This window comes from Peromyscus californicus, unplaced genomic scaffold, assembly GCF_007827085.1.
Source record: "Peromyscus californicus insignis strain IS unplaced genomic scaffold, ASM782708v3 Scaffold_16__1_contigs__length_79575227, whole genome shotgun sequence".
Classification (NCBI taxonomy): domain Eukaryota; kingdom Metazoa; phylum Chordata; class Mammalia; order Rodentia; family Cricetidae; genus Peromyscus; species Peromyscus californicus.
In genome coordinates this window covers 9,047,113-9,191,291 of record NW_026294458.1, presented here as the reverse complement: position 1 = coordinate 9,191,291, position 144,179 = coordinate 9,047,113, and the positions used below count along the sequence as shown (strand labels likewise).

General features: G+C 40.3%; 1 protein-coding gene, 1 pseudogene and 1 gene segment (V, D, J or C); 1 reads left to right on the top strand and 2 right to left on the bottom strand.

Annotated features, from left to right (window-relative positions):
- The first annotated feature begins 3,025 nt into the window (after window positions 1–3,025).
- On the top strand, window positions 3,026–4,642 carry LOC128111661 (small ubiquitin-related modifier 1-like; annotated as a pseudogene).
- A 53,972-nt stretch (window positions 4,643–58,614) lies between these two features.
- On the bottom strand, window positions 58,615–61,654 carry LOC128111660 (Ig lambda-1 chain C region-like). The segment is given in 3 exon segments: window positions 58,615–59,058; window positions 60,243–60,297; window positions 61,589–61,654. Coding segments are annotated over 3 exon segments (438 nt in total).
- A 460-nt stretch (window positions 61,655–62,114) lies between these two features.
- LOC128111853 (immunoglobulin lambda-1 light chain-like) lies at window positions 62,115–127,929 on the bottom strand. Its single transcript, XM_052740299.1, has 4 exons — window positions 127,884–127,929; window positions 127,478–127,776; window positions 63,899–63,944; window positions 62,115–62,546 (listed from the first exon to the last, which is right to left on the bottom strand). Exons 1-4 carry the CDS (start codon window positions 127,924–127,926, stop codon window positions 62,230–62,232), a joined length of 705 nt encoding a protein of 234 aa, XP_052596259.1. The 5' UTR covers window positions 127,927–127,929; the 3' UTR covers window positions 62,115–62,229.
- Window positions 127,930–144,179: the final 16,250 nt, after the last annotated feature.

The window sequence follows — 144,179 nt, the reverse complement described above, 5'->3', positions numbered from 1 at the left end:
TTAATGTATGGACAGATGAAGAGGTTAAGGGTGGATGAATAGTTGAGAGATAAGGAAAAGGATGGATGAGAGATGCATAGATAGATAAAAGGATGAATGTATGAAGAGATAGCTAAATGGTTGGACAAGAAGATGGATGAACAAGAAATGTGTGGATAAAACAAAATGTTTGGTGAGTCTATGTGGACAATTGAATGAGTAAATGAATGGATAGCTGACAGGGTGGCTATAAGATAGCTTAATTGTGAGAAACACAGAAAACTGGTATCTGGCAGCTCTTTGTAAAGACAATGAAATTAACTTTTGAGTTCAAGTTTCAATTCCAATCTTGTCTTGAATATGACATTTGCCATTCTTTAGCTTATGAAATTTGTCTGTACCATAAAAGGATGGTGCCTGTGCCTGTGCCTGCCCTATCTACGAAATGCTAAGAACATGTATGCACAAAGAAACAGTGAGGTTTTCTCAGGTGCGATGAGAGTATTGCAAAGATTTGGGAGCTCATTAGCTGAGTCCTGAAGATATATGCTATAAGCTGTGAAAAGAAGTATTTGCTTAGAATCCAGACTGCCTTGTGTGAGTCCTGGGTCCATCTCTTGCATCTGTATCTGTCCACTGTGCATCCTTGCCTATGGCATGCTATTGACAACATTCACACACATTCAGACCTGTGTAAGTTTCAAGTGGATTAACTGTGGAAATGGAGTCCTTTAGAGAAGAAATGATGGATCCAAGGTCTTCTGCCTAGGGTCACAAAGAAGCCAAATGTGTTTACCCCATTCTAGGGGTGCCCTGAAGACCACGATGTAGAGAATGGATCCAGAAATTTTAACCTGGGGATATACAAAACCCTAAAAGGATGTCTGCATGACTGTGTTTTGTGGGGAGAATTGGAAATCTTAGTGCAGCAAGATGAGTCACTGTGCTCTACCTAAAGACCTTTATTTAGGAAACTGATCACCAAATGTCATTCCAGGGCACTGTGTTTGGGGCACAATCACCATACTGAATTCTGGCTCTCTGGGATACTCTACCCATCTAGGAGCAAGGACCTTATTTGGAATGGCATATTTCTGATAGTTACTGTTCTCTGGGTCATCATTCCGTAATGAGACCTATATTTATATGGAGTAGAGGGATTGTGGGAAAACTTCCACATTTGCTTGAAACTTGTCTCATAATATTGCTATTTGAAAGGGTTTTGATAGTAAATAAAAGCTGGGAGAGAAAAAGTTACTGACAAAACAGTCTTGACACATTCTCCCAAGTAACTTGCTATTCCCCAGTTAACCACTGTATACTAATAAGCCAACAAAACCAAAACCAATTGCTGAAAAAAATGGCATTGAATGTTAATACACACTAGTGAAACATACTAATAGCTGAAGGTCCCGGTGGAGATTTTCCAGGAAGGGAATCACCAGCCCTAGGAGAGATTTCTCTTCTGTCACGAGGGTCTTTCTAGAAAGAGGTGTTTGTTGCCTCCAATGCTCTCAAACTCCAGGCCCAGGTGAAGGAAGCTAGGTATAGATGAGACTGAAGAACACAGGTGTCAGAACAGACCAAGGGGATCAGCTTGTTTGTTTTCTCTCTTCCTCTAAGAGCAGGGATCACTGGTCTTGGTTTTAGTTTCAAGATAATAAACTGCTCACTGTTCACAGCATGAGAAACACAGGACTGCAAGCAAGAGGAAAAAATTCATGCAGAGGAGCCATGGATTATATTTCTATATGTTCCTTTGGTTGTAGTTATGAGCAGTAACACGCTTCAAATGAGCAAATGAAATTCATTTGCAAGATGTAGAATGCAGTGATTACTGGTAGTGATGGTAGCACAGCACAGTAGATGTATTAAATGTCACTCAGCTGTTCACATAAGGATGGTGATATGACGAGATGTGGATTTTCCCTCCATTAACCACTTAGACTAAGTGCACACAGGCCCTTGGGACTCCCTGAATTAGTCACCTCTTTTGTCCCCCATTTACTTTTGCTTTCATTTTGTTCTCCTCTAAAAGAACTGTTTTTCTGCCTGGATAGAGTCTAAATTTCTTGGAGATTAGATTAGGCTGGGTATATTTACTGTCATTTGGTTCTTTCTGTACTCTTAGTCCTTGGTATCCATTTACCTGCATGTCTTGCTCACTTTCACTGCCAATTACTAGAAGTGCCAGCATCCAGTTCTCCACTCTGGTGTCCACCAAGATGTGGGTGGTTGTACTTGGGAGGAAGGCATCAAAGGCATCATCCTGAGGCTTAGTGCAAGAGTTTCTCTGGAGTTCTGATCAAGCAAAACACTTGGTTTACTTTGGTTCTTTAAAAACGGATACACCTGGAGTTAGACATCTCAAACTCAGCATTTCAAACCTGGAGTTGATTCTCAGCATCCAAATGGTGGCTCACAACTTTCTGAAAGTCCAATTCCAAGAGATCTGATGCCCTTTTTTGGCCTCCATTGGAACTGCATGTACATGGTACACAGACATATATGCAAGCAAATACTCACACACATAAAATATAAATAAATAAAATCTTCTGTTATCAATACAAAAAGATACTCCAGCACACAAAACCATGGAATTCATTTTGTTTGGTCAACTACTCCCAGTCATGGGGCCTGCCCTTGAGTGTGGTTGATATGCCTAGTGAGGTTCCATTGTAGAAAACAGATTTCACCTTTGCCAAAGGCTATCATCAAACTCCTCTCTGAAGACAAAGGGAAGGCAAGGGGGCAGAAAATTTGTATGAGACACAGGTGGTAGATGACTCCAAGGAAACAGTGTCTTCCAGACACAACAGGACTGATTCACATGTGAATTCATGGAAACTGTGGCAACATGTATAGGACCTGCACAGGTTCAAGCCTGATTGGGTCCTTCCACTGAGATGGGAAAAAACATTTTTCTTATAAACAGATGTAAAAACTCTCAATAAAATATTTGCAAACTGAGTCCAAGAATACATGAAACACTGTCATCTACCATGATGAAATAGACTTCATCCCAGAGATGCAGGGATGGTTCAGCATGGACAAAATGATAGGTACAATCCAACATATAAACAAAGTGAAAGACCAAAACCATATGATCATCTCATTACATGCAGAAAATGCCTTGGACAAATTAAAAACCTCTTCATTATAAAAGTCCTCAAGAGATTAGGGGTTCAAGGGACCTGCTTCATCATAATAAAAGCAACTTACAGCAAGCCCATAGCCAACACCATCTTAAATGGAGAGAAATTCAAAACATATACACTAAAATCAGGAACAATTCAAGGCTGTCCACTCTCTTCACATCTATTCAATACAGTACTTAAAGTCTTAGCTAGAGCAATAAGACAACTGAAGGATATCAAGGGGATACAAACTAGAAAGGAAGACGCCAAAGTATCATTATTTGCAGATAATATGATAGTATACATAAATGACCCTAAAAATTCCACTGGAGAACTACTACAGCTGATAAACACTTTCAGCAATGTAACTGGATACAAAATTAACTCACAAAAATCAGTAGAAGACCTCCTTTACACAAATAACAGATGGACTGAAAAATAAATCAGGGAAACAATACCTTTCACAATAGCCTCAACTAATATAAAATATTTCGGGGAAACTCTAACCAAACCAGTGAAAGACTTGTATGATAAAAACATCAAGTCTTTCATGAAAAAAAAATTAAAGAAAAGATCAGAAGATGGAAAGCTTTCCCATGCTCATGGATCAGTAGGATTATCAGAGTAAAAATGGCCATCCTACCAAAAGGAATCTGTAGATGCAATATCATTCACATCAAAATTACAACACAATTCTTCATTGATCTTGAAAGGACAATTATCAACTTCATATAGAAAAACAAAAACCCAGGATAGATAAAAACAATTCTGAATAGTGAAAGAACTACTGAAAGTCTCACAACTCCTCATTTCAAGTTGTTCTACAGAGCTAGAGTGGGAAAATCAGCCTGGTATTGGCATAAAAACAGACACACTGATTAAATGGAATTGAATAAAAGACTCTGACATAAATCCACACCTATGGACACCTGAATTTTCTCAAAGAAGTCAGAAATACACACTGGAAAAAGTACAGGATCTTCAAAAAATTGGTGTTAGTGAACCTGGATGGCCTGCCTGTAGAAGAATTCATATAGATCCTTAATTATCACCCTGCACAAAACTCAAGTCCAAGTGTATTAAAGACCTCAACATAAGGACAAAAACTATAGCAGAAGTCCCTGCAGGCACAGTGTTGTGCTGTGGGGAAGAGAAGGATTTGTAAACCTCCGAATAAGGTTCTGTAGTACACAGACCCCTAGGTGGAGCCACAGTCACCGTGTTTGACCAGGAGACAAAACCTTCAATTGAGGACTTAGGGTATAAAAAGGAAGAATACATTAAACTCAAAGTTATTGGACAGGATAGCAGTGAGTTAATATTTCAAAGTGAAAATGACAACACATCTCATGAAACTCAAAGAATCATACTGTCAAATACAGGGAGTTCCAATGAACTCACTCAGGTTTCTTTTTGAAGGTCAGAGAGTTGCTGATAATCATACTCCAAAATAACTGGAAGTAGAGGAAGAAGATGTGATTGAACTTTATCAGGAATAAACAGGGGTCATTGGACAGTTTAGATAATTCTTTTTATTTTTTTCTTTTCCCTCAATCCTTTTTATTTTTAAAAATAGTTCTTTTGTAATGTGATGTTCACAATAAAAACTGAATGCTAGCAGTCTGTTGTGTGGGTATCTTTGTGGATTTCTGTGGGCCTCTCTAGCACTTTGCTTCTTCCTATTCTCATGTGGTCTTTATTTACCATGGTCTCCTATTCCTTGTTCTCCCTCTCTGTTGTTGATCCAGCTGGGATCTCCGCTCCCCCAAGCTCTCTTTCCCTCAACCCTCGCCTTTCATTACCCCCACTCATGTCCAGGCTGTTCATGTAGATCTCATCCATTTCTCTGTCATTGGGTGATCCCTGTGTCTTTCTTGGGGTCCTGTTTTCCAGGTAGCCTCCCTGGTGATGTGAGTAGCAGACAAGTCATCCTTGTTTCATGTCTAGTATCCTGCTATGAGTGAGTACATACCATGTTTGTCTTTCTGAGTCTGGGTTACCTCACTCAGGATGATTTTTTCTAGATCCATCCATTTGTCTGCAAACCTCATGATGCCATTGTTTTTCTCTGCTGAGTAGTATTCCATTGTGTATATGTACCACATTTTGTTTATCCATTCTTCAGTTGAAGGGCATCTGGGTTGTTTCCATGTTCTGGCTATTACAAACAATGCTGATATGAACATAACTGAACAAGTGCTCTTATGGTGTGGTTGAGCATTTCTTGGGTATATGCCCAAGAGTGGTATAGCTGGATCTTGGGGGAGATGGATTCCCAATTTTCTAAGAAAGCGCCATATTGATTTCCAAAGTGGTTGTACAAGCTTGCATTCCCACCAGCAGTGGAGGAGAGTTCCCCTAGCTCCACATCCTCTCCAGCATAAGGTGTCTTCAGTGTTTTTGATCTTAGCCATTCTGACAGGCGTAAGGTGGTATCTCAGAGTTGTTTTGATTTGCATTTCCCTGATGATTAGGGATGTTGAGCAGTTCCTTAAATGTCTTTCGGCCATTTGAGTTTCCTCTGAGAGACAGCCCGAACTGACCTACTCTGGTGATGGGATGGCCAAACACCCTAATTGTTGTGCTAGAAACCTCATCCAACTACTGAGGGATCTGGATGCAGAAATCCATGACTAGGCCCCGGGTGGATCTCTGGGAGTCCAATTAGCGAGAATGAGGAGGGTTTATATGAGCGAGAATTGTTGAGACCAAGGTTGGATAAAGCACAGGGACAAATAGCCAAATGAATGGAAACACATGAACTATGAACCAATGGCTGAGGGGTCCCCACTGGATCAGGCCCTCTGAATGGATGAGACAGTTGATTGGCTTGATATGTTTGGGAGGCACCCAGGCAGTGGGACCAGATCTTGTGCTCATTGCATGAGTTGGCTGTTTGAAACCTGGGGCCTATGCAGGATTGTTTGGCTCGGCCTGGGAGGAGGGGACTAGACCTACCTGGACTAAGTCTACCAGGTTGACCTCAGTCTGTGGGGAAGGCTTTGCCCTGGAGGAGATGGGAATGGGGGGGGGGTTGGGGGGAAGGTGAGGGGGACGGGAGGGGGGAGAATAAGGGAATCCATGGCTGATATGTAGAACTGAATTGTATTGCAAAATAAATTAATAAAAAAAAATTTATTTTGTGAAATTAACAATTAAAATACTAAGCATGCAATTGTAGAGAAATTATGTAAATTTATTTAATTTCTGAAGATTGTTTTGAAAAACATACTTTGTAAAACCCCAAACTGTATTCACATCTTACAAGAACTCCATTTATATTTATAAGACATCCATGCTAATTCACTATTAAAACTGAACTTAAGATTTGCTTACTAAAAAAAAAACTGAATGCTGGCATTGCATCTCTTTAGACCACCTTGTAATCTGAATTCCAGTGTTCAATATTCATTGCTGGTTGGTTTTGTTCTACTGAGTTTTAGTGATCAGATCTTAGCTCCCTTAATATTGCCATTCTTATTTAAAAAAATTTTTATGTGAGTACAGAAAGGCCACACTTTTCAGGACTGCATTTTCAGGTTTGTGATGATGAAAAGATCAACCAGTGCAAGCTTTCCTGTGACCTTCCAATTGGCCCTGAAGTTCCAGCATGTGGTTACTTGACTCCTGGACTGTGGGAGATGCAAGTTTTTCAGAGACCTGAACTATGGAACAGTGACCTTTCTTCAGCTTGAAACTACTCTTAAAATCTGAGGATCTGAATCAAAAGAAAAATATCTCATTTCTAGTCAAGATGATAGATACAGTGACAGTGAGAATACCAACTAACTCCAAAGATGGCATCACTGGAGAAAAAGAAAGCATCATAATAGTAAGACAGTCAGTCTGGAGATCCTAAGAAAAGTTCTAATTTTCTTCAGCAGTTAGTAATAACGCTAATCATGCAGAAGTTTATGCAACAGACACTGCTCCTTTGATTCTGTTTGTACTTTTTGGCCTGGGACATGGATTGTCAAGGGACATTGTACCAGCTTAATTAAAATGAACAATATTTATAAAAACTGAAAGAAAAATACCAACATAAAATCAGATACAATAAACGTGATAGAAGACAAAGTGGGGGAATAGCCTTGAAAAGCCTTGGTAGAGGAGATAACTTCCTGAACAGAATACTGATTATGCTGGCACTAAGATCAACAATTAATAAATGGAACCCTATGAAACTGAAAAGCTTCTGTAAGGCAAAGGAAACTGTTGTTTGGATAAAGTGGCAGCCTATAGAATGGGAAAAGTTTTTTTTTACCACCTCCACATCCAATAGAGGACTAATATTCAAAATACATAACAAAATTGAGAAATTAGATATCAAAAAACCAAATAATTCAGATAATATTGGGATACAGATCTAAACAAAGAATTCTCAATAGAGGAAACTCAGATGGGTAAGAAGCATTTAAAAAATGTTTAACATCCTTAGCCATCAGAGAAATTCAAATCAGAACTACCTTGAGAACTCGCAAACTTTAGACCAATAGCTGTGGAACCTGCATGGGACTGGACTAAACCCTCCGCATACGGGAGACAATTGTGTAGCTGGGTCTGTTTGAGGGGCTCCTGGCAGTGTGATCAGGATCTATCCCTGGTGCATGAGCTGGCTTTTGGGAGCCTATTACCTATGATCAGACACCTTGCTCACCCCTGATAAAGCAGGGAGAAGCTTGATCCTGCTTCAACTGAATGCACCAGGCTTAGCTGTCCCTGTATGGGAGAACTTACTCTGTTGGAGAAGGGGATGAGGGGTGAGGGGGTTGCTGTGGAATAATGCCCTTGTACACTGGTTTAATAAAATGCTGATTGGCCAGTAGCCAGGCAGGAAGTATAGGCAGAACAAGCAGACAAGGAGAATTCTGGGAAGAGAAGGCTGAGTCAGGAAATGCCAGCTCACCATCCAGGGAGCAGCATTTAATGGCACACAGGTAAAGCCATGGAACACAGGGTGACATATAGAAGAACAGAAATGGGTTAATTTAAGTGTAAGAGCTAGTCAGTATTAAGCCTGAGCTAGTTGCCAAGTAGTTATAAATAATATTAAGCCTCTGTGTGTTTACCTGGGGAATATGAGTGGGAAAGGTTCGTCCTGATCATTGACTGGCCAGGACACAGAAAAATTTCCAAGTACAACTGGTGCCTAACATGGGGCTCTCAGATTTCCATAAGGCCTAAATGAGCTCAAAACAGGTTCCTAAACACACAATAATGGAGCCAAAAACAGCTTTCTACTTCATGTCTTAAGTGGGTCAAGATGTAGAGATGCCAAGGTACAGAGATGCTGTGGTGTGTGGACTTGAGCTACATTATGGTGGGTTCATGGCATATGAGCTTGAATGCAGCATGGCAGATTTTTTTAGGTGTATATTTTAAAGATATCTTGACATCAGAATTTAGATCTAAAGGTATGTTGCTTTAGAAAGGAGGCTCTGCTTTTGTTTCCACAGGAAGCAAGAGGCTATGGATTGATTCCCGGTTAAGATGGATAATATTTGCTCAAGCCAGACCTCTTGAACCTTAACAGATAGTACCCATCAATAAAGGTTATAGCTAGTCTTCTCAGGACTTGAACATTATCTTGAATTTTCTCAGGATCCCCATAAGACTACAAGTGCCCCCTATCAGCAGGAAGTAGCCTAGAACACTATGTCCACATTCACCAAAAATGGAATAAGGATGTTTGTCTTTGTTTAGGTTGTTGGTTGCAACTTGTTATTGGTCATAGTCAATCTCTTTCTAAAAGAAGGAAGGGGGATATGATATAGAAATATAGGATACAGATATGATAGGATAAAAGGGTAGATTATTGAATCTACTTTTTTTGAGACAGGGTTTCTCTGTGTAGTTTTGGTGCATGTCCTGGAACTCATTTTGTAGACCAGGCTGGCCTTGAACTCACAGAGATCTGCCTGGCTCTGTCTCCTGAGTACTGGGATTAAAGGTGTGTGACACCACTGCCTGGCTTGAATGTACTTTTAAAGAGCAACAACTTGTTTAAAAATGTTTTACATTGCTATGGATTTTAGTTTATTGATACAAATTTAAAGTTAATCTTGTTATACTGTATGTATATTTCTACTCTTGTTTAAGGTATTTTGTTTGTGCAACTCATTTGAAATTGTAGTGTATAGTTGAGAAGTACAGATTAATAATTAGTCTTCTATGATAGTCAAACTTATAGTCATATTAGTTAAGTTTTCTAGGTACACATAGATATAGTTCAATTAGGTAGGTGATCTTCAAACACTTCATAGACCTACATAATATGGCAATTAAAATGTTTAAAAACTTAGACTTTCTGAACAGTGAGACACGTCTGCTCCTGGCAGCACCAATTTAATTCAAAGAGAAAGATGGACATTGAAGACACTCCATATGGAGCTTATCTTCTTCTTGGCAAAAATAGCCATTTGGACAAGAAACTGCTCTTGCCTGGACTGCTGACAATATGTTATATAAACTGGACAAGAGGACCCATAAGAAGATGAATTTTGTAAGGCAAAATGGTTCTTCAGGTTCCTGCTTCATAGAGGAGACTGCCAGGTGTTATACAGGACACATGGAGAAGTGACTAAAAAACTCTAGGCCTATAGGCTGAAGATGGATGGCCCAATGTTGAAGAGGAACTTTGGTTGATTGTCCAGGCAGCCAGCTGTCTCTGTCATTCTAGAGTTTTGGAAGTTGCTTACAATGCATTTCCTGTTTACTTAGGTAATATTATATCTTTCTGAGGTCTTTGATGTAGTTGAAGACTAGATAGTTATAATTATAGTTTTCCTTAGTCATGATAAAAAGCAGTTAGATATAAAACCTTAGACTCACAAATATAGGATAGATGATAGAACAGTTATCAAGCAAGCATTACAGTTACAATATCTAGTCTATTTGTATTTGGCAAAATTAAAGAAAATATTCTATCATCTACAGTTATCAAGCAAGCATTATAGTTACAATATCTAGTCTATTTGTATTTGGCAAAATTAAAGAAAATATTCTATTATATGTAACTTTACTATGTTAAAGGTAAAACCTTCCTTTTTGATTAAACAGAAAAGAGGAAATGCTGTGGAATAATGCCCTTGTACACTGGTTTAATAAAATGCTGATTGGCCAGTAGCCAGGCAGGAAGTATAGACAGAGTGAGCAGACAAAGAGAATTCTGGGAAGAGGAAGGCTGAATCAGGAGATGCCAGCCCACTGTCCAAGGAGCAGCATTTAATGGCACACAGGTAAAGCCATGGAACACATGGCAACATATAGAAGAACAGAAATGGGTTAATTTAAGTGTAAGAGCTAGTCAGTATTAAGTCTGAGCTAGTTGCCAAGTAGTTATAAATAATATTAAGCCTCTGTGTATTTACTTGGGGAATGTGAGTGGGAGAGATTTATCCTGACCATCGGCCAGCCAGGACACAGAAAAACTTCTGACTATAGGTTGGGGGGGGAAGTGGAAGAGGAGCAAGAAGAGGAATGAGAAGGGGATCCGTAGTTGGTATGCAAAATGAATAAAAAAATTAAAGAGAAAAAAAACTACTTTGAGCTTCCATCTTATGCCTGCCAAAATGGCTAAGATCAAAACACAAGTAACATCTCATAATGGCAATGGTGTGGAACAAGGGGAACACCCCTTTACTGTTGTTGGGAGTGAAAACTTGTACAGCCACTATGGAAACCAGTGTGGCATTTCCTCAGAAAGTTGGGAATTGATCTACCTCAAGAATAGTTCTATCCTACCACAAGGACACTTGCCCAACTGTGTTCATTATAGCTTTATTCATAATAGCCATTAACTGGAAACAACCGAAACGTTCTTCAACAGAAGAATGGATAATGAAAATGGAGTAATTTACAAAATGAAGTATTACCCAGCTGTTTAAAAAAAATGACATAATGAAATTTGCCTAAAAATGAATACAACTAGAAAAAAATCATGCTGAGTGAGGTAACCTTGAACCAGAAAGAAACATATGGTATATATTCACTTTTAAGTGGATCTTAGCTGTTAAGCAAATGAAAGGTACAATCTATAGACCCAGAGAGGTTAGGTATACAGGAAGGGTCAAGGAGGGAAATATAAATCTCCATGGGAGGGGGAAATAGAATAAATTTTATGTGTAGACTTGGGGTGGGTAGGGACAGGAGCAGGTGAATCAGGTGGAAAGCAGGAGAAAATATAGGGTAGAGGAAGACAATGGTGTGGAGAGACAGATGTATTTGGGGGGCATTTGAGGAATGATATGGAAATCTACTGTAATGGAAACTTTCAAAAATACATGAAGGTGATCCTCATGAGGTCTTCTAATAATGGGGGATGCAGAGTCTCAACTGGCTATCTCTTGTCATCAAATAAGGCTTCTAGTAGTGGGACTGGGTTACACTGAATTGAATTCTTGGCCAAAGGAGTCCCATGGAAACCACAAACACTCCAAGCTGTTGCTCAGATGATGGGTTTCTTTCCACAAACTGACAGCATGGCCCCATTGCTGAGGACAACACCCAATACAACTCACTGAACATGGAGAAGTCAAGCTGGTGCCCACATGGGGCCTTCACCCCTATGTTCTAGACTCTTTTGTGTGAAAGGTACTCAGCAGGCTACAAAAAGGGGAAGATATAAACATCAACACAGCCACAAAAACTTTGGCCTACAGTCTGTCTTGCCTGCATAGTATGTGAGGGTAATGGTGGCACAAAACTTGTAGGAAGAGCCAGCTAACATCTGATTTGACATAATTCCCACTCCATGAGACAGAACTCATACACTACATTGCTAGGGTAACCAAGAACCAGAAACAAGGTAGTTTGCCCAGAGAACTAGGGCAAAACCAAATGTTGTTCATTTTCTAAAAAGTATCAATAAAATGACTCCTCTTGATATTCTTCTATAGTCATAGATCAGTGCCTTATTCATTCATCATCAGAGAGGCTTCCTTGGCAGCAAATGGGAATAGATACAGAAACCAGCAGCCAGGCATTATGGGGAGAGAGAGTCTAAATGTGATGTAGCCATTAAATCCCTCCCCTCAGAGCTCATGGAATCCTGCTGAAGAGGAGGCAGAAAAAATATAAGAGCCAGAGTGGAGGGAGGAAAGAACCAGGAGAGCAAGGACCTCCAAATAAGCTATGCAAGGTACATATGAACTCTCAGAAACTGAAGCAGAAAGCACAGGGTCTGTGTGGGTCTACACCAGGTCTTCTGCATATATATGTATTATAGCTATTAGTTTAGTGTTTTTATGGGACTCCTGGCTATGGGAATGAGTACATCTCTGACTCTTTGGCCTGCTCTTGGGACTCCTTTCCTCTTTTTGGTTTGCTGTGTCTAACTTCAATATGATGGTTTTTATTTATCTTATTATATTTTATTTGTCATGTTTGGTTGTTATCTCTTAGGAGCCTGTCCTTTTCTAATGAGAGACAGAAAGAGAATGGATCCAGAGGTGGGAGGGAAGGCAAAGTGATAGGAGCTGGGAGAAGTACAGGGAGGGGAAGAGGCAACTGAGATATAATGTGAGGAAAGAATCTAATTTAAATAAAAGAAAAAAGAAAACAAAGAAAAACAAATGACAAATGTTTAATAGAGATATGTAGATGAATAATAGAGATCATTTTTGTGTGTGTAATTCACAAAGGTTAGAGGAACCTGAGCTACCTTATCCCTGGAGACACTCAGTTCCAACTATACTTAGATAGCCATTTTTGGTCCTATCTCAGAGATGTCCTGTTCAAACTGCTCACTATTCCAGGCAAGAGGCAGCCAAAACCCCTCACTTCTACCTCACCTATGGGTCCTAGCACTGACGACCCTAGTCAATGGGTTGACTTCACAGATCTTCCTTGAGGATCCTACATCATGCTTGTCTAAAACCTTTAAAACATTTAGCAGACTGGTGTTTAGAAAACATTGGCCCTGCTCAGAGCCTTGGGCATCTCCAGTATCCTAAGAACATTTTGCAGGGTACCAGGCCACTGTGCTCCCACCTATCACACCTGCATCACAGTTCCTGTCTGAAACTCAGGGAAGAATGTTGCCACAAGGGGGACTGAACCAGGTACCACATTCCATCTTGGGTCTTTACTTCTTCACTGACATCTCCTCATCCCCAGCACATTATTCCTTCCATGTGACTCCCTAAGAATACCCATTCTCCCCATTCAAGGAGAGAGATCATAACTGTGGTTCCACCTCTGACTTCACATAGGTTCAACTAGGGTATGGGTATTCAAAGAGGAGGCTTGGAATACTACCCAAAGTTGGTGGTGTAGAGGCTGCTTCATCTGTATGTGGTGGTCACAATCTCTGTGGCCAGGGCACAGAAAGGGGTTTCTTCCTCACAGCCACAGTTCATGATAGACTCTTTAACTTACAAGACTTCAGACATCAGACTGATCCTTCTTTGGGGATATCTTTTATCTAGAGGAAGGTGTATTTTGTAGTGTTTCACAGATGTACTTTATCACCACAAGCGGCTGGAAGCAAATGTCATTTTGTTGTTACTTTACAAGTCAGGTGGGCCTTCTGAGGTGGGCACATCATGATGTATCCCAGACCACAGAGTCCTCATGCTGTTTTCAGGCACAAAAGAGCAAGCCACTTTATTATTGCACAACAGGAACCACCCCTGCAGCTGGTTTAGGCAACCACAGCAAAAATGTGGAGAGAGTGTATTATTTTCCACCTACCAAATTTAGACTATTTTTAATGCACCCCATATCTTAGTTAGGGCATCTGTTGCTGTGATAAAACAGCACAAACAAAGATAACATGGGGAGGAAAGGGTTTATTTAAGCATGCAACTCCCAAGTCATACTCCATCAGTGAGGGAAGTCAGGGCCAGAACTGGAACAGAGGCCATGAATGAACATAGCTTGCTTAGTCTGCTTTCTTATACCACTGAGGAACACAGGCCCAGAGGTGGCATGACCCATAATGAACTGGACCCTCCCACATCAACCATCAATCAAGAAAACGCACCACAGACTTGTCCACAGGCCAGTCTGTTGGGGCATTTTCTTAGTTGAGGTTCCCTTTTCCCAAATGACTCTAGCTTGTGTCAAGTTGACATCCTTAATACTAGCCTGTGAGAATAGCACATTAAAAACAAAACAAAGCCAACCAACAAACCAAACAAACAAACCAACAAACAAAAAACAGGAGAGACAATTGTTAATCTCAACCATACATATTTTTAATTCATAACAGGTCCCAGTTACTGATATTAGAGTAGGGTATAGCATTTTCAACTCCTTGGAATACAGTACAATTTTTAATTTTGTGGTTTATTAGGAGTGTGTATAAACACCTCATAGTGAAAGTGTTGGGCCAGCATTCATCCCTCCTGTCATATAAAGGTCAGACATATTTAAAACAATCTTTGTGAAACATACCCAAACATTTTCACATCAGTTTGAAGGTATGATGCTCCTTAGGATGAACAAAGTACAAAAGAACACAACCACCATTGCTGTGTTAAGTCAAGTTTTTTTGTTTGTCTGTTTTTGTTTTTTCAAGATGGGGTTTCTCTGTGTAGACCAGGCCAGCCTTGAACTCACAGATCCACTTTCCTCAGCCTCCCAAGTACCAGGATTAAAGGCGTGTGCCACCATGACCTGGCTAGTGTTAGGTCAGTTTTAAATCTCCTGTTTGAGTGTCCACTGATCTTGAGATGTTCTCTTGACTCCAGTGCGCTGTGTCCAAGGCTGTACTCTTGCAAGCTTTCTACCATAGTATCACAAGATACTCTCTCTGGGCCAGTCATCTTCCCTGTCAGTTGATCTTGCAGGGATTCTGATTTTTTTTTTAGGTTATCAGGGGAGCACTATCACTAGATTTGAATGAGTACATAGGACTGTAAGATTAAAATCTCTCTCTCTCTCTCTCTCTGGTTTTTTCAAGACAGGGTTTCTCTGTGTAGTTTTGGTGCCTGTCCTGGATCTTACTCTGTAGACCAGCTGGTCTCAAACTCAAACTCACAAAGATGCACTTGGCTCTGCCTCTGGAGTGCTGGGATTAAAGGCATGAGCTACCACCTCCCGGCAAGAGCAGAATCTCTAACACATATTTTAGATAAGTTTTAAATCCATCCTAGATGGTGTGTATTACTCCTAGTTTCTGATCTACAATATTGCAGAATCATCTAGTTAAGCAGTCTGAAGTGGTCACTCATAAACAGTTTTCTGAAGACTCAAATCAAACCCACACTGGGGGCCACCATCATATACAGCAGGACAGTAGGTATGCCTTGATCCAAATGGCAGTGATTTTGTTGGAACAATTGGCAACTGTCTTTTTCAAAGCCTCCTTCTCTTTTCCACTTCATCTGAAGCTGTGGTCTCCTTGCTAAGAGGATTCTCTAGTTGACTCTCAAGTGTTTATCTGTTGTGTGATCTCAAAAAACATAAGCAGTCTATCACCACTCTGAATGCAGACAGGCAGTCCAAGCTGTAGGTGGTTTCTTAGTGAGTCTTTCTTTATTTCTTAGGCCTTTTCAGTCCATGCTGGTTTTTATATGACTTCTGGTAGGCTTGGACCTATAATGCATGACTCAATGTTATTGATTAGAGTGTCTGCTGTGACAGACTTTTCTTGGGGAGCTGCAATACCCATGTCTACTCACCCCAGAAAAGAAGCCCACAGCTAACCAAAGTAACCACTGCCCCAATGTCTAATTTGGTGAACCAATGCGTTCTTCTTAGAGTACTAACAGGAATACGGATGAGGAAGTCACTTAAAAGGACCAGAGACAACTCAAAAGTGGCTGCATCATCAGAAAGCCCACCCCAACACCGGTGACCACTTGGGAAAACCTGCAACCCTGGAGGTCCCTGTTCAGCTTGCAGGCAGCTACACACAGCCCACTCTCCACAGTCCCAGCCAGCTAAACACAACCGTGCCCCCCACACAGTTCCACCAAAGCTTTTCTACACACAGCTCACCCCTCCAGAGTCCCAACAATGCTTTTCTTTTCACAGTTTGGCTGGTCAGAGTGGCCACCTCAGAAACTGGTTACTTCTTTTTAGACTGTTGGTTAGGGGCCCTCAAGAATCTTCCAAGTTTCTATTTTCCCAGAGATGTGACTTTGTTTCCCTCCTCTTTACCACCTGAGGTTCCTTGCCTCCCTGCTCCATCTTTGGGCAGAGTTTTCAATTTGGAAGGAGTGTTGAAATTAGAAGGAACTGGTCTTACAACAGTGTCTCTCCCTGAATGGGTAAACTTATGCAATTGCTTAACAATTGGCCTCACTAAGGGGGCTAGAAGGGATGTTGTTTCCTTTTGTCTCTTTTCCAATTGTATCTAAATTCCATAAAACACAAACTGATAACCTTTTCTTTTTATGTCAAAAGCAGAAAGGTAGAGTTCAAGTTCAGACAAATCAAGCATGAGAATTGAGTGACATTGTCTTTGAGACTCAGTAGCTTTTTTAGTTGTTTGCCTCCAAATACTTTCCTCCAAAGAATTCACCATCATTTGTATAGTGCCCCAGTATGTAAATGTCACATGTCAAGAAATTTGCAGTGTTCAATTGCCTAAGAATTGCTGTAAAATGTTTAATGTACCCTCTGTTGGGCTGAGCAACCCTTCTCTTCTCAAATGGAGCCATAAGCACACAAAATCAAAAAGGCATACCTGGATGAGAAGAAATGTTTAGTAGTTTCCATGCAGATAGTTTGTGATGAGCTCAGCCTTTTGTGCAAAGGTCCTGGCAGCAGCCATTTTGCATCATTGATTTCTTCTATGGTAAGTACAGCTTATCCAGTATTATGGTTATACTGATGGACATAACTGTCCATCAGTTATGTCCTCTGTGTACGGTGTCAATTCACCTACTTTGATGGACATGTTTACTACCACATGATTAGGTTTTGTATCCATCAGAAAAACCAGTCTTTCTCCTTATTGTTGGTTTTATCTGGGGTTCATTTTGTCTTCTGTGAGGAGGATATCAAGTACCTTTGGAAGTCTGTCCACCTGGAAAATGAGTAGCAACACTTTGGAAGGACAAGATCGGCCTTTTATTGTCCATGCAGGCACTCCTGTGGGAAGGAGCGCCTTGTGTGGTTTGAAAAAAGAAACGACATTCTACATCACTCAGTCACTTTTTTCAGTCTCCCCTGCACATGTGAAAGGTGCTTCCATTTCCAACTGTGTTGCAACTGGGGACCTTAGGCCTACCAGCCCTAAAAAGTTAGCAGAGGGACAAGAGAGATGGCTCAGTGGTTATGAATACTTATAGCTCTTTCAGAAGACCTGGTTCAATTCCCAGCTTTCATATGGTGGCTTACTATTTATAACTCCAGTTCCAGGGGTTCCAACATCCTCTCACTTCTGTGGGCACCAGAAATGCAAGTGTGTGCATACACACATATAGGCAAAACATCCACACACAAAATAAAAATATTTTAAAAGTCATCAAAAAACAAGTAGTTATCTTAATAGAACAGGATTTTTAAGTTTAAATATGCATACATGTACAGAAGGAACACTGTCAAACTCTTTTTATGAGGCTACAGTTACCCTGATACCCAGACCACACATAGATGCAACAAAGAAAGAGAATTACAGACCAATCTCCCTCATGAACATAGATACAAAAATACTTAATAAAATACTGATGAACTGAATCCAAGAACACATAAAAAAAATCATCATCCAACATGATCAAGTAGGCTTCATTCCAGGAATGCAAGGATGGTTCAACATATGAAAATCTGTCAATGTAAGATTTGAAACAAATTGAAAGAAAAACACACGTGCATCTCATTAGATGCTGAAAAAGCCTTTGATAAAATTCAACACCCCTACAAGATAAATATCATGAAGAGATCAAGAATACAAGGAACATACCTATCCATATTAAAGGCAATTTACAGCAAGCCGACAGCCAATATCAAATTAAATGCAGAGAAACCTGAAATGATTCCACTAAAATCAGGAACAAGACAAGGCTGTCCAGTCTCCCCATATCTATTCAATATAGTACTCAAAGTTCTAGCTATAGCAATAATACCAAATATGTTAAATTATGTATTAAAACATCTAACTCCAAACACTTTATAAATACATTACAATCTATTAATCGTGGATTAATGCTGAATAAAAACTATATAACTTAGCAAAGTTTTTATCTTATGATTCCAATGAATGGTGTTTAAACAAACAAACCATGCTTCCATAATGTTATCAAAAGAAAGCCAATATCCTAGGAGAAACTCACTGACAGAAGCAGGGCTAAACTTTAGGCTTTTATCATCATACTGAAATTTGACCTTAAGAATTTTAATAGCAGACAGAGCCTGCCAGCACCCAACTGGATGAAGAGAGCCTGCCAGCACCTGACTGGACTAAGAGGTGAGTCTTTATCCTCATACCCAAACACCCTAGCCCCTAGGCTCTGGGCCCAGGGGCACAACCCTGCGCCCCTACACCCCCACCCACTGCAGTTCTAGTTTCAGGCCAGTTGGCAGGCAGACCTCCTGCATATGGGACAGACTACCACCATCCCCCATCAGACCCTGTAGCCCAAGCCCCACCTTCCCCAAATCCCACCCACCCTCTGAGACTGCAACTGTTCCTTGAGACACAGCCTGCCAGCACCTGATTGGACTAAGAGTCCCAATTTCAGGCCAGTTGGCAGGCAGACCTCCTGCACACAGGTTGAAAGACCCCCGACACACACCAAAGGCCCAGACACAGTTCCCCCAGAAACACAAAAGAGCTGAGGGAAGAGATATCTTAAAATAAACAGAACTGAGTCAGTTCCCCCTTCCTGGAGAGGGTAAAGTCAGGAGTTTTCAAAAGAACAAAGTCAGGATGTCTGGTGATGACCAATTAACTATGAGATGCCCCTCTCCAGGGATAACATGACCAGACCCTGGAGATGGGTTGTAAAACTCCTGACAGATAAGGGCAAACAGATAAGCTAGAATAAGACAAAATCCAGGCCCGGGAAAAAGTGGACCAACCAAGGATGGAGCTGTACTATCCCCCTTCCCCCTAAGGAATTTTGTGGGTTTTGCCTATAAAAACTAACTTCCCCAAGAAAGAGGAACTCTCCTCCCTGTCTTGCAGTGTTGGGCGTGGTGGACGAGAATTCCCTGCTAGCTTGAACTACACATGTTCATGAATCAAATAAACCTTGCTATTGCATTCTGGATATCTTCAGTCTCTGGTGGTCTCTTTGGGGGTCCTAATCTGGGCAGAATAAGGTCAGACTACCGCCATTCCCCATTAGACCCTGTAACCAAAGCCACACCTCCCCCAAATCCCACCCATCCTCCGAGATTGCAACTGTTCCCTGAGACAGAGCCTGCCAGCACCAGACTGGACTAAGAGGTGAGTCTTTATCCTCATACCTGAACACCCCAGCCCCTAGGCTTTGGGCCTAGGAGTGCAACCCTGCGCCTCTACACCACCACCCACTGCAGCTCTAGTTTCAGGCCAGTTGGCAGGCAGACCTCCGGCACACAGGTCAGACTACCCTCATCCCCCATCAGACCCTGTAACCCAAGCCACACCACCCCCATATCCCACCCACCCTCCACGACTGCAACTGTTTCCTGAGACACAGCCTGCCAGCACCCAACTGGACTAAGAGGCCAGTTGGCAGGCATACATTCTGCAGACAGGTCAGATTACCACCATCTACCACACGCTAAGACTGCAGTTACTCCCTGAGACAGAGCCCACTAGTGCCAGTTGGACTAAGAGCTGCTCCTTAAGACAAAAAGTCCATCGGCATCAACTAGACCAAGAGCTCCCACTGGATCAAGAGTATCAATCAGACCAAGAGAGGCTCCCTCAGACACAGACAGCACTTGCACCAAGTGGATAAAGAGATGGGTAGATGCCAGTGCAAAAGTACAGTCAACGACATAAAAACCAATATGACTCCATCAGAACCTACATCAGCAAGACCTGAACATCCCAACACAGAAGAAACAGAAGATATCTACCATAAAAATGACTTTAAGAAGATATTAGAGATCTTAAAAGAGGAAATGAAAAATTCCCTTAAAGAAATTGAGGAAAAGTCAAACAAAAAATGGCAAGTAAATCCTTTGAAAGCCAAGAGAAAGCAGTTAAGCAAGTGAGGGAAACAGTTCAAGATTTCAAAACTGAAATGGAGTCAAAAAAGAAGACACAAACTGAGGTAGTGCTGGAAGTGGAAAATCTGGGTAAACAAACAGGAACTACAGATGCAAATATAACCAACAGAATGCAAGAGATAGAAGAGCACATCTCTGGCATTGAAGATATGGTAGAAGAAATAGATTAATCAGTCAAAGAAAACACTAAAGCCAACAAAGTCAGGACCTAAAATGTCCAGAAAATTTGGGACACCATGAAAAGACCAAACCTAAGAATAATAGGGATAGAAGAAGGAGAAGAATATCAATTCAAGGGCACAGAAAATATATTCAACAAAATCATAGAAGAAAACTTTCCCAACCTAAAGAAGGAAATGCCTATAAAAATACAGGAGGGTTACAGAACACCAAATAGACTGGATCCCCCCCCAAAAAAAATAGTCCCCTTGCAACATAATAATCAAACCACTAAACATACAGAATAAAGAAAAAATATTAAGAGCTGCAAAGGAAAAAGGCCAAGTAACATATAAAGGCAGACCCATAAGTATAACACCTGACTTCTCAATGGAGACTCTAAAAGCCAGAAGGTCCTGGACAGACGTTATGCAGATACTAAGAGACCATGGATGCCAACCCAGACTATTATACCCAGCAAAACTCTCAAACAACATAGACAGAGTAAACAAAATATTCCATGGTAAAACCAGAATTAAACAATATCTCTCTAGAAATCAAGCCCTACAGAAAGCACTTGAAGGAAAAATCCAACCTAAAGAAGTTAGCTACACCCATGAAAACACAGGCAAGAGATAGTCCCATACCAACAAATACCAAAGAAGGGATACATACAACACTATCACCAAAAAAATAACAGGAATTAACAATAACTGGTCATTAATATCCATCAATATCAATGGTCTCAATTCACCTATAAAAGACTCAGGATAACAGAATGGATATGAAAACAAGATCCATCCATTTGCTGCATTCAAGAAACACATCTCAACTTCAAAGACAGACACCAACTCAGAATAAAAGCCTGGGAGAAGACTTTCCAATCAAATGGATTTAAGAAGCAAGCTGGTGTAGCTATCCTAATATCTAATAAAATAGACTTCAAACTAAAATCAATTGAAAGAGATTGGGAAGGACACTACATATTTATCACAGGGAAGATCTGACAAGATGAAGTTTCAATTCTGAATATTTATGCCCCAAATACAAGGGCACTGACATTTGTAAAAGAAACATTACTAAAGCTTAAATCGAACATCAAACCCCATACACTAGTAGTGGGAGACTTCAACACCCCACTCTCACCAATGGACAGGTTTGCCAGACAGAAACTTAATAGAGAAATAAGGGAACTAACAGACATTATGACTCATACAGACTTAATAGATATCTACAGAATATTCCACCCTAACACAAAAGAATATACCTTCTTTTCAGCACCCCATAGAACCTTCTCAAAAATTGACCACATGCTTGGTCACAAAGCAAATCTCAACAGATAGAAAAAATTGAAATAACCTCCTGTGTCTTATCAGACCACCATGGCTTAAAGTTAGATTTCAACAACAACAAAAATTACAGAAAGACTACAATCTCATGGAAACTGAATAATGCCCACCTGAAACACCAATGGGTCAAGGAAGAAATAAAGAAAGAAATTAAAGATTTCCTAGAATTCAATGAAAATGAATGTACAACATACGCAAACCTATGGGACACCGTGAAAGCAGTGCAAAGAGGAAAATTCATAGCACTAAATGCCCACATAAAGAAGTTGGAGAAATCTCACACTAGTGACTTAACAGCACAACTGAAAGCTCTAGAACAAGAAGAAGCAAACTCACCCAGGAGGAATAGATGCCAGGAAATAAATTGAGGCCTGAAATCAATAAAATAGAAACAAAGGGAACAATACAAAGAATTAATGAAACAAAGAGTTGGTCCTTTGAGAAAATCAACAAGATAGATAAGCCCTTATCCAAATAACCAAAAAGCAGAGAGAGAGCATCCACATTAACAAAATCAGAAGTGAAAAGGGGGACATAACAACAGACAATGAGGAAATCCAGAGAATCATCAGGTCACACTTCAAAAACCTGTACTCCACAAAATTGGAAAATCTGAAAGAAATGGAAGATTTTCTGGATAGGCACGCCATACCAAAGTTAAATCAAGACCAGATAAACTATTTAAATAGACCAATAACCCCTAAGGAAATAGAAACAGTCATTAAAAGTCTCCCAACCAAAAAAGCTCAGGACCAGATGGTTTCAGTGCAGAATTCTACCAGATTTTCAAAGAAGAGCTAATCCCAATACTCTTCAAATTGTTCCATACCATATAAACAGAAGGAACATTACCAAATTTTTTTTATGAGGCTACAGTTACCCTGATACCCAAACCACACAAAGATGCAACAAAGAAAGAGAATTATCTCAACAAAGAAAGAGACCAATCTCCCTCATGAACATTGATGCAAAAATACTCAATGAAACACTGGCTAACTGAATCCAGGAACACATCAAAAAAAATTATCAACCATGACCAAGTATGCTTCATCTCAGGGATGCAAGGATGGTTCAACATATGAAAATCTGTCAATGTAATACACTATATAAACAAACGGAAGGGGAAAAACCCCACATGACCATCTCATTAGATGCTGAAAAAGCCTTTGACAAAATCCAACATCCCTTCATGATAAAGGTTCTACAGAGACCAGGAATACAAAGAACATACTCAAACATAATAAAGGCAATTTGCAGCAAGCCACAGCCAACATCAAATTAAATGGAGAAAAACTCAAAACAATTCCACTAAAATCAGGAACAAGACAAGGTTCTCCACTCTCCCCATACTTATTCAATATAGTACTTGAAGTTCTAGCTAGAGCAATAAGACAACATAAGGAGATCAAGGGGATACAAATTGGAAAGGAAGAAGTCAAACTTTCATTATTTGCAGACAACATGATAGTATACATAAGTGACACCAAAAATTCTACCAGGGAACTCCTACAGCTCATAAACTCCTTCAGTAAGCTGGCAGATTAGAAGATTAACTAAAAAAATCAATAGCCCTCTTCTTCACAAATGAAAAAGTAGCTGAGAAAGAAATCAAAGAAACATCACCCTTTACAATAGCCACAAATAATATAAAATACCTTGGGGTAGCTCTAACCAAGCAAGTGAAAGACCTGGATGATAAGAACTTTAAGTCTCTGAAGAAAGAAATTGAAAAAGATATCAGAAAATGGAAAGATCTCCCATGCTCATGGATAGGTAGAATCAACATGGTAAAAATGGCAATCTTACCAAAAGCAATCTATAGATTCAATGCAATTACCATCAAAATACCAACAAAATGCTTCACAGACTTGGAAAGAAACATACTTAACTTTATATGGAAAAACAAAAAACCCAGGATCGCCAAAAGAATTCTGTACAATAAAGCAACCTCTGGAGGCATCATGATCCCTGACTTCAAGCTCTACTATAGAGCTACAGTAATAAAAACAGCTTGGTACTGGCATAAAAACCGACATGTGGACCATGGAATCGAATTGAAGACCCTGACATTAATCCACACACCTATGAACATATAATTTTTGACAAAGAAGCCAAAAGTGTACAATGGAAAAAAGAAAGCATCTTCAACAAATGATGCTGGCATAACTGGATATCAACATGTAGAAGGCTGCAAATAGATCCATATCTATCACCATGCGAAAAATTAAGTCCAAGTGGATCAAAGACCTCAACATAAATCCAGCTACTCTGAACCTGCTAGAAGAGAAAGTAGGAAGTAGTCTTGAACACATTGGCATAGGAGATCACTTCCTAAATATAACACCAGTAGCTCAGACACTGAGAGAAACAATCAATCACTGAGACCTCTTGAAACTGAGAAGCTTTTGTAGAGCAAAGGATACAGTCAACAAGGCAAAGCAACAGCCTACAGAATGAGAAAAGTCTTCACCAACCCCACATCTGACAGAGGACTGATATCCAAAATATATAAGGAACTCAAAAAATTAGATATCAAAATGCCCAACAGTCCAATTAAGAAATGGGCTATAGAACTAAACAGAGAATTCTCAACAGAGGAAACTCAAATGGCTGAAAGACATTTAAGGAATTGCTCAACAACCCTAATCATCAGGGAAATGCAAATCAAAACAACTCTGAGATACCACCTTACGCCTGTCAGAATGGCTAAGATCAAAAACACTGAAGACACCTTATGCTGGAGAAGATGTGGAACTACGGGAACTCTCCTCCAATGCTGGTGGGAATGCAAGCTTATACAAACACTTTGGAAATCAATATGGTACTTTATTAGAAAATTGGGACTCAATCTCCCCCAAGATCCAGCTATACCACTCTTGGGCATATACCCAAGGAATGCTCAATCATACCACAAGAGCTCTTGTTCAGCTATGTTCATATCAGCATTGTTTGTAATAGCCAGAACATGGGAACAACCTAGATGCCCTTCAACTGAAGAATGGATAAATAAAATGTGGTACATATACACAGTGGAATACTACTCAGCAGAGAAAAACAATGACATCATGAGTTTTGCAAGCAAATGGATGGATCTAGACAAAATCATCCTAAGTGAGGTAACCCAGACTCAGAAAGACAAACATGGTATGTACTCACTCATAGGAGGATACTAGATGTGGAACAAGGATGACTGGACTGCTACTCACAACTCCAGGGAAGCTACCTAGAAAACAGGACCCCAAGAAAGACACAGGGATCGCCCAATGACAGAGAAATGGATGAGATCTACATGAGCAGCCTGGACATTAGCAGGGGTAATGAAGGGTGAGGGTCGAGGGAAAGAGAGCTTGGGGGAGCGGGAGAGACCAGCTGGATCAACAACAGAGAGGGAGAACAAGGAATAGGAAGGAGACCATGGTAAATGAAGACCACATGAGAATAGGAAGAAGCAAAGTGCTAGAGAGGCCCACAGAAATCCACAAAGATACCTCCACAATAGCCTGCTGGCAATGGTCGAGAGACAGCCCAAAATGACCTACTCTGGTGATAGGCTGGCCAAACACCCTAATTGTCATGCTAGAAACCCCATCCAACGACTGAGGGAGCTGGATGCAGAGGTCCACGGCTAGGCCCTGGGTGGAGCTCCAGGAGTCCAATTGGCAAGAAAGAGGAGGGTTTATATGAGTGAGAATTGTTGAGACCAAGGTTGGATAAAGCACAGGGACAAATAGCCAAATGAATGGAAATACATGAACTATGAACCAATGGCTGAGGGGCCGCCAACTGGATCAGGCCCTCCGAATGGGTGAGACAGTTGATTGGCTTGATCTGTTTGGGAGGCATCCAGGCAGTGGGACCGGGTCTTGTGCTCAGTGCATGTGCTGGCTGTTTGAAACCTGGGGCTTGTGCAGGGTCGCTTGGCTCAGCCTGGGAGGAGGGGACTGGACCTGCCTGGACTGAGTCTACCAGGTTGATCTCAATCCTCGGGGGAGTCTTTGCCCTGGAGGAAGTGGAAATGGGGGTGAGCTGGGGGGAAGGAGAGGTTGGTGGGAGGGGAGAGAACAAGGGAATTCGTGGCTGATATGTAGAACTAAATTATATTGTAAAATAAAATTAAATTTAAAAAAAAAGAAACGTTTATAATAAAGCAACCTCTGGAGTCATCATGATCCCTGACTTCAAGCTCTACTATAGAGCTACAGTAATAAAAACAGCTTGGTACTGGCATAAAAACCAACATGTGGACTAATGGAATCAAATTTAAGACCCTGACATTAATCCACACACCTATGAACATATGATTTTCAACAAAGAAGCCAAAACTGTACCATGGAAAAATCAAAGCATCTTCAACAAATGGTGCTGGCATAACTGGATGTGAGCATGCAGAAGACTGAAAATAGATCCATATCTGTCACCATGCACAAAACTCAAGTCCAAGTGGATCAATGACCTCAACATTAATCCAGTTACACTGAACTTGATAGAAGAGAAAGTAGGAAGCAGTCTGGAATGAACTGGCACAGGAGACCACTTCCTAAATATAACACCAGTAGAACAGATACTGAGAGAGACAATTAATAAATGGGACCTCCTGAAACTGAGAAGCTTTTGTAGAGCAAAGGACATGGTCAGTAAGACAAAGTGACAGCCTACAGAATGGGAAAAGATCTTCACCAACCCCACATCTGACAGAGAGCTGATCTCCAAAATATATAAAGAGCTCAAAAAGCTAGACATCAAAATACTAAACAATCCACTTTAAAAATGGGCTACAGAGCTTAACAGAGAATTCTCAACAGAAGAATCTCAAATGGCTAAAAGGCATTTAAGGAATTACTCAAGATCCTTAATCATCAGGGAAATCCAAATCAAAAGAACTCTGAGATACCATCTTACACCTGTCAGATTGGCTAAGATCAAAAACACTGCAGACAGCTTATATTGGAGAGGATGTGGAGCAAGGGGAACACTCCTACACTGTTGGTGGGAATGCAAACTTGTACAACCACTCTGGCAATCCATATGGCAGTTTCTCAGAAAATTGGGAGTAAGTCTTCCTCAGGACCCAGTTATACCACTCTTGGGCATATACCCAAGGAATGCTCAATCTTACCACAAGGACACATGCTCAACTATGTTCATATCAGCATTATTTGTAATAGCAAGAACCTGGAAACAACCTAAATGCCCCTCAACTGAAGAATGGATAAAGAAAATATGGTACATATACACAATGGAGTACTACTCAGCAGTAAAAAACAATGATATCATGAAATTTGCAGGCAAATGGATGGAACTAGAAAATATCACCTTGGTGAGGTAACCCAGAATCAGAAGGACAAACATAGTATGTACTCACTCATAAGTGGATACTAAATGTGAGGGAAGGGATGGCCAGACTGCAACTGACAACTCCAGAGAGGTTAGATAACAGAGAAAGACCCTAGGAGGGACACATGGGTGACCCTGTGAAGGAGAAGTGGATGAGATCTACATGAGTGGACTGGTTGTGTGTGGGGGGGGTGGCAGAGGGTGAGGAGTGGGGGATGAAAACATAGGGAAATGGGAGGGTCAAGCTGGAACAGGGACTGAATGGGAGGGCAGGGAGGAAGATACCATGATAGACAGGACATTATGGGAAAAGGAAGAGGCAGGGTTCTGGGGAGGCTCTCAGGAATCCACAAGGTTGACCCCACCTTGGTCTGCTGGCAGTGGTGCAGAGGGTGCCTGGACCCGTCTACTCTAGTGACCAGCCTAGCAAATCACCTTGCTGTTATCATAGAGCCTTTGTCCTGTGACTGATGGAGGCAGATACAGAGATCCACAGCCAGGCACCAGGCTGACCTCCACGAATCCAACTGATGAGAGAGAGGAGAGATACTGCAGGCGAGGGATGTCGAGATCATGATGGAAGGACGTGCAGAGATGCCCAGCCACACTAGTGGAACCCCATGAACTGTGGACTGGTGGCTGTGGAGCCCCCATGGGACTGGACTAGGCCCTCTGGATATGGAAGATGTTTGTTTGGCTAGAAATGTTTAGGGGGCACCCAGGCAGGGGGATCAGGATCTGTCCAGTGCCTGTGGTGTGACACCTTGCACAGCCTTGGTGCAGTGGGAAGGAGCTTGGACCTGCCTAGGCTCAGTGTGCTGGGATCTGCTGACTCTCCATGGGAGATCTCGACTTGGGGATGTCGGGATTTGGGGTGGCTTAGGAAAGAGGACTGGTGTGTGGGAGGAGGGAGAAGGGAGGAGGGGGAATCTGTGGTTAGTATGTGATGTAAGTAAAAAAATTTCTTAATAAAGAAAAATAAAAGAAAGAAAAAAAAGAATTTTAATAGCATCATTAAGATTGATATGATTATAGCCATGACAGTTCTTCTTTTGTTGTGTTAACTTGTGAAACTTTTTAAAATAACATATTTAACTTCTAATATTTTTATATGTCATTTATTTAATTTTCATACAGTACATTTTGATTATGTTTTTCCCCTCTGCCAACTCTTCCCAGAGCCTTCCCACCTTCCTACCTACTCAGCTTTATGTTCTTTTTCTCTCCCACAAAAAATAAAAATAAAACAAAACAATTCAACAACAAAAACAAATAAAGAAATTCCAAAACAAAACAGAAAACAACAAACAAACACCACCACCAACAATAAAATCAACCAAAACCACTGCAGAGTGTTTTATATTGGCCAGCTATTCATTTTTTAACCATTTAGTTTCCTTCATTTTTTCTTCTCATTTTTATTACTTCCTTAAGAATTTCTTACAATTGATTTTGATCATACTCGTTCCTTTTCCAAATCCTCTCAGATCCATCTCCCTTACTTACTCACCCTGCTTTATGTCTGTCTTTGTTTTTATAACCTGTCAAGGATAGGTGGCACAGCCTACATACCCTTGGATGTGTAGCCTTCCATTGGCATGTAACTGAATTCCCAGAAGCTATACTCTTTAAGAAAATCTCCCTTCCCCAGCAGGTATCAGTTGAGAGTAGCTCCTTGGCCAGGGTTGAGACTTCATGTCCACCTCCCTTCTTCATGCTGAGATTTTGTCTGGCTTGAGTTTACACAGGTCTGTGTACACTGCTGCATATGCACCCGGCCTACTATCTCCAGAAAATACCATTTCCTGGTAACCATTCATCACCTTTGGCTCTCATAATCTTTGTATCCTGTCTTCCCCACTGATCTGTGAGCCTTGGAATGATTCAGCTCCTGTTTTTTCTGTGTGATGGGCAGCATGGACCTCTGTTTACATTCTTGGTGACTATAGTCTTGGAACTGTCTGGGGTGTCATTAATTTGCCTTGCAGTGCCTACAGGCTACTTAAAACCAAAACCCCTGGAATTTCAGGACTGGCAAACACACCCAACCACATGACTGCCAAGTCATTTCACTTGGGAATGTCCCTGTTTCTGACCCCTGAACTTTCTCTTGCCTTCACCTTGACTGAATTGCTGTATTTTCTGTTTTTTGTGTTTTTGTTTTTGTTTTTGTTTGACATGTTTTGTAAAAATATAAAACAAAATAAAAACCAACTAATCTGGTCTCTGGTGAAAGGCATTTTTCTGTTTTCCTAGGTTGTGGCCTATGTGTCCTCTGGTTTAAGGTCTCTGTCTATTTTATCTTGTCTGTTGTCTTATTTACTCAGAACTCTGTTAGAATGGACTGCTTCCATTCCTGCAACACTTCCATAGGGGAATGTTCTGGCAAATCAAACTGGTAATGGTTATCACTAGATGACAAAGCAGCTGTTAACTGTCACTTCTAGTTCTTCAGGTGAGCAAACACCTTTGCTATCTATAACTGCAAGTATAGGGCTAACATCTCGGGGATTTCTGTGTGTATTCTCTTTTAATAACTTAGTACATTTTTGTTTATATCACTATGTTTCATGTTATTACTAATAATATACTGAAGCTGGGCATGATTTCACATGCCTTTAATACCATCACTCAGGAGGGAGGCAGAGGCAGGCGATTTCTGTGAGTTCCAGAAAGCGTGGTCTATAAATAAAGTTCCAGAACAGTCAGATTTGTTATACAGAGAAACTCTGTTTCAAAAAACCAATATATATTGAGAGAGAGAGACAGACAGACAGTCAGAGAGAGAGAGAGAGAGAGAGAGAGAGAGAGAGAGAGAGAGAGAGAGAGAGAGAAAATTTTAAAAGACAGATTTTTGGGAAAAATATTTGAACTAGTGAAAATTTTATATTGTAAATTTGTTTCATTCTAAGCTAAAAAATTAAAGATAAAGGAGCTAAAGAAATAACTTAACAGTTAGGAACACTTGATGCTCTTCTGAGGACCTGAGTTGGACTCCCAACACTCACTACCCACTTTTGGCTGCTCAGAACTGCTTGTATTTCAAAACCCAAGAGATCTGACACCTCTTCTGGCCTTTGCCGCCATCCATATACATGGCATACAGTCACTAAGTGGAACAAACAGACATTGAAAAATAAAATTAAAGAAGCTATCAGAAAGACAAGGAAAGATTTTTCCATGCTCATGGATTGATAGCATTAATATTGTAAAAATTGTCACCCTATGAAAGCAAATCTAGAGATTCAATGAAGTCCATGAAATTTCTGATAAAATCCTTTCACAGAAATTGAAAAGTAATCTTAAGTTTCATATGAAAACACAAAACAGATTATCCTGGAGAAAAAAAGAAGAAATTTTTGGAGGTATAGCCATTTCAGATTTAAAGTTATGTTACAGAGTTACAGCAACAAAAACTGTATGGCACTGGCAGAGAAAAAGACACAATGATAAATATAGTAGAATTGAAAACACACATATAAGCCCACACAAATATAGTCATCTGAGTTTTGTCACAGAGGCCAACAATACACCTAGGTGAAAAGACAGCATATTCAAGAAATGGTTCTGGTCAAACTTGGATAACTACTTATAGAATAATTAAACCAGACCTTTGCCTCTTGTATAAAACTCAACTGCAAATGGATCAATGGATCAGGGACCTCAACATGAGATCTGGTACTTTAAGTCTGATAGAGAGAAAGTAGGGAATATGCTCAGATACATTGGCACAGTAAAGGACTTTTTGAACAGGATTCTCATTATAAAGGCATTAAGACCAATAATTAATAAATGGGGTCTCACAAAACTCAAATGTTGCTGTACTGTAAATGACACTATCATTTGAGTGAATGGGGAATGTATCTTTACCAGCTGTACATTTGAAAAAAAGGTTAGTCTCTAGAACATATATAAAGAACTCAAAAATCTGAACAATTGACACTGTTAATCTGGCCAAGCACCTGAAACTAGACAGGTTATGGGCCCTATGGGCAAACCTACTATTATTATTCTGATTAATAGATATGAAAATAGAATGACTTCTAATGACATTTGAGCAGTACATCACTCACACCTCATCAGAGAAACTTCTTGCAGTAGATGGAGATTAAAACAGAGATACACAACTGGACAATGTGTGGATGGTGAGAGGCTTCTGAGCACTCAGCCCTAAATGACATGTTTTTATCAAACTCCTCACCTTAGGGATCTATAGGAGGAGGTGGAAAGATCATAAGTCTCAGTGGGCCCTAAGGAAACCATCTTCCAGACACAACAAGGATGATTCATGTAAACCCACAAAGACTGTGACAACACAGAAGAGACCTGAACAAGTTCAAGCCAGATAAAATTCCAACATGGAGAAGGGGATGTGGGGAGAAGCACAAAGTCCCAACTCCGACCAGGAAACTATTTACAACTGACACCTGCTTGGAGAGGGAAAAATCAGTTTTCTGGGTATGGCATGACACTGGGTGTGGTGAACCACACTCCAGGGCAGGTCTCAGAATTCTTTCAGTGGTACTAAATTTCTATACTTTGACTCCTGGGAGTTAGAAGTATTTTTAATGATTCTAACTATGAGACACTCAGATGGTTCTAATTAAGTGCCATCCTTTCTTCCCATCACCTGGGCAACTAAAGATCATGAAAAGTGGAGAGGCTCCAGAGCAGGGAGCACTGGGTTAGGTGAGTCTTCTTTTTAACCTAGTCTCAAGGTCCCATCCTTGGCCACAAGGGGACTCTATGCCTTCTCTCTGATTCCTTAGCAGAGAGGCCCACTCCATAAAGACCCAAAGGAGTGGTACCTGTAAACAGAGGAACCTAATGACAACACAGTGAACCCAGGACTTACACAGGAAGAAGCAGAGTGGGGTTGGGGAATGGAGAGAGGAGTTCAAGGGCCTCAGAGTGACTCCTGGGGACTTTACCTGGGTTCTCACTGAGTGTGGAAGAGGCTGTTCAAAGGAATAAAGCAACACCTGTTTATCCAGTCTCTAGGCAATGCGGCCACAGGGATGGGCTATGGCCCTGCTGAATTGGTCCCTCTGCTCTGAGAGAGAATATAGCTAAGAGTCCACCTGAACATACCTGACCAGGTTCCAAGAGATCCGGGCCTGACAGTCTCCCAAGGCCAGTGTGTGTATGGGAACTGGAGTGCTTTACTAAGTACATTGTAAAGGAAGCAGAACCTAATCGGCTCAAATAACCACACACCAAGTGGCCTAGTTCACGTCCTCTGTTCACACAGGAGCCACTTGGCTCACTCCATCTCACCAGGTAGGAAGTCCTAATCCTAGAAATTCGGGAACCCAGTGTGTTCCACATGATTTCCTTCAGGTAACTTTGAAAAATGGAAAAAGAACACAAATTACACAATGCAGTCAGCAAGGCTCAGGTCTCCTGTTTCTCCCCTCTCTTTCTTGGATGTTCTTGCTATTCCTGTACTTTCTTATGTATACTTTTCAGCATCATTTCCTTGAACACAGTGTACTTTCTTAAAGGGAGTTCTCTTCCCCTGGCAGACTCTCTGCACAGTGTCTTTCCCACTCCTTTGGGGAGGAAGGCAAGCTCATCTTGACCATCCAGCAAAGCCAGGAGTTGTCACTCTCTTCTAGAATGCACTACACTGCCTGTTAGAGCAACATGTGTTTGTGCTTGATCTGTGTCATCCACTGGCACTTCTCCATGGCTGGGTCCTATGTCCACCACCATGTTCTCAAGGCCTAATGCAGCACTGGGCTTCAGATACCACATAGACACCTCTTTGGTCTGTTTGAAAGCCAAGGTTAAATCTAGATATGCTCAGACATACAAAACAGGCTACCAGGCTATACTGATGTTTCTTCTTCATACTGTTTTCCCTGCTTTTTTTGTTGTTTTCTAAAGAATCTATCACTGCTTTTTATATTCAGAAACATATAAGCAATCTCCATTTTTAAAGTGTTATAGAAGTACAGAACTCCAGAGAAACTCTTGCACTAAGCCCCAGGCTAGTGTCTTGGATGCCCTGCTCCTGAGAACAGCTACCCACATCGTGGTGGAGACCAGAGTGGAGAACTGGATGCTGGCACTTCTGTAATTGGCATTGAAAGTGAGCAGTATATCCATGTGAATGGATGCCAAGGACACAGTGCACAGAAAGAACAAAATGACAATAAATATAACCAGCCCTATCTAGTTTTCCATGAAATTCAGAATTTGGCTAGGCAGAAAAAAACAGTTCTCTTAGAGGAAAGCAGAATGAAAAGCAAAAGTAAATGGAGGACAAAAGGGATGATTAATTCAGGGGGTCCCAAAGGTCTGTGTGCACTTAGCCTCAGGGATTAATGGAGGGAAAATCCACATCCCATCACATCACCATCCTTATGTGAACAGCTCAGTGACATTTAATACATCCACTGTGCTGTGCTACCATCACTACCAGTGTCACTGTGCTCTACATCTTGAAGATTCGTTTCATCTACTCATTTGAAGTTTGTTATTGCTCATAGCTACAACCAAAGGAACATATAGAAATATAATCCATGGCTCCTCTGCTTGAATTTTTTCTGTTTGTGCTCCTGTGTTTCTCATGTGGTGAACAGTGAGCAGTTTATTATCTTGAAACTAAAACCAAGACCAGTGATCCCTGCTCTTAGAGGAAGTGAGAAAACAAACAAGCTGATCCCCTTGGTCTGTTCTGACATCTGTGTTCTTCAGTCTCATCTGTGCCCGGCTTTCTTCACCTGGGCCTGGAGTTTGGGGGCATTGGAGGCAACCAACACCTCTTTCTAGGAAGACCCTAGTGACAGAAGAGAAATCTCTCCTAGGGTTGGCAATTCTTTAGGCATCAGGATGTAACAATCTTAATTTCCTTTTATTTCAGCCCCTGTTTATTGTTGGTTTGTTGTTAGTGTCAGTTCCTGAGCTAGCACACTTGTGTTCCCATGGGAGAATGCATCAACATGTTTTTGCTACTAGGTACTCCTTCTTTCCCTCAGCATCTATTTACTATCAAAACCCTTTTGATAACAAGATTGAGAGACTAGTTCAAAATAAAGGTTGAAGTTTTCCCATTACCTTTCTGATCCATGCAGATAGCATCCTCTGCCAGGGACTGTTCACCCCAGGTCAACCTTTTCTAGGTAAAGCTAAGGAAAGCCTGCCAGTCCAAGGTAGGCTCCTCTTCCTGAATGGGGAGTTTCTCAGGACACAAAATGCTTCTACATTGCTTTGCTTCAGTTCAAATGACCATGGGTGGGCTTTGGTTATCAATTTCCTAAGTAAAACCTTAATTTAGTTCACTGTGAATAATGGCATCTTTCCTTTCTTAATATTTTTATTGATCCTTTGAGAATTTCCTATGTTACCTTTCAATCATACTCACACTTATCCCCCAACTCCTCCCAGAGAAATCCTCATTCCTTACCCCCTAAATTTTATTTTTATTTTTAATCCACCAAATCTCATTAGTGCTGTCTATATACCCTTGGGTGTGTGGCCATCCACTAGAGCATGATCGACCTACTAGGAGTTACACCTTAAAGAAAACTCTCCCCTAGCAGTTATCAATTACCAGTAGCTGCTCAGCTAGGGGCAGGATTTGTGACCATCTAATACTGACATGTTGGGATTTTTCTCCCTTGAGCTTGCACAGATCTTCTCTGTGCTGTCATAACCACTATGAGTTCATATGTACAACTGCTCTGTTCAGTCCAGAAAAACAAACAAGCAAGCAAACAAACATTTTCCTTGTGGTCAACCACCACCTCTGGCTCTAACAATCTTTCTATCCCTTTTGCAATGATCCCTGATCCTTGGGTAGAGGGATATGAAACAGACATCACATTTAGCTCTGAACTCTAGTAGTCTCTGCATCTGGACCAGTTGTCTCTGTTAATTGTCATCTACTGCAAACAGAAGCTTCTCTGATGAAGGTTGAAACATGCACCAAAACCTGTGGATATAAGGATATATCACTTAGTAGTTGATTTAATACTAGACACACTTAGCAGAATAGCAACAGTAGCTTCTCCAGTAGGGACAGTGACCAGCCTAGCCACAGGTTCTTGTTCTGGATAAAGGTGCTAGGAATGAGTTACAGCATGTTGAGTCTAGATCCAAACAGAAAGTGATGTGCTATTCCTACGACATCTGTTCCACTATTGCAGCAGTGGACATACCTTTCCAGGGAGTCACTATTGTATCTCATGGAGATCACAGCCAGATAAGACTGATGATTATGTTGATCCTCTGGTAGCATTAATAGCCCAATGAAAGCTATCCAGTATGAGATGAAGCTTCCAGGTAAGTACCAGCTTGAGTTCTCCATCTTGTAAGATTCAAGTATGTAATATCTTCAGCAATAGGGTTTTACCATCAAGTTCTGGGATAGTCTGTAGTGTTTGAGGGTATATAAGACCTCACTGGCCCGAAGAGGTTACCCATTCCTAGAACTAGACATTTTTGCCTGTGGTGTCTAGTATGGGCATTGGCATCCAGTTATAGTGTAATTCCATTTAATTATCTATCTATCTATCTATCTATCTATCTATCTATCTATCTATCTATCTATCTATCTAATCTGTCTGTCTGTCTCTCCCTGTGTGTGTATGCTGTGTATATGTGTATGAGATCTTTAGTGCTTTTTTATCTCTCCCCTTATTCCTTCTTCTTTCTTGATTCCCTGTCCCCTACTCTGATTTAAATCTTCCCATTTCATTATTCTACTTTAACCCTTTATTGTGTTCTATTCCCCTCCCTTGACAGACCCCCAGCAAAGGCCCCTTACTGATTTCTTGAATTCTGTGGTTACTCTAAATGACACACATATGAAAGAAGATGCATTTTTCATACGAGAGAGAACATGTGATCCTGGTCTTTCTGGATCTGGTTTACCTCACTCAGCTCAATCCATATGAATCCCACAATTTCATTTTCTTAACAACTGAGTAATACTCCATGTCTAAATGTAGCACATTTTCATTATCACAAGCTGATGGATATCTCGACCATTTCCATTTCCTGGTTATTGTGAATAGAGCAGTATTAAACACTGATAAGCAGGTATCTCTGTAGTAGGATACAGAGTCGTTTGGGTATATGCTCAAGAATATGATAAGTGGATTATATCATAGATCTAGTTCTATCTTTTTGAGGAACACACACGCTAATTTTCCTTGTGTACATCCATGCACACTCTCACCAGCAGCAAATAAGTGAACCCTTTTCTCTACATCCTTGCCAACAGTTGTTGTCTCAATGTGTTTGAAGGAGTTTAAAATTCTATGTAGGAATTGCTGAAGCTGTCAGGCCCAGTTACAAGCTAGTAACTTCAGCTGGTCTGGAGAACATCTAGGAAGCTTAGTGAGATAGTCTCAAAAACAAAAACACAGAAATGGCTGGGGATGCAGCTCTGTAGTAGACTGTTTACCTACTATGTGCAGCACCCCAGGTTCTATCCCTAGTGCTGACTAAATGAAAGATAAAAAGAATTTGATGTGCAATTGCTTTCTTTCCCATTTTGGCAAAAAACCTTTGTTTTTATTTGATCTTGGTTTGGATTGTTGTGCACTAACCCTTTCTGCCAATGCCTACCTCCAGGCAGTTAAAACTCCTTCATTTCCTTCTCTCAGTTTTTATGGAGGTCTCTCAGATTTGTGCTTTATCTCACTGGCTATCATTTTGTCTGAGTTTCATGATTTATGGCAAGAAATGAAGCTTTAGAGGCAAAGTGTCCACATGTATATTTTAAGAACCTCCTTCCATGTGTATGTTCCCAAAATTATAGTGATTCTCAATAGAGATGGATGGTTCTCTTTCTTCCTCAGTACAATCTCAAATCCTGCCCATTTGCTGGAAGGATTGTAGCAGGCAGACAATAAGCATTTGTTTAATATTAATTGAATTGGAATAAATACTCTTACAAGACCACAACATTTTTCATAATTAAAAAATATATGTTTGGTATTGTTGTGAGAGAAAACTCAGCAAACAAAAATATTACTGCTCTCACAAGTACTATAGACAGTCAGCATAGATCCTGACACAGACTTGCATGCACCCATAGTCACATTTTTATTCGTGTATTTATGTATGTATGCAAGATGAATCTTGTTATGTAGAGCAAGCTAACCTAGAATTCCTATCTCAAACCATCCTACTGCCTACAACCTGCAATGGTTATAATTATAATCATCTGCCATCAAGCTCTGCTTACATCTTTCGATCACTTTGAAGAAATACTTCGTATATGGCTTTTAAAATGTATTTTAAGTTCATCTCAGATAGAATTTGTAGAAAATCTTGTTTCCTACTTCAGCTCATTCATTTGTTTCTTAGTTATAAAACTTGTAGCCATTCACTGAAAAGTCAGAAAACATGGAAAGGCATAAAGCGTCAAATTCCTACTGGAAAACACTTTGAGAGTGTGTTGGTGTGGGTCCATTCAGATTAGTCTCTGCAAGAAATCATGTCTTTAAACAAGAGTGAGATCTTCTTGTCCTGAGCCTGTGGGACACTATTCCCTTCTGTTGGCACCTGTCAGGGCCCTTCTCCAAAGCCATTAGGACCACGTGTATACCTGGCATCTATACCAGTTCCCTCTTAAAAATGTACTCTGTCCATGTGTTTCCATGTGCTGGCCTTGTGATAGCTCTATGATTAAATGCCGAAAGCAAGATTTCTGGGTCACAGGGAGGGTGTTTACAACCTTGGAGACATAAGGGGGCAAAGTCAGGATGCCTGAAAGGCTGGATCATGTGCCTCTGAACCTCAGATTCTGAAGAAGTGATACTTTCTGTGCTTGCTCACTCCTGTTCAGAACAGAGCCTTGGGCTGTGACTACAGAGCTCTACCCAAGTTGCCCACTTCTAAGTGCCCAGATCACCTACTGCCTGGTTATGAAGATCTTTGGGCTATGACTCTCCAGGATTCTAGTATTCAAGATTGATCTTGGGTGAGCACAGGCAGCATCAGACCCTACGAATGTGACTGAAAGTAGGGATGAGGTATGGGGGGGGGGAACTCTGTTGCCCCTAACTATGAAATACACAACTACTCATCTACACTCCCAATACTGGCCCCTGTCCCTCCAATGACACACCTGACCCTGTTTGCCATGCCTTGCTGGTCATGGGCTTGGTTTCACTTCTCCTTATTTCTCTTTTTCTGTGACTGTGAGATCTTGTTTCAGCCAAAACAGGACTAATTTTAGCTTGTGGATTCTCAAGGGTGGCCACCTGCAGTCCTAGTGGGCTCAGTAAAGCAGCTGGGTCCATCCTTCCCTCCCCATCCCAACCCTGAGCTCAAACTGCTTTCTTACCATATGCTACACTTCGGGCATTGCTGCTTTACCAAGTCCAGAACCTAGCTTCCTGGCCACCTCCATCATATAGGAAATCTATGGTTTCCCAGATAGCTTATATTTATGGCTTGACATTCAATTGCTTATTGCTCAGAATGGGAATTTGAAACTCCAGTGAATGGAAATTATCAACCTAGGACCACCACAAAAAAAAATGCAGGCCTATGTAAGATCTCAGGAGAAGATAGTAGTAGTTGTAGATTAATGAGGATCTCCATTGGTCGGGAACACTCTAGTCATTTTCTCTATTAATTTCCAAACCCACACTGTCATGGAGAGATTTATAACCATACCTTAGTACAAACAGGGAAACTGAGGTACACAGAGGGGAAGTTAATTACTCAGGGTGAAGGGCCAATGAAGACTGAACAAGTAGCAGTCATCTGTGTGTGTCAACTGGAGTCTTTTACAGAAAGAAGAGATCTCTGGGCTTTGCTAGACTCTGCTGCTGTCTCTCCCCACTCAGCTTTTGGTGGATGACTGGTCATAGTACCTATTGGTGGATGACTGGTCCTAGTACCTATTGGTGGATGACTGGTCACAGTACCTATTGGTGGATGACTGGTCATAGTACCTATTGGTGGATGACTGGTCATAGTACCTATTGGTGGATGACTGGTCATAGTACCTATTGGTGGATGACTGGTCCTAGTACCTATTGGTGGATGACTGGTCATAGTACCTATTGGTGGATGACTGGTCACAGTACCTATTGGTGGATGACTGGTCATAGTACCTATTGGTGGATGACTGGTCACAGTACCTATTGGTGGATGACTGGTCATAGTACCTATTGGTGGATGACTGGTCACAGTACCTATTGGTGGATGACTGGTCATAGTACCTATTGGTGGATGACTGGTCCTAGTACCTATTGGTGGATGACTGGTCATAGTACCTATTGGTGGATGACTGGTCACAGTACCTATTGGTGGATGACTGGTCATAGTACCTATTGGTGGATGACTGGTCACAGTACCTATTGGTGGATGACTGGTCATAGAACCTATAGTTCAGTTTCTGCTCAATGTCTGCTGTCATGGCTGACTGGGGTTAGGCTTTGGAATGATGGATAGAAATTCCTCTTTGTGAATACGCCCATTGCCTGAAAGAAGGCAGCATAACTTTGATGACTGTTTCCCTGGTCCATGATGAAAGACTCTGGGCTGGAAGACAAGAGCACATTCTGTCTTATTCTGGGTATTTCACTGCAGTAGGATAGATATCCTAGAAGCCTGTATTGGCTTCACAGAATTCATGAATGCCTGTTCTGATTTCTAGTGTTCCTATGTTTTGTAAATGGCATAAAAGACAATAATGCTTGGGGTACTTATGCCTTTCAGTATGGTATATGTGGCCAGAGTGAAGTTGTTTATGGCTTCTACTCTAGGTCTTGGCCTCTGGAGCCTGCTACCACCAGTATCCTGGGCTGTAAACTCTGTGACCCTCTGGTCCCTGTCCCAAGACTGAATTCATATTCAAGGTCTACCTCTCATCATCATCAAACCTCTTATACACTGAATTCTGCCCTAGGCCTGCCTCAAATTACCCCTGCTCAGTCCTTCTGTGCACATTTTAACTGTCTGTGTTGAATTATCTTTCCATGTAGTGATAGGGCTCCCATCTCCACTCTCCTCTCTTTCCTGCCCCATGTGTGAGCTGGTTCTATGGATCACCCAGCCATAATACAGAATGTTTCAGGACTTTCTGTGTGGAGAGTAGGGTGGTAGACCAGGCATAGTGGGAGACATGACAATGTGGGATAGAGGTGGAGTGGCCAGAATGCTCCAGTGATGTTGAATTCACTGCTTCAGCTGCAGATCGAGAAGGTGCATAGTACTCACCCTCTATTCCTCTGGTCATGCCAGTCACCCAAGATGCCCTGTATCCCTTTGCCTTGTTGTCTTAGGGTGAAACTCCTGGGCCCTGCTCTAGCCTGTTGCTGCCACCACATGTGACCTATAGTATACCATTCGCATTGTAGGTTTGTCCTGTAGTGCAAGCTTCAGCAGCATAACATCTCTCCAAAATGTGACCTGGATGAAACACGTGTGAGCATAAGCTGGGGACATTGGATGATGTCCATAGTTAGGTTGAGAGCCAAACTTCTGCAGACCCATGGGTGGGCACATCTGGTGGAAAGTAAAGTGGGGGTACTTCTCATACAACTGGAGTGATATCCTGAACGAAAAGAAGGGTGGGTCGTGGAAAATGGATGCTTTGCTGGTTACATGTTTGGTTGTTACTCTTGTGCTTCTGCAACCTCAGCTGGAAATGGACCAACCTCTCTGCCCCATCTGGGGTCCCTGTAGGCCTGATCCAGTGAAGCTGGCCTGATGAAACTAAGAATCTCAGAGGCCAAAATTAGCTGGGAAACCCCACCCAGTCCAAGGCCTAGCACCAGGTGCTTTCACCTCTGTTGGTTGTGTTAGGGCAGGGCCCAGGTTGCAGTTCCAGCTGGAAAATGGGTTCATGGCCCTGCACTAAGCCACTTCCTGCCCATGGTACCCTTTCCCAGGCCTTAGGTAATCAGAATGTTGAGACAATGGTTGACTGATTTTAGAAGCAGAATCCTCTGTTCTTGTAGGCCTTGACCCTTCCTTAAGGATCCTATTCTGGGGTCTGGGCACAGAACTAAGGCCAACATTGAGATCACCAAGATACATAAAGCTCATAAAATCCCTGAATGGCCAGGCTGGCAAGAACTAGAGGAAGGGCCCTGTGGATCAAATACAAAGCTGCCCTAAGACCTTATGTTCTTCACAGAGGTTGGACCAACTATAACAATGTGGAACCTTGGAGCTCTGTGTCTATTATTATAATGAGAATCTCACTGTTTTTCATCTGATCTCCTCTCCCTTCCATGCAGGAAATGATTCTCCATTATCATCATTCCAGCTGCGCATGAAGAAAACTGAGGCTAAGCACAGGCAACAGCAGCAGGCGTCTAAGCTCCTGCTTGCTTTTGGCAATTGGAATATTAACCCTTGAGAATCTCTAGTTGGTATGTTTATTCCACCCCCTACATACTACACATACTTAATTTCTCCACAAAATGGTTCCCTGTCTCCTACATAACATTATGCATTTATCCCTTACATTTATTTATTTCTCTCTAAGGTTTCTGTACTCTAAGCCTGATGACACCTGCTTGGCCTAACGTTGCTGTAGGCTTGGCACGTAACAGGTACTCAGGAATGACATCCTAACCTCTGGCTCTGCTCTGGGAGTGCTCCATTTAAAGACTTGGTCTACCTGAGAACAGGGTCACCTGGCTGACTCCTTCCATATTGTCACTGCTCTTGAATATCAAAGGCCACACAGAATTTCTGAGCTTGTTGGGGATTTGCCTACGTATTTCCTTTGTTTTCTACACAAATCAAGGCACATGCTTGGGGGATGTGGACGTTGGCCTTCCTTCCGTCAGTGGCCAGGGATCTTGACCCCTGTTTCTTCTTCTGTCTTTTAGTCTCAGCAATAAAGAGAGGAGAACAGGAGGACTGCCAATGTGAAACAAGCCCGAGTTATGCATGAGGCCCAAAATCAGGGGAAAATAGATGGTGCCAGGACATCAGGTAGAAACTGAGAATGTCTGAAAACTAAAGAACACGGGTCACACTGCTTAAAGGCCACTAGTCCTAGGTGACTTTATGGAAGACTTCTGTGGACTTCCCAGAAAAACAAAAAGGTTTGTGATCCTCAATGACAATGTGACTTTTCAGGTCCATAAGTGACCTTGGCCAGGTAATCATACATCATGTTTCTGCGCTTGTGTCTCTACGCCTTGACTGAAGGAGTGCAATGTCCCTAGATCACCTCACAGAGGACCTCATGCACAATCTTTGGAATATCTGGTTCTTAGGGATTTCACAGAAGAGTTGTTGGAAAAGACACTGATGCTGTCCAGAGGTGCAGATACAGGTTCATTTTCTGTGCCAATTAAAGAATTAAAAGACAGAAAAGTATTGTATACTGAGGAGTCCCAGCAGAGCCATATGACACTGGGAGATTGCCATCCCTTCTCAGGGTTCTCATTGCTTAAAGGATTGAAGAGCAGGCACAACAGAAGCTTGCAGACAGCCTACCAGAGTTTAAAAGGAAAACATCAGGGCAATCATCTGTACATCTTGAAGCTGCCTGAAGGAGAATGGAGGAGACAAGCTGGCACAAAGATCAGCCACATTGAAGCAGGGAATAAAAAGAGCAATAAGTCCAAAACATTAGTTGAGGGTGTTAAAGCATTCTAAGGCTCCAAAAGGAAAAAGGCAGAAGAGAAGAAAAGGGACAGTTATGTCTTTCTGACTCACTAAGGCCAACCCAGATGAACCATATGACAGCATCTAGGGACTGCACTAGGGGAAGGAAGCCTGGGAAAGAAAAGTACATTGTTTTAAAGGTGAGCCAGCCTCAACAGAGCTTATCAGCTCCCTTCAAAACAAAGACATCACTTAAAGGTAAAGTCCACTCCTTACAATACTGCTTAAAGGTAGTTTGGGAGTCATAGAATCTCAGGTATGGTGACTGAGCAGATTTAGAAACATTTTATATACATCTCATTTAGGAACAACACAGAAAATTTGATTGTCGGTCATCACAGATGGTTCCTGCATGGATGTGGGAACTCACCCTGCTGTGAAGAATAGAGCCTGCAGTTTGAGTGAAACATCAAGCACCTGGACAACAGTTGGGATGTCACCAGCAGCAGAAGATACGGCTTGGTATTTCTGTTCTTATGTACTGGGAAATTCTTTTCAGAGATTTCTACTCAGAGGTAACTGGGATCTTGATTCACCAATCAGAAAAACAATTAAGGACTAGGCAGTATAAAATAAAAGTTGAGATTTACTAAGAAAATGACAGAAGCATATACCCAAGTTGTGAGTGTGGAATTCTCAAGAAAGAGTCACAGTGGAGCATGGCAGCACATTCCTGTACTCCCAGATATGTTGGAAGCTAAAGCTGAAAAAGTTCAAGACCAACTTAAGCAATGTAGCAAAACACTGTCTAAAAATAAAAGTAAAGCACAGGGCTGAAGATGAAACTCAGAGATAAAGCAGCATATGCAGGGCCCAGGGTCCAAACACAAATGACGAGAGTGTGATTAGGTTTAACACCTTACTGGTATCTACATAGGTTGTGTTTGTTTGTTTGTTTGTTTTTAGCTTTTGGATGTTTAAAGGGGAAAACTTATTCCTACACTTGTGCAATAAAGTAAAAATCTTTTCATATGTTTATTTTCCTCCAAGGAGGTTTTGTTTTGTAAAACAGATTAAGAGGCAGTTGTTGTGATGCATTGTCCAGTTTTGAACAAAGACAAAAGCAAGTGAAAATTGTCACAGCAACATTTGCTATGTTTAGTCATAAAGCAATTATGATATGATTTTATTATAGACATGTTTCATAACCCTGTTTATAAGACTGTTTTTAGTTTCTAAAGCATTTTATTTAAACAAATCAATAGCATTTTACTTAAAACTTTATAAGAAATTACATCTCAATGAACTTTCATGTAGTTCACATAGCCAGTCTGAAGTCATTGAGCAACAAATGCATTTTATGCACTTACCACTAAAAAACTAAAAACCAATTACAGAGTTAAAACCAGGTAAACAAGTAGCTTTATATCTTTTCTTGACTCATGTCCATTACATGCATTCAGTCCTTCCTCACTGCCTGGTATCTACCCTTTCCTGATGATTTAATGTGCCCACATATACATTTGCTTACATATATAATATATAAATGTTAATAATATAAATATAAAGAATATACTATAGGCTGGGATTCACATATAAGAGAGAATGTGGGGTTTTTTCCTTCAGAGATTGTGTGCCTCACTTACTTAGAAAATTATACATTTTAAGTACATAAATTTCGCTGGAAATTTTCTGATATCATTCTTCTTCAGAGACAAATTGTATTCTATTTTATATATGTGCTAGGTTTTCATTATCCATTTATCTGTTAATAGACAACTATTTTGGCTTCATTTTATTGCTGTAATAAACAAATCATCAATAAACACGAGAGTGCATATATTTCTATGGTAGGTATACTCAGGAGGGAAATAACTAGGTAATATATCAGTTCTATTTTTATTTTTTAAGATTCATTTTAAAATATATTTTAATTGAAATAGAATTACATCAATTTAACCCTCCCTTTCATCCATCAGACTCAGTGACATGCTGTCTCAAAGTAGTTTAATTTGCTTTATCCCAATGGCCAAGGGTATCGAACATTTTAAGAAAATAGTTATTGATCAGTTGCACTTCTCTCTTTGAAAAGCATTAAGTCCATTAGTTCATTCGTTGAGTGGAAGACTTATTTTCTTGACATATAATTCTGCAATTCTTTGCAAATTCTGGATATTATTCCCTCGTCTGAAGAATAACTGGCAAAGATTTTCTCCCATTCTGTGCATTGTTTGTTCTGATGATAACTTCCTTTGCTAGTAGAAACCTGTTATTTTCACATAGTCTCTTCTGTTCACATCTGAGTTTAATTCTTGAAAGTTCTTGCCTACTACAATATCTTGCAACAGTATTCCCTATGGTTTTTTGAAACTTTAGCATCTCAGGCTTTAAATTAAGGTTTTTGATACATTTTTAATTGATTTTGGTATGAGGTGAAAGATATGAGTCTAATGTCATTATTCTGTAGATAGATATCCAGTGTTGACATCACAGTTTGTTAAACTCAGAAAATATGAATAACTTAATAAATTCATTACAAGTAATGAGACCAAATCTGTAATCAAAAGCCCCCCTTCAAAGAAAAGCACAGGAACAGATGGATTCACTGCTAAAATCTAGCAAAGTTTCAAGAAGATCACCTACCAATTCTTTTTGTAACTTGGTCCACAAAATAGAACAGTAACAGATTCACTCTATGAAACCAGTATTATTTGGATTCCAAACTGGATAAAGATACAACAGCAACAAAACTATAGACCAATTACTTTGGTGAACCTTCCAAAATTCTCAACAAAATACTTGCAAACCTAATTCAGGAAAAGGTTAAGTATTGTTCACACACCTGGAAGTCTATACTTCCAGAGGGTGATAAACCACAAGCCTCTCTCCAGGTCTCTGAGTTCAGCCTCCTGTTTTCTGGGCTATTTACTTCCAATTCCTCCTTCTGTTCTCTGTGCCTGTTCCTGGCAGAGGAGGAGGCCCAGGGTCTTGCTGCAGGGATAGCTTCTTTCTCTGGGTCAGATTCCCACAAACACAGGCAGTTCATGCAACTCCCTTTTGAGTTTTATTGATGGAATATGGGGAGATAAAATCTCACAGTAGATCTGTACTACACCTCTGAACAGTGCCCCCTCAGACATGAGCAGATAATAAAAACATATCACAGCAACATGTAGTCTATTCTATTGAGGGCACTGAAATTGAGACATGTAGGAGAGATGTTTTGTATAAGCTTGCACAGTGGAACTTGGGGACTCAAGGGAAAATTAGAGAAAAGAGTTTTCCGGGTTAAGTCTTCCTGTTGTTGGATGACACTATATGGAATAAGTCAGATGGCACTGCCTATTATACTGGATGCCAATTCTTTTTTTTAATTAAGAGATTTTCTGTTCATTCTACTTGTCAACCACAGATTCCCCTATCCTCCCTCCTCCCACCAATTCTCATACTGAGACTCCCAGATGCTTGAAAATTAAATATAATAAACGATAAAGGAATAGATTTTCTTCTCTGTATGATCATAGATAGTTTATTGAGATTTTCAAAAATATATAAGAAAAAACTTAAGAAACTTGATATCATGAAAATATATAACCCAATTAAAATGGGGTACAGATATAAACGGAGAATTCTCAATAGAGGAAACAAATAAACAAAAAACAAAGCTGGATGGTGGTGGTGCACACTTTTAATCCCGGCACTTGGGAGGCAGAGGCAGGAGGATCTCAGTGAGTTTGAGGCCAGCCTGGTTTACAAAGTGAGTTCCAGGACAGGCAGGACTGTTAAACAGAGAAAATTTGTCTTGAAAATAAACCCAAAAAACAAAGCAAACAAAAACAAAAACCACACAAAGTCACATCTTTTGGGGGATTGAATTACTTCACATCCTTCAGTGCCTAAATTTTGCAACAGACATCCTATAGATGCTTCAGTTATCTCCAGAAAGCAAGCAGTTTTTACAAAAGCAAAACTAGTGGGTTGTTCCCAGAATCCATTGTCTTGCAAGAAGAATAGAGGCAGTGAAATTTATAACGATCAGCAACTGCCAAGACTAGAGGTTGCTCTCCACAAACTGACAGCAAGCCCCCAATGCTGAAGACAACATCCATACAACCCATTGAACACAGAGAGGTTGATTTGGTGCAGACAGAACATTTGCCCCCATGTTCTAGTGTCTTTGACATGGAAAAGTACTCTGAAGGCTACCAAAAGAGAAACTTAAACAAGAACCCAACTGTAAAACCTTTGATCCAGTCTGTTATTCCTGAAAAATATGCTAGGGTAATAAATCTTGTAGTAGTAACTAATCAATGTCTGTTTTGACTTAAGGCCCACTCCATGATATGGAACCCATACCTGACACTGCTTGGCTGACCAAGGACCAGAGACTAGGTAGCCCAGGGACCTAGGGTAATACAAAATACTACTGATCTAAAAAAAGTAATAGTAAAATGACTCCTAACCACGTTCTGCTATCCTCATAGACTGGTGCCTTATTCAGCCATCATCAGAGAAGCTTTCACCTGCAGAAGATGGGAACAAATACAGAGACCCATGGCCAGTCATAACGCAGAAAGAAAGAGTACACAGCTTGGAATGCACAGCTCTAAATAAGATGTCTCCATCAAATCTCTTCCTCTTAGAACTCAGGGAGCCCTGTTGAAGAAGAGACAGAGGACTGGGGGAGATGGAGGGGACTGAGGACACCAGGATAACATGGCCATCTGAAACAACTGAGAAAAGCTCATATGGGCTCACACAGGCTGAAGCAGCAATCACAGGTCCTACATGGGTCTGTACTAGGTCCTCTGTATATATAACTATAGCTTTTAATTTAGTACTTTCATTTGACTCCTGAATGTGTAAAAAGAGGGTCTCTGATTCCCGTGTCTTCTCTTGGGACCCTTTAATCTTTCTATTGGCTTGTCTTGTCCAATGTAAATATAATGCTTTGTTTCTCATATTTTATTTTGTTGTTATCTCTTAGAAGCCTGTTCTTTACTAATGAGAGATAGAAAGGAAGTGGATCTGGATGGAAAAGTAGGTGGGGAGGAACCAGGATAAGTAGAGGGAAGGGAAACTCTATTCAGATTATATTGTATGAGAAATGAATCTATGTTTAATAACAGAGAAGAACTTTAAAAAATATTTTATATTCAGAAAGAAAGTCTGTGAGGGCAAAACTTGTAGAAAAAGCACCTTCAAGTAATGTTTTTTGTAAAGTCTACTAGGCAGGACAGGGAATCAATCTAGAACTGTTTCTCATCAGACTGGCTGTCTTCCCCAGGGTTCTTTTCACGAATTACCTGTCAGTTCTATCTACTGTGAGAGGTCTATGAATCTTGTTAAGGTAAGGTAGCTCTTATGCATGTATTCTTTGCTAAGTATGGAGGGCTAGATAGTTTCCATCTGCCTTCCAGGCCACTATCAATAGTGTGGAGAAAGTTCTAGATCTGACACATGGGCCTGGTTTTCTTGGCCTGGAGATTTTAAGAAGAACGTGGGTTTAGGATGACTTATGGGGTAACTTTTTGTGACCTTTGGGTTAGAGCAGAGGAAGGAGATCAAAGACCTGGAACCCTCACACAGTGTGTGATGGGGGATCTTGGTTCAGGCATTATTTGTTGAGAATCCAAGATGTAGAGGAGGTGTTTGTTTCCTCAAACTATTTCTCTTGTTCTTGGGGCTAAAAGCTATAGCACTTGTTTATCACCTCTTCTAGTACCTTCTAGCACCTCCATGGCCTTAATGTCATACATATATTTGTTGCTTCCCACAGTGAATTCCCGTCTCCTCCTAACTTATACTTTCTGTGCTGCTCCATATCACTTTCTCTTTCAACTTTCCTAGTGCTGTCATTAAAGGTGTGTGATCCCAAGTGCTAGTGTGTGCCACCACTGCCTGAATCTGTTTCTTTTTAGACTTGATTAATCTCCTGTGTGGCTTCAAACTCACAGAAATCCAGATGGATCTCTGTCTCTGCCTCCTAAGTGCTATGATTAAAGGTGTGTGACACCACTGCCTGACCTCTATGGCTAACTCTGTCCCATGATCTTCAGGCAAGCTTTATTTGAAACACAATGTATCACCAATTTCTTTCCCTCACAACATCTTGTCAAGTGTCTCCTATGGCCTCTGTCCTCTCAGCTCTCCAGGACTTCTTGAATTCCAGTATGGACACAGTGGATACAGTTCTGAAGTACCCATCTCTGCATCCACCACTTCTGCTGTATCCATCCCTGTTTCTACCAGTTCTGCTGTACCCACCTCTGTATCTACCACTTCTGCTGTACCCACCTCTGTATCCACCTGTTCTGCTGTATCCATCCCTGGATACACCAGTTCTGCTGTATCCACCTCTGTATCCACCTGTTCTGCTGTACCCACCTCTCTATCCACCAGTTCTGCTGTATCCATCCCTGTATCCACCATTTCTGCTGTACCCACCTCTGTATCCACCAGTTCTGCTGTACTCACCTCTGTATCCACCAGTTCTGCTGTATCCATGCCCGTATCCACCAGTTCTGCTGTATCCATCCCTGTATCCACCAGTTCTGCTGTACCCACTTCTGTAGTCACCAGTTCTGCTGTATCCATCCCTGTATCCACCAGTTCTGCTGTACCCACCTCTGTATCCACCAGTTCTGCTGTATTCATCCCTGTATCCACCAGTTCTGCTGTGCCCACCTCTGTATCCACCAGTTCTGCTGAATCTGTCTCTGCTTTGGTATGATTACTTTTAGTCTAAAGAGTTTGTTAAAACCCTAACCAGTATCTTCTGGAATTTCTGCAGAGGGTGAGGGGTGTTGCTTATTATTGCCTCAGTCCACCTGGTCAGATTCTCTCCTATTGTAGAATCTAGTTAGAGTTTATCTTTTATTTACCACACTGAAGATTTTGTGCATTGGATCTGGTCATCTTTACACTCAGGGATTCTTGATTCTAAGCAGGTGCCCTATGAGGAACCCTAATCCACAGCAATGTCCTTCACTCACCAATGCACTGGCTATGTCTCATTCAGAGTCATCTCCTCATTTCTCCTCCTGACGAAAATTCTCCAGCCATGATTTGCTGAGGGTTGTGTGCCTGGTCTTTCTTGGAAACAGGAGAATTCTTATACATCTTATCTGCTTCCTTTTCCTGATAGTGGGTCATATAACCCATGGGAATTGGCCAAATTTTCTGACATTTGGCTTCCTAGCCACAGTTTTGTATATTCCAGGTCTTTCTATTTTCATCGGTCATCTTTCTCAGCACCATGTGTCTCCACTTCTCCATGATATATAGCCTTAGTTTACCTTAGTTTACAAAGCTTATCAGACAGACTAAATGCCATGAGAAGTTGCAAGAAGAGAGGACTTCTGAGAGACCATGGCACCCAGGAATACACTTTGTTGAACCTTAGTTATGCTTAGGTTCAGTCCCCTATCTCTGGGCTCAGAAATTGAGGCCTTCTGGCAACCAGCTGATGGAACCATGGGTGTCTACACAGAGAAGTAAGAGTTTAGTGCCCAAGGATCAAGAGCTACAAGAAAGCAAGACCCTAAACAGAGAGACGGTGTACAGATAAAAACAAAACCTGGAAAGTTACTCCAAAGTTTGTGGTGAGCAGTGAAGAAGAGAAAAGAAAAATCACTCACACCTTGTAGTCACCTTGGATCTCTGCTATGCACCTAATACTGTAGTGGTGCATGTGTGTGCAAAATATCCTGAAGAATTTGGAAGGATGTTGATTCCTTATTGGCAAAAAATGACTTTGTTAACAGTTTACTATTTTGGAATGTGGTCTCATGAAAAAAAAAAGAAAAAAGAAGAAAACATCACCTTTAGGATTCAGGAAAGATGGCTCAGGGGTTAAGAACACTTGTTGCTCTTTGCAGAGGACCCTGATTCTGTTCCCAGCACTCACATGGTAGCTCATAACCATCTGTAACTCTAGTTCCAAGAGATCCATGCAACTCTTCTGATCTCCTTGGGCACCAGGCACCTGTGCATATATACATGCAGGCAAAACACTCAAACACATAAAAAAATAAATCTTTTATAAAAATCACCTTTAAGCTTTTTCATACATTTTGTGGAATAAGCAATTGACTGGAGAAGAAGGAGCCAAGTAAAGTCCTTAGAAGCAACTCAGGGAGGTTATGAAGAAGGGCTCTGGAATATCTCAGAAAGAGGCATTCTGCTCTTGTATCTCCTGCCTGGTGAGGAACATGTAAAGTGATCAGGGAACCCAGTCTGGTGATAGGATGCTAAGAACACCAACAATGTTAACCATTTCACATTGTATTAGTTTGCTTCTATTGTGCTATGGTAAAATACCATAACCAAAACTAGCTTGAGGAGGAAAGTGTTTATTTCAACATAGATCCCCCAGACAATAGTCCATTACCAGTAGAAGCCATGGTAGTAACTAAAAGGGTCCTCGTGAAGGATGTGGGTCCCGGAATACTCTTAATGGTATCATCCTTTCTATGGTACTCTGTTTGCACATGATCTGGCAGCTGCATGTCCTATGAGATGTCTCATATTGGAGCATCAGGGCCATGTAGCTGGTGATCAGGTACTTGTTGTTGCTTTGGTTGGCAGAGGTGCCATCTGCTTTCCAGGCCATTGTAGCAGTACCTGTGTAGAAAGCATTGACCAAATACCCAGTGTAACATTATCCTGGAGCTCCTCAGGGTAGGGTGAAAGTTCAGGCGGGGGCTATGGGCTAGCATATAGAGCAATGGAGGAGGGGTTGAGAGGACCAATGTGTGTTGGTTCCAATATTACAGCAGGGTACAGGCCCCATTGATGAAGATGAGCTCTTAATGAACTATAGTCAGTGAATAAGAGATTTAATGTACTGGAGTGAAGTTATTATCCTTTGTCTCCAGTCTTGGCTTTACCATCCAGCACAAGTGTCATCTCCTCTGTTTCTTTTCCAGGCTGGCTGGAGAATCCATGGAAACTCATATGTCCTCTGGGCATCCATGGTTCAGGACATTCTCTGCCAGATCCTGTGTTCTTGATCACCATGAAGTGCCTCTGTTCTACTTTCTCCTCCATTTTGGTGACTGGTTTCTTACCAGTATATTTCTCTGGGCCCCTCATTTCAGTCTCTGCCAACAGAGCCATAGCTGTGCTACATTACAGCATGAGATTGACTCTGGCTGGCTCTCAGGAGTACTATAGATCAAAAGTTTACATGGCACTTGAAATGATCCTGAGTTGAAACTCTACTAAGGGTTTGTTGACATCTAAATGTCTTAGAGGATTCAGTACTAGATACACAGGATTGCCTCAGGAGGGCCTGGATCATTATCCACTGACCCCTTCTGTCTCTTCTAAAGGGCCTTTTAAAGGAAAGCCAAGGGGTGGGGCAAAACACCTCCCCCCAGAACAGCCAAGTGCAGACTCTTTCCAATCACCTGGTAACAATACACATGTTCAAGCAATCCTCTGATGCAGTCCTGCTGGATAAAGCAAACTCAGGTCTCACTAGGAAACCTTTGTGGGCCTCCACAAATTTCAAAGCTCCTTTTGGTTTCCTACACTCAAGGACAAATATAACAACAGCATCATAAATAACCAAAGAAATGCATGCATGTCATTTGGGAGCAGCTTGACAAGACCCCACTTGTTACTTTTACATTGAAGTGTTGGTATTTTCTGTTTAGGAATAGTAATCGTATTTCCTTATGTCTTCTTTTCAAAATATAACCAAAAGATGAAATACATGAATTAACTTTAAAGTATCTTCTGTGTTAAGTAGATCAAGTCATTTGAAAATGAATTATTACTTTGCCAAAATATGAGACATGCAGTTCACAAACTTTTCCATGGTTCCTTAGTGGTGGCAACTTATTTATCTCCCACTTGCTAAATGTTCTTCTGGCTGTGTGCCTCAGTTGTAAGTGAACATTTCAAATTGTGCCCATGTGAAAAGTGTAGCTTTGGCTCCAGGGTTAACTTATTTGTAAGTATCTGCCTTCATCATGAAGTTGTGCTCCAAATTCTCCAAATTTTCTACTCCCTACTATGGCTAATTACCAGTTCTATGAAGGGAACTTTTTGCTTCCCAGATTGAAAAGGACTTCATCTCATGGCTGATCTTCAATGACAATGAGCTCCTCTGGATCATAATCTCCATCAGAAGAAAGAAATGATCTGTGTCCTTAGTGGGTTGAGCAAATGGGATGATGGAGAGGTGACATCTCACAGTGCAAGTTCCTTTGACTCTTTGATATGAGCCTTTAGAGACATGACTGGGTGTCGTGTTATGCTAGAAATATGGGCTGATACATGATTAGTAATATGAATAGCAAAGTGTGGGAGAGTTGCCTGGAGTGAGCTTGTATGGCAGAGACTTGGGTATAGTGAAGAGCTAAGAGAAGGGATAGTTGATTGAGGAAGGCCCCACTCATGATGATGCCTTGAGGGATTCCTGACAGTGAAGCCACTTCTCTACTGGATACCAAAATTCCCTGATTTCTGCACTGGGAACCTTAAAAGCCATTTCAAATTAAACATTAAATAAGAAAAAAATGAAAGAGAAGGGTTTCTGGGTCATAATGGGTATATTATTTATCATTCATTGGGTTCAGAGTGAAGGGCTAGAACAGTGAGTGATTCTCAACTTTCCTAATGTGGAGATCCTTTAACACAGTTCCTCATGTTGTGGTGACCCCCCAACCATAAAATTATTTTCATTGCTACTTCATAACTGTAATTCTACTACTGTTATGAGTTATAATATAAATGTCTGTGTTTTCCAATGGTCTTAGGCAACCCCTGAGAAAGAGTTGTTTGACCCTTGAAAGGGGGTGAGACCCACAGATTGAGAAATCCTGGACTAGAATAAGTAAGTATAGGAGAGAAAATTTCTTCTTAGGGTCCATAACTCCAGCCCACATTGTAATGCAAATATTAGAAAAGTAGGAAGACTCTACAGGGGAAACTATTGTTTCTACTATAATCCCTTAATGGGTGATCTAGAAACTATTGACCGTATAAGATCTCCAGTGGTCACATGGTCAGGTACCAGAGTCTTATAGCTGCTGGATATGTATTTGTTGTGTTTGGAAAGCTGTGTGGCTTTCTCATTCTATGTGACAAAGGTACCACCTGCTTTACAGGCCACAGTCATGATAATTTGGTAGAAGTCACTGATCTGATACATATAGTAATCTTGTTGACTTGGAGTTCCTCAAAAGATAGTAGGGACAGAGTGATAGAGGTATGTTTTTGAGCTCACCAATAATGTGACAATGATGAAGGGTCAGAGGTGAAGGGTCAGAGGTATGCTTGTGGCTCCTGAGCTCAGTGTGTGAAAAGGTTCCATTTGGAGCTCTGGGTTGACAAACTCATCATATGGAATGTAGGCTAAATTTCCTTTAATTGTTCCCCATGTACTGAAGATTTCTTGGCCAAGATACCTGTATGTAACTTCCTAAGACTATCTTAAGCCTTGGCCTTCTTTTTATACCACTCACCATGTCTAAGTATAACAAGAAAAAAGAACAACAACAAAGCAGAAATGTATTTGAACCTTTAGAAAAACAAGGAAAACAGACACCGACTTAAGGTGGCCAGCTCAGCCACTCTGCCAAACATCCAATACTGTGACACAGGTTCATTAAAACAATGTGTGAGCTTTGCTCAAGGTCATGGATGCAGCAGCCTTTGGTTGCAGTTGTGCTGGGGGAATGCTTAAATGTAACTGTCTTCCTGAGAGGATGTTGAGCTCACTGAAAATGAGCGGTACTGGAGGTCTTTCATTGAAAATGCTACCAGTCCTTGGAATTATCCTCTTTCAAAGTAAACTGATCCTTTTCAATAACTGTATAGAAGAGCAACTTTTCATGGAGTAAGAAGCAGTGAGCTGTTACCACCAACAACTTAGGAAGATATTGGGCAGCTACAGGAACAAAAGAATCCTAGGATCAGCAGCTCTCCTCCTTTACCTTCTGACTGGATGGGAACCAGAGTGACCTGTGGACCCCACAGTTTTCAACAGCCTAGAACATACTCATGTATCATGACTATTTTAAGCTATCTTTCAATTTCCTACACACAGAGAAATGAAGCTGTAATTACTGAAGCTGAGTAGAGGGACTGCTCAGTGAGACACAAAATAAAACTAAGAACATATACAGTAAAAAAAAATATGAGAGCAATCAACAAGCACCTTTTAATATTAAATGTAAATATTCATACTGTCAACTCTTCAATCAAAAGACACAGGTTAGTTGTGTAGATTAAGAAACAGAATCCATCCTTGTGATGTATACATATAAAGAAACAAGAAGGAATAATGCCAGTGTGAAAAACACTATGGGTCTAAGATATTTATGGGTATATGATGACAACATTACTCTTTTCTGAAATGTTGTCCATAATTTCAATCTAGAGTTGATTTTTCTGAACATTTTAGTTATTATCAATGCATAACTGTGGTGGAATATATACACATAAAGACAACCTGTCAAGATCCACTTCAAGATATTATGTAAAGGAAGACTTATGCTGTCAAAGGTCAATTGAAATAATTTAATAAATTATTCAGTGACTAATCAATAGAAACATTGACATGCCTCTGTTCCTTATGTTTTGTATTCTCTGTAATAAAACCATGCAACAACAGGATGAGTCTTGTCTCTGGGTAGCAGATGGGACTCAGCAGGTTCTGGCTTTGCCCTCAGCAGAGCTACTACTTTGGTGGCGGTGTTCTAATAGCCTAGAACACGCTGAGATACAATGATACCCAACTTCATTTCAATCTCTTTCTTCCACAAAGTAATCCCCTCCAACTTTGGGTCACAGAAAGTATTTCTGTGAACTAGAATAAGACAAATACTGTGAGATACAAGTTTCCAAAATTTCTTCTATATCAGAGGCTGAGGTTTGGAATGTTCTGGCCAGGATCAAACATTACTTTTACCTTCCCTATCACTCTGTCTCATCTTTGAGGATGTCTCCTGATTTTCAGAGTGTGTCACTGAGCTGACAGGTTGACCAGGATCTCTGGTGCAGGCAACTGCCATGTCCCTTGTTAACAACAGACAATGTTTTACACAGGACCTGAATATGATGGACCAACCAAGCTGGATAAGCACTAGACCAAGGAAGGCAGATCTGTGTTAATGATCACTCCTGACATCAGTTTGAGGTCCACACCAGATGAAGTTACACATGAAAGGACATGGGCTAGTGAAGAAGCATGTGGACCAGCTGAGACTTCCTGAACACCTGGCCTTGTTGACAGTTCTCAGGCCACACTCACTCTGCTTTGGCCTTTCATGACTTGAGTCTCGTCCTGAAATCAATTTTGAAACAGCTTCTATTAATCAGAGTTCCTGAGTGTTAATCTTGGGGTCATTCCCAAATTGACTTGAATCTTATACTCACATAGACTGACCATGTCCAGGCTCCAATCTTTAACAACTTTATTCATACTCTATCCATAGCATGATTTAATTTTCCTTTTCTGATCACAGTTTCCCCTCCCCCATCTCCTCTCAGATCCTCATCTCCACACCCATTCATCTCTAAACTCACTCTCTCTCTCTCTCTCTCTCTCTCTCTCTCTCTCTCTCTCTCTCTCTCTCTCTCTTTCTCTCTCTCCTAGAAAACAAACAGGCAAATAAAAAAACTGAATTTTTTAAAGAAATCAATTAAAAAGCACAACACACACAAAAGTCATAAAAACACATAATCAGAAACCATAAAACACAAGCAAAGCAAAGGACCTGTGAGATAAGGAATAGCCAAATCAATATGAGACGAAATATCCTCAAAATCACCAGTGAGTTTGTTTTGTGTTGGTCATCTACTGCTGGACACAAGGCCAAGCCTTGCATGTGGTTTATATACCCCCCAGTGAGACTCCATTGGTGAAAATTACTTTCTTCTTTGCAAGCAGTTGTCAACTGGAGATAGCTTTTTTTGTTAGTTATGGTAAATTATGTTTGTTTTCTCCTATCAGTGCTGGGACCATTTCTGGATTGAACCTGTGCAGTTGCTGTGCTGAACTATTAGAACACTTGACAAGCCCTGGAATTTGATCCCAGAAGTTTTCATATATCAAGGTTTACATTCTTCTGGGACTGATCCTGCTCAAATGTCATCCTGAAGGCTCTGGGGAGATCTGTCATATCAGGACAGTTTCTTCTCTCAACACGTCCCTGTCACTAGTTCCTATCAGGACTTCCCCCACCCCCAAGAATTCCAGTTGTGGGATATAGATATGCCCACTTTTTGACTTATGAATCACAAGCCACATGGCAGTCAAGGTGTCAAGCTTGTCCTTGGAAAGGTAAAAGGGCCTGTTTTCTCATGGGAAGCACTTCTTTGTCCCTTTCTCATTTTCTCTTCAGTATATTGATATCCTCAGTCCAATCACTTCCCTCACTCTGTTAGAGTATTTCTGCCAAGACTGGGAAAAAAATTGAACCCAGGAGACTCACCAGTATACAGCCTCCTACCCTCTGACACCCCACCGTGAGTCTGGGCATAAGCCAATGTTGAATTAAATCATGCTCTGCCACATTGACAACCAAAAGACATCTGACCACTGGGCATTAGGACTAGTCTACTGAGATCACAGCTGTTTTGTGTCTCTATTAAACTTTTAACACATCATAAAGAAGAGAAAATTCATATATCAGGAGCACCAAAACGGGAGATGTTGTTAAGGGTCATATTAAAATAAAATAATAGGAATCCTGTGATAAGTGATGTGAGGCATGCCTATGTGACGATGGGTGTGTCCCCAAGGAATAAGTTAAATTCTGTGCTTACAATGTTACAACAAAGTGATGAAAATGTGTTCCTATAGGTAGTAGCTGGTGGATGAGAGTGGAGCTGGCATTGAATCCAATATGGTCAGGGACACAACCTCAACTTTGAATCACCACCATGAACTAAAGTCAGTTGCTGTACAACATAATCCACTGAATACCCCTTTAAGGCAGAAACTACGGTTTGAATTGGTATGGCTAGTATCTAGTAGTATTGCCTTCTTTCTGCTCATACCACTGTTTTAAATATTCCCTGATCTTTTAGGCCAAGTTACCAGGCTGATTCCTCAACAATAAACTTAGTACGGACCCTGGTCCTGTGTCCCTAAGACCTGGGAATTATAGAACAATGGTGTTAAACAAGGTCTGTATTGCTAGGGGGTTGACCTAGTCCCCTAGTAGGGGCCTGTGATAACTTCAGGATACAGGTGCACCCTGAACTATTAAGCCTTGAGCTAGGGAAAAAAATGAGACCTGGTTGGATGGGGATTCTAGGGACAGTCTTGTTCTCTGTAGGGTACCCAGATATTTAGTCATGCCTGGAGCCTTCAGCCCTGATGTTGTATGACAAATCCCAGAATCAAGTTCTGAAGTAGAGACTTGTCATTGTCTCTCACATTCAGCACTGAATGCCTTTGTTAACATTTGGGCTGGAAATCATGTCTTGTTTGCCTTAGTTCATGTTCACATAAAGGCTGACTGCAGCCTTCATGAACTCCAAATACACTCTATCTTCAGCCTGATTTTACTTGTTTGTATTGATTGTAATAAACTTCCAATTTCCCAGTACTATCTATTCATTTTGACTTGAGTAATAGAAACTGAGATCACAGATAATAGACGTGTCCCAGTCCACACACTGTAATTCTAAGGCAAGATGACTAAGTGCCAATAGATTGTTAGAAATGGAGGGGACATGTTATTAGGTATATATATATATATATATATATATATATATATATATATATATATATATATTAGGTATATTAGGTGAGATTATGGAAGTCTATGACATTCACACTGTATAACTGCATGGTATGATCAGAGATCCAGAGGAGGGCTGGGAAAATGTGTCTGTGTGGAGATGGTACTCCCTGGGGTGATGATGCAGGTTATAACCCTGGTTGCAGACTCCAGGGTGCCAGGACATCCCCACACCACTCTGAATCCCAGTGAAATATACACTAAAACAAATAAGTTAGAGTAGAATTACAAGCTGAGAATGGATATTTTATTATGCATTTCAGGAGCAGGGAGAAGGGCTATGTAGTCAAGAGCAGTAAGGTATACTTGTGCATCATTCAAATCCCAGCCTGTGTGGGTGAGATGAATGTTGAAAGGTCTAGAAACACACTCCAGGGGACAATCTCTTCTCCACAGTGTCCCCTTCATGAGTGACCAGGCAGCTGACACTGCTTTTAGATTTCCATGCTTCTTCTGTCAAGTGCAGGTAGCTGTTAGCCACGTACTTGTCACCCTGTTTCCAAGGTCTAGTGGTGTCTACACCCTGGGTGATAGGTGTACCATCTGCCTTCCAGGCCACTGTCACAACACCTGGGTAAAAGTCAGTCATCACACACACCAGTGTGGCCTTTTTGGTCTTAAGCTCCTCAGAGGATGGTGGAAACAGAGTGACTGAAGGTGTAGCCTTGGGTTGACCTGCAGGGTAGAGAAAGAGAAGGTCAGAATCTTAGTCTTCCAATAGGAATCCTGGAGGTAGCATTTTAAGTGTCTTGAGTTTAGTGACGGTGTTTGAACACACAGAGTACAGAAAATGGGGTATGCATTTCTTCTATATACTCCCTATGTTCTTAGGAATTATGCTCCCCATATTTGTGCAGTAGTTCACTTGATACCTCCCTGCACTTTGACCTTCAACAAAGATAACTGACCTTCACTTTCCTGCCCTTGTAACCTTGTTTCTATTTTTTTAATATGTCTGCAGTCTGTCTGCCCCACTCCAAAGACAGTTCTGATGTAAAACCTCTGCTGAGTCTAAACTTTAAACCTAGGAGTTTAAAGTCAGTGTCTTGTAGGTCCCTGGCCTCTGCTCAGTGTAGCATGGATCTGGGTGAACTGTTTCTCATTCTGCAAACTGAGGTGAGATCCCCTTCTCTGGATGAGTTGTGTAATTTTCATGGATCAGGACCAGAGCTATGTGAACGCAGTTGCTCTGTTTCCTAATCAGTGTCTTAGAGAGACCCAGGAACCCGCTTCCTGACTGCATCTCCAGTCTCTCTTCTCTTGACTTCCTGTGTCCAGAGCTCCCTTACCTTTCTTCTCCTTACTAAAATTCCTGAGTTCTAGATTGGTTACTGCTGTATTCATGGCTTTCCATGGGAGCTTGGGGATCATTTTTCCTGCCTATCCTAGAAACTGAATCCCAAGTTCCACTCTCCAGCTTGTCTGACCTCTGACATGTTATTCACCAGCCTCAGCGCTGAGTGTTCTATGTTCTCCTAATTCAACAGCTGCCTCTCCCTCTATGCCTCTAGCCTTCCTTCCCCATGAGATAGTAACTCACTTTAGCCCTCACAAAGTTCATTAAAGATAGACACTCACAGAGAATGGCACAGCGGAGTACTTTTCAGAGCACTGCATATCTCAACAGAATGACAGACACATATTAACACTTTATCTTTTTTTGCCCTCGTCTTTGAGATTAGACAAGAAAATTGACAGGGAACCATCTGAGGTGAGCTGCAGGAACTAGAGAAGCAAGAGATTATTTACTTAGAATGAAGTTTAAGCATGAAGTAGAATAGAGAATGAGAAATATTTAAACAAAAAAATCATCTCAAACCTTAGAGGTTATAGTAATAGAAGAGGAAAGAGTCACTTACCTAGGACAGTCAATGTGGTGCCTCCGCCAAACACCCAACACTGTGATATAGGCTCCTACAAAAACCCTCCATGCACCTTACCCTCCACTTTCAGCTGACATATGCAGTCTCTGGTGATTCTGGGATACACAGTGCCCTCTGAAAGATCGTGCTTCCCAGGATCCCAAATGTCCTCTGAGCCAGCCTTACCAGAAAGTCATTCATAAAATTTCCACACTTACTTTAGAAGAAGCTCTTTACAGGATAAGAATGAACAGAGAGGAGCCCTTGGTAACAGGTCAAGGAAGCTACTAACTGCATGGAGTCTATGCAAAGTCTTGGGCCCACTAACTCAGTCTCTGTAGCTCCTGCCTGGTGAAGAAGAAAAACAGAGGTCTGAGACCCTGCAGAAGACAGCAGGTGGAGAGCACACACAACCATCAGTTTCAATCCACATCTCATCTTCCTACACATGGTAGAATCATTACCAATAATGCATTACTAAATAATATATGGTCATGTCATGCAATCATTTAATGACAACTTGACTATTACCTGATATCAAGAAATAATCAATAACTTCTTTTGGAGTTAGATATGCTGTCTAGGCATTCTTTCTGTAAACCCGGAAGTATATATAATCATATCACACAAGATACAAGTTCTGGAATGTGCTTTTGTTACACAATATAAGGGAAGAGTTTAATGTTATAGTTGAATCAAAATCCAGTTGAAATGAGTGTTAGAGGTTCCTAGGTGGGATTATGAGAACATTACTATTTCTGTGTTTCCTAATTTTTGTGTCCAAATTTGTCAATGAAAACTTGAAGCAAAAGGATGAGGAAGTGAGTCTCTGGGCAATATCTGGGTACGGATGAGTGCTGGCACTGACCCTAGCAAGGAACACTACTGTGAGGACACTCAGGGTCTTCACTTACAATTATTGGGCACAAACTTTATCATGCCCTAACATCAGAAAGCTGCCATGAAGCACAAATCCCAAAGGTTTTTCCTAGCTCAGAAACTAGGGACTTGGGGCCTGAGGTCAAGCTCAGTGTTGTCAACTGTCACTCTGCCTCATTGTTGAAGAATATTTCTGGCTTGGCAGACTATGCTACTGTACTGTATTAATCCACCAGAGTTCTGAATGTATTCAGTGTCCATACTGTTTATGAGCTACCAAGGATGATGTCTCCAAGCCCTGAACAACTAAATCCTTGCTGACTTGGACAGAGGCTGGGTCACTGAATGTTGATTGTGAATTCCAAAGACCTTGATTGACACCAATCTGAAGTGCACACTGGTGTGCTGATGCACATGAGAGGACTTGGGCCAGTGAAGAGGGTGCCTGATACACCTAACTCTACCCAAGCAACTGGCTTGAGTTTACCTCTCAGGTCACACTCAGTCTTCCTTGAAGTCTCACCCAACATGACCTTGAGTAGTCTGGAATTTAACTCTGAGACCACTTCCTATGAACAATTAATTGGAACCCCTTCAGGAATTGAGTTAGATCCATTTCCCATTGGATGAAGTTATTATGCTTGAGTGGTTATCCCACCTCATGCCCCTGTATAGAGGACCATGAGCACCAATGTTTTGAATTATATACAGAATTGTGGGATTTCCTATGTAATATTAAGTTAGTTGTTTAGCCTGAAACATGATATCTTACTTCAGCTGCATTCTAAATGAGTGTCCCTGCATCACAGGGCTCAGAGAAGAGTGTAGAGCAAGGGAAAGGTCACTCTTAGGGTGATACCCTGTGCATGTTTCAAAGGAGAACTAATTTCTCACTGGGAACCTAAATCCAACCCCCCCACACACACACATTGTAGATTCAAAGGCTTCAAAATTAAACATATAAGGAGAACAAATGTGATAAGGCAGTACTTCTGATCAATGATATTTTATTGAATATTCAGTGGGTAAAAGAGAAAGGTTGAGATTGGTAGCACAGAGAAGAGACCCCATTCTGGGTCCCCTAGGCTAAGGAAAGGCTGGGCTCCTAGAAACAGTCTGCAGGGGACACACTCTTTTCTACAACGTTCCCTTCATGTGTAACTTGGCAGGACAAGTGATTGTGAGATCTCCACTGGTCTGCTGTCAAAGTGAGGAAGCTGTTGGCCATGTACTTGTTGTTATGTTTGGAGGGATTTGTAGTCTGCACACCCTGGGTGATAGGTACACCATTTGCCTTCCAGGTCACGGTTACACTGCCCGGGTAGAAGTCGTTAATCATACACACCACTGTGGCTTGGTTTGTCTTGAGCTCCTCAGAGGAAGGTGGAAACACTGTGATTGTGGGAGTGGACTTTGGCTGACCTGTGTGAATAAAGGAAGGGGATTGAGTCAGGAGACAAAATACAAAATATCAAAATCTCAGTGACTCTTCACTTCGGTCATCTTATTCACCTGGAACTTTCTCTTCTTTGTCATCTGCCCCCTTGAGCCTCCATGAGTACAGCCTTCTTAGTAGCCTTTTCCTGGATACTCTCCCAAGTGAAGTGACCTGGACACTGTCTACAGGCATGACTGTGCTCTCTCCACCCTATTGAATATAATCTAACTTGGAATTTGCCCCATATCAGATTACCCTCCCCAGCCCACCTGCTCTTTATTCCTGAGGTGGTCAGATCTCTCTGGAGAACAGGTTATATTACACCTTGCTTTGAAGAATGATTTTCATTAAGTGAGGAGGCCCCTTCTTTGTCCCCAGCACCCGGGGACACTGAACCTCCTGTTATCTTGGACCACAGAGTTTCTACATCAACCCACGCAGCTTTTCCACCAGGTAGTGTGCTCCACTCAGAGAAGATCTGAGGCTACTCCAGGGCTCTGATGCCTCCTGCACATTTTGACCTGACCACTATTCCTTCTATACTCACCATGTTCTAGAGGTTTCTTCACTCAGATGGAAGAGCATTGCAGTCACTGGCTCACAGCAACAGCCTGCTTCCCTGACAGTCAGTGAGCATTCTGAAACCCCAAGTTTGTTCCTCATTCCTGACCTCCTAAGTTTAACATGCCATTTGAAGAAGATAGAAAGCAGACAATGGAAACACAAGACACCATAACCCAGGGATATGCAGCTTTCTAGACAGAATCTTCCATAATCCTTAGATGAGCAGGATCTGGTTTCCCTACTACTCAGTGCTGTTTCTCTGTCTAGAGGACCTCAGCAGCTCAGTAGAAGATCAGAGAACTGAAGACTATGACAAGCCTACTCCTTCACTATGCCTCTGCGGTCCCCACTTAGGTAATCTAAGTCCCTGGAAGCTGGACGTACATCTCTAGATCCAACCCTTGACACCCTATAAAGATACTGTGGGCTCTGACAAAGTCCTAGTACCTCTTCTTTGACCCAGTCAATGGTCCCCAATGATTAATCTGGCTGAGAACAAGGATGGAGCCCTTGACACCTGCCTGACCCTAACTAAAGCCCGTGAGATCACAGCATATTTATTAGAATCTGAGGCCAGATGCTTCTGATCTCCTGGCCCTTCCTGCAGATTACTCTAAAATACTTATCTCCCCTAGCCACCATGGAGAAGGCTAAGGATGCAGTCCTTAAGTCTGGGGAGGGCAGATGAGAAGAGGTTTCCAGAGGGAAAAACCAGACCTTTCCAAGACAACAAGGGTTGAACTGAATGAGAAGGAGCATTAAAGCCACTTACCTAGGACGGTGAGCTTGGTTCCTCCGCCGAAAACATACCACAGTGACTGAGACTCAAACCAAAACCTGTGAGGCCAGCACCTGTCCCTGTTCTCTGGCAGCTGGGCTGGACCAAAATACTAGCTGGCTGTAATGGGTGGAGCTGTGACCTAACTTGAGGAGAGGTAGATGATAATCCTTTTCTCTGGCTTTTGTCCTTGTCTGGCAGGCCCCTCCATGGAGCTGTTTCTACACTGTGTGTACCCTGCCCTATCTCTGATACTGTCTGTGCTGACAGCAATACAGAAGATCCCAAAGAATCCCAACTGACACATTATTTCAGGTGTCTTTGTTGTGTGCCATAGAGTCCAATGACTTTTAGCCTCATTTTACAGACTGAGATGGTTTTCCTCACAAATTCATATAGTCACACTTGGCCATCTTCTTCTTTGGAACCGTGGACCCAAATGTACATTTGGCCTTAAGAAACTTCCACAGAGAGAATTCTCTTTGAATTTCTTACACACAGAGACATAGCTTATATGTACTTTATTTTTATGGGGTGTTTCAGAATACAGTATCTGTTCACATTCTATTTATCTATACGCATACATACATACCAAACTGTACATATACATGGCCACAAAGTACCCATCTACTTGGTTTTTTTTACATTAGAACATCGGTAGACTACTCTGACTTTCATCTTCATAGTTTTCTGAAACTTCTCACACAAAAGACAAAAATAATCTCCTCTCAAACTATTCTGTAGTTCAACAGCACCCCGTGTATCTCAAAGAACCCTCTCTTTCTCATCACTTTCCTCTCCTTTGTTTCTGAAACTTCCCACATTGTGACTACTGTCTTTCCTTTCCCTTTGGTCTGCAAATGGTTGTTCACTCTGAGACCATCACCAGGGTAGTACCTGCCCTGTCCCCTTCATATTATTACTCTAGATGGCTTGCATTATGCACTCTGCAAAGCCACAGCTGCCCAGAACTCTGTGTGTGTCCTGTTCTTTTTGGCTCCAAATTCAGTTATATTGTTTCTTCTTGAATGTTCTATAGGAACATCAAATTCAACAGTTCCCCAACCAAATTTATGTCCCTGTAATTTGATCCTCTACAATGCCTTCTTTTCAGCAATTTCTCTCCAATATAGAGCTTGAAGTCATCCCAGGATGTTTTCCTTTCATTGAATCAACATATATTTTTTTTGTTATTCTACACAGCATAGCATGCTATTAAAATACTCAGAACACAAAGACCAACACACAGCTCACACCAGAAGCTCATGATGACAAGAATCCTTAGGTATTGTTGAAATTTGCTTCTATCTCTCCATAATTTTTAAATTAAAACAACCAACTTCATGTGTATATATGTATGCATGTGGCTTTCTGTATGTAAACTTAGTACCCCTGGAGACCAGAAGAGGGTGTCATTCTTCTGGAGCTAGAATTATAGGGCATTGTTTGACATCCAATGTGGGTCCTGGGAACTAAAGTTGGGCTTCTGTGAGAGTGGTAAACTCCCTTAACCTTTGAACCTTCTCTCCATCTCCCCAAGATTATTAATTTACATTGGAAGATTACCCATTGTGTTGAGGCTACAATTTTATTTTTTCCTCCATGTTCTTTACCTTATTTAAATTCCATCCAAATGACAACTTCCACTGGTTTAAGACTTGTACATAAGTACTTTTTTAATATATGAGCAGCATAAATCTAACCCTTCTTTCTTAGTAAATAATGCATACATTCTTCCTTTAATATTGGAAAGAAACTTCCTCAGTCAGTAATTCTTTTAAAAATTACAATATTCTTTATACTTAATGCAAATCATTTGAATCAGAAACAAGGACAAACTCCCACTTATTCTTTCAACATTTACAGTATTTCAAAGATTCTGAATATTCAGATCCACTGAAATAAGCTTGGGGATATGAATGCATAGTAAAATGCCAATCAACAGAGCAATCTGAAAGAATCAGCTAAGGAATCACTGAACTAACATGAGAAGTAAGTGGCTGAATGAAAAAGCAGCTTATAAAGTCTACAGAGATCCTTTAATGATGTATTAACATTATAGAAAATACTCTAGAAATAAACAACATAGAATGTCATATAAACATGATGTGCTTTGTAAATAAATTACTTGGCTTTTTAACATAAAGGTGAGTCATCAGAGTACAATCTTGTTCCTTGATGAAAATGCTGAGTATTGTAAGATCATTTCTTTTCAAATTAATCATATACTGCACCAAAATTGTAGACTTCTTGAGAAACAGGGAATTAATTATAAAATCAAGCAGTAAGAACAGTGGAGAATAGGCATGGGTAGTTGGTGCATAGACCAACATGACAGTTTCTACCTCATTAAATAGAGAAGTGTATAGGAGGGCAGATGGAGAGAGAATTATTAACTTTAAAGACCTTTTGAAAAGTCATGTGGAAACCTACTACTATAGAAGTTTCATAAAATATGCAAATATATGAAAGTAATTTAACTAGAGTTACCTAAAAATGGGGGAGACAATGCCCCAACTAGACATATTATGCCACAGAGTAAAACTCACAGGACTAGCAATTGACTATATTTTGTTGAGTCATTGGTCAAAGAATCCCTACCCCCCTGCAACATCACAGATCACTACCAAGGCTATTGGTTCCTCTCTACAATCTGATGGTATCGAAGTCCTGTTATCGAAGACAATGCTTCTTATGTCATTGAGCAGAGAAAAACTGAGTTTGGTGCCTAACTAGAAGCTGCACCTCTACTAATTAGTATTCATTATGCTGGAAGGTGTGTTGCATGCTATAGAGGAGAAAGGTAATCATTGATGTCACTTAACTACAAACTATATGGAATACAACAGCAACCTGCCTGTCAGATATACTGGTGCAATAGTGACACAGATATTATGGGAGTGATCAACTATCCTGGTTGGAATTAAGGCCCTCTCCATGAGATGGAACCCATACCTGGTACTATGAAAGTGGCCATAAACCTGAGATTACACAGGTCATGAGCCTAGGGGAAAATCTACTATTATTTTTTTGTTAAAGAAGAAGCAGTAAAATGAAGTTTTGCAATTGATAACCACTTGTAAAGAGGAAATCAATTTTCTCCAAGGGAGTGACAGTGAGCATCAACCACACTCAGGGCAAGCCCATACCCAAGATTCACTGGCCAACACAAAATGAGCTTCATGTTTTCTGTATGCTTTTTCTGTTTTGTTTCAGTGTTTTTGTCTTAATGGTTTGTTTGCTTGCTTTTGTTTTTGTATTTTTTTCTTAGAAAGAAAATAACTTGAAATTGAGTGGATAGGGAAGTGGGAGGGTCTGAGAATACTTGGGGTAGGGGAAAGAATACCATTAAAATATATTTAAATAATAATAAGAATGCAATTGGGAGCATTCAGTATGCTAGGGTTGTAATTTTGAAAAGATTTTCTTACGTTTCTAGATGTTTCAGAAACATGCAATTTTAATAAACTATTATCCATATGTTTTAATAGCAATAAAAATAACCTTTACTGGGTAGTAACTTTATGTCACATTCTGCTGCTGGGTAACATGATTTTGAAGCTTTCCATTAGATTGCTTATGATGGATGTACTATGATGTGCTCTTATGCAGCATTTATATGATTTCCTATTTTCTGTCATTACTAATAATGTTGAGCTCACTCTTCCTGCATATAAGTATTTGGTTACAGGTTTCATTATGTTCCTTGCTTAGGAATAAATCATAGAGTAGAATTGTACCATGAAGATAAATAACATTTCTTTTACAACTCATTCCTGTTCCTGAATTGGCTATGCATTTAAACCCTCTAGACAGTCTTTAAGAATGCTAATTCTTTCCATGATAATTCCAATAATCCTTACTTTAAATCTAATCACTTTACTTCCTCAGGGATCTTGGCCTGGGGTTAAGTGTACCTGAGCCCCTTTCACATCTCTGGGCTGTTGTGTGATATTTTGTTCTTGCTTATAGACAAAAGGGGGAATGTTTTGTAATATTTTGCTTGTGTTCTGACGAATAACGTTTGCCTGGAGATCAGAGGGTGGAGCTAGCCACTGGTTAACCATAGAGGTCAGGGGATGGTGGCACACACCTTTAACGACAGCACTTGGGAGGCTCACACCTTTAATCCCAGCACAATCAGGAGGCAGAGACAGGAATATAAGGTGGATAGAGACAAGATCTCGCCTCCATTTGGTCTGAGGATTCATAGAGGTAAAAAGTCTCTAGTGACTGACACTCTGCTTCTTTGTTCTTTCAGCTTTCACCTTCAATATCTGACTCCAAGTGATTATTGATAAGACTAATTAGGATCACACTTCAACAGGCTGTGCTCTAGGTACAATGTCTCTCTATCAGTTTCTTTGGTTTCTGCCTCCATCCTCAAATATGACCATACAGTTTGCTATTGGAACCAACTTTTCCAAGAAACAGTTCAACTTTGGTGGTCACCTCTTGTACTGGCTGGTTTTGTGTCAACTTAACACAAGCTAGAGTCATCGGAGAGGAGGAAGCCTCAGTTGAAAAATTGTCCCCATGAGATCCAGTTGTAATGACATTTTCTCAATTAGTGATCAGTGGAGGAGGCCCAGCCCTTTGTGGGTGGAGCCATCCTTGGGCTGGAGGTCCTGGGTTCTAGAAAGTAGGCCAAACAAGCAGTGGGAAGCAGGCCAGCAAACAGCTCCCCTCCAGGTTCCTGCCCTTTTGGGTTCTTGTCCTGATTTCCTTCAGTGATGAACAGCAATGTGAAAGTGTAAGCTGAATAAACCCTTTTCTCCCCAATTTGCTCTTTGCTCATGGTGTTTTGTTGCAGCAATAGAAACCCTAAGACATCTACATAAACCCTTCTGATGCCTCTCTCACACCTCAAAGCAACAGCTCTAACATTAGACTTCTTGATCCACTAGCTCTTCCCAACAGCTCCCTGCTGTACTTGGTGTCCTGTTCTCCCCATTCCAATCATTGCTTGTTTTATGGGGTGTTCCCAGCACCACCCAGTACTCAAACTCTGTAATGCTAACATTCTTTTCCCTTTTGTTGCTCATAAAATTGAAAATTGGTTTTACTCTACAATGGGATAGGCCCCTTTGCTTCAGACACACTTCCTCCTCATTACCAGGCCTTGACCCCAGTAACCATTGATGAGTACTTTAGCAAATGAAAGTCTTATCCTTGGGGACAGACCAAGTCAAGCACCATTCCTTTTCTATAGCTTAACTGTCTTTCCCAAAATATAAGCCAGTAATGGTAATTTAACTACATGCTAGAGTACATGTCACTGTGTGCCTAGCCTTGGGCTCCATATCAGTCACCTTTCTCCAGAAAGAAAGGGCATATTAACACAATACTCTCTTGCAATTCATTGATGTTGAATTCCTGGGAGTAATGGCACTGCCCAAGGATGCAATGACAGCCAAGGAGCCCGTGGCCCTTGGCACTGTGCAACATGCAGCCCAGTAAAGGGACGTTTATTCTACATTATCATCTGGAACCCATAGCATGGCAGAATCCCTGGCTAACTAACATAATGATAGTGCATAGCTTAAAGGAAATAGATGAAGGAGGATGGGCAAGAGGAAGATAGAAGAGAGAGTATGAAGTTCAGCATGAGGAGGGGAAGGAGGAGAGGGGAGAAGGAAAAGGGAGAGAGAAGAGAAGGAGAGAGGAGAGGGAAGGAGGGGGTAGAGAGAAAAACAGCAACATCCTGTGCAGCAGTGGACACTACCCCTGTGCTGTGCACCTGGCTTTCTGTAGGTGGTTTCTCTCTGCTCAGAAGACTCGGGTGAATGAAGTACTATCACTGGCTGATGAGATTCAAACCCAAGATTACTAATATTGTAGCATGTTAATAAAAACTAAAGTTATTGTAAACAAATCTACAATTAACAAAATGCTAACACTAAGCCAGAGTCTACCCAGACATTCCTCACAGACAGGTCCTTCTCACCCTCCCTTGACATTACTTTTCCTCCACGGGCCATTGCCTGACATAAGCACACATACCTGTTCTTCAAGCTCTGCAGACTAAGGGACTGCTTCCTGCCCATGCTCCTAGGCCTGCATCCTGCTCCAAGGTGCTGTCAACTGATACAACAGACCATGGTTGTCATGGACACACTCACCAACAGAGTAGAAAGTATTTCTTAGGTAATGGCCTAATTCTTTTGGAGTCTCACTCCCCATATCCTGGTCTTCACCTGTGCTCAGGGTCACAAGTACCTCTTGCCCAACCAGTGGGTGGGATTTCTGGAGGAGATCCATAAGACTTGCTGGTGATGGCTGCCCCAGTACACAGAGGTCCACATGGCTTTTGGCCCCACCCTCAGCCTGCCCCTCCAGGCCCTGTGATTAATATTCTCTAGAGGTCTATCCTGGGGCATGGGGATGGTTATAAACTGTCTTATTGTGGTTGGGATCCAGAGCTCAACTCCTCCCCTGGGCATCAGTCAGACGGGTCCTGTCCCTAGGGACCTGTGTAGAACAAAGCTGACCAGCACAATTTTCTGGTTCCCCAAGGGGTACTCTAGAGCTCTGAAGCTTCTCCCAGGTGCCCAGAGGTTGCAATGAGTTCCTCCAATGGCTCGGGAAGACAAAAGCCACTGAAAGCTTGAGCTCAGGGTTCTGGGGAGTGCTGGACTTCTCAGATCAGTCCCTAAGGTGGCCCATGGACTCTGTACTCAGGTCAAGTGTGATCAATCCCTCCTTGTATAGAATGTCTCTGCCTGTTCAGCTCCTGTCTGACCCTCTCATGAGTCTGACAAGAGCCCATCAGACTGTGACTCTATATAACTCAGGGGAGCAGTAATAGTGAGATCATGTTGAAACTATCAGCCCCAGACTTCAGGGTTTTGTGTGTGTGTGAAATGGAATGGTGTTCTGCACAGGAGGGTTGTGACCGTTAATGGCTGATGGTATCTGCTGGCTCCATGCTGCTGTCTAGTGTATCTGGCTTTGCTGTGAAACAATCTTGTTTTACACTATGAATATGTATTACTCTCATTGGCAAATAAAAGCTGATTGGCCAGTAGCCAGGCAAAAAGTTTGGGCACAGTGATCAAACTAAGGATACAGGGAGAAAGAAGGTGGAGTCAGGAGTCAGGAGGAGACGTGGAGAAGCAAAATGAATGTGCCATGCCATGCTAATAAAGTTACCACCACATGGCAGAGTGTAAATAAGGAATATGCGTTAATTTAAAATGTAGGAGCTGGTTATAATAAGCCTGAGCTATTGACTGAGCATTTACAATTAATATAAACCTCTGTGTGGTAATTTGGAAGTGGATCCTGGGATGGGAAAACTCCACCTACATGGCTTCCTTGTTTGCTCTCCTCTGACTTTAGGCTTCTAAGGAACTTTTCAGGAATCCCCTTGCAAGTGTCCTTGTTCTGTAGACATCAACAAGAATCCAAAGAAAATAAAGACAAAATTCACTATTGCTCTAGGGGTTGGGGTACAAAGTGAGCTAGAATCCAATAGGGATCATGTTCCATAAATTTTCAGCTCCCCTACTATCAATAATTTTGTTCCCATATCCTCAGTGTGCCAAAAACTGAAATGCGCTAGGCATTGCTAGTGGAGGAAGGGGATGATCATGTGCTTTCGGTTGGACTCGAGTTTGAATCCCAGGAATATGACACACAGTTCAATGAGAATGGTGACACTTTAACACTGGCTGTGTGCCTTGTCTGTAAACCTGGGTCTAAGATTACCTGCTCTTTCAGGTATGCAAGTTAATGAATGTATACTCTGGCAAATTCTCTAAATTATGATGCCACAGAATTAAGAGGTGGCAGGACTGGGATTGTCCAACGATGACATTTTTCTCTCATTCTAGGTGGTATGGCAATGCTTGGTACATGGGAAAATATAATTCCCAGAGCCTGGTATATAATAGATATTTAATTACATGTAGTTGAATATGGACATATTGAATGGAGCTTTCTTCTGTTGTATTTGTCTACTGGAATCTTTTGGTTTCTCCATGTCTCCTTTTTCAGATGTCACCAACTTCCTACATCCAGAGAAAAAAATCTCTATTGTTCCATTCCTAGAATGTCAGTGAAGATTCGTCCTCTTGCTTTTCAAGTCCTTTTACTACCACTAACAACTTTTGTAGTACAGGAGATTGAACACAAAGCCTCAGGAATAAGTGCTAATCCATTGAGCTATTGCATAAGCTCTTGAACACACTTTTATAACATAAATTTTTAATTGACAAAAATAATTATACACAATTAATGGAATATATGTGATATTTCAATTCTTGTCTACAATTTACAACTATCAAACCAAGGTTATTGGCAAATCCACCTACATTTACTATTTTTTTTGTCTTGGGAAGACTCAAAATCCTTTGTATAGAGCCAGGAATATAGTATTTACACTAAGCCCTAGCCAAATGCAAGCCTGAAGCAAGACAATAACCTGAGACCAGGAGTTCAAAGCCAGCCGTGGCACCATAGAGACATCTCATCTCTTAAAAATGAAAAAGCACTCGACTGAAGGCTTGGCAATTAAGAGTATGTACTTCTCTTGAGGAAGACCTGGATTTGTTACATGAGGCCACTCAAAATCACCTGTAACTCCAGTCTAGGACATCTGATGCCCTCTTCAGGCCTCCACAAGCACCTGCACTCACATGGTGAAGATATACACACTCAAGCTTACATATACACACACATTAAACACATCTGCTCAAGTTCAGAGCTGCAGTTCTTGATACTTTTGTTACATTTTCAGTTTGGATATTTTGTTTCAACAGTTCTAGCAATAACGGCTCAGAAGACAGCAAGGTGAATTTCCTGGCCCTTTAAGGAGTTTCTCCACCCATTTTTTGATCAGATACATGGTTACTCTTTGTATTTTCTGCTGTATTTGTTGAAAATCATTATATTTATTTTCATGGAGTTCAGGGATTGAAAAATCGCCCAGAATTTCACTTACAGGCATTGTGACTTCCAGGAAGAAACTGTCCATGGTTCTTACATTTTCAAATGTCTTTAGCAAAGGCATGATTACCTTTGTTCTGTGTTTACCTTTCTGAGGTTGTTTGAAGTGTTACCAACCATGGAAGGTAGAGACACAATATGACCAATGTGGAAAATATGGGGTCCTCAAACTCAACTTTGCAGATACCACCTGGGGTTGTCTTCTCATATTCTTGTGGAATAGGTAAAAAAATGCTGATGCTTATATTGCTGATACTTATACAAGCTGTTCTTGGTGTTTGATCTAGAGGTCCATATCCACTGTCAGCATCTCCAGAACTGAGGCAGCTTGCAAGTAGAGAATGGTCCCACATCTTTCACAGTTCCCCATAATGATAATATTGGGGAAAAGAAAATATAAATTTAATGGTGGTAACGAGGGATTAATAGGTTGATCCTTTTTCCAGATCAGCTTTCCAGGATCTTCAGGCTATATGTTGCCACTGCACAAAATTGCTTAGTCAGCTCTGAGAGCCAGGCCTGGTGCTAAAGTCTAGATCATACCAATAAATGCCACATATCCTTGACTTTCTAAATTAACATGGTTTTGGTCAGCTATGTGTGTGGGTACCATCACTGGTAATAGGGTGTCCTGTGAGGTCTCTGATCTAGTCCAGTTTCTCTCCATTTTGTCACAGGTCCTCTCTTGCCTCTGCCATTGGACTCCTCTGATCCTGAGTATAGGAGTCTGGGTTTGCTGTGCCCCATGTCAGCACCCTCATGTGGATGTGACTATCTCATAATTTAAAGTCCAGAATTCAGAGTGTCCCCTCGGAGACAGTCTTGGGAACAGAAAGAACTGTCCCCAAGTGTAGCAATACTAGCTGCTCTCCTCCAAGGTTCTGCATTTATTATGGTCTCGGGGTAGGCATTTCATCACAGGCCACAAGCCACATCCTCATGGGGTAGCCACAGAAATGTATTCAGGAAGGATACTGGGACTTTCCACATCATGTAGTTTAAGATTTGGCTGCCTAGACTGTGCTCTTCTGGACTGAAATGGGATGAGGGCTGAATCCATTCAGACCTACACAGAAGGATCCAGTTAAGCTGACTGCATGTTCAAGACCTTTGTCACCTTTTCTTCCAGATTATCTAGGTGTCTCCTGCTCAGGAGCTTCTGTCCAGCTCAAATCTGAGACAGGCATCTCTGAGTTCCTGCTGAAAAGTACCTAACTACTCTCCACCCACAGCTCTCAAAGACTTTCCCTACAGCTCTTGTACCTTCCTCCTTGGAGGCCTGCTGTTGCCCTTCCTGCTTCTCAGACTCCCCAAACTCAAATATATACAATATATCAAACATTATTATAAATATGTGTATTTACATATAATTGATTGATTTGTGAAATGGTATGTGTGTGTGTACATACACATGTGCATCACTGTTCCTATGTGGATGTCAGAGGACAACTACTAGCAGGAGTTTATTCTCTTCTACTATGCAAGTCTCTGGGATGGAACTCAGGTCAGATCTCAGCCTTTCCAGAAAGCATCTTTATCTTTACTCACTGAGCCATCTTGCTTGCCTATATCACCAAATCTTTTCATATCACATTTATTTCCTTTTTTGGGAAAATTGGAGCAAAGAATGACAAAGTATCATGGACATAAGAAAGGTGTTGAATCTCTCTGAATATTTATTTAAGGGTTGGCTCTGTATATTCCAAGTGTGTGATGGCGAATCTTGGTTATCAACTTGTCTGATTATAAAATCAACTAAAGTACAAACTGCAGGGTACTCCTGTGGGGAATTCTCTTGATCTGATTATTTGAAACAGCACCCCCTTCCCCTAAATCTGGACCATGCCTACTTTTGGCAACCCAGAAAAAAATGAAATGGAAGAAGGAAGGAAAAGTTGGGTTTTACCTGCATGACCTCACTCCTGCTGGCAAGTTTATCTATTCCACAGTGCATTAATTATGCATTAAAGAAACCTCAGAGAGGTGCCAAAATATGTCAGCTACACGATGAAGTAACCTCAGAGTGGGTACCAAAATTCATTAATGTCTTAAGGAATGAGAGAGAGAGAGAGAGAGAGAGAGAGAGAGAGAGAGAGAGAGAGAGAGAGAGAGAGAGAGAGGACTTCCTCTTGGAATAGCTAACCAACAATGAAGCAAAATTTTAATTATCCACTTCTTTCCCTGTCTTCCATCTGACTGCTCCTATTGTCTGTCTGTTATCTGTTTGTGTGTTGCCTGTCTTTGTACCTGTTTGTTGTTTGTTACCTTTCTATTGTGCCTGTCTATATTGCCTACCTGTTGTTTGTCTACTGTGCCCGTGTGTTCTTTGTTGCCCCTGTGTGACTTGTGTCTGCCCCTGAATGTTGGAAGAAATATGTGGATTCAGGCTGGTAACATCTGATCATGAGGTCAAATGCTATTCTGGGTCAGCTGGGAGTCAGTAAAGTAACTTTTCCCACTGTAAAACTCTGTTAAGGTTTCTGGAGAAAATAATTCCTCATTTCTGTCCCAGACCGTGTTTTCTGACCTTTGTATGAGTCTTGATAATCTCTGCTACATATACATCAGAGATATTAGACCTTGGAAATAACATAAACTATTGCCACCTTTACAAGCTTAATGGACTGTGGCTGAGGTGGTCTTTTTAAATGTATTTTCAGATTATAATTGTATCATTTTTCTAATTTCTTTCCATCATTTATTATATTGTACATTCCTAAGCACAAATATATTCTGTTCAGTCTGTATAATGTTGCTTATATATCTTTTGTATGCATTTAATGATGAATTAGTATGCACAGCACCCCTCAAATGTGAGATGTATACAGGAAAGTAGAAATGTATTCCTAAGTGGCCAGGCAGGAGATAATAATATTGACACTCACTTCAGTTGTATGGAATCCTTTAGAACAGAATTAATGCTTACAAGTGAATGGTATGAGCCATCACTATAGGGAAGCCCATTGTCTTCTATTCCTTTCACAGAGAAATAGCCAAAAAAAACAAAAATACAAATTCACAAAGTTTGGACAAAAGTATGTATGTGTGTCTTTAATTCCCTCTGCTTCAAAAACTCCCCCTTTGATCATAACATTGTGGGGACATTGAGCTGTCTGAAAAACTGGAGGTATTGCCAGGGATTTGACCCCTCATAGAAACTGTCAGTCATTCCTGGACATGAAAAGATTCTGAAGAGCTTGAGGAGACACATGAATTTCTACAATAAGGAAGAATAATTAGCAGTTTCATTTATTATATTATAATCATGAACATATAAGCAGTTTGCTGAAGCTTAGTAACTTGAAAGCTCTAAGGTAATCTAAACCCTGTGTCTCCATCCTTGCATCATCATCTTTTTTTACACATATGTCCTATGGGTAGAAACAGGTTTCCTCCCGTAATTCACACACACACACACACACACACACACACACACACACACACACACACATTCACACATGTGCCTCACACATAAACAAGTGCCATACTGTGCAGGTGGACATCAGAGGACACTTTCTAGAAGTAAGTTCTCCCTTCTACCCTGTGGATTCCAGAGATCAAACTCATGTTGTCAGACATGGTAGAAAGCACCTTTGCCTGATGAATCTTCTCTAGGACACCTTGTTGATTACTTTTATAATTTTACCTATAAGATTGTAAAATTTTCCCTTTAAGACATTTATCAAATCACTGCTTATTTGTAGGTAGTTACAACATTTATGTCTTATATAATAATCTGCAAATGGTGACTTCAGAAATAAAAGGTCTCAAGTTGACTGATGACTCATTCTGTGGGCTCTAATAATCTTCTTCTCCAAGTTGTGTGATTTATTGCCCAATAAGCTCATGAACAAAGTGTCTCTGGTGGCAGAGAAGGATAGTCAAGGAGACACCAATGTAGATGTAACCAACCGTCTTATTAAATAAGAAACACAGAACCAACGCAAAGAAGAAAGCCAAGAGATCAGAGCTAAAAGCCTTATCCTGCAGCTAGCCTCTTAAGCCAAGAGACTTCTTCAAAAGAGACCTACTTCCTGTGTGTTTGCCTTTATATAGTCTTTCTGTTCTGCCTTCTCATTGGTTGTAAACCCAAACACATGACTGCCTCATCACTGCCTGTCTGTAGAGACTTCCAGGTCTTCTATGGTTGGGATTGAGATTAAAGGCGTGTGTCTCCAATGCTGGCTGTATCCTTGAACACACAGAGATCTACCTAGCTCTGTCTACCAAGTGCTGGGATTAAAGGCATGCACCACCACCGCCATGCTCTTGCTATGGCTCTAATAGCTCTGACCCCTGGGGCAACTTTATTTATTAATATACAATTAAAGCACATTTCAGTACAAATAAAATACCACCATACACCAACATGTATTCTGATCACCATTGACTTGGCCATACCCTTACTCCTGTGCTGTCATTAGCACGCTGTTCTCTATGGGCTGCAGGTTGATGGCCTCATATTGTGACTGGCTAGCTCTTGTTCTCATTGTCACTAATTTCACATTGGATGATGTTTGATTTTCTTGCTTTAAATGCTCCTATCAAAATCATTGCATATGTGTTGCTAAAGTTTTTCTGCCTGGCCCACAGTCAGGGCAAATCTCTCTCACCCGCCAGTCCCAAGCCGCTCAAACCCGATCAAGTAAACACAGAGACTTATATTGCTTACAAACTGTATGGCTGTGGCAGGCTTCTTGCTAACTGTTCTTACAGCTTAAATTAATCCATTTCTATTAATCTATACCTTGCCACGTGGCTTGTGGCTTACCGGTACTTTACATCTTCCTTGTCCTGATGGCGGCTGGCAGTGTCTCCCCTCCCAGCTTCCTGTTCTCTCAATTTTCTTCTCTGTTAGTCCCGCCTATACTTCCTGCCTGGCCACTGCCAATCAGTGATTTATTCATTGACCAATCAGCAACACATTTGACATACAGACCATCCCACAGCACTTTCTTATTTAGACAAAAAGGGGGAGATGTAGTGGGTAGCCATTCCAGCTTTGATCTGGAAGTTCCAACCCCCATTGAGACTTCGGCAACTGTCACGCCTACAAGGCGGGGCCAAGGGAGGCACCGGGGGACCCGAGATCTGGATCGGCGGGCGCTCTCTCTGTTGCGGGACCCTGGACTGGAGAGGTGGACTGAGCAGAGCTCCAGAGAACACCGCTGGACTGTGATACACCTTCCCCAGACTCCGCGACCTACCTATTCCTTAATTTGTAAGTTACGCCATTAAATAAATCTCCTTTTAACTACGTGGAGTGGCCTTAATAATTTCACCAATACATATGGACTTAAAGATCCCTCACCCACAGTCATGGTATTCCAATTATCTTTTCTGAACACAGAACCAGTTCCACTGCCATTCAAGCACCATAACGTATCTGAACTTAGTCACCCTTTACATTTTGAAGTATCTGTCTCATCTGGGAAACGAACTTAGAAAACTCAGTAAAAAAGAGATATCTATATCAGACACCCGTGTCCCTTAGCTTCTTTTCCTGTTGCTTTGATACCCAACAAAAGCAACTTACAAGGTTTGTTTCAGCTCCTGTTTCCAGGTTACAGTCCAGCATAGCAGGTAAGTCACAGTGGAAGAGAGCTAGTCGTACTGCACTCACACTTAGGAATGGAGAGCAATGAATTCAGGCAAGTCAGTGCACATCTTCTTTTCACCACTCTTGCATAGTCTGGAATCTCCTGGCTAGGGTATGTTGCTATACATACCCTATCTCAATTAATGTAATTAAAATAATCACTCACGGTCAGCCCCAGAGCCCCACCCCATACAATTCTAAATTCTGACAAACTGACAACACTAGCCATTACTCCATGTATATTGAAAGCCACCATCTCATGTATGATATTACTTCTCCTACATTAAACTTGATTACTGCAAGAATTAAGGTTTTGAAATGAGATTAATATGTTCCTTTTTACTATAATTTTAAAATTTTTGTCATTTTCATAAGTCCACATCACATTTACCACCTTCTATCTTCTATCATCTTCCTTTCTATCCCATTGACCCAATTCTATATTCCCATTCTGTTTTTAAGTCTTTGGGTGTATGTGTGCAATACTTGTACAGGTAGCCATGGGCGTAGAATTTGCATGATGTCCCAACATCATCCCTAGATACAATGTTGGTTTTACATCTCTGCATCTTGAAAAAAATGATGATATACTACAGAGATCAGAGTTCCAGAAGGAATATATTTCCCGAGGGAGCTGAACAAGACTGCACTGTCTTCTATGTGTAGCACTTAAGTAACTTCATGCTAAGGAATCATCAAATAAAAAAACAGGCTATTGGCTAGTGACTGACTTATACCACCACAGATGCATGTGGAAGATGCACTAGGACTGGGTCGAAGAGTTTTTTGTAATGAGAAATCCTTTCTTGATCAACAGTTTGTCACAAAATATATACAGTCCTTATTAACAGGTTTGGTAGAATAAAGATTTGCTTAATCCAATCTGGCATGATCAGTTCATGGATCAAAACTAGCAAACTTTTTTTCCTGATTTCAGAGAGAATATGAAATCTGTAAAGAAGAAAATACCAATTTTAACCAAATCTGTTTTTTCATATTTTGAGAGAAATATCTTGAAATGTATATTTTCAAATAATTTTTTCTACTCCTTATATCCCAGTGTCATCCATGATAAAATGCCTTCTACAACAGTTAAGTGCACATTTCAGTATTTAGGTTGTATGAAGTATTTAGGTTAGAAGTGGAAAAATAAACAATGAAGACAAATCTGTATCTTCTATGGCCCTTGAAAGAAATTAATTCCTGGCCTCAGCTCAAGTAAGACAAAGGCAACAGCTGTTATGAAGACTCTTGTTATAGTAGGTAGAGCATGGTTAACCTTGTCATCTTTATTTGGGGATTGTGTGACACATGGGAATGTGCATGGCCTAGATACGGACAAGTTTGGGCTGTGGTAGAATTTATATGTAAATGTTTTATCTTTATTTCCCAGATTGGAGACATCAGTATTTCTGGTTGTGGGGATGACATTTTTTTTCAAGATGAGAATATATAGGACACAACTCCCATTTTGTAGCTCACACCTAAGTATTTCCTGATAGAGTGTAGATTTGTCTGCTCATGCCAGGATGGATCTAACTCACTTCCATAACCGGGAGTACTGAATACGTGAGGATGTTTTTCTTTTTTACAATTGGACAATTAATAATTGGAAGCAGAAGGAGCATTTGGATATTCACACTAGTTGCATCATCACCTTCTGGGTATAGTGATGTCTTCAAGATCCTTGATATTTCATATGAAAGATAATTGGTCTTCATCATTTGGTTTCTTGAATAACAAGTCTGAGAGATAATTGAACTATAGGGAGGCTTATAAACAGTGAGGACAAGGCAGTGGGAAGAAGGAAAAGTACTCCTAGGATAACACTTTTGGGAATATCCTAAATTGAGGTACCTGGTACAAGAACCTTGAGTTTCTATCTTTAGAAAATCATTAAACAGAACATTTCTGTGGAGGTCATGAATGCAGGGAGGCAAGTACTAACTGTGCATTCTACTAAGAGCACCTCTATTAGATGACAGAAGTAAAAGATTTAGTAGATGGTTTTTATCTATCAGAGATCCCTTTATATCCACTATTCTGAATTCCTCTCTTCAATGTATTGGACTATCATAAAGTCCTAGGATTTCAGGAGCAAAGATGAGTTGAGTTCTTGAAGGAAGTTACCCATAGAACTTGCAGAGGAGGCTCACACATCACAATAAGGAAGTGTGGAGACCTGGAACATGCATGGATGTATCATTCATTTTTCTCTTCACTGATGTGCCCTTTTCCTCATCATTCTTCACCTAAACAAACATTGGGAAAGTGTATCCCTGACAGCAGTGAACTTGCCCAATCCACTCACTATTGAGCCTTCTAGAGGACTAGAAGGAAAAGGCAGCTTGGAAGTCTCAGGTGTGGATGAGGTAGGCCCAGACATGTTCATGGGTTTGGCTCTGGTCCTCCTGTAGCTACAGGAAGATGATGCAAATTACAGAGAAAGAAATTTTGAGTCACTTCTCCATCTGCCTAAATCACTGTGGAACAAATCACTATTACTCTCATCATATGATGACAAACAGTAATAGTCACCCTCATCCTCAGACAGGACTCCACTGATGGTCAAGGTGGCTGTTGTCCCTGAACTGGACCCAGAGAATCGATCAGGGATCCCTGATGGTCGCTCACTATCTTTGTATATCAGTGGCAAAATGATCTGGTCTGGCTTTTGCTGAAACCAGTGAGCATATTTTTTTGGCAATTGTTCCCCAGAGCAAGTGATTTTGACAGTCTCTCCTGCAGTGACTGATGCTGAAGGTGGTTGGCTCAGCTCATAGGAGGCCACAGAACCTGTAACAAAGAGAAAGTAGAAATGTCAAATATAAAGACTCATCTTCATGATTTCCATTTGAGTTCAGGGTCACCGGTGAGCCTGGGGAGAGGGCTGAGAAGTTCACCTGCATAGAGAAAGAAAAGATGAAGAAGGAGAGGTGCCCAGGCCATGATGAAGACGCCTTAGCACTCTGTGTTCTGAAATCACAGCATATCTGAGCCCCTGCAGGCTTCTCTTATTGCCTCTCTAGTCCGTGGGGGCAGTGTGTGGTGTTTATGCAAATTTATTCCATCCCTGAGGCTCGCCATGGAGGGTTAGTGGGGAGCTTACCTTACTAGAATGGAGTCCTTTTTCATCAGGGTGTGGCCTTACTCATTTCTTATATAACACGTTTGGTAAGTTTGCTATCCCCTGCTTTTGTGGATCCCTCAAAATTCCTTGTTTCAGATATGTAGGCTTCCTCCTACACTGTCCCTGTTCTCACAGTAGAGTAGCAGCTGTCATGAGGAATTCATTCTTGTCAGTTTTGTGTCAGTGTTTAACATGATCTGGTTTAAGGTCCATACTGAGAATGTGGTTCATCAGACCTATCTGGCTAGTATCCTTCAGTCCCTCTCTTGTCAGTGAATGTCCTTAGGGCTACAGTTGTGCAGAGCTCTGCCAGCTGGAAAGAATCTGTCTGACCTAAAGAAAGCCCTGTTACCAGAGCTGTGATCTGAAGCAGGGTGAGAGTCCACATTTGTCTCCAGAATCTAAAGATCTTATCCAGGAACAGACACACAATGCCCCTCCCTGATCTGATTACATATGAGTGCAGGTGCTGCATCCTGACATCAGATGTCTCAGGAGATGAGGTGAAAAAAAAGGGGGGGGGAAGTGCAGAAGGTTTCTAGAAATGCTCAGGAGAGAACAAGTCACTGCTGGACTCCCTGGAGAGTGGCAACAAGACAAAGACAGCCATCTTGGGTGAAGGGAAGAGACCCAGGGAACCCATCCTCTCACACTGGGTATCCAGGGTGGTCTCCCTAGAGACTCAGTGGTGGGGGAGTTTGCCCAAGATAGTACCTGGGACCAGACTTTTTCAATGCATTTTCTACATGGTTCCCATAATCCTGCCAGTATCCTTTGGGCTTATAATATAAGTCTGACCCAATGTAAACTCTACAGCTCAGAGTGGACACTTTTCCTCTGTTGACCTCTAGGGCTGCCCTCCCCACAGGTCCCTAGCAGATCTTTGCTGCAGCTCTGCCACCCCCTGCTGGCCGAGCAGCCTCATAACAGGAACTTCTCTTTCAATTGACCACAAACCCTATCTGTTGACAGTGTGGTGGGGGAGGGGAGGTAGCAGGTGTACCCACACTGGCATGCTTAGAGGACATAGTCACACTGTTCAAGAGGGTTGTGACAGTGGAAATCCTGTAAGCTTCTCTAAATGTCCTTTTCTGGTGCTTTGTTTTAATTCATGGATTGTAGAGGAACTTCACATGTTCCAGTGTGGAAACATTTTTACAGGATTTTTATAGTTTTACTGAACAAGTAAAGTCATCAATCAAGGCAACTTTAAAATACACTGGTGGGTACACAGGAGAGGGAGGTACAATGAGATGGGGGAGCTATTCTGTAGGTCTGAGATACCATCTGTTGTCATCATTAGCTCTTGGATAGGCAAAAACCAGTGTTCTGCTAAGTTAACAGCTTCTAAGAGGTTTCCATTTATTATCACGAGGTTTTAGTTCACATACAGAGTGGAGCAAGGAGTGGCTGTTCCAGAAGGCTAACACTAACCCAGGACAAAGAAATTAGCCCCTGAAACTATAAATATCCCATCTCTCCACAGTACTGAAGTTCCAATGGGTCTATCAGTCTCCGCAAAGTCTCTTCCAAACCCTCACCAGTCTACAAAACATGAATGACTTTAAACTCAGGCAAGATCTTGTACTGTTTTAGAGAAATCAGGAACTATTGTCACCTAAGTGCTAATGGGTCAACTTTCTGCCATTGATATTGCTGTGCCCAGATGTCATCAACACTGTCATCTGCTATTGTCATTAGGACATCATATCCTTCATAGCTCAGTCAGCAGTTTCTACCCCTGTATTGACTGCTTTTTTCATAAAACCAGAAATTCTCTAGTTTGTCAGTTAAGTCCTGTTATTTCCACAGAGAGAACACACTCCCTTTGAGCTCTTCTCCTTGGATTCTCAAAGAAGAAAGTGCTTCCAGGGGGTTTCAGAACACTGACTCTCCTCCAATACCATATCAATATTCAAAATATGAATGCCCTTCACATGTTTGCAGCACATGACTTTCAAAACCAAGAACCTAGTTTTTAGTTTATAATGAATACCTGTACTTTAAAGGATGCAAGAGAAGAAATAAAGACAGGGTTACACACAGAACAGAGACAGGAGTTTCCATGTCCAGCAATTGGCATATGTGTCCCAAATTCATGCCTGCAATCCTATGGTGCAGGGTGGGGTCAAGACATAGAGATATAAGTAAAATGGCACAGTGGCTGAATGGCTGAGATTGTGTCTCACACAAATCACTCCTGTCCCCAGCATCTCCTGGCTGTTATGACGAGTCCAATGCAACCTGCAGTTGGTGTCTCTGGAACTGAGCCCAGATTGGAGAAAGAAAATCTGTGGGCAATTGGATATTTGCTGTGTTAGGCAGCTCGGGCATGCCTCTTGCTGGTATTTCTGTACTATTACTTCTTTTCTCTCTGCTGAGCATGGGAGTTACAGGACTCTTATGCCCTCTTCTACTGTGGAGGGTACCGTCCCTAAACCAACTATAAGACCTTTAAGCCCAGAGAAATGGTAGATCATTTTCTTCACTATGAAATCTTACATGTTCAGGGTCCTGACAAATTGTGTGAACTTGTGGTAGAGGCTGGTATGAGCACCTCAAAAGGTTTCATATGGTATGAAAAAGGAAACAGAGACTCTGAGGTCTAGAGGCAATGGTGTAGATACTCCAGAGCTCTGCTTCTTGGGTAGGCAGTAAAAGCTATAAGGAAGCCCCAACTAAATGCTTTCTTTTATAAGAGACCATAGTCCTGTGGTCTCTTCAGAGCAACAAAACTGTGACCAATGCAGCATGTAAATGTCAATAATAAATGACACAGTAGTTGGAAACACACATAGTATAAAATGCATATTTAATTGGTGGTTAATTCCTCATTCAAACCATGGATCCTCCCTCTTATTGCTCTGGCCATGATTACATTATGATCTCTGTAGTGTAAGCAAATCATGGCCAGACAAATAAGAGGGAGGATCCATGGTTTGAATGAGGAATTAACCACCAATTAAATATGCATTTTATACTATGTGTGTTTCCAACTACTGTGTCATTTATTATTGACATTTACATGCTGCATTGGTCACAGTTTTGTTGCTCTGAAGAGACCACAGGACTATGGTCTCTTATAAAAGAAAGCATTTAGTTGGGGCTTCCTTATAGTTTCAGAGATTTAGTCCATTATTATCATGGTGTGGAAGCACACAGGCAGACATGGTGCTGGAGAAGTAGCTGAGCACGTTATATCTGGTTCTTCAGAGAGTAGGAAGAAAAAGACTCTGGGCCTGTGGTGGAAACCTCAAAGTCCAGGCCATACCTCTTAATCCTTTTCAACTAGTACCACTTCCTGGTAACTGATTATTCAAATGTATGAGTGTAGGGGGCCATTCTTACTCAAATCATCACAGTTGTCTATATGCATAAGTTAGTCAAACAATGAAGGAACATGCAATAACCATTTTTATCTTTAAACTTTTCATTATTTGAGAATCCCATACATGAGTACTATATTTACATTATTTCTACCCCAACTTCTCCCCCTGTAACTCTTCTGTGCCCCCAACTCCCTCTCAAATTCATAATCTTGTCTATAGTTATTGCTGTGCATCCATGTACATGTATGTAAAAACATGTTGAGTCCATCTAGTGTTGCTTGTGTATACACACAAGCATGAATGGCAAGCTGAAATTGGGTAACCTACTAGGGAGCTTAAGCTTGAAGAAAATTAATTCTAGCCCCCTCAGCAGCCATAATTGCCTTTAGCTCTTCAAATTCAGTGGACTTCTGAAATTTCTTCCATCTACATTGTTTTATTGGTGATATCATTATGCAAGTCTTCTTCAGGCAGCCATATTGTTGGGATTTCATGGGTGGAGCTTCCCTGTCATGTCTTGAAGGCTCTTACAATCTTCCCATCCTTTCTTCTGTCATCTTCTATGATCCATATGGGTTAGGAATGTGTTGTAGGTGTACCAATTGTGGTTGGGCAGCCCATAGTCACTTATTCTCTGAGTTTGACCATCTGTTGTTTAAAAAAAAAGACATTTCTTAGAGGAGGGGTGTGAGCTACACTTATCCTTGGGTGTAATGATATGTCTTTAGAAAATGGAAATTATACTGGCTTAGGAAATTGGAAGAAGTATTCTGGGGTCAGAAATGTTCCCAGGATTAGGAGTTGTAGTTAGTATTTCCCTCCTGCTGAAATTTAGGGGAAAATATTTGAGAAAGAACAAAATTTCCAGGGAAAATTACAGCCATTGCATGTGTGACTGACAAAGTAAAACCAAAAACAGCCCCAAGAATAAACAATATAATAAGAGAGAAAAGAACCTGCAAGCTGCATGAATTTCACAGTGAGAATCCATTTCCATGGCTGCTTTGCTGTGAGACTAACTCATTGCACAGATAAGTCATATGCTGATCTGAAACTAGGCTGAATGGCTACCAACAGAAGTAGATTCTCCTCTTGGGTACATAACCACATCTGCCATGGGCATTTGGCTAGGTTTACAGAATTAAGCATGAATTTAATTCTATTGAGCTTGTCTTATGTCCAAATTGAGATCAGTTGGTTACCTGAAGATAAAAATAACACTATTTCATCACTTTGACATCTTACCAATCTAATCATCGCTGCAGTTCATTTGCTTTTTAATGGATTAGGTGTACTGATTATTCCTATCCCTTGATAGCTTGCAAAATACGCCATGCTGAATAGGCTTCCCTTTGAGTTTCTATTAAATCCCTCCAAATCCTGTGTCAGAAATGTGTGGTGTTTTCAGCAATAGGGCCTTGTCTTCAAATACTGAGAGAGTTAAGGGCAACAGCAATAGCCTGTATTGTTTTAGAGCATATCTTGAACTCCTTTGACCAACAGCTTGAGAGGACGTTTCTCATGTACAATATTGGGGTTTTTGTTAGATGGTCTGTGGTCTTGTGTGGATAATCAACAATTACTGCACAAAGTTTCTTCGTCTTCAACACATTTGTCATTTAGTACTAAATTATTTAAACTCTGTGAGTGTGTGGTGAGATATGGAGATCCTATACTTCAAGATTGCTGGGATTTTTGTTGTCTTAGTCTGTGAAGGCCTTGTGTACATAATCATAGATAGCTACTGTGGGTTTATGACTTTGATATCATGTCATATGTAGAAAATAGAATTTCAAAGCATTCCCTCCCATCCCTGGCTCTTATATTGTTTCCATTCTCACCCAAATTTTTCCTGAGCTTTGTTGTGGAGGAGTATTGATAAATATGTTCCATTTAGGGATAAGCAGTCAGTCTATTATTGCCAACACTATGAACAGTTATGTGTCTCTATGTTGACTCCTGCCTACTGCAAAAGAGACTTCTTGACAAAAATTGATTTTGTGGGTATAAACATACATATTTGAGAAGGAGTTTGACAGTCTGGTCACTTAACAACATAACAATAGCAGGCTCTTATCTAGAGCTCATGACCCCTCTTTATTGCAGTTGCAGACATTTGACCAGGATTACATTACAGTACCAGGGGTGAAAATAAAATTCAAAAGATTTTAAACATTAAAATATTATATATCAAAAGTCAAGAAAGACAACTACAACAGTACATTTTTCAAAAATGCAAAATTTAATAGTTAACACTGCAATGAGGACTGAAGGACCAAATCTGAGCTGTGCAGACTGGAGACTACAGACACAGAGTGCCTAATACTCTATCAGACAACATGCCAGAGCTGCCCAACGGTATACAAGGTCATTGCATCTTCCTTTCCTCCATTCTGTATCCACTTCCATCTTCAAAGTCCCATTTCTTAAACTTATTTTAATGTTCATCAATAATTTTTATTAGAATACATTAATAGTACAAAATAATTTGTTTCTTTTGTGTATAAGGACACTTTGATCATATCTGTTCACAATATTTCTGCTCTTTTGCCCCTTTTCCCTTCCATACCACTAAAACCCACCATCTTATTTTCATGACTACTTTTCCCTACTAAGTTCCACACTTAAGACAAAAATGTAGTGGAATTGTGTTGGCAAAATTGCCCAATTTCCCTTCAAGTAGTGATTCTGTTGTGTTCCAATATTTGTTTCTCACTTAGTCTCATTTCTGTCATATGGATCTAGATCCTGGAGTCTTGGAGAAGAGAAAGTGATGAGGGGGAGATATATGTTTATACCTGTGTTTTATTAACTTTCCTCTGTGGTCTGTACTTTGAACGGCTTTGTAGAACAGAGCCAGAATGTAGGTGGGTAATGTCGTTAATTCATATGTTTTGTATGTGTATCTATGTGTTCATGCACAGACATGTGTGTGCTTGTTGTGTCCAGAGATTGATGCATACCATTTTCCCCCAATCTCTCTACCACAGAATCTTTCCCTAAACATTGAGCTCACTGATTTGGCTAGGTAGCTTGGCCAATAGTCCCTGAGAACTGTTTCTTTCTACATTACTGGGATTACAGGAAAGCAGTTGACCTGAGCAAAGCTCCATTTTTATTTCAAATAGTATTTTATTCTGAGATCATTGAATGTAATATTAATGCAGAACTATAATTAAATCAAAATGCATTTTAAAATTACACTTCCAATTATTTATGTGTTTGTGTATGTGTTAACTCATTTTCTCATCCCACGCAGTCCATTTAGACTTTCCCGGTTTCTGTGGGAAGTCTAGGTCATACACTGATATCCACAGATTCAGAGCTGGAATCCTCAGATCAGAGAGGCCATTTGGCATTTGTCTTTTAGGTCAACATAATATTTTTACCAATTTACTTGAAAATGCCATAATAAATGAAATACTTATTTATGAAAGTCTCATAAATTAAATCAAAAGTCTATATTGAATATTTAGGAAATAAGCTATATGAGAAACTTAAAAAAAAATTTCCAGGGTTGACAATATGTCTTAACAAGGAAAGGTGCTTTATGTCTGACCCTGATGACCTTGTTTGATTTCTGGTAGAAAATCACTCCTACAAGATGTTCTCTGACATCCACATTTATATTACAGCATGTGCTTGCTCACATGTATATCAGCACACATGCACACACATGTTTTTTGCCTGAGCTTGTTTTGCCCCACAAGGCTCCACAATATGGTGTTTTGGCCAAAGGTGTGGTTACTAGGTGGCTTATAATTCAAGGCCTAATTACAGGATGCTTTGCCGTAAGGCGTGGCTACTAGATATTTTGAGAATTAAGGAAGTGTTTACACTTGTCTGTACTTTGTACCTTAAACCATGATGTCCTTGAGATGGAGAGGTCTTTTGCCTCTCGGCTTGCTGGTGTATAAAAAGCCCATAAGGAATAAACTTAGAGTGACTGGGGTATTAGCCCAGAGACTTCCCAATGCTATTCTGTGTCTCTGTCTTTTTCTTCGTCTACATCTCTATTTTTCATATCTATTATTTCTTTTTTTCTTTATTAAGAAATTTTCTACTCACTCCACATACTATCCACAATCCCCCCTCCTCCCACTTCCCTCCTCCCACCCCCCAGTACTCTTTCCCAAGCCACCCCACAACCCCATATGCCCCAAATCGAGGTCTCAGCAGAGCCCAGCACACTGAGCCTAGGCAGGTCCAAGCCCCTTCCCAATGCACCAAGACTGTGCAAGGTGTCACACCACAGGCATCGGATTCCAGAAACCTGCCCATAGACCAGGGACAGATCCCGATCCCCCTAAACAGTTTGAGCCAAACAACTGTCTTCTGTGTCCAGAGGGCCTAGTCCAGTCCCATGGGGGCTCCAAAGCCACCAGTCCATAGTTCATGGGCTTCCACTAGTGTGGCCGGTCATCTCTGCACGTCCTCCCATCATGATCTCGACATCCCTCGCCTGCAGTATCTCTCCTTTCTCTCATCAATTGGATTCCCGGATCTCAACCTGGTGCCTGGCCATGGATCTCTGTATCTGCCTCCATCTGTCACTGGACAAAGGCTCTTTGATGACAGCTAGGTTGTTTGCTAGGCTGATCACCAGAGTAGACTGGTCCAGGCACCCTCTGGACCACTGCCAGCAGACCAAGGTGGGGTCAACCTTGTGGATTCCTGAGAACCTCCCCAGCACCCTGCCTCTTCCTATTCCCATGATGTCCTCATCTATCATGGTATCTTCCTCCCTGCCCTCCCACTCTGTCCCTGTTCCAGCTTGACCCTCCCATTTCCCTATGTTCTCATCCCCCACTCCTCACCCTCTGCCACCCCACACACACACCCAGTTCACTCAAGTAGATCTCATCCACTTCTCCTTCACAGGATCATCCATGTGTCCCTCCTAGGGTCTTTTCCTGTTAGCTAGCCTCTCTGGAGTCGTGGGTTGTAGTCTAGCCATCCCTTCCCTCCCATTTAGTATCCACTTATGAGTGAGTACATACTATGTTTGTCCTTCTGAGTCTGGGTTACCTCACTCAAGATGACATCTATTATTTTTTAATCTTCACTCTCCCTTCCCTTCAAGGATTATTTGATTGTTAGGCAGGACCAGGCAACTGTTAAGCATAGAAAACCTTCAAAGTTGTTGGATAGAGGAATCCATAAGACTTCAAAAACAAAACAGGCTGTTGCCATTGTTTTTGATGACCTCCCAGAAGTTGAAGGTAAGACTATATTGTGAAGGTACTACATAGTTCAGACATAGGACTTGGAAAATAATCTGGAACTCACCTGGACTGCTCCTCCCTGAGGACTGGTAGTCATAGTATGCAGACAGTACACAAACTACCAATGGAGACAAACAATCAATAGTCCTACACAGCTGAACTACCTACATCCTGCAGTAATAACCAGAATGTCAACACTTGGAAGCAACCAACAGCCATCTAATTGGACTGAAGGCCTATGCAATAGGAGAGAATGTATGCTTAGTACTTAAAACCTAGTCAATTACCCATAGCTGATGAGGTTATGGATTAAAGAAAAGAACACATTGACACTTTTGCAAACCAGTATAGTTTCTAATCACATTGTTTTGTTTTGTTTTGATTTTTTTTGGAGACAGGGTTTCTTTGTGTAGCTTTGTGCCTTCCCTGGAACTTGCTTTGTAGACCAGGCTGGCCTAGAACTTACAGAGATCTGCCTGCCTCTGCCTCCTGAGTGCTAATTACATTCTTAATAATTATCCTTATATCCACTGACATATATAGGACTTAGACCTCCTCAAAACAGCTTTTTTTTTAAATTTTTGCAACAGAGGCTATTACAGAAATATACAACTGGTCAACCATGATGTGCTCAGCCCCAGCTGATACATTCACAGCACACTCCTATAATTAAGGCTCAGAGAATATCCTGAAGGAGCGGGCAGAATGATGGTAAAAGTCAGAGTACAGAGCATCTGCTGAAAAATAATGTCTTTTAAATATAACAAGAAAGTTGAACTCACAAAATTTCAAAACACAGTCACCAAGTCAAGACCAGAACAAAGCCAGGCAATGGTGGTGCATACCACCAATCCCAGCACTCAGGAGGCAGAGGTAGGTGGATCTCTGTGAGTTCAAGGCCAGCCTGGTCTACAGAGCAAGTTCCAGGACAGCCAAGGCTGCACAGAGAAACCCCTATCTCCCCAAACAATACAGCAACAACAAAAGACTAGAACAATGACAAAACCAGTTAACATGAATAGAAGGAACCTCTTGAGGAAGAGCTACAGGCAATTATGGGTATGGACAGAGGAAGAAACAGTCTTCTCTGGAGAACAGGCCTTTGAAAGATTATCCAATTCAAAGTGGTCAGCCCATAAATATATATGCAGCAGTAAATGAATTCTGTGGGTTGTATTTATAATTTTGTGTGTATATACATTATAAACATAATAAATGAAGAATAAAGGGTCATAGATTTGAAAAGGACTGGGGAGCATTGAAGTGATAGAAAGGGGGAGATGTTTCCTCCAGTCTTGCTCTCTCTAAGACTTCTAGTATAAAAGTGTGTTGGATTTGTTGAGGTTCATTTATGAATCTATTGAGATGATTGTATAGTCTTTAACTTTAAATCCATTTATATGATGTAAGACATTTACTGACTTGTGTAACCACTTCTACATCTACATGATAAAGAGAAATTGGTAATGGTGGATGATCTTTCTAATGTAAGCCTATATTTGGTTTTCAAATATTTTTATTAAGGATGTTTGCATCAGGGATGTATTAGCCTATAGTTTCCTTTTTAAAAAGATTTTTGTTGATGATGTAATGTCTTTACCTGGATTTGGTATGAGTATTATAATGGCATCATAGAAGCAGTTTAGAAGTGGTTTTTACGCTTTGAAAATAATTTAATAAATATGATTGTAGCTCTTCTTTGAAAGTCTGATAGGATTCTGCTCTGAATTCATTTGGGCTTGATTTTTTAAAATTTTGTCAGGTTTTTCACTTCTTTTTATTCTCTTTATCTGTTATGTGTCTAAGCTGATGATCTCTTCTTAGCTTAAATTTTCCAGTTTGAATGAATCTAGAAATTCATCTATTTCATTTAGATTTTCTATCCTAATAGTTTTGAAAGAATTACAAATTCTTTTAATGGTGCTAATAATGATCTCCTACCATCTCTGATTCTGGTAACTTAGGTCATCTCTTTCTTTTGGTTAATTGGGCTAGGGCTTGTCTCAGTTTGTCTTCTCAAAGACAAGCTCTTAGGTTTGCTGATTCTTTGTATTTTGTTTCTATTTCATTAATTTATGTCCTGGTTTTTTATTATTTCTTTCTATGTAATTGATTGTGGTTTTCTTTAATCTTGTCTTGTCCAAATCATTGAATCTCAACATTAAATCAATGATTTGTACATTTTCTAAGTTTTAATATAAATTTCCCTCTTAGGACTGCTTTTAATTTATCTAAGAAATTTTGTTGTGATGTATTATCATTTTTATTTAAATCCAGTATTGTTTTTCCCCTCTTAAATTTTTTCCTTTAGCTTTTCAACATTCAGTAATATGCTGTTTACTCCATGTGGATGTCTGAAATTACTGGATAATTCTTTACTTTTAATTTTAAATTTTGTTGTCCTGTGGTCAGGCAGGATACAGGATTACTGTAAGCTTTCCAAAGTTATTAAGATGTGTTTTCTGTCACAGGGTGTGGTCTATATTATAGATGTTTCTGCAGACTGCTGAGTATAATGTATATTTCTTGTTTGGGTGGAATATTCTCTAGATATCTATTGGGTCCATTTGGTGTATGGTGTCCATTAATTCTGATGTTTCCCTATTTATTCTTGTCCAGATGATTTGCCTTTTGGAAAAAGTAGAGTATTGACCTTATTCACTGATAATGAGTTTGATTCAATTTATGTCCTTCCATCCAACTTTATGCTTTTTGTTATATCTATTCTGAATACTTTTAGTGGGAAATCTCTTTTATTAGATACTAGAATGGTGACACTTCCATGCTTCTGGGTCACATTTGCTTGTAATAATTTTCCATTTTCTCATTTTAAGGTACTGCATATCTTTGTAGGTTAGATAAGTGTTTTGTAGATAACAGAAAGACAAAATTTGTTCCTTAAGCCACTCAACCTACTTATATCTTTTGATTGGGGAGCTGAGTTTATTAATATTTAAAGTTATTATTATTGATGACTTTTTGGCCCTTGTGTTCTTAATCCTATTTTGTGTTTCAATAGTTATAATTTTATTTGTTTTCTTTCTACAGTCTCCTGGCTATGTTTATTGAACTCTTCAGTGAAGTAGTGTTTCTAATATCTTTTGTAAGGCTTGTTGGGTGGACATGAATTCTATTAGTGTGTTTGCATCACAAGGAGCATTTCTTTCTCTTTCTACTGTGGCACACAGTTTTTCTGTGTGCAGTGGTCTAGATAGGCACACATCATCTTTAAGATTTTGAAGTACATTGCTCCTAGGTCTTGGGCTTTTAGAGTCTCCATTGAGAAATCTGATGGAGTTTCTTTCTGTGTTATTTGTTGGCATTGTCTTTTATATTTCAAAACTCTTTCTTTGTTCCATATATTTAGTATTTTAGGCATAATATGCTGTGAGGAGTTCCTTTTCCGGTCCTATCTCTTTGTGTTCTGTGTGCTCCTTATATATCAATGAGAATGTGTTTCTGTAAGTAGCAATGTTTTCTTGTGTGATCTTGTTGAAATTTATGTCTATAGCATTGACATGGTATTTTTCTACTTCACCCATGCCATGATTCAAATATTCAGTCTTTTCATGGTGTTTAATAATTCCTGAATGGTCCTTTTATTTGTTTGTTTTAAAATTTTCATACTCTTTGCTTCAGTGTTCCAATTCCTCTATTTCATCTTCAAGTCCCAATATTCTACCTTCTACTTGATCCATATACTTGTAAAGCTTTCTCTGAGGTTTATAAATGTGATACTGAATTTTTCAACTTCATCTTCATCTCAACTTTAGTTCTTTTCACTATGTTTACCTCTTTACTGAACTCAATTTGCAAAAGTGCAATTGTTTTGCCATTTCATCCAGATGTATTTTCTTTGACATCACTTTGTCTGCTTATCTTCCATTCATCCTCTTTTTATCAAGGATGCTGATTAATTCAGTTACCAGTTTTGACACTTTGATGTCCATGGATTTGTTTTAAAATGGTATAAAGCGTATAACACAAGCCCAGCACCTCCATATCAAACTCCAAGTATAATATATACTTTCTATGTACTTTAAGAGCTTCAGACACATGTTCTTTACCTCTTCAGTTTTTTCCATCTTACTCAAATATCTTATGTGATATAAATCACAATATAATTTCTTTTTCTTTCACTAATCAATTTCTATAAACCATAATTTATTTTACTCATCTAGATTGTCAAAAGGCTCTCTTGTCATTAATTGAATGCACATTTCTATATGCTGGTATTTATTTTTGAGAAAAGTCCTTTGCTACTATGGCTTGCTGTGTTGGTCAACTATATGGTCTTTGAGGAAAGAAAGGCTTCAAATAACAGGTCTCTGAGATGCAATTTCAAGTACCAAGTCTCTTTCTAAATTAAAGCAGGGATTAGAAGTGCTGGTCAGGCCAGGACTTTAATTTCAAGGTAAGTGTGATCTAGAAGTCCCTAGAAACTCAGCAAACTAAAGTTCTTTGCAAAGGACCTGTTTTCCAGCAGTGATGCCAAAGGCAACTTGTCCCTGGAGTCCTGATCACACAAGTTACACAGCAATCAAATGACATCAATGCATATGGTGTCAATGCACACAAGCCTTCTGCCCTGATAACAGAGTGTAGAACAAGAGCCATGGCACTGACCAGAGGACAAATGACTGTCCAGTCCCAAGTCAGCAGACTTTCCAGTGAAATTCTCAGAAGAGGGTAGTGTCCATCACCCTCTGCTGATGTCAGTGAATTGTGGAGAACTTACAGAAAAATTGTTTATCATCTTATCAAAAAACCCATGGTAATAACATAACCTGTCTGTGGACTGACATCAATGATTTTGTTTTATCTTATACACTGTTTTCATTAAATTTCTTTTATGATATATATTTTGATTTTCATTTTTAAAAGAAGTAAATACTCTCTTAGAGGATTTTAGAGATAACTAATGTCTGTGACAGTGTTTATTATACCTTCATTTGGAGGAAGATATTTTCACTGTGTAAATTGTGTTCTAGAGGGACAATTTTCACTTTATATTTTAAAAGCATGTTGTTCTACTGTCTTAGTGCCTTTTTTGTTACTTCAGTTGAGAATTCTGCTCTAATAATTTAGGGTCCAGTTTCCTTTCACCACTTACTGTTATCAGTGCAATTTAATATTTGATACTGTCATTTATCTTTAAGTTCAGTTTGTTGTGTTATTTGCACATGTTAATATTTTTTATTTTTAACAAATGCAGAACTTTTTTGATCATTGATTCTTCAAATACTGTATTTCACTCCTGGTCCCTGACAGTGTCTTCTCAGTAGTGAACAGAGAGAGAAAGAGAGAAAGAGACAGACAGATAGACAGATAGACAGACAGACACAGACATACACACAGAGAGAAAGAGGTAGAGAGAGAGAGAGGTAGAGAGAGAGACAGAGAGAGAGAGACAGAGACAGAGAGAGAGAGAGAGAGAGAGAGAGAGAGAGAGAGAGAGAGAGAGAGAGAGAAGTAAAATTCCATACAGAGTTGGAAAACTCAATGATGTCCGGAAAATATTTTGAACTTTTTCCTTATTTTTATTGGAGGATGAATGCTGTGAACCCAACACAGGACCTAAATATATTCCAGCAGTCTGGTATTCCACCACTGAACTATATCCATGACATATGTGCATGCTTTATCTTTAATAGTACCTGCTGTTCTGTCTCAGTGCCATTGATCTTTAATTTTACAATGTCTAATCTTTGGCCAATCACTCAGTATAGTTTTGTTCATAACTATAGACACCGTATTTCTCACTTTTGTAATATCAATCATGTACACTTCAATGTTTATAATTTCTCCATTCTTTAAAAATAAAGAATGTTATTATTTTTCCTGCTTTTTAAACTTTCGTTGCTTTTTTTCATTGTACTTAGTCTTGTATTACATAAGGACATGTTCAGAGAAGCACATTATGTACACTGAGTATACTCCCATCCATAATGTCTAACTTTGTTCTTGAATATGGTGTTTCTCTACACTTTGTATCCATCCTAATGGATGCTAGTAAGGAAAGGTCAGGCTGGACATCTCATAGCAGGGTAAGCAGGACCAGATCTGATCATGACTTGTTATCTTGCCCTCATGAGAGCAGAGGAAAGTATATGGGAAAGATAATATTTTGAAATCAAAATCCATGGAATTACTATTCAAAGACAACATTCTGGAAATAGAATTGATGGAGGAGAAGCAAGTTTATTATTTTTTATTAAGAAATTTTTTATTCATTTTACATACCAATTACAGATCCCCCTTTCTTCTTTCTTCCCCTCCAGCCTCCCCCCCCAACCCTCTCACCATTCCCTCCTACAAGAAAGTAAGGCTGCCTATGGGGAGTCAGCAAAGTGTGGTCTATTCAGTAGAGGTAGGTCCAAGCCAATCCCCCTGCCTCAAGGCTGTGAGAGGTGTCCCACTGCAAGTAATGTGCTCCAAAGAGCCAGTTCATGTACCAGGGATAGATCCTGATCCTACTGCCAGGGGACCCTTAAGCAGATCAAGCTACACAACTGTCTCACTTATGCAGAGGTCCTAGTCCAGTCCTGTGGGTGCTCTACAGGTGTTGGTCTAAATTTCATGAGTTCCCACTAGTTTGGTTTGGCTATCTCTGAAGGTTTCCCCATCATGATCTTGATACCCCTTGTTCATAGAATCTCTCTTCCCTCTCTTCAACTGTACTCCTGGAGCTTGGCCTGGTGTATGGCTTTGGATCTCTGCATCTGCATCCATCAGTTACTAGATGAAGGATCTATGATGACAGTTAGGGTATTCAACTATATGCTTACTGGGGTAAGCCAGTTCAGGCACCCTCTCCACTATTGCTAGTAGTCTAAGCTGAGAACACAGGGGAATTGGATGGTTGGGCTGGAATAGGCATGGAGTAGGAGAACAATAAAAGAGATACCCTGATAGAGGGAGACTTTATGAGGATAGGGAGAAATTGGGTGCTAGGGAAGTTCCCAACGATGACACCAATTAGACTACTAGCAAGTTTATTCTTAGGTCTACAACAAAAGTAATGTTGGAGAAGCTCTTTTATCTCATGAAATACAGCATTTTAGAAATTTATATATCTATATCTATCTATCTATATAGATAGATAGATAGATAGATAGATATATCTATATCTATCTATCTATCTATCTATCTATCTATATATATATATCATTAGAAAGACAGAAAATAAGATCCATGGGCTGTGGACAATGAGGAAGTGTGCTGGGCAGTATCTTTGTTGTCCAAGGCCTCTATCTACAATTCTATTCTCAATTGGAAGGTGCAATTGTCCTTGACTTCCTGGTTCAAGTTCTTGAAAGTCCTGACACAAACATATTACTTTTCTTCAAGCTTAACCTCATAGCCATGTATACTGTGTCAGTAAGGAATGCATGTCATGGTTTCTCATATGTGGGTTCCTGGAGGAATAGGTCATGACAGAGGGGCAGGTAGGAAAGAGGGAAACAATTCTTCCTTTTTGACCTGTCTTCTCAGCTCTTACCTTACATTTGTTAGGCTGTAAGAAGATTCCTTATAATTCACAAGTGCCCTGATAAATTTTTTCAAGGGAAATCTAGCCAAGAAGAGAAATGATGAATGTGAATATAACCAAAGTAGATGTCAAAAATTGAAGAAAACATTTAATATAACAAAGTGCACTGATTTTCACAATGGATATATTCTAAAAACCTGTAAAAACAAGGAATAAAATCCATCCTTTCTCTGATGGAATCTGAAGGTCACCACATATTCTGCCTGGTAGAGACTAAGGAAAGATACTCAGCAGTTGACATCTTAGTCATGTAAGCTTTGTAGTGCTGCATTAGAAAACAAAGTTTGTGGCAAAGGGCAGGGAAGCAACTCTGCAGGTTAAACTAGGAAACAGGTTGCCACTGTCACAGGAGAGAAGGGGTTTGTGTCTTACTTCCTCATCTGCCTGTGTTATTGTGAGCATCATCAGTGCTATCCCAACATTGACAGTAATAGTCAGCTTCATCTCCAGCCTGGGCCTTGCTGATGGTCAGTGTGGCTGTGTTCTCTGAGTTAGAGCCAGAGAATTGGTCTGGGATGCCAGAGGGATGCTTATTATCTTCATATATGACCAGCACAGGGGCCTGGCCTAGCTTCTGCTGGTACCAGTGAACATACTTATCTGAGAGTTTTTTCCCAAAGCAGGTGATTGTGGCCTTTTGACCTAGGGCCACTGATACTGAGGGAGGTTGAGTCAGTGTATAGGACACCATGGAATCTGCAAAATAAAAGAGAAAGATGCTGAGGATACTGTGGGGCATTTACCCACCACTCCCACAGTTCCCCAGAGTTTTCTTGAGTGTGAGCAGCAGGAAATATTAGATAGAAGGATTTATTGCAGAGAATCTTGCGGAGATAAACAGAAAATAAAGGATAGCCTCGAGAGGGCCTGGAACCTATTCCAATGGGCCCAGACTGTCTCTGCCCCAGGGTTTTTATAGAGACACCAAGGGGTGGAGCAAAAGATCTCCTCCCACACACAGCCAAGTGCAGACCATCCCAGACACCTGCACTCAGGCCCCTGGTCCTAATCATCCTCTATGTGGCCCTGCAGGGTAAAGCCACAAGGAACCCGAGAATGGGCTCCCACAGGTCCCCCTTTCTTTCTTTTTTTTTTTTTTTTTTTTTGGTTTTTCGAGACAGGGTTTCTCTGTGTAGCTTTGCGCCTTTCCTGGAACTCGCTTTGGAGACCAGGCTGGCCTCGAACTCACAGAGATCCGCCTGCCTCTGCCTCCTGAGTGCTGGGATTAAAGGTGTGCGCCACCACTGCCCGGCCCCCTTTCTTAATATATAAAAAAATAGCTATTAATGGCTTATAGCAATCTCCATAGCTGTTACACCTCCCAATATGGGAGTAGAGGATGATAAAGATGGCATTTCTCTTTTGAATTAGGTCCAAGGTGACTACAGCAGTCTTAGCTGCCTCAAGCCCTTTCTAGACCAAAAACTCTTAAGGCGACTACAAGCTTAAAGAATCCCTTAGATTCCTCATTACCATTAACAGGTTAACATAAATATTGCTATACATAGTCACAATTCTCTCAGTCTTACAACACAAAGCAAACTCTTAACAGAACCATTTGAATTAGCATATATGGTGCTATATATAGTTAACAATTTTCTCTGTATTACAACTTTAACTCAATCATTTGAATTTTCTTGCTAACAGAACATAGGAAAAACTTTGATGTATTCACATCAAACTTAAATATTTCCTTAACTCCATAAAACCAGGGTGCATTAATATGAATAGGTTTCTGCAAACATAATTCAATCTCATAACTCCTCCTTTTCTTTATAATTTTTTAAACAAAATTTCAAACCTAGTTAGAAGAACCCAAACTCATACAATTCCTACAAACCCATATTGAAAAGCAATCTTCTCAATCTAACCATTAACACCTTGAAAACTTAGCAAAACATCCAAAAGCAGTTTCTTAATAAAACTCTTTACACTTTAAAAGTAGTCTCTTAATATACCCCATTTGCATTTCTTACTAACAAAAACATGACATTAATCCACTCAAACAACTTTTGAAATTAGACTAAGGAATATTAACTCTCCCCCTTTTCTTTATAATTTAAGCAAAATCTCAAGCCTAGTTAGAAAACCCAAACTTTTCCATTTAAACAGTTCCATTTGTGACACAAAACCAGTTAGTTCTGTATGTAATTTCATTTTTACATAAACAGTTCCACAAAACAATTCATGAGTCACCAATTAATAAAGCATATATGCATACACAAAACTGCATCTTGATTCTAGGTAGAAATAATAAATTTCTTCATTTAAACAGTTCCATTTTTAACCCAATTCCAGCAAACAGTTCCTAGGTTATTACTATGAATAAACTCAAAATTGTCCAATTGCAATGAAATCTCTACTGTTCATTTCATTTCTTAAGTCCCAAAATTCAAATGATAAATTCTGGTACAAGCCTTCCAAATATGAAGAAATCCATAACCAAAATCTTTTTGTAGTTTTATCTCATTTTAAGTTCAAAAAGTTCAAACAAGAAATAAATTCTGGTATCAGGCTTTCACTTCCAAATATGAAAAGATGTTTTTCAACCAAAACTTTTTGCAGTTAACAATTTTCAGTTCAAACAAGCATCTCTGCAACTTTTATTTTCAAGCCAGAGACCTTTTTAGGTACAGCAGTATTCTAAACCACACCGTTTTTGATGTTAGCTCAGGTTTTTCTGTGTTGCGTTGATTTTCCACAGATCTCAGCTGTGGATGCCTTGTGCACATTCTGGCATCTGCCATTCTTAGCTTCTTAGCGGCTTCTGGAGCTTTTGAAACCATTCAGACTGCCTACTTTGCAGTCTACTGGGACACTAACCTTCTGTGTCTCGGGTTCTTTCACCATATACATTAGAAATAGATTCATATTTAACATTTACACTTTTTACAAATTCACATTTAACATTAACATCTACTTATTTATACTCTTTAAGGGACTATAGAAGTACTTTAGCAAATATATTTCTTATTACTTCTTATATACTTCTTATCTTATTTCTTTATTTAAACTTACATTTACAACTAGTATCTTTACTTCTTACAAGCTTATTACTACATGTCTTAAGACTACCTTAAATATTTCTTGCAAGCTTATATTCTTAAAGGAACTCTATAGATCTATTTAACAAACTTATACAGGGCTACCATTAGCATATATTTAACTTAGCAAACACCTAAAGATTTCTTAACAAAGATCTAACAAGAGAATTTTTACAAACTCACATGTCTTATTTTCATCTTTTTCTATTTCTTACTCTTAATTATTATCACTATCTCTATTAGAAAGATTCTCTTAACTAGACAGGAAGTACGTACATCATTTCTAAAGTTTAGAATTTATAGTCAGCTGTGTTATAAAGCACTGGGATTTAGTGAGTATTGTTGTTATAGAATTGTGATAGTTGTTGCTAGGGGACTGTAACCTTCCCAGGATGACGCCACACTCCAAAGTTGCCAGTTCTCTCAGCCGTTCCGGAACCAGCAGAGATGCACTGTCAGCAGTAAACGGTTTTTAACTAGAGACTGTCCCTTCGCCCAAATTCATAATAGCTCCCCTAAGTACTTCAATTCAGACAAATGTTTGTATTACAGCAGTACTTTTGGTTTGTTCTACTGAAAAACTTCACTTCACGCTGAGGGTGAAATTACCGTATTTAGCTGCTGTAAAGCTCTTCGCCAAATACTGCACAGCTATTAGGTGATATAAAGTATTTTTCTAAAGGAGCTAGTAAAGCAACAAGTGGCACAGCTCCGAACTGTATTTAGTATTTTCACTTCATTAGCTTTTACTCCTGGTGATATTAGCAGCTGCAATATTTAGCATTGATTTCTTATAAGGAACTTTCAGGTAAAGCAACTCTTTTGTAAGACAGCTAGATTTTCTGAAGTTTGTTTCTCATCTATAAAGCAGTCATTTCTTTTTGAATGCCTGTTTCTTATCCCCTCAATTAGATTTGCAAAGGAATCACTCATTGCAGGCTGTTCAAGAGGTAAATAAATTTTAATTTCACATAAGTTTCTTCATATCTAAGACAACGTTCAGTGTATAAACTGCTCTCTCTTGCTTTCTTAAGGATTTTAAAGTGGCTTGTTTGCTCTTAAAGGTAGCTTTTTGTCATTCAACTACTGTAAAAACTTTGCACAGTTATTAGGGTAAATAAGGCATTTTACTAATGGAGTCCCAAACCGCGAAGCACCTAGTTCCGTATCCTTTCAATTTTTCATTGGAACTGACACTTAAACTCTTAGACGATTTTCCTTCTTATTCTTTTAAAAGCTGTATTTTAAGTTTACCATGAATGTATTTTCGAGCTGACAAAAGTGTTTCAGGGCAATGTTGCCATCTTTAGTGGAAAAACTACCTTTCCCAGAATGCATTTCCCTTATATCAGTCATAATATCAGTCCCTTATATCATTTCCCTTATATTAGTCCCTTATTGCAAGCTAGGTTTGGACTTCATTTCCCATAATTCTTTTCGGGTCTGAGAGTCAACTGGTTCTCTTTAACCAGACTTGCTTACAAATTCTTGCCCAGGAGGTTTGAACAAAGTTTTTTGCTTTTGCAACGGGAGATTTGAACAAGCATTTTACATTTTCAATTATGGGACATTGGGAGGGTTCTGGTCTCTCCTCAGCTGGCTATAACAGGTGTTTCTCCTTCAGACACTGGCCCCCAAATCAGAACTGCACCTGCCTCATTAGCTGGCATTGAGGCTGACATTTCCGATAGCAACTTTCCTCAGGGCTTATGTTTTCCTTAGCCAGTCAGTGAAAAACATTAACAGAGCTTTTCCATAGCTCCTTTGGAGAGATTTTTCTCCCACTGATTTTATTCTCATTTTGCTTGTTCCTTCCTTCCCAGATGCAGAGCTTCAGGTATCTCTCTGAAGCTCTGTTCCTCTGCTAGCTGCCTTTGGAGGTATGGGCTTTTTTTTCTCCCCCCGAATCTGCCTCAAATTCTAGCAGCTTTTCACCCATGTATTTTCTGGGGAGGAATATGTCCCTTCTGTTTCTTCAGAGTCTTTCTCCCTGACAGTATCCAGTTTGGTCTCAGTTTATCCCGCTACCCCAGAAACAATTTCCGACACTACAGTGGTGGCTTTCCCTGCTACTAAAGGTAGGGGCTTTTTGTCAGTTTCTGTTTTTGGGGTCTCTGTGGTTTGCATACAGACTGAAAATCTAACAAGGGAGGTTTTTGCCATTTCTAAATTCAAATTAGGACAGGTGTTTAGCCTCATCAGGCCTTCACCTGGCCCAGTCCCCCAGTGGGTTGGGTTTTCTTGTCTGGGTGCTCAAGGACAGAACTCATGCCAGAGGCAGTCACTCCTCAGGGCCACACTCCCTCATCTCACCGGGAGTCAGTTGAAACAGCTTTTCTCAAGGAGATGCTTTCTCTGACAGAAAAGAAAGCTTTACTCCTGGATAGTTCTGTTCTGCCCTGGCTGGGCTCTTTCCCCAGACAGCATTCTGACTCAGCAGCACAACTGCTTCAGACACAGTTCAGCTTTACTGTTGTCCCAGAAAGGTCCTTTCTCTGATAGAAAAGCTTTTTCTCAGATTTCTTTTTGCAGCTGTGGGCCTATCAACCCGGGACTTGTAGGAAAGCAGACAACTGTGCTGTTCCCACTGGCTTTAGTTTTGTTTGTTCGTTAGCAATCTTTCCCTGGGTCCTGCACCTTCCTGCCTCAGCTCTGTGCTCCAGGAAGTTTACCACTGCAGGAACCCTAGTATCCCCGAAATGCACTCCAACTCGGAGACACTGGCCAGTCACCTCTGGGTTTTTGGTCAGAAGTGAGGATACAGTGCTAACAGTTTGCATTGCTTCAGGGGATCTTTGCATTAGGACAATTAGGAGCACCTTTTTATTCTGAAATGCTCACTCAAACAAAACCCTTGATGCCTCAGCTCAGTTGTAACTGAAAAGCTTGGCTTTTTTGCTTTTCTCAGGTAAAGTTTCCCGCCCTATTGGGCTCTCTGTAGCTCTTTACCCACAGTCTCCTAAGCGTTTCCCTCAGGGTACTCTGACCCACTGTCTTTTACTAGTTTGAAAAGAGAGCTTAGAAGAGAGGTTTTTAGGAACTTGTCCCTGCCTCCTGCATTGCAGGGAGGATTTTTAAAGCTTGAAAGAACTTGGAGAGGTTTTGCTGTCTTAAGAGATTTGTTGTTTTCCCTTTGAGCTAATCACAGGTGGTCCTCATACTAATATCTTCAGGTGATTCTAATTTGTCCTTCTGAGAGAGAAAGTTAAAGGCTTTAAGTTTAAGAGAAAGATTAAGGCTTTTAAAAGAGATTCCCCCCCCCCAAATTTTCCAAGAAAACTTTTTTAGTTTAAGAGAAAGATCTTTTTTTCTTCCCAAGAGAGAGACCAACTTTTCCAAAACTTCCCAACTTTAAACTTTGGCTTTTTACACCCCCATTTTTGCTCAGGGAGAAATCACTTTCTCCTGCCACTTGGACTTAGCGTTTCAGCTGTCCTCAGGTCAAAAGCTTCCATAGAAAACTTTTTCTTCCCCATAAGCTCAGCGAAGAGCTTTTTTACTACCCGTAAATCCCAAAGAAAGATTTTTCCCCCAGTTTGCATTCATAGCCCCCAAAGTTAGAAAATTGTAGGGTTTTTCTGTCTAGTTGCCTTATTTTTTCCTACACAATCATACACTTGTAAGTTTTTCCTAAACTATATTACTACGCTATACCTTATATTTATTTTTCACAGATAGAAATTGAGAAAGGGATAGAAGATAGAAAATTTTGACAGAAGAAAATTTCACTGCAGCATCAGACATCCTTCCAGTCCGCTTTCCTTTTCTCTCAAGGATAAAACCCCTGCCTCTCAATAATATATATAAAAAATATATATTTTCCATAACACCGGCATGCCTTATCCACTGGCAGGGCTGACTCAGCACTTTTGCCAAAAACTATGTAATAAAACTATTGTTTTCTTTTATCTTTAGTCCCTATTACTTTGTCTTTAGTCCCTGTTCATTTGTCTTTAGTCCCCCACTTTTTTTAGTCCCCCCTTTTTTTCTTTAGTCCCTTTTTTTTTTCTTTAGTCCCTTTTTTTTTCTTTTTTCTTTAGTCCCTGTTCGGGCACCATTCTGTGGGGTGTTTACCCACCACTCCCACAGTTCCCCAGAGTTTTCTTGAGTGTGAGCAGCAGGAAATATTAGATAGAAGGATTTATTGCTGAGAATCTTGCGGAGATAAACAGATAGAAAATAAAGGATAGCCTCGAGAGGGCCTGGAACCTATTCCAATGGGCCCTGACTGTCTCTGCCCCAGGGTTTTTATAGAGACGCCAAGGGGTAGAGCAAAAGACCTCTTCCCCCAGCACAGCCAAGTGCAGACCATCTCAGACACCTGCACTCAGACCCGTGGTCCTAATCATCCTCTATGTGGACCTGCTGGGTAAAGCCATGAGGAACCCGAGAACAGGCTCCCACAGGATACCAAACAATGTTCTTTCCAGAGCCAACTAAACACTCCACCAGAACAGACTCAGGATTCAGGGCTGAGCAGCAATGTCTGTAGGCTGAAACATCAGACTGTATCTGGGTAAATCACCTGTGCAGAGAGAGGAAGGGGAGCAGGAGGAACAGCCAGGCCATGGTGGAGAGGCCACAGAGTTCTGGATCCTGGAAATCACAGCACAACCAGGCTAATCAGGCTTTTAGTCTCTTTCAGTCCTTTAGAGGGTAGTGGATTTTCTGTGGCTATGCAAACTTACCCTTCTCTGGGTCTCCCCATGGAGGCTTATGTGGAGAAAATACTTCAAAGCTGTGATGCAGAAACCGACTTGGAGGGGTGGATCCCTACTCATTCAAGCGTCTCTTGGCTCAGAAAACCATCCTAAGCCTCTGTGGTCTCTGATCACAATAACCCTGCAGCAATTTACCCATGATAGTCTCCGAACTGCTGAGCTGTTTTAGCAAGGCTATGCACCTTCTATTATCTTGTCCATGGTGTGCACTTGGTGTCATTAAGGGACCACTACTGAAATGTGACTCAACAGAAGGTATAGTGTGGCCTGTCACCTCACCTTGATTTTCCTTCCTCTCTCTTGGTCATCAAGCTATATTTGTGATTCATTCTGATCATCCCAATACAATGTAGACCTGTGCTATTAGAATTGTTGTCAAGTACACCTATGTGATATTGGTTTGTTATACAATCAGTTGTTTTTGTGGAGTCATCAGAAGTCCAGGGTCATTTCTCATGTTGAGTCTCTTTCCTGTCTGACCCCATTCTCTTAGAAGAGATTAGCATCTGGCTTCAGGAATTAAATTAAAAATCTTGCATGAGTGACATTGAAGATCTTGTTAAAATACCCTGAAACAAGACTTTCTGGGAAACACATCTTAGCACTTGTGTGTGTCAAAGTCATAGGATCAAGGTTGCACTAAGTTGAGCTCTGGAAGGTGCTTGGTGAGAGTTCCCATCAGGAAGAATGCAGACACTGAGCACATGTGCTCTGAGTCAGGTTAGTGTTCAGTTCATTCAAGTATTTCCAATGAACACTAGATTTTTCATGGAGGGACAGAACACCTTCCCTACTGTAGACTGTACCAGAGCCCAGGTGCTTCAGTCTAATGGCAAATCTGACTATAGGTTAGAGAAGTATGCCTCTCTGGAAGTACCCAGGAGAGAGATAAATAGTAGGTGATGGCTTTGCAGCCATGACAACTGTGAATCACATGCAAGAGAACATGATCCTGAGTGCAAGACACCATTCCTGGTAGCCAGTTCTGCCACAGTGAACTCCCCACTGGACTCAGAATGCTTATGCCAATGAATGTCAGTCATGACAGAGCTACTGAGGCTCATGCCTGGTATCCTACAATACCTGAGCATTTCCTGAATGAGTCCCTCATTATGCATGGGTTTTGCCTCTTTCCTGAATGACACTGTTATGTGATTCTCAGAATGTCTTCACTGGCAGTAAAAAAACTGTCCCTTGACACTTTCGGAATTCCTGGCTTAGCATCACCTACTCAACTTCCCCTGTACAACTGTAATCTCCCCCTCAGGTGCTCCTGGATGCTACCCTACCACCCTCTGCTGGTGGAAGAGTCTAAGAACATGAACTTCCTTCACTTTTTAACTGGCCCCAAAGTCCTTTTCACCTGAAAAAGTTCAGTGCAGGGAGTTGAGCCTTACTCTGTGTCTCCTTCACACACTCCAACATCCTGTGGCTAGCAGAGAGAACTAGTAACCTTGATATGTGAGAAAGCAGATAGGATCTGCTCCTATAACAACATAGTGGTGAAATTCACCCTTCTCTAATATGTGCATGTATTTGTACATACATTTGTATGCATATATTTGTATCGCAAATAAGGGTCACATAACAGTGTAACTTCAGGACACAGGCAGAAACCTGGGCTGAGTGAGGAGGGCTAACCCAGGAAATTCTCAGGCATAGTACAGAAGTTCAATATAATATATACTGTTATAAGAAATTTTTAAAAAATCATAAATGAGCTCTGCATTTGCAGCTTTCTCTTTCTCTCCCAGATAGTTCTTCCCACATCCCCTTTTCCAAACTCTTGATCACTACTTTATTATTGTTACATGTATAAACATTTATACACTTATTTGTGTATGTGTACATGTAAGTATGTATAGAGAGATAACCTCCTGAATTAATTTAACTGTACTCATATGCCAGGTATTAATGTTTATTTTGAGTATCACAGTTTATCTTTCATTTTGTTTTGTTTTGTTTTTGAAGCAGGGTTTCCCTGTGTGCCCTGGCTGACCTGGAATTTTCTCTGTAAACCAGGCTGGTCTTGAACTCAGAGATTCACCTGCCTCTGCCTCCCAAGTGCTGGGATTAAAGGCATGTGCCAGTACAGTCATTACCTGTAGATATCTATAATAGTCAATTCTCCATTAGATTCTGAATGCTGTAATAGAAGGCATAAAATGCCATGCCTTGTTTATCACATTATATTAATTGTTTAATATTTTCTGTTCAAACAATGGAAACAGTGGGTAAAATTAAGTCATTTTCAAGCAACAGAGAGGTCTGAAAAAATGTTGACAGCATCTTTAATACACTGGCCATTTATGTGTTTAAGAAGCAAGAAAGCACTAACCTACTCAGCAAGAGTAGCAGGGTTGTTAGAGGTGAAATCTGGTGTTTGTGTCACCAATACTCAGGCTTTGCTGATGTCACAATCATTTTTATCATCCATTATCACAATTTTTATTGCTGTTGTTATTTGATCACACACTCTTCCCATCTCCTGCTAGAGGACTTCAAATCTAGCATGAAAACCAATGTGATGAAACTGGAGAAGCCTGTTCCTTCAGAACTGGAGGTGCTGGTCACCAGTGCATAGACACACTCACTACTGAGTCTCTCTCCTCACGTTTCCATGGGAAAAGGCAGGAGGTTCTAAGAGCAGAGGGAGCCATCAAGACTCCACCAGCTTTGTCTAAAATAAATAGACTATTTAATTCCTTATGTAATGTATGCTCCAAAATTCATTTTCCTAGGAGCAGTATAACCCTCTTTGTGTTACAACAGGTAACAATGAAAATTTGAGTTTTTCACAAAAATGAGGACACAATTTTTCACAAAAATTGGATTCAAGTCTGAGGTTTCTAGGACACAGCATGACCAGGATGAGTGCTTTGTAACTCACCATCATCCACATCATGGCCTCGCCATCACCAGGATAACAGTTCAGCATTCAGATAATGGTGTCCTTGTATATGGTCCCATGTGGAACCTGGATCACCAGTGAGGGAAACAAAGTTGAGCAGTGTTATCCTTGAGCCTGATGGTTCTCTGTGCATTGTTTCTGCACCCTCTTTCCTGAGCAGCAGAGGATGTGTCACACAATCACCTCTGCAGTACAAAGTGAGTTTTAAGGGGATGGCAGGTTGGAAGGTTCAGGACACTGGAGGGATCCTTGTCAGGGTCCCACCCAAACAACATTACCAACTGCAATAATCTCAAAGCAAATTCCAGCCTTATAGTCTTTCAATCACTGTGCAGGTGGCAAAGCCTTAGCAGGTCTTCTATAAGTGATCAAAAGTAAGAGGTGACTGTGAGTGTGCAGACCATGCTGAACACACCCCAGTTTGTGTCCACAGCTGGGTGCTCCTCCCTGTTCTTTGTCATCCACCCAACAATACATGGCCCTGACATTAGTTAACTATTCTGAAGTGGGTAGAGCTATATTTGACTCCACAGAAGCCAAGGGGCTCCAACCCAGAGAACAGTGGTCAAGGTGTTGCTTATTTCAAACTCATTCCCAATCTCCCATGCTCCCTCAGAAGGAGAGAGAGGCCTCTGTCTTTCTCACTCCTCCCTCACAGCATCTTGTTAAATATAAGATTTCTATGTTCATATCTTGAAGTTTCTGGGATTCAATACAATGACTCTTCAATAGGCAGGGCATCGTTATGATGTATTTATTTACAATAAACTTATTTTGTAGTAAATCTAAAAATACAGTTTTTGCATGAAGAAACATCCAAAAATCGATTTTCGATTTCTGTGTTGAGTCTCTTCACTAACGACTGCGTTGACAGTCCTATGAAATGTAGATCTGCTGTGGGATGTTCTGTATGGCAAATGTGTTGCTCTGATTGGTTAGTAAATAAAGCACTGATTGGCCAGTAGTCAGGCAGAAAGTATAGGTGGGACAAGGAGGAGAATAAAGCTGGGAAGTGGAAGGCTGAGTCAGAGAGACACTGCCAGCCGCCATGATGAGAAACAGCATGTGAAGATGCCGGTAGGTCACGAGCCACGTGGCAAGGTATAGATTTATAGAAATGGATTAATTTAAGCTGTAAGAAAAGTTAGCAAGAAGCCTGCCACGGCCACACAGTTTGTAACCAATATAAGTCTCTATGTTTACTTGGTTGGGTCTGACGGCTGTGGGACTGGCGTGTGTCAGAGATTTGTCCTGACTGTGGGCCAGGCAGGAAAACTCTAGCTACAAGCTGTGAAAACAGAAGAATGAATGAATCAACGGCTCAAAACAATTCATCATTATTATAACTGGTATTTAAATATTCATTTCCCTCAGTCATCTACAAATTCCTGTAACAAATAGGAAGTGTCAGTACCAACTGGGTTACAAATACTTGGTAGACTTGTGGGAGGATTGGGCATATGAAGTCAGGTGTGGCCAGGAGGAGCTTCCTACATGACTTCAGGGTTCCTCGTCTAATGCTTGGTACTTCTAGATCCTCCTGGGAGAACTGATTGACTATCTCAAAAGAATGTAAAAGGGTCTCCTGGGACTTAAGGTCAATAGATTGTCACTAGAGTACCCTTAGTTATTCCTGGCAGCCTCTTTCATTCTTTTCTTCTAGCCCTTCTTTACCCCTTGGTGACATGACTGGCCCACAGAACCTTCATCTACCAGGGACACACAGATATCACATTACGCTGGAAGTCAGGGAGGAGAGCGCTACCCTCTTTCCCATCCTTTATTCCACTCTCTCCAGACTAACTCTTAGTCTCACTACAGCCTGCCGATGTGAGCCCCTCCTCCTGGATCACCTCAATCCATATGAGACTCAGCCTACTAGTGTGGATCCAGCGGTCCCTAGTTATATCCAGGTGCCTGTCTCAGTCTATTTTTCTAGTTCATTTGTGTTCTTGTTAATTTCTGCTGAACTCAAGAGTAACTCTCCTCCCTGCACCAAAAAGCCAGGAGGCGAGTTATTCTTGAGCTCAGCAGAAATTAACAAGGACACAAATGAACTAGAAATATAGACTGGGGCGGATTGTGGGGGAAGGTTAGGAGGTGGGAGGAGGGAGGACAGGGGAATCCGTGGCTGATACATAAAACAACTAGACAATTTCTTATATAAAATAAAAAAAAAAGAGTAACTATCAGGGAACCCTAATCCAACACATTAGGCTGGGAATCAGGGGCCCTACAGCTGCCACACTTGCCCAGGACTTAGAGTAGGCAATAGCAACAAAGAACAGAATACCCACCCAACAAAGATAAGACCAAATATCTATACCCAGAAACACTTTAATCATAATTCAAGATGCACAGATCCAAGCACAGAAACACAAAGATGAGCAACCAAGAGAATATGATTCCTTCAAAATCCAGGATTTCTATTGTGTCAGAGCCTGAAAAATCAATTTAGGTAAAGCACAAGAGAAGAAACTTCTAATTTTGACTATGTACAAGAACCCTGTGAGGATATGAATCAATGCCCTAATGAAGACTATGAAAACACGAACAGTTGAATAAAATAATGAAAACAGCTTGAGACATGAAAGCAGACTTTAACAAAGAAATAAAATTATTAATAAAAATCCAAACTGAAATAAAATTAGAAATTAAAAATTCAAGATGTGAAACAAAACCCTAAGAGTTAAGCCTCCCAATAGATTAAAAGGAAAGGAAGACAAATTTTCAGATCTTGAAAAAGTAGCTAAAAGAAATAAATAGCTCAGCCAAAGAAATGGTTAAATAAAATATAATATTTGGACATAAAACATCCAGTATATTTTGGAGACTCTGAAAAAAAAAAAACTAAGAATAATAGAAAAGAAAACCAGGCTAAAGGAACTGAAAATACCTTTTAATTTTTTTCAAACAATTTATTTTCATTGTATTTCCCCCTTTCCTTAACTCCTCCCAATCCTTACCATATGCCTACCTACGCAAATTAACGTTCTTCTCCTATCTACACATCTACCTATCTACCTACCTTTCTGTTGCTATCTCTCAAAAAAAAAAATTAAAAAGAAATCATAAAAACAGAAGAACAAAAGATCAATAAGACAAAAATGACAAAGTGAAACAAAAATCTCAACAAACATACAAAAATCTATGGAGTGCATTTTCTGTGTGAGAAATAATCCTAGCCAGGGGTGTGCCCTGGAGTGTGGTTGATATATCCTATGATACCTGTTGACACAAACAGATTTCCATCAAACAGACTTTTGTTTTCTACTAACTTCTTTGTTAGGGATGGGATTCTTTTTCCACCCCAGCCCCTCAATGCTAGGACCCTGTCTGCCTCTAACCTGTGCAGGCCTTGTGTGAGCCTTCACAGTATCTGTGACTTCATAGGTACATCAGTTGTATTATAGCTTGAAGACACAATTTGCCTGGCGTCATCCACCACCTCTGGCTCTTGCAATCTTTCTTTGTCTTCTGAGCCTTGAGAGGAAGGGGATGAATGCTTCAAAGTCTCTCACTCTCAGCATGTTGTGCATCTGTAGGTCTCCATACTGATTCCCATCTACTGCAAGTAGAAGTTTCTCTGATGAAGCTTGAATGAAGCACAGATCAATGGGAATAGCAATATGCCATTAGGAGTTAATTGATTGCAGTTTTCTTTCAGAAAAATAATAATGTTAAAATGTCTATTATATATCAAAATTTATAAGATTTATATATCTATATAAAAGTATATAGATATATAAACTTTTGTTATGATATTAACGGTCATATGGAACTAACTAATTATAGAAAAAAGGCTTTAATTAGCTGTCTATACATGTTTTTGTGCTTGAGTCTCTATCAGTTTTCTACAGGGAATCACAATCAGGCCTAACATTGAATTTGAAGTCTCCAGAAAGATTATGGGGCCCCACAACAACGATCCCATGTAAACAATAATAATACCACTAAGTTGACAAACATCACCCACAGATCAGCTTTGTACTACAAATTGCTCAGAACAATTTCAAGATGGCTAGCTGAGATTATCCAGTTTCACAGACTAATTGAACAAGGACTTGAGATAAGCCCTGAACTTTGACATTATGCAGAGACTGAACAACAAATGATATAGCTACATTTCCTAGAATTTGACAATTAACCCAAAATTTTTCTTTTCAGAATAAAGATACCTTCACCCACAACCAGCAGGAAGCAATTTTAAGAAAAAGATGCCCACATTCCAAAAGAGGTGGTGTGGGGCGGGTGGTTTTTGGTCTTTCAGTGGGTTTGGGGTTTGGGATAATTTTCATTGTTTAGGAGGGTTGGTTATAAGTTGTTGTTGTTGTTAATTGTTAGGAAAAGGGCTCAACAAAGAAGATTAGATTTAAGGTTCTTATTTGAAAAAAAGATATATAGCAATGATAGAATAGAGGGTAGATTATTGAAACTACTCTGAAAAGAAAAGACAGGACATAGATACAATATAGATAAAAAGGTAGATTATTGAATCTACTTTTAAAAGACAATTACTATCTATAAATACTTTACATTGGATTAGATTTTTATATATTGTATACAAATTATATCTATTGAGATTGAGATTGTTAAAAAATGTTGTATGTATAAAATAAATAAATAAAAAGAGATGAAGCCACCCACAAGCTGAGAAGAATGGACAGCTGAATTCCAAAACCATCAGCAATTTCCAAAATTTAAAATCCTGAATTATGACAGGACACTGGTGGAATTCAGGTTTATCTGGTACATGGACTACTCGCACCGAATGTGAGGTCGAACTGTAGGCCTTGTGTACATTCTACTTCACAAATGAGTCTGTCAGGTATGCTAAGCCTATAAGCTGAAGATGATGCCCCAACATTGTGGAGAAACCTCGGGTGACTGTCCAGGCAGCTGGCGGTTTCTGTCAACTCACATTTTTTTTTTCGTAAGCTGTTTGCTTGTACTTCCTGTTTTTTAGGTAATATTATTTCCTTCTTGGGTCTCTGAGGGAGTTGAAGATTAGATAGTTATAGTTATAGTTAGTTGAAGATTAGATAGTTATAGTTATAGTTTTCCTCGTTAAGAATTTCAGAAAAGAAACTCACTAAAGAGGTGTAAGTGTATATACATTTGAAAGACATTATAAGATAGTTCTCTGTTAGTAATATAAGCTAGGATAGAAAATTATTCAGGTACATTACTTACCAAAATAGGATAGATATTGGAATATTTTCTCTGAGTTTGTCAAATGAAAATGGACTAGACATTGTTGAGGTATTTATTGCTTGTATATATTGTATATAGTTATTGTACTTAATGTATATAGTTTTTCTTATATTAGTTATAACTTTTTCCTTTTTTCTTTTTATTAGAATAAAAAGGGAAAATGTGGTGATACTTCATTTGTGCTGAAATGTGATATTTTATTTGTATGTTAATAAAGTTTGCCTGGAGATCAAAGGTCAGCAAGCCATAAATAGAAGTTAGGTGGTAGTAGCCCATGCCCTTAACCCGATCATGTGGCAAGCAGAGTCTCTGTGTGGTCAAGGACGCAGTCAAGCGTGGTGACATGAGCCTTTAATCCCAGTACCAACCATAGAGACCTGGAGGTCTGTATAGACAGGCAGTGATGAGGAAGTCATGTGGCTGGGCTTAGAGCCAATGAGAAGGCAGAACAGGAAGGCAATAAAAGTTCAGTTTAGATAGGAAAAAGCTCTCTCTGTGGAAGCTACTGTGTGGTGGTAAATTAAGGCTAGTTGTGGCTATTTGCTCTGATCTCTTTGGCTATTGCCTCTGTAGTTGGCTCTGTGTTTCTTATTTAATAAGACTATTTAGAAATTCATCTACAGTCTATGACATATATAGTTTTAAGTTCTCAGTCACTTTAGCACCATCAGTTATGGGTTCCCACTCAGGGAGTGGGCCTTATATCCAATCAGAGTGGTGGTTGTTGTTTTTTTCATAACATTGGTGCCACATTATGCCAGGATATCCTGCACAAAGGTGAACTTTTTAGATTCCAGGACTTATACCTGGGAGGTATTGATGGTTATATTTTCCCTTAGATAGTGTAAAGAGTACCTTGCAACACTACGAATGCAAGTGAGTAAGGATGAAGCTTCTAGTTAAACATCATCTCAATTTCTACATGTTTGATGACACTGGAAACTGTTGTCATCAGAATAGGACTTGTCAGGTTGTAGACAGCAACCCACAGCCTTAACACTATTTTGTGATGTTTGGGGGTTCTATGGGACCCCTTTTCCCAATTCTATTAGTTTTTCTTCCCCATACCCCTCCCTCAACCTTTTATCCCATCCCTTCCCCATTTAATCTTTCTATTCCAGTTTCCCCTTTTACTCCCCACAACACTATATGCTATTTCCTCTTCTTGGGATATCGTCTCTTCCCTGCTCTCATATCAGGTACCTAAATTCTCTGGCTACTCAGATTGTATCATACAGATTGGAAAGTTAAAAGTAATCATCCAAATATAAGAGAAAATAGAGTATTTGTCTTGTTGGATCTGTGTTACCTCACTCAGGAATGATTTTCTCTAGCTCTCTCAATTTACCTGAGCATTTCATACTTTTCTTTTTTCTTAAGAGCTGAATAATAACCACTGTGTAAATGTACTGCATTTTTATTATCTATTCATCAGTTGCTAGAAATATAGGCTGTTTCTAACTGCTGGCTATTATGACTAGATCAGTAACGAACCTGGGTTCATTACTAGGATGTAGAGTCCTTGGGAATATACCTAAGAGTTGTATAGCTAGATCTTGAGGAAGATCAATTCCAGCTTGCTGGGGAACCACTACACTGATTTCCATAAGGGCTGTTTCTGTTTGCACTCCCATCAGCAATAAATAAATGTTCCTCTTTTTTCACATCTTCTCCATCATGTGCTTTCATTTGCTTTTTTGACATTTTCAGTCTGAGAGAGATAAGATGAAACTTTAAAGTAATTTTGATTTGCATTTCCCTGATGACAAAAGATGTTAGACATTTCTTTAAGTGTTTGTTAGTCAATTATTTCATCTTTTAAGAACACTCTGCTTATTCTGTACCTATTTTAATTGAATTATTTATTTTCATGTTATTGGGTTTTGTGGTTCCTTTTTTAATTAAAAATAATTCTAAATACATTCTAATTACTATTCCTCCTCCCCCAACTAGACTCTCTCTAGTTTGCACCCACTCAAAATATCCCTTCTTTCTTTTTCTCAATAGAAAGCAAATGGGTATATAATAATAATAATAATAATAATAATAGTAATAGTAATAATAATAATATAAAATAAAAAAACATAATAGCACAAAACAAAAAGAAAAAACACAAGATGCTGATACATATACATTTCACATACAGAAAATTCATAGAAACAATAACATGCAAGCAAAAGATGTCTTATGAAAAACATTACCCAGACAAAGCATTATAAGACAAAAGATTCCTAAAATATCATTAAGATAGCTTTGTGTTGACCATCTAATGCTGGACATGGAGCCTTGCCTTAAGTGTGGTCTGTATACTCGGTGAGACTCCATTTAAGAAAACTAACTTTTCCTTTGCAAACACTAAATTGGACATAACTTTTGGCTTAGGAATGGGGGTTTGTGTTTACTTCCCTTTTGGCACTGGAACCCCCCATGGCAGAGACCTATGCAGGCCCTGTACATGCTGCCACAATCCCTGTGGGTTCATATGTCCATCAGTCTTGTTGTATCTAGAAGGCCTTGTTTCCTTGGTGTCTTTCATTCCAATTGAATCTTGACATCTTTCTACCTCTTCTTCCACAGAGTTCCCTGAGTTTTGAGTGGTATGATTGTAAATGTGGGCACATGCCATTGGGACTGAGTGTTCCAAGATCTTTTATTTTGTGCACATTGTTCAGTTATCAAAATCTATATTTGTTCCCATCTAATGAAAGAGGAAGCTTTGCTGATTATGGCTGAGTAAGACACTGATATGAATATCAGTGTATGAGTATAGTAGATTGTCACAGGGTCAATTGTTTAGGGTCATTTGCAGGAATCAGTCCTTAAGCAGAACAATATTATTTGGTTTACTACTAAGTTTCTGGCCTATGTAGTCTCTGGTTCTAGGCCACCTAGGTAGTATTAGGCCAGGGTTCCATCTGCTGTAGTGGGCGGGCCTTAAATCCAGTAAGATACTGATTGATTAATCATATATTTTTGTGCCACTATTTCACCAGTGTATCTTGAAGTCAGAACATGATTGTAGATTGCTGGATTGGTGTTTAGATTGCAATTATAATAGTGTTCATAGTATCTCCTAGTGTCAGGAACACTGGACAGTAGGCATGAAGGCTCCAGGTAGGTACCGGCTTATCTTCTTCATGCTCAGTGATTTATGTAGGTGTTTTCTTCAGTAACAGGGTCATCAGTTTGTAGAGAGCAACGAAGAGCCTTGGCAATAGCCTGGGTTGTTTGCAGAACAATATAAGAGCTATTTAAGGAGTAAATGGAAACCTAATACAGTAGAAGCTTCTTAAAAATATACATATATGAAAGAAATCTAAATGGAATCACCAAATAGTGGTGAATCACCAAATGATTGGAGACAGAAAGCCCCAACTAGCCATATTCCCACCAATTGAAACTGCCTGTGCTGGCAATGGGTTACATTTAATTGAGTTGTTGGCCAAATGGGCCCCATGGTAGCCCCAAGCAACCCACATTATTACCAAGACTATTGGTTACTCTCCCCAAACTGATGGTAAGTCCCCATTGTTGAGGATAACATCTACATAACTCTCTGAACATGGAGAAGTTGAGTTTTTGCCTACCAAAAGCCTTCACCTCTAATGACTTGTGCCCTGCTACTGGAAAGTACTCTGCACACTATCAAAGGAGAAAGCTAAATACCAACCCAGCCACAACACTTCAATCTACACTAGTCATCTGCCTGCAAAATACAATGTTGTAATAGTGACACAAAAGTTCTTGGAGTAACCAACCCTTATTTGATTGGAATATCCTACTCCATAAGATAGAACCCATGTCTGACACTGCTTGGGGAGCCAAGAACCTGAGACCAGATAGGCCAAGGACATAGGAGAAAACTAAACATTAGTGTTCTAATAAAAGAATGTAACAACAAACTGTCCCCTAATAACATTCTGCTGTACTTATAAATCAATGTCTTACTTAGCCATCATCAGTGAAGCTTCCTCCTGCAGTAGAGGGGAACAAATGCAGAGACTCACAACTGGAAATGTACATAAATGGGGAGATCTTGAAACACTAGTCATATGTGCAATGTCTCCATCAAATCCATCCCTTCATGGCTCAGATAATTCTGTGGAAGAGGAGGATAAAATATTGTAAGAGACAGTGATAGTAAAAGACACCAAAGAAGCAAGATTTTCTAGATAAAATAGGAATGACCTCTATATGAAGTCACGGAGATTGTTGCATCATAAACAGGGCCTGCACAGGTCAGAGCCAGATGGAGTTAGCACTGAGAGTGAAGTAGAAACAAGTCCTCATCCCTAATGCAGAAGTTATCTCTAATTTATAACCTCTAGCAAAGAAAAGGTTTCATCCAACAAGTTTCCCTGCATATACACTTAAGGGCAGGCCCGATGTCCAGAAATAGATGGCCAACACAAAACAAACTCAATGGTATTTTGGGATGATTTTTGTCAGATAATTCTTTCTTTGTTCTTTTTTTAAAATCCTAAAGTTCTTTATCTTATTTACTAATATTTCCGATTTTTATTTTTTAGAAGGTCTTTGGGTCTGTATGTATTTTCATATTTTTGGCTCTTTTTTTCTGTGTGTTTTCCTTGTACCCACTGAACCTATTTAAATTTGAAAAATCTCTTGCATGGATTTATAACATATAATTTTTATTATTATTTTAGAATATTTTAATTACTTGTTTGGGAATTTCAGGTGATGTATTTTGATGATTTTCAGAAAAGTACAGAAGTTTCAACGTGATTACCCCAACCCTCCACACCCCCAAATTTTCTCCTTCTTTCTCTCTCTCAAACTCTTTGAGTCCTGCTTGCCCAACTCCTACAATGTGGCAACTACCTTGGGACATGGCATGGTCACTATAACAAAGATCACACCATTAAATCAAACTGACTATGATTTTTCCCAAAAGGTATCAAATGTCAACAGATCCTCAGCTAAGGTTAGGAAAATATGTCCACCTCTCCATTTATGCTAGAATTTTGTCTGGCTTGATCTTTCACACGTTTTGTGCTACTCTTACAATGTCTGTGAGTTCATATGTACATCTGCCCCATTGTGCTCAGAAAACAGTTTCCTTGAAACAGTCTACCTTCTCTATCTATCTCTTATAATCTTTTGGCCTCAGTTTTCAAGAAGATCCCTGGGTATTGAGGGGAAGAGGTATGAATCAGATGTCTTCCCCACTTAGGCTGAGAATTCAAAAAAATGTCTTATTCTCTACACATTAATACTTTGTTGGTTTCTGTATTGATTGATGTCTACTTCAAGAAGAAACTTCTCTAATGAGTGCTGAGCAAGGTACTGATCTGTGGGTAGAGAAATAAATCATTAAGACTCATTTTAATTATGTGCCCATTTAGCAGATTAATAATAAGCTTTCTTCACAGGTAGGATATAAGTATGGCCATAAAATAAATGTGAGAATTTAATTTTTACATAAAGAACAATCACTAAGTAGATTTCATATTGTTCTGTTCAGTCTTCATTCAAAATAAATTTTCCAGTTCTGTGTAATTTAGACTCTTTAACAAGCTCTAAAGTAAATGAATGAATGAATGACCAAAGCCAGTCATCATTATTAAAATTTGTATTTAAATGTTCAGTTTGTACACTCATCTCTGTAGATCATTCTCGTAACAAGAAGGAACTGTCATTGTTTGAGATACAAACACTCTGTAGCCTTGTGAGAGGTTTGGGAATGTGAAGTCATCATGTGGGGCCAGGAGGGGCTTCTAAAATAATTTCAATGTTTCTCATCTAAGGCTTGGTACTTCTAGGTCCTCCACAGAGATCTGACTGAGTGTTTCCAAGAATGTTAGATGGTCTGCTGAGGCCTAAGCTCAATACCTTGGCATCAGGGTCCTCTTAGGCATTCTTGGTCACCTCTTTCTGTCTTTTCTTCCAGGCCATCCCTAATCCTCTGTGACTTCACTGGCTCACAGAACCTTTGTCTATCAGGGACCACAGTTGCCATGCTAGGCTGGAATTCAGGGAGGATACCTTTACCCTACTTTCCATCCTCCATTCCATTCTCTCAAGGCTTGCACTTAGTCCTACTGCAACCTGCCTATTAAGACCCTTTTGCCAGGCCACCAGCACCACATTAAGACTCAAATTTTGGATTGGACAAAGGGAACCCATAGTTATAGCCAGATGCCTCTTTCAGCCTGTTCTTCTAGCCCCTCTCCATTTCTTTGTGAGTTTCCCCTGACCCAAAGAACAATGAGCTAATAGGAAACCCTAAGCCAACAAACTTGCTGGGACTCACACACCCCACAGCTGCCACATTTGCTTAGTACTAAGAGTGGGCAATAGCAACCAAAGAACTGAACACCCCGCCAACAAAGATGGGACCAGATATCTACACCAAGAGACACTTTAGTCACCATAACTTCAGATGTCAGATCCAAGAGTAAAAACACAAACATGAGCCAGGCGGTGGTGGCGCACGCCTTTAATCCCAGCACTCGGGAGGCAGAGCCAGGCGGATCTCTGTGAGTTCGAGGCCAGCCTGGTCTCCAAAGCGAGTTCCAGGAAAGGCGCAAAGCTACACAGAGAAACCCTGTCTCGAAAAACCAAAAAAAAAAAAAAAAAAAAAACACAAACATGAACAACTAGGACAATATGCTTCCTACAGACGCAGGATTACTATTGTGTCTGGGCCTAAAATAATAATTTAGCTGAAGCACAAGGCAAGGACTTGAAACTATCAATTGTGACTATGTCCAAAGACCCAAATAAATGGTTTAAAGGAGACTATAACAACACACAGTTGAATAAAAATAATTAAAACAATTCCAGGCATGAAAGTAGACTTTAAAAAAGAAATAGAATTACTAATAAAAACCCAAACTGAAATGAAATTGGAAGTTAGAAACTCAGGATGGAGAAAGCTGAGGAATGAGGTAGAATTTTGTGACAGAGGAATAAAGTAAACATACAAAGAGCATGGTGTATGTGGATTCTTTCCCAGAAAACAATTCTTGCCATTTGTAGTTTCTCTTCTGGGCCCCTGGGAAGAATATTATTAAGGCTGGTTCTCCTTGGCCATGAGACTCTGTCTACCATCTCCAGGTGATAGATATGATCTATTTGCAATCTTCTACATGTTGACATCCAGTTATGCCTGCACCAATTGTTGAAAATGCTTTCTTTTTTATTGTAAAGTTTTGCTTCTTTATCAAAAATCAGGTGTTCATAGGTGTGTGCATTAATGTCAGGATCTTCAATTTGATTCCATTGGTCCACATGTCAGTTTTTATACCAATACCAAGCTGTTTTTATTACTATAGCTCTATAGGAGAGCTTCAAGTCAGGGATGGTGATGCCTCCACAAGTTACTTTATTGTAAAGGATTGTTTTAGATATTCCAGGTTTTCTGGTTTTCTGTATGAAGTTTATTATTATTCTTACCAGGCCTGTGAAGAATTGTGTTGGGATTTTGATGGGGATTACATCTGTAGATTGCTTTTGGTAAGTTTGCCATTTTTATTATGTTGGTTCTACTTATCCATGAGCATGGAAGATCTTTCCATTTTCTGATATCTTCTTCAATTTCTTTCTTTAAGGACTGAAAGTTCTCGTCATACAGGTGTTTCACTTGTTTGGTTAGAGTTTCCCCAAGGTATTTTATATTATTTGTGGCTTTTGTAAAGGATGATATTTCTCTAATTTATTTTTTAGCCTGTTTATCATTTGTGTATTAGGAGGGCTACTGATTTTTTTTAGTTAATCTTGTATCCTGCCACATTACTGCAGATGTTTACAGTTGTAGGAGTTGCCTGGTAGTTGCCATAAGTTTTTGGGGTCACTTATGTAGTTTATTATATCATCTGCAAATAGTGAAAGTTTGACTTCTTCCTTTCCAATTTGTATCCCCTTGATCTCCTTCTGTTGAAAGACTTTATTATTTTTATATTATTTATTTTTTATGACAGCTTATACCCACTTTTTGTTGTGTTTGTTTAAAGGTTTTCTCCATATAGATCACTGTACTGAATGCCTGTAGGCTTCTCTGACTGCATGAGCCAAGCCTTAATGCTGACACAAAGCTCCTCAGATGGTGCTGACTTGTTCAATTCCACAGGCAGTGAGCAGGAGCTGCAACTCTGTATGCCATGGCCTGGCTGAGAGACCGTGGGACCAGGAAGCTGTGTCTGGGCCCACGTTTCTGTATTTGGAATTTTTAAAGCCTTTCTCAGGTTCAGTATGGAAATAATGTGCCTCAATTTGGGTATCAAAAATGCTGAGTTTTTTTTTCTGTCCCACAACACAGCTCCCAAATATTGCAATGGAAACTTATTAATTGTGAAAACCTGTCCCACTAGCTCTTATAACTTCAATTATCCTACTTTTTTAACATACATTTTAATATGTGGCTTTTCACCTTTCTTGCATTCTGTATGTCTGAATCCCTCTACATCTCCTTGGCAACTCTTCTATGCTTCAATTATCTCATCCTGCTTCTTTTCTCTGCCTTGAAGTCATGCCTATATATCCTGACTAGCTATTGGCCATCTACCTTTTTATTACACCAATCAGAGCAAACACCTTGGCTCAATGTATACATATCTCATAGCATTTCAAATTCATCAAAGGAAAAAAATTCATCAAGATGAAGCCTCAATTCTAAGCATCTATGCCTCAACTAAAAGGGCATCCACATTTGTAAGAGAAATGTTACTAGTGCTTAAATCACACATCAAATCCCACACATTAATAGTGGGAGATTTCAGCATCCCACTCTCAACAAAGGGCAGGTCTTCCAGAGAGAAAATAAACAGAGAAAAAACATGTTATGACTCAAATTGACCTAACAGATATCTATAGTACATTTCACCCAAAATATACCTTCACCCAAGAATATACCTTCTTCTCAGCACCTAGTGTTACCTTCTGGAAATTGACCATATACTTGATCACATAACAAATTTCAACACATACAAAAAATGGGAATAATCCCCTGTATCTTACCAGATCACCATGGGATAAAGTTGGACTTCAACCACAACCCAAACGACAAAACAATTCTCAACTGAATTAACAGTGGGCCAAGAAGGAAAGAATAAAAGAAAGAAATTAAAGGCTTCCTAGAATTTAATGAAAATGAAAGTACAATATACCCAAAGTTATGAGACACAATGAAATCAGTGCTAAGAGGAAAGTTGATAGACCTGAGTGCCTGCATAAATAAGTTGTAGAAGTCCCATACTAGTGACTTAACAGCACATCTGAAAGCTCTAGAACAAAAAGAAGCCAGCAAACCTAAGAGGAGTAGATGGCAGAAAATAATCAAACCACGGGCTGAAATCAATAAAATGGAAACAAATTTCTAAACCATCTTATTAAATAAGAAACACAGAGTCAAATATAGGGGTGAAAGCCTTAGTGATCAGGGAAATAGTGAGAGCCACCAGCTAACCTTAACTCACCATGCTGCCGTAGCTTCCCAAGAGAGCTACTTCCTGTCTACCCAGGCTTTTATTGCCTTGCTGTTCTGCCCCCTCATTGGCTCTTAGCTCAGTTACCTCACTTCCTTGTCACTGCCTGTCTATATAGACCTCCAGGTCTCTATGGTTGGTACTGGGATTAAAGGCATGTGTCACCATGCTTGGCTGTTCCCTAGTGTGTCCTTGAACACGGAGAGACTCTGCCAGCCATGTGATCAGATTAAGGACCTGTGCTACCACTGCCTGACTTTTGTTTATGGCTTGCTAGTCCTCTGATCTCCAGGAAAACTTTATTTATTAACATGCAAATAAAATATCACCACAGTCATACTTCAAAAACCTGTACTCCACAAATTTGGAAAATGTAAAAGAAGTGGACAAATTTCTTGATAGGTACTATATACAAAAACTAAAACAAGACCAGATTAAACAATTTACATAGACCTATAACCCCCTAAGGAAATAGAAGCCGCCATTAAAAGTCTCTCAACCAAACAAAACCCAGGTCAGATGGTTTCAGCATAGAATTATACCAGGCTTTCAAAGAAGAGCTAATATCAATACTCCTCAAATTATTCCATATAATAGAAATAGAAAGAATAGTGCCAAATTCTTTTTATGAGGCCAAAGTCACCCTGGTACAAAAACCACACAAAGACTCAACAAAGAAAGAAAACTATAGACCTATTTCCCTCATGAACTTTGATGCAAAAAATTCTCAATACATGTTGGCAAACTCAATCTAAGAGCATATCAAAAAGATCATCCAACGTGATCAAGTAGACTTCATCTCAGAGATAAAGGGATAGTTCAACATACAAAAAAAATCTATCAGTGTAATCCACCATATAAACAAACTGAAAGAAAAAAGCCACATGATCATCTCAATAGATGCTGAAAAAGTGTTTGTCAAAATCCAGCAAGTCTTTATGATAAAGGTCTTAGAGAGATCAGGGATATAGTGAACACACCTATACGTAATAAAAGCAATATACAGCAAGCAGATTTCAACATCAAATTAAACAAAGGAAAACTCAAAACAATTCCACTAAAATCAGGAGCAAGACAAGACTGTCTGCAAGGGGACTCCAACAGCTGATAAACACCTTCTATGGCATGGCTCAATATAAGATTAAATCAAAAAAATCATTAGCCCTCGAATATACAAATGATAAAGGGTATGAGAAAGGAATGAAGAAAAAACACCCTTCACTGTGGCTAGAAATAACATCAAATATCTTGGGGGTAACTCTAACTAAGCAAGTTTAAGACCTGTATAACAAGAACTTGAAGTTTTTGAAGAAAGAAATTGGAGAAGATGGAAAGATCTCCCATCTCATGGATTGGTAAGATTAACATAGTAAAAATGACCATCTTACCAAAAGCAATCTACAGATTCAATGCAATTACGGTCAAAATTCCAACACAATTCTTTACAAACCTTGAAAGAATAATACTCAATTTCATATGGAAAAATGAAACAAAACAACAACAAAAATCCAGGATAGCTAAAACAGTCCTGAACAATAAAGGAACTTTCAGAAGTATCACCATTTCTGATTTTGAGCTGTACTTCAGAGCTATAATAATAAAAAAAAGCATGCTATTGGCATAAAAACAAGCAGATGGATCAATGGAATTGAGTCAAAGACCCTGACATAAATCCACACACCTATGATCACCTGATTTTTGAAGAAGAAGCCAAAATTATGATGGAAAAAAGAGAGAATCTTTAACAAATGGAGCTGGCATAACTAGATGTGGTCATGTTGAAGAATGCAAATAGATCCATATCTATCACCCTGCATAAAACTCAAAGTCCAGTGGATCAAAGACCTCAGTATAAATACAGTTACACTGAAACTAATAGAAAAGAAATTGGGAAGTTGCCTTGAATTCATTAACACAGGAGCCAACTTCCTGAATAGAACATCAATAGCACAGACACCAGTAGATTGACTAGTATATTATTCATAAATGGGACCACACAAAATTGAAAAGGTTCTTAAACCAAAGGACACTGTCAATGAAACAAAACAGCAGCCTACAGAATGAGAAAAGATCTTCTTCAACCCCACATCTGACAGAGGGCTGATCTCCAAAATATATAAAGAACTCAAGAAACTAGACATAAAAAAACCCAAATAATCAAATTTAAAAATGGGGTACAGATCTAAATAGAGAATTCTCAGGAGAATAATCTCAAATAGCCAAGAGACACTTAAAGAATTGTCCAATATCCTTAGCCATCAAGGAAATGCAAATCAAAACGACTCTGAGATTCTATCTTACACCTGTCAGAATGACTAAGATCTTAAAAAAAAAAACTAATGACAGCTTATGCTGGAGAGGATGTGGAGCAAGGGGATTACTCCTCTACTGCTGGTAGGACTGCAAACTTGTACAGCCACTCTGATAATCAATATGGTGGTTTCTCAAAAAAATGACATGAGGAAATTTGCAGGCAAATGGGTGGAACTAGAAAAAAATCAAACTGAGTGAGGTAGTCTAGATCCAGAAAGACAAACATAGTATGTACTTACTCATGAGTGGATATTAGCTGTAAAGTAAAGGAAAAACATGCTACAATCCACAGTCCCACAGAGGCTAGGTAACAAGGAGGTTACAAACAGGAATGTATGGATTTCTCTGGGGAGGGGAAATAGAAGAGATCTCCTGGGTAAACTGGGGCAGACAGTGATGGGAACACTAAGGTTAGGGCTGGGGTAGGATAAAAAGCGTGAGTAGTGAAAGAAATGTCTTGATGCAGGGGGGAGGACATTTTATGGTCAGGGTAGAAACCTGGTGCAAGGGAAACTCCCAGGAATCTAAAAGTGGAGACAGTGGAGTGGGTGCCTGAACTGGCCATCTCCTGTAATCAGATTGGTGACTATCCTAATTGTCACTGGAGAACCTTTGTCCAGTAACTAATGCTGTGGATGATTGTTTGATAAATAAAACACTGATTGGCCAGTAGCCAGGCAGGAAGTATAGGCGGGACTAACAGATTGGAAAAAGAAAAGGACAAGAAGGCAGGGAGGGGAGACACCAGCTACGGTCCAGGAAGTATCATGTAGAGGCAACAGCTAAAGCCACGGAACACGTGGGGACATATAGATTAACAAAATTGGGCTTAGTATAAGAGTAAGAGCTAAACAATGGTATGCCTGAGCTAATGGCCGAGCAGTTTAAATAATATAAGAGTCGGTATGTTTATTTTATAAGTGGGCTCCGGAACTGGTGGGGGTTTGCGGGAGCTGGAGAGAAACTCTCCAACTACAAACTAATGGAAGTAGATACAGAGTTCCACAGCTCAGCACTTCCCCTAGTTCTGAGAATCCTGTTGAAGAGAGTGAGAGAGGAGTATAGGAGCCACGAGGACCAGGGTTATCACAAGGGAACCTGCAGAGACAGCTAACCTGGGCTCATAGTTGCTCACAGACATTGGACTGATCACTAAGAAGCCTGACAAGACTGACCTAGGCCCTCTATATATGTGTGACAGTAATATGGTTTTGTCTACTTGTGTGATTCCTAGCACTGGGAGGAGGACTTGTCCCTGATGCTTTGGCAGGCTTTTGGGAACCTATTACTCATACTGGATTACCTTACCAAGCCTTAATATGAGAGGAGGAGCTTAGTCCTATCTCAGCTTGATATGTCATGCTTTATTGACACCCATGGGAGGACTGTCCCTTTCTGAACAAAAGCAGAGGAGGTGTGGGTTCACTGGAGGTGGGGTAGGTGAGGGGATGGAAGGAAAGAAGGAAAGGGAAACTGTGGTTGGGGTGTAAAATAAATGTATAAATTTAATCAATAAAAATTTTTCAAAAAAGAATTTTGGAAGACATGGTGGTTACTTTGTCCTTCCTTCAAAGTCTCTGAGTAAACTTATGTAAAGAGGGTATTGCAGGAAGGACATGGAAGTCATATACATCAAGGGCAATGCTCAGACCGGTAACTATTTTCCATTTATCTTTTTTGCTGCCAATAGGGGGCTCCAACAACAGGGTCACCTTAAATGTTCTTACACTGTGCTTCTTGGGAACTTGCTGTAGTGAAAAAAATTTAGAGCATAAGACAAGAAAGCCATCTTATGAAAAACATATTCCTATGAACTTTGGTGAGTAATTATGAGAACCTTAGATCCACTTCTCCAGTTTATAAGGAAAATATTTTCATCTCCTCAGCTGTACAGTTTTAACTTTTACATGGTCATTACTACTACAGAGCTGTGCACTCTATACAATCCCCACTTTCCCCAGGAGTTTGGGAGCAATTGCTAAACCTATGATCTGTCCCCAGTAACTGTAGTAGCTAAGAACTTCAGAGGTTCCTTCTCAAAATCATAGTCCAATCTTGGTAGCAAGAGAGCATAGTAGTTCCTGCCCTGCTTCCTCATTTATCTGGGTCAATGTGTTCACCCAAATTGTCCACTAATGGTATAATCTGCACCACAGATGTAGTCAGCTTCATCTTCAGGCTGCATGTTGGAGATGCTTAAATAGCGATGAGCACCAGAGCTGGAGCCAGAGAAGCGGTCAGGGATCCCATTCCCCTTGCCGTGGCTTCCATCACTCTTAAGATACATCACGTACTTAGGAGCCTTGTCTGGATGTTGCTGATACCAATGAATGATGTAGCTGCTGTATTCACTACTCAAGGTGCAGGTGAGTTTGACTGAGGCTCCCAGGGAGGCAGAGGCAGAGGGTGACTGAGTCAGCACAGGCTGGGAGAAAGACCCTGAAAACAGAGAAACACATTATGTCCATGCTGAGAGAAGAGAGGAGAATCTATCTGCTGTCAGATGGTTTCCCTGAACTGGGATCAGGGTGCAGATGACTCCTGACCTGTACAATGAAGGAGGAAGAGGAGGAGAGGAGTCCAGGCCATGGTGCAAACACCACTGAGCTCTGCTGAGACAGACATGGTGCAGGTCTCTCTAAACCTTTAACAATTCTCAGAGAACTGACAGGGCCTTCATGCAAATTTTTCTTAGTCAACCAAATCCCTTCTTAGGAGTGTGTGCCATCAAGAGCCTGGGTATCACTTCCTGCCTGAGGCTGCCCAAGGGACCACATTATCCCCAGCTGCTGGGTCTGTTGAGTCCTGAGCAGACACAGAGACAGATGTTTGTGTTGTCAGCTGAGAGTCTCCAGACTCTTCCGTGTCTCCTACAGACCCCACTGAGCAGGTTCAGGTCTGTTATGTCTGTGACAATGAGACTTCCCCTAAGGCTGTGTCCATTAAACACTTTCTCATCAAGGACAGAAGGACTTGCCTCCTCTTGGCACAGTATATAGACTTGAATTTATGAGGAACTCTTTATCCAGGGGCTTCTTCAATACAGACTGAGGACACAGATAATATCCTCCATGAGCTCCTTCTCAGATTGTACAAGAAGCCACACCCCTCCAAGGTTCCTCAGCAGATTGACCCATAGAGACTTACTGGTGAATATTGGTGACTATGAGGATAAATATTATAGTGTCAGACTCATTTAATGCATTAGAAATATATATTTTTTTTTAGAAAATCACAAGTCAAAGCATAATAGACACTAAAAAAGTTCACAAACTTTATTGTGAAATAAAGCAGTGGCCTGTGGTTGTCCTTAATTAAGGATTAGAGAGGATCATGAAGAATGACTGTGTGTGATGGTTTCCATGGAAACCTGCCTTCTATGCATCTGATATAAAAATACATTATCTAAGGCTGGGTGGTGATGGTGCATGCCTTTAATCCCAGCACTTGGGACACAGAGCCAGGTGGATCTCTGTGAGTTTGAGGCCTGCCTGGTTTACAGAGCGAGTTCCAGGACAGGCACCAAAACTACATAGAGAAACCCTGCCTGAAAAAAACAGCAACAACAAAAATACATTATCTAACTGCTGAGGCTTTAGGGGATGGATGATCAGTAAGGGGTACAGCCCTAAATGTGAGACAAGAATTAACAAATCAAGATAGGAGAAGAAATTCTTGGTGAAATTGGGAAAAAGCTAGGACACCAGGTTAGTGTTTGCTGAGGCATGCTTTAACTCATATATTGTTAAAGAAACAGTCTACATGAATTTTCTTTGTCAAACCCCTCTCATCCAAATCAGGAAATATGCAGAATAGAAGGTAGAAACATTGAAAGAGCGAGAGCTGGTGGATGACTCCAACAAAAGAGCATCTTCTAGACATAACAGGTAAGATTCATGTAAGAAATCACAGAGACTGTGACAGAATGCACAAGACATGTACAGGTTCAAACCAGAAAAAACCCCAGCACTGAGAAACAGAAATGGAAAAAAAATTCAACACTTAGCTATGAAGTTATGGTAATAGGTAACTTCTGGAAAAGGGAAAATCATTTTTCTCCCACGGGGTGTCACTAACTATACCAACTACACTCTAAGGCAGGCCTAATGTACAGGAGTAGTTGGCCAACAGAAAACAGACTCCATGGTGTGTGTGTGTGTGTGTGTGTGTGTGTGTGTGTGTGTGTGTCTAGGATGTTTGTGTGCACATGCACACACAAGCACACTTTTTGTTGTTTTTATTTTTTTTGTCTGATTGATTTTCTTCTTTTAGTTTGTCTGTTTCGATATTTTTTTGTTATTTTTCTGTTTTGTTTTGTTTGAGAAAGAGAAAGAACATGAAGCTGGGTGAGTATTATGAAGCTGGGAAGATCTGAGGGGAATTGGGAGAAGAGAAAGAATATAATCAAAATATATTGTGTAAAAACTTTTAAGTAAAGTAGTAAAACACTTTAGAGTAATGTTAATTGGCACAAACAATGAAAGAATAAAAGAGAGAAAGAAAGGAAGGAAGGAAGGAAGGAAGGAAGAGAAAGAAAAGAAGGAAGGAAAGTGACCAGTCCCGCGGGCCAGGTTATTGGGGAGACCCGAGGAGGCACCTCCTGAAAGATCAATGGGGGCGAGAGAGAAAGGAGACCAGGCGCAATAAGGGAAGACAGAGTCAGTCTGAGTCGCGTCAAGGTCTCGTTTATTGACTGGGTATTGAGGTTTATAAGCAGGGCTTCAGGCAGGGAGGGGGAGCAGAGGAAGCAGAGAGAGAAGAATGGAAAATTCCTGAGGAAGGGTGAGGTCGCTTTGGTCCCAGGCCCCTGCAGCTAACTGATTAGCACGTACTCCAGGAAGTTGTACAGCCTGAGGTTAGGCCAGGAACCTGTTTTTGCAAGGTTTGATAAAGTAAGGAAGGTCACACAAAATTCAAGACACAGCTGTCCGGAGTCGGCCCCCAACAGGAAAGAAGAAAAAGAGAAAGGAAGCAAGGCAAGGAAGCAAGGCTTCTTTTGCTCCTAGTAGAAGCCATGCATTGAACTGTACAGAGAACCTTTTCAAGACCTTTTAACTGGTGCGATGACTAAGCATATAACTGCACTTGTTGCCAAGTCTGACAATGTGAGTCAATTCTTGGAACAAGCATGGTGGAAGGAAATGGCGGACTTATGCAAGTTGTCCTCCAATAGCTCCCTCCCTCCTCTCTCTTACACACACACACACACACACACACATACACACACACATATATATGTTCTCACTCATGAACACACACACGCACACATACACACACACACATACACACACACACACACATACACACACACACACACACATACACACACACACACACACACACACACACACACACATACACACACACACATATATGTTCTCACTCATGAACACACACATGCACACACATACACACACACACACACACATATACTAAATAATTAAATAAGTATGCAAATATATAAGAATTTTAAAAATATTTTGATTCTTTCATGTATTGTTGCTGCATTCTGTCTGCCTGTGGTTTTACCTTATTTTATGCCCTTCTTATTAGTGTTGATATTCAAATACTGATGTGAATTTCTTGAGAAGGAAATGTCAGGCCCCACTTCTGATCCACAGATACAAGATCCATGTGCACCTTGAGTTCTAACAAGGATTGAACTAACACAGGCTACAAACCGTTGATATTTGGGTTACAAACTTCTCCTGATTCCCCTGTTTCCTACCAACATTTGCAGCAGGAGAACTTCATGAGTCCCATTTTGTGTATTAGATGCCAGGATTAACTTTTTAAAGATTCCCCACTATAAATGACAGGCATGTCCCTCAGTGTCATATAGTTCACTAAGTATCCAAAATTGAATTTCTAATAACAAGGCAGTATTTACATGAACATACATTCACAGGTGGACACCATTAAAGAAAAGGCGTCTTTAGAAGCTGCACTTCTGTGCCATTGCTTACAATATTAAAATATTAAAAGAAGAGAGAGAGATTTGTGAGTTAAGACTGAAAATTGTTTAAATTCAGACTTTAGTTACAGTCATAAAGCTAGAAACATGAGCCATCATGTCAACATCCTTGAGAGTAAAATATGAGTCAAGATCAAAGAAATGAATGCAAATTCAGAGACACTTTACAAATGGTTATTTGGGTTGTTACTTCCCGGGGATTACAGGAACAACATACAACAACCAACATGGGCTAACACAAGTGACTTGTGCTGTCTCACACTGGTTTTTTGACACGTCCCGTGGGCCAGGTTACTGGGGAGACCCGAGGAGGCACCTCCTGAAAGATCAATGGGGGTGAGAGAGAAAGGAGACCAGGCGCATAAAAGGAAGACAGAGTCAGTCTGAGTCGTGTCAAGGTCTCGTTTATTGACTAGGTATTGAGGCTTATAAGCAGGGCTTCAGGCAGGGAGGGGGAGCAGAGGAAGCAAAAGGAGAGAAGAATGGAAAATTCCTAAGGAAGGGTGAGGTCGCTTTGGTACCAGGCCCCTGCAGCTGGCTGATTAGCACGTACTCCAGGAAGTTGTACAGCCTGAGGTTAGGCCAGGAACCTGTTTTTGCAAGGTTTGATAAAGTAAGGAAGGTCACACAAAATTCAAGACACAGCTGTCCGGAGACGGTCTCCAACAGTTTTTGAAGGACAGACTTGCAAATTGAACATGCTAAGCCAAGCACCCTATTGCACCTCTTCCTTCCCTCTTTGTCTCTGTTGTTTGGGCAAATATTTGGTGATCATTTGGTCAGCAACCACAAAGGCCAATACTTATATCAGGTTCACATGGCAATCCATCACTGCATCCCTGTGTTCTCAAAATCATCTAATGAACTCAGAGAGGAATCATTGTACTTTAGCATGAAAGCCTTTGACTAGACATCTAAAATGGTACTTACAGCTTTATAAAAGATCGCATTCACTGGTACTTGGATTTATCATGTCAGCATATCTTTTTAGGAGAAAATATGTTAACCTAATGTTAGAGTAGAAATTATTTCCAAATATATATATATATACTATTTCATAGCTGTTAAAATTATACATTGAATTTGCATTGCCTTCAAATGAAATGTAATATACCAATAGTTAAAAAATATGGATGGATAGTTATTTCACTTAGATTTAAGTTTTATAGACAACATCACGGAGAATGCTTCTCTCTGGAGACCTGTTGACTATAGTCTTACAAGCAAATACAACTAATGGAGGAATAAAATATTTGAATTCCGTACTTTTAAAAATCTCTATCATAATAGTTGACAAACATCTCCACTTTTCTGACTCTAACTAGGACACAAATGAAGGCAGATGCTTCCCTTCACCTTCTTGTCTGTGGAGAGTCGACATCAGGATGGCAACAGTGACTGGTCATGGGACCCACTCCACAGGATAGGGCTTACACCTAGGCCCAGACAAATGAATGTTTGTGTCTTGCTTCTCCATGTGTGTCTCACTGTGCTGAGCACCACTGTAGTTCACTGAACTACAGTGCCTTCAGCACTGTCCTCAGATTGTAACCCTAGAGCCCAGGACAAGGTTATGTTTAAGGTGAAAAGTGACAGGAGACTGGGAGTGCCTGTCATTGCTGGATGAATCAGAGCCTAGAGGCTTGGCCAGGCAGCTTCTGGAACCAGTGTGGGAAGAACGGATCAGTAACTGCTGGAGAGTGTCATACCCCAGCATCACCTCAGCGTGGGGAGGAAAGCCTGAATAGAAATAGCTGTTAGGAGAGTCAAGAAATGAGAGGGATCATTCAAAAGGCAGGCCTTTTTAGTCTCCATGACACCTGACAGAGATGGAGAAGGCTGGGGAATGAGGTAGGCATCCAGGTCATGCTGTAGATTTCCAGAGATTCCCAGGACCCAAAGATGCTGCTGGACTCTGGGGTTCTCAGGGTATCAGGAATGTGGTGAGTCCATGCATTGTGAGACTTTTACTATCACCATCACCACCTCATTCCATCTCCGCAGTCCAGGGACAACTCTCCTCCCAAAGGGACTGGGGCAACTTGAGGGAACACCTGCTGTAACCTCTAGTCCAGACAGCTTTGCCCAGCAGATTACATGTGAGTCAGGAGTCAGTCTCAAGTCTTGTCAGATTCTCAGAAGCACACAGTGCCCCCTGCTGGACAGGGGTAGTTTTCATACTTTGTATTAAATGTCTTCCACATGATTTCTATTTTTCTATTATAGGTTCCTTAGTTCATCATCGAAATTGCTATTAACTTTAACTAAAATTCTATCTGTTTAATTTTCATTGTTTTAATGACTTTTATACATTCTGAATCCTAGTTATTTTCCCTCTTAATCAAAATACCTGTATTTTTTTTCTTGATAGGATTCAGCAATTTTTCAGTGAAAAATCTTTACCATATAATTAGACACTCTGATCAATCTCAGTATTAGTGTCCTTGTATTATGTTTTTCTCAATCACACTGTAACTTTTCTGCTTCAGAATTCCCTAGAGTTCATTATCAGAACTGAAGTAATACCTATCTTTTGGTTCATTCATTTTTCTCAATTACTGTTTGTTTTGTCTTTCTTGGGGAAAATGAGACACACCTTGCTTTGGAAGTTATAACTGACTATAAACTGAATTTCACTTTTTATTGTCAGTTAAAATTTATTAGACATTCACAGCCTTTGGAGTGTTTTTCCAAAAGCCAAGCTCCAGACATGGCCCACATTGAACTTAATGAGTAATGTCATCTAATGGCAAGAATTCTCAGGTGTAGATTTTACTGTGATGTGGTCTGACACCCTGAGAGTCTGTATTATTTCTATTGATCACACCCTATGCTGTAAGAAAAGACAGGAAAAAAGGACAGAAAGTCTTACAAGCCTAGAAGTGTGTAGCACTAATAGAGAATGTGACTAGCATGCATAGAGACCTGTGCTCAAGACCTAGAGCTGAAACAAAAAAGAAGTGTGAGACCAAAATGAGCCATCTTAGAAATAAGACCAAAATGCTTTCACCCAAAAACTAAGGCCTACCTAAGATTTCTCCTTCTAAGAATAGGCCAATAGTTACTGAAACAAGTCAGTCCAGATTCCAGAAACCAGGAAGTGTAAAAGTATAGAGTCACAAGGTAGTCACAAGGTAATGACTGCTGGACTATAGAATGTTCCAACCCTGGTTTCCAGGGTAACTGACCATAAAAATGTCCCCACCTGAGGGCAGCCAATGAGCAATAGTGGCAGGCAACCACCCCCTTAGAAGTAAGATTAAGCCATGATTTCTAAAAAGCCCCTAGAAGCAAGCCAATCAGAATTATACCTGTACTAGCACCCCTAAATGATGTAACCTTGTGATTTTTCCCTTTAAAAACTGAGCTTGCAGACAGGCAGGCACTTCCTCCAGCCTCCACTGCATTGGATGTATTGGACGAAGTCCCTGCCTAGGCTTGTATTGCTTTTGGATATCCAGAATTAAACCTTGCTTTTGCATTCCGGCATGCTAGTCTTTGGTGGTCTCTCTGGGGGTCATGATCTGGGCACAACAGAAGTATTTTTGAAAGTACTGAAAATAATGTTTATTTTTATTTTACATTATCCCTGTGCGCATGCACCCATGAATGCAAATGTGCATGCACACACAGAGAGACAGGGACAGAGACAGAGAAACAGAGAGAGGGAGATGGAGAGAGAGAGAGAGAGAGAGAGAGAGAGAGAGAGAGAGAGAGAGAGAGGGAGGGAGATACCATAGCTGTTGGGTCCAATCGCCCTAATCGCCATAGATGGGGAATTACAGGGACTTATGAGGCAAACTACATGGGTGCTAGGAATGAACATGAATCTTCTGCAAGAGCAATATGTGCTCTAAATCACTGAACTGTCTCTCTAGCCACTCAAAATAGTATAAAATTATCTTGTTTTCTTGAAACAGTATTACTTACAGCAGTCTCGAAAGGATATCAAGAACCATATTGGTTTGTGTAAACCCAGTCTATCAGAGCAGTGACAAATCTTCCCTTCCTGCTGAAGTAAATATTTATAATGTCTAGACAACTTTAATTTGTTAGTGAATTACTTTGGGCATATATTTTATTAAGCTATACACTCCTATTTTGGTCTAAAATAGTCCACTTGAGAAAGTTACAGATCACCAAGCTTTGCTAAGCCAATTAAGAGTATAATGAGTCCTCTAACTGACTAAGAGAAGGCTCCTGCCTGGGAAAGACAAAGGACAGGACACTAGGGATTTCAATGACAAAAGGCTGCAATCACATCACACCTGTTGCAGACTAGAAGGTCTTTACAATGTAACCTTTTATGTTGTAAAACATCACAAAAGGCCACTCCTGTACAGGAACCAAACTGGTTTTGCATATCAGGACCCTTTCTCAGTAGGGAATGAAGGACCCTTTGTGTTGTGAAACATTTTCTCAAACAAGGTAAAAAGCCCTTTGTTTACAGGCAAATGGAGCTCCTAGGTAGAGGAAGTGCAGGGTCAGGGCAACCTGACCTTTCTGAAGCTATTTCAGTTCCAATAAAAACAAAGATATTTCAGTGTAACTATATTGGTAACATATATTTTAATTAGTAGTATCTCAATGAAATTATCATTCTCAGAAAAGGAAACATTCTAAGAGGCAGACCTGGAATTTTGAAGACTATTTAGAAGGAGAAGGTATGACTAAGTCTTACCTGAATCCCTCCCTACTCTTCCTATGCTAACTCTGGAAGGAGAATTATAAACATCTCAATGCATTCCATTCCTGTGATACCTTCACGAGGGACAATCATGACCCGCTTCAACTTAAAGTCTAACTTTGTTCCACATTCATTTCTCTGCCAGAAAAGGACTAACATGCAGGGGATCCTGCAGCTGACCAGGAGAAGATACTTTGAGGCTGCACTGGCAAATACAGTGGAGACAGCCTCCATTGACTCCTTATGTGTTGGTTCCATGGAGACAGCCTCCATTGACTCCTTATGTGTTGGTTCCATGGAGACAGCCTCCATTGACTCCTTATGTGTTGTTTGTTTCCATGGAGACAGCCTCCATTGACTCCTTATGTGTTATTTTTTCCATAGAGACAGCCTCCATTGATTCCTTATATGTTGTTTGTTTCTGGTTCATTATTTCTGCTCTATTTTTTTTCCAATTTCTCTCCATCTCCTAGGTTTGGGCTTCATTTGTCCTTGATTTTCCAAACCTTGAGATGCATCCTTAAGTAATTTATTGGTGCTCTCTGACTTAAAGAAAACATTTAATAAGTTTGAGTGAATGTGCTTGAATGCATGTATATCCAGCAAGTGCAGACAAGAGCACATGGAGGTTAGAAGGGAGAGCAAATGCTTTGAAACTGAAGTTGCTGCTAAGTGTGCGGTGCCAAGTGGCTGCAAGGAGCTGGACCTGGTTCCTCTGAAAGTGCATCCAATACTCTCAACAACTGATCCATCCCTTTGTAAGGATTCTTCCGATCAGCATTCTCCTCCACCAGCATGGCTGCCACAGGCGGTGGCCAGCCACAAGTGCCATTGTTTAACCAACACTCTTCAGTCACTCTTCCTGATTTTTTAAAAAATATATACATTTACAGCTATAAATTTTCCTCTTACAACTTCTTTATTATGTCCAAAAAGTTTTGTTGGGCTGTGTTGTCATTTTCATTTAATTACAGATTTAAAAAATCTTTCTTGATTCCGTCTTCAACCTTTTGTCATTGAGCAATAAGTTATTTAATCTCCATGAGTATGGGCAATGAGACTGGAGATCCTCTGTGGGAGGGTCCCTGCAGGCTTTACAGCAGGCAAGGAAAGTGATTAGGGTGAAAGAATGAAAAACTGATCAGCTCAGTTTAGGTAACTGCTGCAGGACCAAGACTTCTTGAGTCTGACTCAGGTCATTTTCTTTTGGCCATATTTAAGCAAAGCACAACTTTGAAAAAAAATGTTTTCTGATAACAATTAACTCAGTCCTGTGAGTACAACATAGCTTAAGACATGTTTATATAAAGCTCATTACAAAATAAACATGACTTCAACCTATGATGGGTTTTTGTTGACTTTAGAAACCATGGTCAAGTTAGAGGATCGAGGCAGAATGTCTGAGGCAAACAAAATGCCTGTGGGTATCTTGACTGGCTTGCACTTCGAAAACATAGAAGTGACTTCACTTTCTTGGCTTCTCCAGTACTTATCTGTGTAGCCAAGGTTTTTACCCTCTGCCGTAATCTACCCTATCTATTCCAGGACTTTTGTTGTCTTGATTATGTGTAACCATAGCTTCTGTAAGTTTCTGATTCTGATAGCATATCATATCTAGAGGACAGCATTTCAAAGCACATTTCTGTAGCATGAATCTTAAATGGTCTTATTAATAAAAACAAACCCAAGGCCAGTTATTGGGGTGAATGCTGGAATATCAAAAAACAGAACTAGTCATAGTCTCACCACACCAATTTCTCAGCTGATCCTGTTTCCTAGGACTGGAAGCCTCTGAGTCCTCATCCAGAATGGATCTCAGCTGAACTGCTGCTCAAAAGCCTAAAAAGCTGAACCAGCTCTAGTTCCTGGTTTTCACACCTTACATATCTTTCTGCTTTCTGCCATTACTTCCTGGGATTAAAGGCATGAGTCACCATGCCTGGCTGTTTCCAGTGTAGCATTCAACTCACAGAGATCTAGATGGATCTCTGACTTTGGAATGCTAGGATTAAAGTGTGCGTGCCTCCACTTTCTGGCCTCTGTGTCTATCTAGCAGCTGTTCTGTTCTCTGACCCCAGATAAGTTTAATAGTGTGCACAATATTTTGGAGGACACAATATATCAACACAAGCCCATCTCCGTTTCTTTGTGACTTTCCCCTGACCCAAAGAACAAAACACTAACAGGGAACCCCAAGTCAACAAACTTGCTGGGAAACAGGGACCCCACAGCTGCCACATTTGCTTAGGACTGAGAGTATGCAACAGCAACCAAAGAACTGAACACCCCACCAACAAAGATGGGACCAGATATCTACACCAAGAAACACTTCAGTCATCATAACTTCAGATGTCAGATCCAAAAACACAAACATGAACAACCAGGACAATATGCTTCCTACAGACGCAGGATTACTATTGTGTCTGGGCCTAAAAGAACAATTTAGCTGAAGCACAAGACAAGGACTTGAAACTATCAATTGTGACTATGTCCAAAGACCCAAAAGAGGATATGAATAAATGCTTTAATGAAGACTATGAAAACACACAGTTTAAAGAAATAGTGAAAAGAACTCCAGACATGAAAGTAGACTTTAACAAAGAAATAGTGTTACTACTGAAAACCCAAACTGAAATGAAATTGGAAGTTAGAAACTCAGGATGTTTAATAAAAACCTCAGAAGTAAGCCACACCAATAGATGAAAACACATGAAAGACAGAATTGCAGGTCTTAAAAAGGGTAGAAGAAATAAACAGTTCAGCCAAAGAAAATGTTAAATATGTATAAAACAAATAGTGTCATACACATCCAGGACATATGGAACAGAAACCTATCAATGCAGGAAAAGAAAGCCAGCTCAAAGGAACATAAAATACTTAAAATTGTTCATAGAATATTATTTGGTCATGTTTTCCCTTTCCCTTAACTGCTTTCATTTCTCCCCAAAAACTCCCCACCGAAATAAAGTTCTCCTGCCCCTAACTATCTATCTATCTATCTATCTATCTATCTATCTATCTATCTATCTATCTATCCATCTCTACTTCTCACAAAAACCCAAAAAACAAAAAATAAAACATCAGTGAATAAAAAACTGCCAAGAAGAAACCAAAAAGTCAATAAAGAAAGAAACAAAAGAAACCCAGGCAATGAATTTTATATTGTCAAAATATTCCTGGACAGTGGCATGCCCTGGAATGTGGTCACTATATCCAGTGACACCTTTGGCAAAAATAGACTTTCAGCAAATATCATTATCTAATTACTTCTTAGTTAGGAATGGGACCCTTGTCCACTTCAACCCCTCAGTGTTGAGACTCTGAATGCTTCAACCCACACATGCCTTGTGTGAGCTGTCACAGTCTCTGGCTTCAAATGTGCATCAGTTTGGTTGCATCTGGAATACACCGTTTCCTAGAAGTCATTCACTACTTCTGTCTCTTGCAATATTTCTGAGTCTTCTTCCACATAGATCCCTGAACCTTGGGTGGAAGGGTTTGGTGAGAGCATACTATTCAGGCTGAGTGCTTCAAAGACTCTCTTTGTCTGTATATTGTACAACTATAACTCGCTGTGCTGACTTGCATATACTGCAGGAAGAAGTTTCTCTGATGAGGTTTGATCAAGGCACTGATCAACAGGAATACCCATATGTCATTAGGAGTCAATGAGTTACAAGTGTTACTTTAGCAGAATAATAATATTAAAGTTTCTATGAGTCATGTGACCTACATAGTCCCATGGCTTTTGCCACTTCAGCAGTTGTAGCTGGAGAATTTTTCTCCAGCTCCCACCACCAAGTCCCGCCAGTCCCGGAGCCCACTTATAAAACAAACACACAGACTCTTACATTATTTAAACTGCTTGGCCATTAGCTCAGGCCTATCATTGTCTAGCTCTCACTCTTATATTCAGCCCATTTCTATTAATCTTTACTTTGCCACGTGGCTCGTGGCTTACTGGTACTTTACATCTTCATTGTCTTGGCGGTGGCTCCAGCCGGTCTCCCTTTCCTTCCTCCTTCCTCAATTCTCCTCTCTCCTTGTCCCACCTATACTTCCTGCCTGGTCACTGGCCAATCAGTGCTTTATTTATATAAAGCAATATACACAGCACTTCCCCTTTTTTTTCTTTTTCAAAAAGGAAGGTTTTAACTTCAACATAGTAATATTATACATAACAATATAATTATCGAGTAAGAATTATAGTTATAATATAAAAGAAGATATCTATCTTATATTTGTGAGTTTAAGGTTTTATATCTAACTTATCTTTTATCATAACTAAGGAAAATTGTAAGTATCTAGTCTTTAACCACATCAAAGACCTCAGAAGGGTATAATACTACCTGAGATATGGGAGAAGGATGCAAGAAACTTTTAGGAGTCTTGTAGGGTAGACAGAGACAGCTGACAGCCTGGACAGTCATTCAAAGTTCTCTTGTAAAATTGGGGCATGTCTTCAGTCCGCTGGCCTAGTGTCTCTCATTCACTTTTTTTTGTGTCCTGTAGAATCTTGCAGTTTTCTCTGTAAATCAGGAACCTGAAGGACCATTTTGTCAAGCAAAGTTCAGTGGTTACCTTTCTATGGGTCCTGTATGTCAAGTTGATCAAGAAGTCCAGGCAAGAACAGTTTCTTGTCCAAATTGCTATTTTTGTCAAGGTGAAGATAAACTCCATATGGGGTGTCTTTGATGCCCATCCTCATCTCTGAAGTAAATTGGTGCTGTCAGGAGCAGAGTGTCTCACTGTCCAGAAAGTATAAATTTTTAAAATATTTTAAATGCCGTATTCTGTAGGTCTTTGAAGTGTTTGAAGACTACCTATCTATCTGAAATATATCTATGTATACCTAGAAGACTTAACTAACATGGCTACAAATATGATTATCATAGGTGACTAATTATTAATCTATTTTTTAATTATCCATTACAATTTTAAATGAGTTACATAAAAATAATACCTCACACAAGAATAGAAATATATATACAGTATAACAAAATTAAGTTTAAATTTGTATCAATAAACTAAAATCTATAGTAATGTAAAACATTTTAAACAAGTTGTTGCTCTTTAAAAGTAGGTTTATTAATCTACCCCTTTATCCTACATACCTAAACTATCCCCCTTTTTTTTTTAGAAAGAGATTGTATTTATAATCAACCTGTTTTAAATAAAAATATTGGTTTTTCTCTGTCCCATACAAGAGGGCTCTTCTGATTTGGGACATAAGAATCTCTTAACCATTTTTTTAAGCAATATGTCTGGGTTTAGAGAGGGAGTGAGCCAATTCCATCTCTAAAGCCAGCTTGGTATATTTGGGAATTTGGGCGTAGCTTCTCTTACTACTTCCTGCTGGAGCGGGGCGCTGTATCTTATGGGGACATAAAGAAAATTTTAGGATTATGGAGTAGTCCATGAGGGTGTATCATCTGAGCCAGTTGCCTGAAACTGTTCCGGATGTTGGATCATCTGGGCCATGGTGTCATTGGAGACCTTTCAGGGGGTCTTGGCTGGTCAAACCTGATGTATTTTAATCTGGAACAAATCCATAGCCTCTGGCTTTCTGTGGAAACAAAAGCAGAACCTTTTTTCCAAAGTAACATATCCTTATATCTAAATTTTGAAGTCAAGGTACCTTTAAAATTTACATTTTGGAATAACTGAACAGCTTTTACAATCAAATGTTTTTCTTCAGTTACAAATATCAAAGACAACATAATCCAGATTCTCTGTGTGATAGCCATCTTTACGTGCCTTATTACCTTTATTGTTTCTGTAAAGACTTTACTTTTAAAAACTCTTTGTTTATATAACTGTATATATTCTTTTTATCTCTTTTTGAAGCCTACGTACATTTTTACATACATTGGAAACTATTTCATCTGAATCAGTCTTATTGTGAACCTGTTGCTTTAAACTGCAGCCTTCTAAGCCTGAAACGGCACTGTGGCTGCTGGCTCCGCCCACTTTAGCTTCCCAACAAGGCGGTTCTGACAGCTCTGGGAGCCATCAAGTCTCAGAAATAGTGGGTCTACGCTTTTATCAAAGCAGTGTGTAGCCCAGAAACCTTTCTCTCTCTCTCTCTCTCTTTTTAAATACTAGTAAAGACTAAATCTACCAGACAGCGTAATGTGCTGCTGGCACACTTCTCATTCCCACCATACTGCAGATCAAGTGCACATGCCAGGAACCCACCAGTAGCTCAAACCAGTGTTTTGCGGCGTCTAGCTGCCCATATGAGACATGAAGCAGGAACCTGTTTTTGGCTCTGTTTAGAATTGGTTATTTAAATATTGTTAGGTTTAAGGTGGAAACTCGAGCCGTTGGGCTCCATTTGTAGCTAGAGAATTTTTTTCCAGCTCCCACCACCAAGTCCCGCCAGTCCCGGAGTCCACTTATAAAACAAACACACAGACTCTTACATTATTTAAACTGCTTGGCCATTAGCTCAGGCCTATCATTGTCTAGCTCTCACTCTTATATTCAGCCCATTTCTATTAATCTTTACTTTGCCACGTGGATCGTGGCTTACCGGTACTTTACATCTTCCTTGTCCTGGCGGTGGCTCCAGCTGGTCTCCCTTTCCTTCCTCCTTCCTCAATTCTCCTCTCTCCTTGTCCCGACTATACTTCCTGCCTGGTCACTGGCCAATCAGTGCTTTATTTATATAGAGCGATATCCACAGCACTGATAAATCAAGTAATTTGCACCTGACATTTGGTCTCTGGCAGCTCCTTTTGTGTTGCTTTGAAGGTATGGAAATTAACTATCTAAACTATAAAAAGGAGTAAATAAATATGCCCTAGGCAAAGGAAAGAGGCTTCAGTCCTACCAGGCTGGACTCCCCTGCAGCCATGATAGGCTAAATTCATTCTTAAGATGCTTCTGTGTCTTCATTCCACAGATCCTCGTGAACCCACACAGTCGTGTAGCGACCACACAGCTACATTTAGTGCACAATGAGGGGCTGAAAGAAAGAAAAAGATCCACAGAAAAAGAACAGAGGAGCCAGTCATCTTAGGAACTGGAGGGAGCTCTCTTAGGGTAAGAGCACTCCAGGATCGGCAAAGTCATGGGGAATTTTAACTCCCCATCACAGGAACAACAAAATGTACAGTTTTGCTAAATACTTGTCAAACTAAAAAGTGGTAAATGCACAATTTTTAAACATTAAAAGAATGGATCCTGAGACAAAAGATAATAAAAAAAACACCTTTCTCAATAGAGAAAAGGGAAAGAAAGAAAATAAAAAAAAATCTTCCCAATAGAAAAGAGGGAAGGAAAGGAAATTTCCCAGTAGAAAGAGGAAACATTTTTAATCAAGAAAAAAGGCTTTTCCCAGTAAAAAGGGGAAAATATTAAAACTAGGCTTGAAGATTTTAAGGCTCTGTAAAAAAAAAATAAAGGAACAAAAAAAGCCTCTTCCCAGTAGTAATAGAGGAAGAAAAGGCTCTTTCTGATATAAATATTTCAGGGTAGCTAAAACTATGAGCTCTTTCAGCCTGGAAGCACAGAGCGGCAGTATCTAAATTACAAAGAATCGACAGGTAGGCCTTACTGGATCCTGGACATCTGTGTGACCATTGGATGCAACACAGGTCATGGACATCAACACAGTCCCAGGTTGCAGTAGGACCACAGACACAGACACAGACATGGTCCCTGGCAGCAACCTGGGCAGGGATGTCATCATGGCACTAGCTGGCATGGCAGGTCATACAGATCAGCATGGATTCAAGGGGTAGTATGGCATTCAAGTGCCCACATGTCCCCAGGGAGCAGCCTGTTCAACCTTTGATGATAACAGTAGCCACAAACACAAACACAGACCCTGGCCTTTGTAGCGCCACAGACCTAGACATGGCCCTTGGCCACAGTTTGGGTCTGGATGTTACCAATGGCCCAAAGTGGCAGGGCATGCCACCCAGATCTCTTTGGCTTAATGGCTGCAAAATCCTCAAACAACAACATGGCCTCAGGTGTAAGCTCAGACTATGGGACTCTGCACTGCCCTCTGTTCCAACAGCAGCCATTGTCATTAACACAAAGTCTGACTGCTTCAGGGATGTGGATCCCGACATAGCCCTCAGCAGTAGTCCAGGCACAGATGTCACCATGGACCAGGTGGCAGTGCAGGCCTCTTTGAATGGCATGGCCTCTTTGGGGGCACATCCCTCG

Excerpts from the sequence above, each read along its gene's own strand:
- LOC128111853 (XM_052740299.1), bottom strand. The coding sequence starts at position 127,926 with ATGGCCTGGACTCCTCTCCTCCTCTTCCTCCTTCATTGTACAG. Across the intron at positions 127,777-127,883 it reads CTTCCTCCTTCATTGTACAG|GGTCTTTCTCCCAGCCTGTG; the intron begins GTCAGGAGTCAT and ends CTCTGTTTTCAG. Across the intron at positions 63,945-127,477 it reads ACATCTGTGGTGCAGATTAT|TCACTGTGGTATGTTTTCGG; the intron begins ACCATTAGTGGA and ends TTTGAGTCTCAG.